Source organism: Aedes albopictus, chromosome 3 (assembly GCF_035046485.1).
Source record: "Aedes albopictus strain Foshan chromosome 3, AalbF5, whole genome shotgun sequence".
Lineage (NCBI taxonomy): Eukaryota > Metazoa > Arthropoda > Insecta > Diptera > Culicidae > Aedes > Aedes albopictus.
The window spans coordinates 46,229,253-46,373,431 of record NC_085138.1 but is presented as its reverse complement, the minus strand read 5'-3'; the positions used below and the strand labels follow the sequence as shown (position 1 = coordinate 46,373,431).

General features: G+C 39.7%; 4 protein-coding genes across 5 annotated transcripts in view; 3 read left to right on the top strand and 1 right to left on the bottom strand.

Moving 5' to 3' along the window:
• Positions 1 to 21,544, top strand: part of LOC109410458 (protein RRP5 homolog) — a 24,681-nt gene extending 3,137 nt beyond the window's left edge. Inside the window, exons 3-5 of the mRNA XM_029870165.2 lie at positions 13,702 to 14,405; positions 19,795 to 21,009; positions 21,080 to 21,544. Coding sequence (XP_029726025.2) covers positions 13,702 to 14,405; positions 19,795 to 21,009; positions 21,080 to 21,429 — 2,269 coding nt within the window. The 3' untranslated portion in view covers positions 21,430 to 21,544. The remainder of the gene's footprint in view (positions 1 to 13,701; positions 14,406 to 19,794; positions 21,010 to 21,079) is intronic.
• A 22,123-nt stretch (positions 21,545 to 43,667) lies between these two features.
• On the top strand, positions 43,668 to 83,590 carry LOC109410453 (uncharacterized). The gene is made up of 5 exons (XM_062842604.1): positions 43,668 to 44,040; positions 65,224 to 65,467; positions 65,557 to 65,710; positions 81,003 to 82,089; positions 82,416 to 83,590. Exons 2-5 carry the CDS (start codon positions 65,346 to 65,348, stop codon positions 82,979 to 82,981), a joined length of 1,929 nt encoding a protein of 642 aa, XP_062698588.1. The 5' UTR covers positions 43,668 to 44,040; positions 65,224 to 65,345; the 3' UTR covers positions 82,982 to 83,590.
• Positions 83,591 to 94,949: 11,359 nt separating this feature from the next.
• LOC109401480 (eukaryotic translation initiation factor 2 subunit 3) lies at positions 94,950 to 136,698 on the bottom strand. Of its 2 annotated transcripts, XM_062857492.1 has the most exons (4): positions 136,439 to 136,676; positions 123,378 to 123,552; positions 95,421 to 96,531; positions 94,950 to 95,286 (listed from the first exon to the last, which is right to left on the bottom strand). In XM_062857492.1, exons 1-4 carry the CDS (start codon positions 136,511 to 136,513, stop codon positions 95,229 to 95,231), a joined length of 1,419 nt encoding a protein of 472 aa, XP_062713476.1. In that variant the 5' UTR covers positions 136,514 to 136,676; the 3' UTR covers positions 94,950 to 95,228. The 2 variants fall into 2 exon arrangements, with proteins under 2 accessions (XP_062713476.1, XP_062713475.1); XM_062857491.1 differs by lacking the exons at positions 94,950 to 95,286; positions 95,421 to 96,531 and adding an exon at positions 120,527 to 122,657 and having other exon boundaries at positions 136,439 to 136,698.
• Positions 136,699 to 142,270: 5,572 nt separating this feature from the next.
• LOC109410451 (protein SET) lies at positions 142,271 to 143,841 on the top strand. Its single transcript, XM_019684007.3, has 2 exons — positions 142,271 to 142,885; positions 143,001 to 143,841. The coding sequence occupies exons 1-2, from the start codon at positions 142,468 to 142,470 to the stop codon at positions 143,333 to 143,335; spliced, it is 753 nt and encodes a 250-aa protein (XP_019539552.3). The 5' UTR covers positions 142,271 to 142,467; the 3' UTR covers positions 143,336 to 143,841.
• The last annotated feature ends 338 nt before the right edge of the window (positions 143,842 to 144,179 follow it).

The following is a 144,179-nucleotide window of genomic DNA, read 5'->3' as shown; positions in this document are numbered from 1 at the left end:
TGGTGCTCTCGGATACGTCGTGGATGGCTGCTTTTACTGTACTCCAGCAGTCCTCTAGAGCGGCCACATCGAGATCGTCCTCGTCTGGCAACGCTGCCTCGAGATGCTGCGCGTATGCAGTAGCGACATCCGGTGAATCAACATAGACATATTTTCAAATGAGCGTAAACACCAAGTGGCCAAAAATGAAAGAGTCTAAATTGCTCAACATCATAAAAAGTTCTACTTCATCTTGTATAAATCTCGTAAGAATAAAGATAAAAAATAATAATATGTAAGAAAAATTCTGCTTCGCAAAATTGTTATTTTTGTGTACTTTCAATTAGAGTTGTGGTATCATATGTTTCAATGTCAATATTTTAACATGATCGTTATACTGGAAATTACATAGCAGCATTTGATTGAATCGATTGTGCTACTTTTCCCCGAATGTCGGTACCCCGAATGCTAGCTCCCCGAATGGCCCGTTTCCCCGAAAGCCAGTTCCCCGAAAAGAATATACATTACATTCTTGTTCGAAATGATCACTTGCCACAAAAGATTGTACGACATTTCCTCGAAAATCAGTTCCCCAAATAAAGTTTTCTCGAAAGTTTTATCCCCGAATTTTCAATTTCCCTGAAAAATATTTCCCCGAACAGAGTATTACATTTGCCACTTAACATACTTCGTGCATCAGCTGACGCTCATCACGCTGACCTCAATGCACAACTAGGGGTTCCGCCCATTAGGCCGAAGTACGCTTAGCTGAAGTACGTCAGACTGAAGTACGTTGAACCGTAGTTCATAAGATCGAACGGGTCAGTAGGCCGTCTTACTAATTTTCTTTACAAACGATGTTCAAATTTGTTTTCAAAGTCCTAGAAGATGCTTTGAGTCCCTTGAGTTTTTTTTTAACATTCCTCGAATCTAGCGCATTCTATGGATACTGAGATATACTTCCATGATTTTATGAAAGTCTCTTATCATTTTTTCTTTTATCACATATGCCAAGAACCATTTTGATTACCAATTAGTCTTGTAGAGTAGGGTGGCCCACACTTATATGAAAAACAACAATTTCGAAAAATGCCAAGTCTTACCTCCTAAATTAGTTGTTTAGGACTCCCAGAAGCTACGTTCAAAATTTAAGCAAAATCGGTTGAGCCTAAGGGGGCGCTCAAAATGCTGGAAGTTTGTATGGGAAAACTTGGCCAAATGTATGCAGAAATTTTAAGTTTTCGAATTTTGCCGCTAGGTGACGCTGTAGGCGTTCAATAATCAAACCCTTTGGTATTATTGTAGGTGACTATATGCCAGAGAACTTTGTCGAAGACCGGGAAGTGATCCGACGACTGTGAAAAAAGTTATACCCTAGGCAAAGTGAGGCAAAGTATTGAGATTTCATTATTGATATTATTCCTTTACATGTATTGGAAAAATAAAAATAAAGTTTATCCTCACTTTTCCTAAGGTATAACTTTTTTGGCAGACGTTGGATCACTTTGCGGTCGTCGACAAAGTTGTTTGGCATATAGTCACCTACAATAATACCAAAGGGTTCGATTATTGAACGCTTACAGCGCCACCTAGCGGCAAAATTTGAAAACTTAAAATTTCTGCATACATTTGGCCAAGTTTTCCCATACAAACTTCAAGCGTTTTTAACGCCCGCTTAGGCTCAACCGATTTTGCTTAAATTTTGAACGTAGCTTCTGGGAGTCCAAAACAACTGATTGAGGAGGTAAGACTTGGCATTTTTCGATTTTTTTGTTTTTCATATAAGTGTGGGCCACCTTATTGTAGAGGTTTTGAAAACCGCCCCAAAACGTGAAAGTTTTTATTTTGGTTTTATGGTGGTTCTCAGTACATATCTCATAAAGTTCATTTGTATAATGATTTCTTGGTGTTGGTGTTATACTGTTACGAAAGTATTGAATTCCATCTGAGATTTTCCCTTCTTTTCATAACAAGCATTTGTTTCGAGTTGTACTCATTTTCATTTTCATTTATTTAGTTCACATCAAATTCATGATAATACTGAATCAACAATTTGCCGCCATAATACTCGATTTGCAGCTGCAGCTCTCCATCCTCGGTCACGCCCAACACTCGCCAGATCACGCTCCACCTGGTCCGCCCATCGTGCTCTCTGCGCTCCACGCCTTCTTGTGCCAAACCGGATCAGTTGCAAACACCAGCTTTGCAGGGTTGTTGTCCGGCATTCTTGCAACATGCCCTGCAAACCGTATCCTTCCGGCTTTGGCCACCTTCTGGATGCTGGGTTCGCCGTAAAGTGCAGCGAGCTCGTGGTTCATTCTTCTCCGCCACACACCGTTCTCCTGCACACCGCCGAAGATCGTCCTTAGCACCCGTCGCTCGAAAACTCCGAGTGCTTGCAGGTCCTCCTCGAGCATCGTCCATGTCTCGTGTCCGTAGAGAACCACCGGTCTTATTAACGTCTTGTACATGGTACATTTGGTGCGGGGGTGAATCTTTTTTGACCGCAGTTTCTTCTGGAGCCCATAGTAGGCACGACTTCCACTGATGATGCGCCTTCGTATTTCACGGCTCACGTTATTGTCAGCCGTTAGCAAGGAACCGAGGTAGACGAATTTTTCTACCACCTCGAAAGTATCCCCGTCTATCGTAACATTGCTGCTTGTCCTGTCTCGCTCAGTCCCACCTACCAGCATGTACTTTGTCTTAGCCGCATTCACCACCAGTTCGACCTTTGCTGCTTCACGTTTCAGGCGGGTGTACTGTTCTGCCACCGTTCCAAATATTCTAGCAATAATATCCATGTCATCCGCAAAACAGACAAATTGGCTGGATTTCGTAAAGATCGTACCCCGGCTGTTGAGTCCGGCTCGTCGCATAACACCTTCCAGGGCGATGTTGAATAGTAGGCAGGAAAGTCCATCACCTTGTCGTAGTCCCCATCGAGATTCAAATGAACTGGATAGTTCACCCGAAATCCTTACGCTGTTCTGCACACCGTCCATCGTTGCTCTTATCAGTCTAGTCAGCTTCCCGGGAAAGCTGTTCTCATCCATAATTTTCCATAGCTCTGTGCGGTCGATACTGTCGTATGCCGCTTTGAAGTCGATGAACAGGTGGTGCGTTGGGACCTGGTATTCACGGCATTTCTGGAGGATTTGCCGTACGGTGAAGATCTGGTCCGTTGTCGACCGGCCGTCGATGAAACCGGCTTGGTAACTTCCCACGAACTCTTTTACTTTAGGTGAAAGACGACGGAAGATGATCTGGGATAGCACTTTGTAGGCGGCATTCAAAACGGTGATCGCTCGAAAGTTCTCACACATTAACTTGTCGCCTTTCTTGTGGATGGGACAGATTATCCCTTCCTTCCACTCCTCCGGTAGCTGTTCGGTTTCCCAGATCTTGACTACTAACTGGTGCAGACAGTTGGCCAACTTTTCCGAGCCCATCTTGATGAGTTCTGCTGCGATACCGTCCTTACCAGCCGCTTTGTTGTTTTTGAGCTGGTGGATGGCATCCTTAACTTCCCTCAGCGTGGGAGTTGGTTCGTTCCCGTCCTCTGCTGCACCAACATAGTCATTTCCTCCGCTGCCTTGGTCCTCCGTGCCTACATTCTCTTCGCCATTCAGGTGCTCGTCGAAGTGCTGCTTCCACCTTTCGATCACCTCACGTTTGTCCGTCAGGAGGCTCCCTTCCTTATCCCTGCATATTTCGGCTTGCGGCACGTAGCCTTTGCGGGATGCGTTGAGCTTCTGGTAGAACTTGCGTGTTTCCTGTGAACGGCACAGCAGTTCCATTTCCTCGCACTCCGCTTCTTCCAGGCGGCGCTTTTTCTCCCGGAAGAGACGGGTCTGCTGCTTCCGCTTCTGTCTGTATCGCTCCACATTCTGTCGGGTTCCATGCTGCAGCATTACCGCCCGCGCTGCATCCTTCCCCTCCAGAACCGCTCTGCACTCCTCGTCGAACCAATCGTTTCGTCGACTCCGTTCTACGTACCCGATTGTGCTCTCGGCTGCGTTGTTGATGGCTGCTTTCACTGTACTCCAGCAGTCCTCTAGAGGGGCCACATTGAGCACACCCTCGTCCGGCAACGCTGCCTCGAGATTCTGCGCGTATGCGGTGGCGACATCCGGTTGCTTCAGTCGCTCTAGATCGTACCGGGTACATTGTTAATAACGGAGAGTTTTGGGCGCAGTTTAACCATCACCAGGTAGTGATCGGAGTCGATATTAGCGCCACGATAGGTCCTGACGTCGATAATGTCAGAGAAGTGCCGTCCATCAATCAGAACGTGGTCGATTTGCGATTCCGTTTGTTGTGGTGATCTCCAGGTGTAACGATACGGGAGGCTGTGCTGGAAGAAGGTGCTACGAATGGCCATGTTCTTGGAGGCGGCGAAATCGATGAGGCGTAGGCCATTTTCGTTCGTCAGCTGGTGGGCGCTGAACTTTCCAATCGTCGGTCTGAATTCCTCCTCCTGGCCTACCTGAGCGTTTAGATCCCCTATGATGATCTTGACGTCGTGGTTTGGGCAGCGGTCGTACTCGCGTTCGAGCTGCGCGTAAAATGCGTCTTTGTCATCATCAGTGCTTCCGGAGTGAGGGCTGTGCACGTTTATTATGCTAATGTTGAAGAATCGGCCCTTGATCCTCAACCTGCACATTCTTTCATCGATCGGCCACCAACCGATCACGCGCCTCTGCATGTCGCCCATCACTATAAAAGCTGTTCCCAGCTCACGTGTGTTGCCGCAACTCTGGTAGATGGTATGATTACCTCTAAACGTTCGCACCATAGATCCTGTCCAACACACCTCCTGCAGCGCTACGATTCCGAACCCGCGGTCCTTCAGTAGATCGGCGAGTATGCGGGTGCTCCCGATGAAGTTGAGAGATCTGCAGTTCCACGTACCGAGCTTCCAATCGCAAGTCCCTTTTCGTCGCTGTGGTCGTCGCTATTGGTATCGGTTCGCATTCTTCTCTTGTTGATTTTCCGGTGCTAGTCTTTTTTACGGCTGGCTCGCAGGGCCTGACACCAACCCACTAACCCAAGGAGCTGGGCTTACCTTCCCGGAAGCTACGGGTTCTGCATTGGCATTTCCTCCAACTACAGTGCTAAATAGCTAGGCTCGAGCGCCAGTCTTCGCCGGGGGTGGTGTTTTTAATGGGCGCCCAGGAGATAATATTTTACCTGAGCTTCCACCCCCAGTTGTACTATTGCATAGTTTATTGACGATAGTAGTTTGTTAAACTACTGACTGTCCCATAACGGAATTACCTTCTTTGAGAAGTCATCTATTCTTTTGATTATTAGGTTTGATTGTCGGTAAACTGGTTTCTTATTTATCTTTTCATAGTAGCTATTCCATCACGGGTATTTCCTTCTTTCACAGTAGGCAGTTCTTATGACGATTATGCATAGAATACATTCAAATCATTCAACTAGATTGCCCGTTGATGGCTTTATATTCAATCGGACTGATGACCCATCTAGCCTAACGACACTTTCAGCCTTATGAACTTCGGCCCAATGTACTTCGGCCTGATATACTTCTGCAAAGACCATCTTTTTGACCTGATTGATAACCTTTCTCGTAATACAATTTCCCTTCTTTTAAATATAGGATGTTCTATCAAGATGAACTGTTCAATCAATCATCAGTGATTGAACCGCTGCTACATTTATCATTGATATTTTGTTTTTGTGTGCAACTGTTCTGGTATCTATAAGCGTAATGTGCAGTAAAAATCTCCATCAGATATTCTCCCTTCTTTCATCATATACTCTCCTTTCAAAATATGTTGTTAAAATACTGTCGGCAGTCTAACTACTAATATTTTCTGCAGAAATTTCAATTCCAAATTTTACTTGTGATTAGCTTGAATGCATTAATTTACACAAATTCTAAAGAGTGCTTATTAGTGTGGGTCATCGGAACCGTTTTCTCAGATCAAAGCTTTTTTGGTTCCGTTTTGAGTCCCGAGTATCTGTGCAAAATTTGAGCACGATCGGTTGCGCCTACACTTTGCGCATTGCAATTGAAATTTGTATGGGATTTTGTATGGGAAAACATACTTTTTTGCATTTTTGCCATAAGTTGAAAAAGTTTGTCTGAAACTTTTCAACCGATACTAAAAAATGATAGCCTAGGATGTTCTGAAAAACTTTGTCGAAGACCGCAAAGCGATCCGATGCTTGTAAAAATAGTTATAAGCAACGCACCGCATGCATGTGTTTATGTTTTAACATGTAAAGGAATAACAATAGCAACAAAATCATGCTGTTTCGCCAAGCAATGTCAACGCTATAACTTTTTTCATAAGCATCAGATCACTTCGCGGTCTTCGACAAAGTTTTTCAGAACACCCTAGGCTATGTTCTCACTTTATCGGTTACATGGTTTTAGAAAAAATTGAGCTTGTTATGAGAGAAAGGCAAAAAGTGTGTTTTCCCATGTAAAACCCCATACAAACTTCAAACGCGATGCGCAAAACGTAGACATAACCGATCGTGCTCAAATTTTGCACACTTATTTGGGTCCTGAAATGGGATCAAAAAAACTTTGATCTGATGGGATACCATTGAATTTTTCATTTTTCTATATAAACGATGACCCACTCTAGTGCTTATCTTAAAATCTATCAAACAAATTTTATTGATTTTTTGTTTCAAAGCTTGTTAATAAACATTAAAATTGAGCTCATAGACTTCCTTTGTAAGCAAGCATATCTTACATTCTCTGGATCGCGTGTGTTACCACAATCACGGTGACTCATTTTAATGGTATTATGCATTTTAAAGGGCTTTTTCATCGATTGAATATTCCAAAATAACACGAAAGAATAGCCTATGAATAAAAGAAGGGGAAATTATGATGAGCGTGTTCTTAGTTGAATGCCATATCATTTTCAATCAGCACAACAGAAAAGAATGACCCCTATTTAAAAGAAGAGCAAACCATTGAAGCATCATGAATCATATTTTATCTCGTAAAATCCTTGACAAGAGGGAATGCACAATATCAATGAGGTGTGAAAGTTTCCATGGTCTTGATGTCATCTTCCATTTGTAGGTTTTCTCAAATCATAGAAATTTAAAAAGAATCGAAAAGTAAACATTATTGAGCAGTCTTCCTATAGCCTGAACATCACTATTTTTTGCACTCAGGCTAAGCTTACTTGCCGCTACTTTGTTCCAGTTCGGACAGTGGAATAAATCAGAAATGGAATGCATCAGAAACCAGTACTAAAATAGTATAAGACACATTCTACCGTGACGTTACAACGTTTTGACGCATTCGTAGTCAGATTTTTCACTATAACTCATGAAAACGATTATAAACCTCAAAATATTTTTTCATATTCGGATTCCTTGTAAAATTTCTGATATATTTGACCTATTGAACATTTAGTTTGCATTAGAAAAACGTGTTTAAAATGCGTATTTGTAGCGTGACGTTACAACGCGCTAGAATCCGACCCTCTCTACCGCGAAACCAACATCTTAAAAAATCTGCTCGGATTTTTATGATATCCTAATTTTTTTTTCTACCATTAAAATTTATTGGTTGGTTCTTCAATTCAATGAAATAAAACATATAAATTTTGGATTTGTTTTTGGATAATCGACTTTTACATTTCGTGACGTTACAACGCCCGTTCAGTTTCAAACAGGGTTCTGCTCGCGTTGTAACGTCACGAATATGCCCATCATGTTAGAACCAGAATAATCAGCCAAATTTGCCCGAATTTGTAATTATATTATTGCATTATCTTCACTGCTTCACGGAGAACTTTATTCTATTGAAAATCCGTTTTGTAATAAATGGCTCGGAGGGCCAAGTTATTGCTATCAGTAGTATGAATATTCCTACATGAAGGTTAATGACACCGGCACCCATCTTCGGTTTAGTACCACCCATATTCTTCTAGTTTTGTCCCAAAGACTAGCGCGCTGAGATCCATTACTGCACACCGACAGATATTTAGATTTTTCAGCATATAACTCATCACTCCGACGAGATAAAGATTTCTTAAATAATCTATTGTCGTTTTCGTTTTTGCGGTGGTGCTACACTGGTGTAGCACTTTTGCACCGAAAACGTTCGTTTTTGATTTTCGTGCTACACCGGTGCAGCAGTTTTTCTGCGCATGATAGTGTAGCACTCAAAAAATCGGGAGTGTAGCTGGTGCACACCGCGTCCACCGATCAGCGTTTGCAAAGTTGTCAATATTTTGATGTTTATACACGCACACCAATGCAACTGCACCGAAAATGTTCGTTTATTCAGCGAAAAGTGTACCACGAAGCGGTGTAGCACCGCCACAAAAACGAAAACGACATATGCAATGTCGTCTATTCAAGTGAAAATGCTATAATTTGTATGAGAGAATTTATTGAATCAAAAGCATACCAGAGGATCTGCATACCACTTAGGACCCTAAGAACAACTTCTGTGATCTCAGAGACAAATAGACCTAACAGTGATAAAAAATCTTATTTACTTACTTACTTAGAGAGTTGATGTCTTCGGAAAAGTTGTTTGATAAATCAAAGACTTACAGCTAATTTACCATTTGACGTGAGATTTCGCCATTGGTTGATGCTAAATAAAAGTTTGTAATAGTTTGCAAATGATTTCTCAAAAAGTTTCCTATAAGTTTTGACTAATTGAGAAACTAGCAGTCAAAATTTGTAAATTTTTGGGCACTTTTTAAAAAGTTTCAACTTTTCTTTTATAAATAAATATAATGTGCATGGTTTTCCAAAATTTCAACTACCACTAGGCAAGTATAACCTTAAACCAAACGACTTTTAAACTAAAGATACTTAAAAATAACTCTCTAAGAGCACCTTTAACGGTGCGCTTCTATACCCCGTTTGGCAGCCCTCCATCATTGCAGCAAACTTTACCGGTCGCTGCTGAATGCGCTCGCAAAATAGTAGCGCTATGGGTGGGTGACCAAATATAGTAGCGGGACAGTTGCGCTGCTAAAAATTCTATGGGAATATGACAGCCCTCCCGATACGAATCAGGGTGACTAATTTGATAGCTACCGGTGTGGAAAAGGGTGGTTAAGTCAAAATGGTAGCGCTGCGCGGGTTGCTCGAATAGTAGCCGCCGTTAATGTTGCTCTAAGTAATCAGGGTCCTGAGATATATGAGTCGGTGATTCTTGTGATATCAAAGACAGACGTAACCTTATTATTTAGACAGTTGGTGTCCTCGACAAAGTTCCCTGGCCAAGATCACAGGGTTCGACGGTATTAAAGTGAAGGATGTTAATTGTAATTCTTGTAATGAAAATATCACCTTTAACACTTTAATGCGCCTCCAACGGTTCATTGCGAACCGGCTGCTACAGATGGAGTATGGCTGATTTATCAGAAATGCTCGATAAACAGGAGGGACCTGCTGGGGCCTAGTAGTTTCTATACCCAGAAAACAGTTCTGGTCTATTGAGTCTGTGAAGGTTTCGAGAGTCGTTGTGAATCATAATGCAATTTTTTGTGTTTTGTGACGAGTCTCGGAATCTTTTTTGAGTCAGCAGACTTTGAACTGTTTCCTGGGCTTCCCACTATTCGGTTAATTTTAACAAATACACTATACAAATTTAATTCAAATATGAAATAATTAGTAGTATCTCGCGTATTCAATTTGCTAATACATAGTTCTCAACATTTGATGTGCTTTCGTGATTCAATTTTCTCTATAATTTTCAATATCAATTTAAAATAACTAAGTAACTAATAGTGGAAAGTGCAGCATTTAACAGTGCTTGCTTATAGATTCGAAGCTAACGTGTGATCAAGACGAAATCGACAAAAACTGACTACTTCGACTTTGACTAACGTAGACTATTTATGACAAATTAGATTTTTCGACTGAGTGTATGAAAGGTTTTCTTTAATATGGACTTATTTGGACCGATGCTGATAGTGCTGATAGGGATGTGGACGAAAGACAACTTTCAAAGATAATAAAAACAATACTAAAATGAGGATCAACGAAAATGGACATAACAAACACATCGACTATCTAACAGATCATAGGCACACCAAAGATTACTGAATTATAGGGCACAGCATAAATATGAACAATAACATTCTTTAAAGCTTGACATGACAAAAAAAAACAAATACAAAATTGACCATATGACAAAACCGAAACTTTCACACCTTCTACCGTAACCTTCTGAGTCAGTACGCAACAGTGTCTTACTGGACGACATGTTCCGTGCACGGCTGGTGAACTGCTTCTGAAGGATTACGTACTCTATCCTATCCAAAGGCCTAGTGAACTGTCGTTGTCCGCGCAAACGCGAGACGCTTGTGCGTACAGTGATGGGAGAGGTTTCTACGTCCGTCGGCGTGCCGCTAGGAACCTTTCAAAAAAAAAAAAAAAAAAAAAAAAAAAAAAAAAAAAAAAAAAAAAAAAAAAAAAAAAAAAATTGGTGTCCTCGACAAAGTTGTTTGGCTGGTCAAGAACTTTAAATTGATGGGCCGTATGATTTCAAATCCTTCCACTAGGAGGCGGTAGAAGGTATACACATTTTTAGTTTCGTTTATCTCAGGATCCTGAATAATTAGAAATATTGTTGCTTCGGTAGAGTTGTTTGGTAGATCAAGAACTTTCAGTTTAATATTACATTTACATTTACAAAAGCATATTAATTTTATTATTTATCTTGAAAACATTCAACTAGCCGTAACTCTTAAAATTTTCAAATTTTGACTGATAGTTCCTCATCTTGTTATCTGTAAATGCTACAAATTTGGACTTGATTGGCTAGCTCTACACGAAGATGCAGTACTTCAAGCAGAATACATCTTTTTGACTGTCGTTTTATAAACTTTTGTATCTTGGAACCAAGTGAAACAAATCAAATCAATTTGTGAACATTTATGAAAAATATGTTGGTCTTTAATTACCATTTGCTTCGAATACAATATGTCCAAAGTGAAACAAAATCCAGCTTGTAAAATACTTTTTGGGAAATTCTAATAGTTTGCCAGCTTTTGCAAAATGGAAACTAGCGTCTTCTAGTGGCGAAATCTCGCATCAAATGGTAAATCCACTGCAAGTCCTTGACTCACCAAATTTTGCTGAAGAAACCATCTTTCCAAGTAATGGGGGCCTGAGATACATGAAATTTGAAATTTGTAAGTTCTCTAGCGCCGCTTTGTTGTAGAAACTTTAAACCATACTATCCATCAACTGTAAGTCTTTGACCAACCTAACAACTTTGCTGAAAACACCAACTCTCGAAGTTATCAATACCCTGAGATATACGAGATGGTAATTTTGTCAGTGTTTCGTCTGTTTGGCTCTGATATCATATAAATGATCGGTTTGAGTGTCATTTTTACAAGATCGCAGTACAATTACAATTTAAACCATTTTTGGAATTTATATAGAGCGTAGATGTTGGCCAAACATCAAATCCCTCGGGTCTCAAGAGTCTTCGTAGTTTATGAAAGGGACTTAGTGGTACGAAATTTATGAATGATACCTTGAAAAAGGGCTCATACACAACGAGAAAGAAATTGGTTTGGAATATAGAACTACCTTTGTCCACTGCAGAAGTCGTCCAAGCCAGAGAAATTTGGTCTTTTCCACAGAACTTTTTTTCGTGACGTTACAACGCAAACTTCATCCAGGTGAAACTAAGGCGTCAGTGAACCGATTTCCTTTATTTTAATCTCATTTGAAAGATATTCTGGAGTACAAAGACCATACAAAATTTCAAATTTAAAACTTGTTCCGAATTTGAATAAATTTCATAAGGTTGATTTTCCGTGAAGTTACAACGCTTTAAAAACCTATACTTTGACCAACCATACCTCATAGTTGTAAAGTATTACAATTAAAATTCTTTGTATGCTGAACAATCTACATACATTTATCTGTTAATCATGGGAGATTTTTGAAAAATCAGTGCGTTGGTGTTTAAAATACGGCAGCTTTGATGAATAGTGTGTCTAAATGCCTTAGAATCACGATTTTATTGTTAATCTTAACCGTCGTTCAATAAATATGTTTTGTCACATTAATATCATGTAGAATACATTCTTGGACGACAAGAGTAGTGTAGAATATTATAAAAATGTGAAATATGCCAAATTTAAACTTTGAAAATTGAGTATTGATGATACGGGGCCCGTAGAATGTGTCATAATAAATATTTCGGGGAACTGGTTTTCGGGAGAATGTCGTACAATCGCCACAAAATGTTCGTGATCCGGCTGACTAGGTTGCTCACCCGGTTGCTCAAAAAGTTAACTGATCACAATTTGACAAGCCGTTAGGGTCAATTTGGTTCTAGAAAGAACAAGCAGCAATGGAAAGAAGGGGGCATACTACCATTATGTCATTCTTCATTCTGAAGTGTTTCAGCAGGTCTGAGGAGCAATAAAACTTGAAGAACCGACTATAAAATAAAGAAGGGTGTGATTCGGAGAAATGGGTAATTCGGGAAAAAGTGCCATTCGGGGAAAAGTAGCACAACCGATTGAATCTTTATTTTATTAGTTTTTAAAAATAAACTAATCGTTAGTATAATCTATCATTGCTAACAAACAATGATGATTGCGGTTCTGTAACACTAGCCCGAATGACAAAAGCCCGAATGCCACTAGCCCGAATGGTAGCATAAGGTATTTTGGGAAAAACTGATTAACAATTTCATCAGAGATTTTTCCTTCTTTAAGCTATCGGCTATTCTTTCATGATTTATTGATGCAAATCGTATTAGCACCACCATCAGCGCCATAATCAATTTACAAATCCGGCAGAGGTTTTTCCTTCTTTGGAATATACGCTGTTCTTCCGTATTCTATTATTACCAAGATACTGATAGATGAATTTCGATTCGGGCTTGTGGTATTCGGGCTTGTGACATTCGGGCTAACGGTGTATTCGGGCTAGTGTCGTTCGGGCTAGTGTTATAGAATCGATGATTGCTGTGCTTATGATAACAGAACCCATCAGCATTTGGCCAGTCTGAACCAGTGCCTAACATCGGTAGCCTGGTAGTGGCCCGCATGTCTCCACAAGTAAACCCGCTTGAATTGCTTCCGTTGCTCGTGCTGTTCATCGTCCACATATAAGAACTCGCCCGTCAAGGCGTTTCTGATGCGGTACACAGCGTTACCCATCTTGGCATCCGGAATGAACTGCCAGTAGCCATCCCTGGGCGCCATATTCGAATTGCCTTTGATCTTGGTCAGGAGATACCGCCGGGAGGCATCCCGTGCCCATTCATCAGATCCCGCATGCAGCCACTCCTTCACGTGATGATTCATTAGAGAGTATGTACTATTGGCGGCATTGTAGGGTGCCACTATCCACTTCCCAGTTATATAAAATTGATTATTGTTGGTAACGAAGGTATATCGCTCAGCGTTCGGTATGTACGCGGATTGTTCGTCTGCTGTCAGGTAACCCCCGGTTTTAAGGCTACTAATGGCCACACAGCTGAACCAGGCCGGATTGATGGCTACGCGGGCTTCACACGGACACTGGCAGAAGGTTGCTGGCCGTTGTAACGGGTAAACTGTGTTGATGAACAAAGCACTTAGAAGGAAAACTAACACCTTGAGAAGTTTCATTTTGATAAATGAACGCCTGTAGCTGTTTAAATCGGACTTATAATAGATTGTAGCTATCGACGACTGCATTCGACGCAGAGCTAATCGATTAACATTGATTTCGTTTCAGATTCAAATCCCGCGATAAGGCCTTTGCTCAGTACACCGTCGGACAGAGCGTAACCTGTGTGGTGGACAGCTTTATTCCGGACAGCGACCAGATGGTGGTTCGTCTGGGGGACGTGGAGGACACTGCTGGAGCCAAGGGAATAGTAACAAAAGATCCAAAACGGGACGGGGGTTACTCACTGCGTGATCTACTGGAAGGTCGAGTTGTGTGGGTCGACGTTGAGAAGCAGTTGGTTCATGTGTGCGTCGTAAAGAAATATCTGAAGCATCTTGCGGACTCGGACGAAGCCAATGTGCCAAAGGAACAACTGGGAACTGAAGATGGACCACGGGAACTGGTGACGCTATTCCAGAACCAACACGTTGCCGTTGGTTGTCTTCCGAAGGTGGACTCACCGCTGGCCGTCGTGCCGGTTCGGTGCCACTACAATGACCTCGGCCCAGTGAAACCGCTAGCGAAGAAAGCACAGGTTTTCCTACTTCGAATTTCCGATGGATTGTTGCTAGGGTTGACCGAGGAACTGCACGAAAAATTCAAAGACTTCATTTGGAAACCCTCCGAGAAGAAGGACAAAAGCGACAAAGCTTGCTGGCTGCCGGATGACTATGAGGAGCCACTTTTGGATGATCCGAAGGAAGTGTCCGACGAGAATGCTGATGAAGAAGAGGATGCCGAAGCGCAGAGTGACTCCGGGATCGATAAAGGTGAGTTGATGGCAGTTTTTTTTTTTATTTGACCAATTAAGCATGTAATTTAAACTTTTCAAGCTTATCAACGGTCATGATACGTACACAGAATCATTTGTTCACATCACATTAATGCATTGTGAATCTTTGACAAGAGGCACTGCAACTGTTCCAAAATGACCACGCCATATTTCCAAAGCAGACAAGTTGACCGGATTTTGTGAAATTCCCGAGTCAGCGCATTACACGTCTTAAGGAAATGTTGAATAGCATTTAGTGAAGAGTTCAACTGAAATATTTACACAATCGCCTATGATTTTCCATAGCTCCGAGCAATCGACTCTTCCTTGAAATCAAAGAACAGATTATGGGACATTGCTGGATGATTGGCAGTATGATAAAGATCTTGTTCGTTGTCGACCGACCATCGACGGAACCAGCTTGTTAGCTTCCCATGTTTACTCATTCGTTTCATGATGGGGCAGATTACTCATTTCTTACACTCCTCCGGTAGATGTTCGGTTGCCCAGATCTCGACTTTGAACCGGTGCAGACAGATGGTCAACTTTTCTGGGCCTATCTTGATGAGTTCAGCTACGATATCATTCTTACCAGCTGCTTTGTTAACACCGCTAGCTATCATGGTTTCCCATAGCGGAAATCATCATAGTTACAGGTCGCAAGCCCTGGTAAAGTGTGGAACGTTTTGATGGCTGTGATCCTTGACCATCATGTAATCAAAATCCCAGGGATACTCAAGTGACCATACTGTTGGGTTGTGGGGGTTGCGTGTGTGGGGTGCATATATTGACAAGCATTGCTATGGATCGTTAGGGCTGAGTAGGAGCGGGGAATGGTTCTACGATTGCTTAATTGCAATTATACCTACTGGTATAGTCGTGGTTCAACAGTGGTGGCGCCGCTTTTCGCTTGTGTTCGGCCTAGGTGGTTTGTTTAGGCGGTGCGGGTAGGTCTGTATGTACTTCGTACGGGCAGTGCGTACGGCTTCAGCATTGTGATTGCTTGGGTAGTGTAGGATAATTGGGTTTGGGACTGAGGGGGTCGTCATTGATTCTGCCGACACCATTGAGTACTCATTGTTGGCGGTTGTGTTGGTGACGATTTCTTCAGCTTTATAATCTCATTTATACCACGCATAAATTTTGGGAAGAGGGACTGCTTTGTAATGCAAGAGAGGGATGTAAACTCTGCGTTATGGGTTGGGTGAGGTCATGCAGATAGAAGCAACCCAGGTGACCGTGCGGCTCGGGTCATGATGGATGCATGAGTGCAATGTGTGTGGGGTGTGCTACCCTGTGGGTGCAGTTGAGTCCGGGTTGGAGTGGAAAGAGACCCTTCTCTACCCTAGATCGGTTTCGGTTGTACGGGCGGGGTAGTGTTTGTTTTATTTGTGACGTGTTGTGCGTGATTTGCGGCCCGAGCTGCGTGGTTACTTGGGAAGTATTGTGCTCTGCAATCTAGATTTTGGTTTTAAGGTGAAGCTATGGCTGGGCTGTGCCTCGAATTTGTTGGGCGCAGGTCGGGAGAGCTGGTGGCGGTTTGTGCTGGAGGGTTTGCTCGATTGGTTATTCACTGGTGGTGGCCAGTCGATCGACTGTTCGCGCAACCTGTTATTTGGTTCTTGGGGTTTGTGCTCTCGAGTTTCGGGGCGTTGCTTCATTGTATCTTCGCTTTAATACTAATATTGCTTGTTTGATTAACTGACTGTTATGTACAGGCGCTTAACTCATTCTATTTCATAGACTGCCAGATTTAAGGGTAATGGTTCAATAGGGTGTTAGCAATCAGAGTGGATTAGAACGAGTTGGCGCCTACAATACACCAACACTAACACACATACACCAATACTTACACGCACGCATGCACCTACAACTAGCTGTAAAAGACCAGTGGGCGGGACAATGGTGCCTACCCAACAGTTGTAGGTGGGGTGTTTGGCTTAGCTACATGACTTGGTCCGGCAAGCCCATAAACATCAATTGGTAGACGTATTGCCTAGTGAAAAGACAACGCAGATGGGCGAAAGCCAGGGGATGCGTTGATAATAGCAGAATAGAATAGCAGATATCATTCTTACCAGCTGCTTTGTTAGTTTTAACCCTTTGATTTTTTTTTCAAGCTTTATTGGTAGTATTTCCTCTATTTATTTCTGTAGTTTTGGTACTCAACAGCATAAAAAGGGTATCATATGATGCAGAATATTTTTTCTGGATATCCTAGGTCATCCAAACTGTTCTTGAGTTTAGATTCTTTAATCTACGGGTGTAACGGTAACTTTTATCATTATACAAAACTACGATATGTAATCTATCATGCCCAGTAAATCTTCTGAATGAACATTTTCAGATCAGCTGGGGTCATCCAAATTATTATGATGTTTGAAATCTTGCATCTACAGCAATTAATGTTTCTCTTTTGGCTATAAAGAATAATGTTGCATAATCTATTATACTTACTAGTGTCGTAATTTTATCTTTTTACTCTGCTGGAGGCTCGACTGTATGGTTTCAACTTTCATTCAAAAACGGCTACGCTGTCTTGAATTTGGGGCTGTTCATAAACCACGTAGACCAAAATCTGGTCATCTAAGACCTCCTCCCTCCCTCCTCGTAGACTTTTGCCCATACAAAAATTTTGAAATTTTTATGGAGAGAATGTCTCAATCGAACATCTCAGTTTCTTATTTTCAAATTTGCTATTCTCCATGTTATACCAAACGACTTTTACATCAGTCAGCTATTATGTCAATCGGCATTATGCCAAATAAGGTACTCACGTAGAGACAAGTTATAGAGTCTTAATTTTAAAGTTGTTTTGGATGAAAAAAATTTTATTTTTTGCTCAAAATTATTAAAATTTTACTGCCATGAATACAGTTATACCGTGTACTGCTGTGCGTTGAGCCGTACTATAGTTTCAACCATTTCCACATCATTTACACTTGGCTAGCTTGAACCAATGTCTGTTATCGGTTGATTGATAATTGCCCGTAAGTCGCCACAGGTACAGCCGGTTGTAGTCGTACCTTTGAATATGTTGCTCGTCATCCACGAAGAGGTACTCGCCAGTGAAAGTGTTCCGAATGCGATACACGTCTTTGCCGATTTTCGGATCCGGAATGAACTGCCAGTAGCCATCTCGCGGAGGAATATTCGGATCGCCCCTTATCTTGGTTAACAGGTATCGACGGAAAGAATCACGTGCCTGGTCGTTTCTTCCCGCGTGCAGCCACTCCTTGACGTACAAATTCTTGAGACCATAGGTCCCATTATTACCCTCCTTGTACTCTACCTTCCACTTTGCTGTTCCCCATAATTTGTTCTGGTTGGTAGCGAACACGTATCGCTCGTAATACTGCAAAAAAGGATAATGCTCGTCCGCTGTTACGTATCCTTTTGTTTTCATACTGTAGATAGTTATGCAGTTGAACCAGTCTTTACTGATGGATATGCGGTTCTCGCACGGACATTGACAAAAGGGCGCCGAGACACTGGAATATCCAGTGTCGATAAGCAAAGCACTTAGCACAAGAAACAACGCGTTGGAAAGTCCCATTTTAACAATGGAATAGTTAAAGCAATTCTGAACGTTTTTTAATCAAGTCTTGAATCCTATAACCAATCATTCGTTCCGTAGTATGTATTGATTCGACGCAAACCTAATCGATCCGATCAAAATCGTTCTCGATTTAGATTGCGCCTGGAAAGTTCCATCCCTATGGCATAAAATCGCCGGAGCACCTTTTAACAAGTTAACATGGGTTTACCCCGTTTGGTCGTTTGGCATAATTCAGAATGAAATGCCAAAAGACCACTATGCCAAAAGGGGAAGTTCAGTTTGCATAATATTACAATAGTTGACTACACACTACAAGCGGAATGTCGGGGTCTCCAGTTAGCCTAGTGGTAAGGGCCAATTCGAAGACGGCGAGTTCGATTCCTGTGCCGGTTGGGATTTTTTTTTCGACTTCCTGGGCATAGTGTATCATTGTGCTTGCCTCACAATATACACATTCATGCAATGGCGGGCAAAGATCAATTAACAACTGTGGAAGTGCTCAAAGATCACTAAGTTGAAGCGAGGCAGGCCAAGTCCCAGTGGAGACGTCGAGCCATAAAGAAGAAGATTATAATCTACCAAGAAGCCCCATGAAAAAAAAAACCTTCAATTGACCAAATCCCAGGACGATCCAATTCAGGAACAATATCGTGAGCTGTTGGGAAAGCCTTATGTACTCCAGGATGTGGACTAGACCAGATATATGTTTCCCGGTAGGGTTTCTCGGTAGATTCGAACAACAACCTTAGACCACGACATTGGATGGCGCTAAAACGAGTTTCGCGATATTTGAAAGGAACTAAACATATGACACTGGAGTTCAAATGGCATAAGTATGCAAAGCTCCTCACTAGATTTGCAGATGCGGATTGGGCTGGCGACCAAGACGACCGGAAGTCAGTCAGCGGATTTGTTTTTCAAGTTTTTGGAAACACAATATCCTGGTCAAGCAAGAAACAATCAACATCAAGTGTTGCGATGTCGTCCAGTGAAGCAGAATATGTTGCGCTGAGCTGTGCTGCTGCTGAAGCTATATGGCTGACAGGACAGGAGTTCTGTATGATTTAGGCGTAAAGCATGTGGTACCAGTGACGATATTCGAAGATAATAAGTTAACCATGGATGCATTGGAATGGCGAAGAATTTGGAATCCAAACGAGCGAAATATATAGATATTCGATATCGTTTTGTCCGTGATCATGTTGCTGAATGAAAGCTAGATGTACAATCAATTACAACAAAATATCAACTAGCTGACATTAGTACGGAGGCGTTGGACGGAGATCTGTTACTGCACTTCGGAGAAACCTAGGGTTACACGATCGGGGTGTAATCGAAGATACCAGTGGATATTCCTAGTTGGCGATCGTTAGTCCTATTCATTGAAGTAGGTTGAATATTGTTGAATTTGCTGCATCCTGCTCTTACTCATTTGTTGACGAATAGGTAAGAGCAAGATGCAGCAACTTCAACAAACTTCAACCTACTTCATTGAAAAGGACTGTTAGCAATTTGTTTATTACTCCCAAACATTCAGCTTCCCATAGTTATAATAAATCATCGTTACTTGTTCGTTTAGTCTCGCGTGTCATGACCCGGATACAAAATCTGCTCATTAACATCTTAAGAGGGTAGAAGAATCTGCGCGTATGCAGATACAGTTGCTTCAATCAAGGTCATGCGGAAGCGCCCGTCGGTACCGTACATTGTTGATGACAAAGAGTTGTGTGCGTTTGGAGTAAATGTTAGCGCCATGATAGTTTCCGATTTCGGTCATGATGTCTACATGAAGTTACATGTATACTTTTTTTTGATTTCTCATTTTCAGATGAAGATGCACCAGAACCGAAGCCGATCCCTCAAGAGCCCAAAAAGAAATCTAAGAAGAAGCAGAAGAAAAAGACGACTGTTACAAAATCAGAACCACTTCTAAAGGTCAAGAAAACCAACGCCGTCGAATCACCTGCCAAGGCGTTGAAAGGCAAAAACGAGAAAAAGAAAGCCACGGGCAAAAAGTTGAAAGCCGGTAAGCAGTTTGTTATAAGCCAGCTGGACGGAGCAGATGACCTGATGGCAAGACAAAAGATGCACGGCAAGAAAAACAAAAACAAGAAGCATTTTTTATCCAAAAGCCCGGCTGCCAACGCTCCTCCTAATTCGAAACAGGACAAACAGTCGGGCTCCTCCCAAAAAGCGAACAAGGTTCAGCTTGAAAAGAAAGATAAACTGCATCAACTAGCTCAGCAGACCAAGTTTAAAAAGAAGAAGAACAAGGCTGGTCACCAGGCTCAGAAACCGACCTTAGAACTGGTTAAGCCTGTAAAGATCGTCAAGACAGGAGTCATGCCGAAACAGCAAACCCTGCCAGGAACTCTGCCAGGAGCGGGCGGTTTCTGGAGCACCAACCCCTCATCCAAGAAGGAAGATTCGGACTCCAGCGATGACGACGAGGAACCGACAGTGCAACCGAAGAAGCGCCTCAATGCGAAGGAGCGTTTCGAAGCGATGAAACAAGAGGAGCAGCGAATTCGTCAGATCGAAGACCAGTTGGCTGACGTTTCGGCGGATCCTCATACGCCGGACCAGTTCGATCGTCAGCTTCTGTCCCAACCGAACAGCAGCCTGCTGTGGATCCGCTACATGGTGTTCCACATGGAATCGGCCGAGGTGGAAAAGGCCAGAGCCGTAGCACGGCGAGCGCTCAAGACCATCAATTTCCGGGAGGAAGGCGAACGCCTCAACGTGTGGATTGCGTTGCTCAATCTGGAACTCCGGTACGAAACGGTCGAAACGTTCAAGGAGGTGCTTCAGGAGGCCATTCAGTATAACGATCCGTTCAAAGTGTACTCGAGGGTGATCGAAATCGTAATCGATTGCGGCAAGACGGCGGAGGCTTTGGACATAATCGACATTCTGCAGAAACGGTTCCGCAAGCAGCCGGAAATGTGGCTCCTGTTGGGCAGTTCTTACTACAAGTTGGGACAGGCCGCCAAGGTGAAACCTCTGCTCAGCAAAGCGCTGAAATCGTTGGAGACAAAAGAGCGTAAGTTGGCGAATGACATTATACCAAATGAATATTAATTCAAAATGCTCTTCCCTTTCAACTCCTACAGACATCCCCCTGATCGTGAAGTTCGCCTTCCTGCACAACCGCAACGGCGAACGGGACGAGGCCCACATTCTGTTCGAACAGATCCTGACGTCGTACCCGAAGCGAACCGACATCTGGTCCCAGTACGTGGACATGTTGGTCAAGGACGAGCTCATCGATGTGGCCCGGCAAACGTTGGACCGTGCCATTGCCCAGCGGTTACCGATGAAGAACATGAAAACGCTCTACACCAAGTACGTGGCGTTCGAGGAGAAACACGGCGATCGGGAGGCCGTGAAACGGATCAAGCAAGCCGCAGCGGACTACGTCGAGAAGCAGCTTAGTTCGAGTGGGGTCACCGCAAGTGGGTAGAGTTTCTGTCGTTTTTTAACTGTTAAGGTAAGATTGTTGTTATGATCCTATTCTTTAGAAGGTTGATTGAAACCTTTCTATTATGATTGAAGTAAATATCGCCTTCATTATGAAACAGAGCTGATTTGAATGATGATGACTGCATTGGAATTGATTTCTTTATATTGAGACATTCTGTACAGATCAGATGGCGCGTGGTTGAGAACAACTTTCATGATTCTTATTATGTATTTTTGTACGCATTTACAACCCTGATTCATCTCCAAAACAATCACATTAGTCTGCGTAGAATGTATTAATTGAACATCTCAGTTTCTTATTTTTTCAAATTTGATATTCTCCATGTTATACCAAACGACTTTTACATCAGTCAGCTATTATGTCAATCGGCATTATGCCAAATAAGGTACTCACGTAGAGACAATAGTTATAGAGTCTTAATTTGAAATTTGTTTTGGATGAACAAATCTTTATTTTATGATCAAAGCTATTAAAAATTCACTGCCATGAATACAGTTATACCGTGTACTTCTGTGCGCTGATCCGTACCGGTTTCAACCATTTCCACATCATTTACACTTGGCTATCTTGAACCAATGTCTATTATCGGTAGATTGATAATTGCCCGTATGTCGCCACAGGTACAGCCGGTTGTAGTCGTACCTTTGAATATGCTGCTCGTCATCCACGAAGAGGTACTCGCCAGTGAAAGTGTTCCGAATGCGATACACGTCTTTGCCGATTTTCGGATCCGGAATGAACTGCCAGTAGCCATCTCGTGGAGGAATATTCGGATCGCCCTTTATCTTGGTTAACAGGTATCGGCGGAAAGAATCACGTGCCTGGTCGTTTCTTCCCACGTGCAGCCATTCCTTGACGTACAAATTCTTGAGACCGTAGGTCCCATTATTACCCTCCCTGTACTCTACCTTCCACTTTGCTGTTCCCCATAATTTGTTCTGGTTGGTAGCGAACACGTATCGATCTTCCTTAAAAAAAGGATAGTGTTCGTCCGCTGTTACGTATCCTTTTGTTTTCATACTGTAGATAGTTATGCAGTTGAACCAGTCTTTACTGATGGATATGCGGTTCTCGCACGGACATTGGCAAAAGGGCGCCGAGACACTGGAATATCCAGTGTCGATAAGCAAAGCACTTAGCACAAAAAACAACGCGTTGAAAAGTCCCATTTTAACTATCGAATAGTTAAAGCAATTCTGAACGTTATTTAATTAAGTCTTGAATCCTATAGCCAACCATTCGTTCCGTAATATTGATTCGACGCAAACCTAATTGATCCGATCGAAATCGTTCTCGATTTAGATCGCGCCTGGAAAGTTCCATCCCTATGGCATAAAGTCACTTGACATAAAATCGCCGGAGCACCTCTTAACAAGTTAACATGGGTTTACCCCGTTTGGTCGTTTGGCATAATGATTATTTGGCATAATTCAGAATGAAATGCCAAACGGGGAAGTCTAGTTTACCGTAAAATGGGGTGTTCAGGGACGGAAATTTTTTTCGACCACATTAAATCATGGGTTCTTCTTCTTAAAACTTTCAGGAAAAGCAGTCTGATCATTAGACTGATGAGATTTCTTGATGCTCTATTACGCCTGTTACGGACGCAACTTCTTGGGGAGAATAAAACCTTTTAACAGCAGCTCACTGTTTCTGCAGCTTCAAAACTGCAAGGAATTCTATATTTATTCACATACACAAACTGTGAAAATTCGTTGAAATATAACTGGGATTTGAGCATTTAGTCTAAGAAATTTAGCCCCAAAGGGAACTCTGGATAGGCGGACAATCCAAAAATCTCCAACAGGATTCCTAAAACTAGACATCAATACGATTGAAATGGTTCTAAGATGAAAGAAATCGGTTGAAAATTGACGAAAAAGCAACTATTTGAATATTTTGTTTTCTGTTGGTCGAATACGGTTGCAAACGTGTAGTAAAAGCACTCTTCTAGAATATTTTTTCACAAAAAGTTGATCAAACATGATTTTTTTTACATTTTTCATGAAGTGGCCCACTGTGCCTTTTGTTTACATTTTACAGTCCAGGTGTCTTCGGAAGAAATGCCAAAAACAGCAGTCTGAACATCTTTGCAGAAGAAAATTTTCTTCTAGGACACTTCTATGAAAAGATAGAACTGATCTAGATCAGTTTCAACTTATCTAGATCAAGTATTAGGTAACCAGATTATAGTAAAAACTGTTACAAGACATTTCTCTGAAGATACGAAACCTCTAGGATGGTTATCCAGAGCACTAGCGTTCTTCCCAGTGTGGGATGCAAACAGTTTTCAAAATGGCCGACATCTTGTTCCGCGTGGGATCACTGGGTCGGTCCTCCCGGTGGCCAATGTGCGCAAAACATCTACTAGTGACCGTTTTCTAACTGGTATTAGAAAATTTTGAAGTTTGATACCCATATTGCTAAACCTGAACGAAAAATAATATTTGACCGCTCTTGGGCCGGTTCCCTGAGGGTCCCTGGAGTAGATTCCAAGCACGGATCCAGCCTAGAACTGGTTACATCGCCTAATTTGCTTCTGAAAATATCACTGTGGTCTAGATTATAAAAATTTGTTATAATGGAACTGGATTTTCAGCAGTTACTCTAAGAAATTGGGTGGCGAAAGGAAATTGGGGTCATTTTTACCGGATGTGACCCAGTGACTCACCGGAATAACTCCGGATAGCCGAATAATTAAAAAATGACCAATAGGTTTCCTAAAACTAGGCATCAAAACAATGCAATGGTCAAAAAATGAAAGAAATCGGTTGAAAATTGACGAAATGGCAGCCATTTGAATTTTTTTCTTTCTGTTGGGCGGATACGGGTTAACACAATCTTACATGTTAGTAACATTGGGAATCTCCCCAGATGCGACTCCCTTAACCTTATGCGTACAACAATCACGAAACGCGACGCGAGATAAGACACGACACTTATGGTTCTTACAATCGACGATTGTAAGAACCATATGTAAGTGTCGTGTCTTATCTCGCGTAGCGTTTCGTGATTGCCGTGTTTGTCCTCACGTTAGCACTAGGTATCAGGTATCAGTAGGTCGGCTCTAGAGGCACGTTCTCCTCCATTCGGGAAATTTGTGCCATCGCCATGAACACGAGCCTATTCATCATTTACCTGACGGAGAAGGGAAGGAAAAAGGATAGGACATGGGAAAGGACAGGTAAGGGAATAGGATCGTCATTCTCGCAAAAGCGTACCACAATGGGTTCACATAGCGTCCTGAAAAGGACACTGTAATAACGCATAAGCGTACCACAATGGGTTCGAACAGCGCCCTGAGAAGGGCACTGTGATAATGCATAGAGCGTAAAGAGAGCCTATAGCTCTTTACCACAGCGGGTCAAGAACAACAGAACGTCCTGAAGATTCAGGTTTCTGAAGTCAGTTTCACTCACTTAATAAGTGTTTCCCGAGTACTCGGAAACGCAATTGCGCAAAAACTGGACAGTTACATATTAAATGATACGAAGTTCCATAATCGGATTCACAGCTATCACATGCAAATGAATCAGCTTGCTGAATATTCGCCATGTGATAGCTGAGTCGGCAGTGGCCAGTCAATGCTTTGACCAGCATGCTGCAATTCTGCTTTGACAGATTTGTTAGATACTTTGCCACCCCTAGAGATGGCTCAGTACAATACAATTTTGTTTGACGACATGACTCCAAACTATTCCAGTATTGTTTGTGCTGAGTGGCTGCCCAGGTGTCAATCTGAAGCTTCACCCAACACTTGGATACCGGAATAGCTGGCTCAGGGCCAATGAAGTCATGTGATGCTCCAGTGCGAGCTAACTCATCAGCCAATTCATTTCCAGCGATGGAAGAATGTCCAGGTACCCATACAAGGCGAACAGCGTTTGCTGAATTCAGCTCTTCAATTTGAGTTCGACAAGCGATAACTATCTTCGACCTGGAGTTGGCCGAAGCAAGTGCTTTAATAGCAGCCTGGCTATCTGAACAGGAGTATATTACTTTGCCCATTACGTGCTGCTGAAGTGCTGATTGCACTCCGCACATAAGAGCAAAGATTTCGGCCTGAAAAACGGTGCAGTGTCTACCAAGTGAGTAAGATTGATACAGCCTTAGCTCACGAGAATAAACACCAGCACCTGCTCGACCTTCGAGAAGGGATCCATCAGTGTAACATACGATGCCGTCTGAAATACTTCTCTCCAGATAACCAGATGTCCACTCTTCCCGGGAAGGGAAATTCGTGGAAAATGTCCTATATGGAAAATTACAAGCAATTGTAAGATCACTTGGAGCAAGGACAACTTTGTCCCAATTCACCAAAAGTGGAAACAACGAGGTGTGTGTTGAACTGCGGTTCACAGGAGTTTCCTCTAGTAAACCGAGTACCCATAGGCGGTAAGTGCAAGAAAGTGCTTCTTGTTTGAGATGAATGTGTAGTGGGGCAACGTCAAAGAGAACTTCGAGCGCTGCCGTGGGAGTTGAAGAGAACGCTCCAGACATCGCCATTAAGCACATCCTTTGGAGATGGCCTAACTTTGATTGGACCGTTCTCACTTCGCCCTTTTGCCACCACACAAGACATCCATAGGCCAATATTGGCCGAACAACAGTTGTGTAGATCCATTTGATATACTTGGGTTTTAGACCCCAAGTTGTACCAAAGGTTCGCCGGCATTGCCCGAAGGCCATACAAGCTTTCTTGATTCTGAACTCAACATGAGGTGTCCAGGAAAGCTTGGAATCAAGAATGACTCCAACGTACTTTACCTGTTCAGTCACATTGATTTCAGAATCAAAGAGACGTAAAGTTCGAACACCATTACGGTTTCGCTTTTCCGTGAAAAGAACAATAGATGTTTTACTCGGATTTACCGAAAGGCCATATTGGCGACACCAACCCTCAACTACCTGAAGAGCGTTTTGCATCAGGTCGAAAAGGGTGCTGATGCACATACCGACTAACAATGTTAGGTAGTCGTCGGCAAAACCATAAGTAGGAAAACCGCTATTATTGAGTTGCCTCAATAGCGTATCTGCTACGAGATTCCATAAAAGCGGTGATAAGACTCCCCCTTGGGGGCATCCACAAACACTCAATTTCCTAATCGCCGCTTGACGCAATGTCGAGAAGAGATGTCGGTTTTTGAGCATTTGGTGAATCCAATTGGAAATCATTGGAGATATACCATGACCCCGTGCGGCTTCCAATATGGCATCGAAAGGCACGTTGTCAAAGGCACCCTCGATATCTAAGAAAACACCCAAGCAGGATTGCTTTTGAGCGAATGCCTTCTCGATATCGTAAACAACTTTGTGTTAAAGGGTCACAGTGGACTTTCCAGATTGGTAAGCATGTTGGTTCACATGAAGAGGCACATTGGCCAGATGAACATCACGAATGTGATGATCGACTATGCGTTCTAAGCATTTCAGAAGAAAAGAGGTCAAACTGATAGGTCTGAAGCTCTTTGCTTCTTCATACGACGCGCGACCCACTTTCGGAATAAACTTCACAGTAATATCCCGCCAGGATTTGGGAATATACCCTGTAGCAAAACTGCAAACAAGTAGTTGTTTCAAAACATGTTTGAAATGATCAAATCCCTTCTGAAGCAAAATGGGATAAATCCCATCTGCCCCAGGAGATTTGAAAGGAGCGAAGCTATTAAGTGCCCATTCAATCGATTCTATAGTTATGATACTCCGAGCCGAAGCTAAAGAATCATAACAACAAGAAAAGACATCAGGTTCATCCGAAGATGTAATATCCACACATCCGGGGAAGTGTGTACTGAATAAACATTCCAAAACTTCCTCATCAGAGGAAGTGAAATCACCATTTGGCAAACGAACTTCGTTCACTTGAAAATCCTTAGATTTTGCAAGGATTTCGTTCAATCGACTGGCTTCACTCAGACTGGAAACATTTGTACAAAGGTTTTTCCAGCCGGATCGTTCAGCAGACCGAAGAGCTTTCTGGTAGGCCTTGCGAGCCGACCTGAAAGCCTCCGATACAGCCGAACGTCGTCTGTTCCAACTCTTTCTACATTGTTTCCTGAGCTTCGCCAGATCGGAGTTCCACCAAGGGGTTCCTCTTGTGGTCTTCACAGACCGCAGAGGACAGGCTTCTTCAAAAGCTTCCATGATGAAGGCCGTTGTAGTATCAACGGCATCATCTAAATCACTTGGAGTGTCAATTGATGGTGAGTATCCATGAAATTTGGCTGCAACCAAATCGGTAAAGAGATCCCAGTTGGTTGACCGGGGATTCCTGAAACGCAAAGTTTGCGAAGTAACATTCACATGTTCAAACAAGATGTAACGATGGTCAGATAAAGATTCTTCATCTGACACATGCCAATTGGTCAGCTCATGACTAATTCTGCTAGAGCAAAGCGTTATGTCTAACACTTCATCTCTACCAGATACCATAAAGGTTGGGCGGTTGCCTATGTTAAGTAATCCAAGATCTGTACTACTTAAGTATTCCATCAAACTGGAGCCTCTCAAATTGATGTCTGAGCTGCCCCAGATTATATGGTGAGCATTAGCATCACTACCAACAATTAGCGGAAGGCCTTTTGAAGTGCAGTATGCAATGACTTGCTTGAAAGCATCCGTAGGGGATGGTTCATCATGCGGTAAATAAACCGAACAATAAACGTATTTCCTGTTGAGGTTTCCAACAGATACATCTATTGTGATAGCACATACATCTCTGGTAGTTAGTTCAGAGATGAGTGTAGCAACGATTGCGTTGTTGACAAGCACACATGCTCGAGGTATGACACGTGAGTTTGCCATTTCATTTTTACTGAAAGTAGCAAACACCGGATTCACAAGGTTTCCTAGATAGAAATTCCCCTTACGAAAGTAAGGTTCTTGGACTAACGCCACTTGGGCTGTACCATTTTGCATAAGTCTACAAAGATTGATCGTTGCTGTTCTTTTGTGCTGAAGATTGATCTGAGCTATCCTAACCGTAGCCACTACCCAAACTAGGCAAGATTAAACTCTTAACAATCACAGCACAAAAAAGAACAGCAACAATAAAGCCAGATCGGTATCGATTTGAGTGCGCCAAAGGCGAGGATGCACAGAATACACTGTGTAAAACGCATAATGCGAAACCATATAGGTGAAAATTTAAACTAATTAATAACATCTTCATAATCCCGCCCTTATTCAGCCTCAAGTATGAGATTGAAGAAGGGCAGCTGATTTTCTCGGAGAAACACAAGGTCCACCGCGCTATTGCTCCGGTTAGCACAGTAAGGGCAAATACTGTGGAGGGTGCCCTGGTACTCCACAGGCTCCGTTTGCGATTAGGTTTTTATAAGACCCCCCTAACCATTCATTCCTAGGCACGGTAAGCGTAAAGCCGCATAACACCATGAATTAGGGGTCACCTGATTAGTGGATTCCTACCACTGGAACAGGCGGTCCGTAGTGCTATTCTTAGCCAGTTGAACTAACCGCTACCGACACTACACAGCTATCTAGGCTGATCGGGAAAAGAAGTTAATATTGGTGATCAACTTCATACGGGCCCGAAAAGCCACGTTAGCACTAAGTACACAAATTAAAAGTGTTATGCGTACAAGTTACTACAGAAATATATCCGATTCACTGTCGTGCACATATCTGGAGACTGACCGTCTAATCTAACAATCTCAACTAATTGCCAATGATTTCTTTAACATTCACTATCAAACCAGTTGCTATGAAAGTGAGAGAATGCAACACATGTTATTCGGTACACAATGCGGAACTCGGGACTCACTAACCACTGGAGGAAATCGCAACACTATTTCCAACAACGCCAGAGAACTTTTAATGTCAATTTAAATTATACAAGTTACTCTTTATCACAACTGGTAACAGATAATGACATGATCTCGAAATTTTTTTGTTGCAGACAAAACGGAAGCTGAATTTGTTGCGTACTTTTCAACTCGTGAATAATCAACTATTACTAACCCAAAATCGAAACTTACCGTTCGAAAATCACGATGCAAGGCTTAAAAATCTCTAAACTCGTGGTGCACGATCTTTGTTCTATTCTGTTCAAGTTGGGACAAACATATGTCGCATTGGGTAGAATGCAGGCCTGGTAGCGAGTCACTTTTTAGTGATTTGGTCACTATTTTTGAGTCGGTCACTAAAAAGTCACTATTTGCATGAAAAAGTCACTAAAGTCACTTTTTTCAGTAAATTGGTCACTAAAGTCACTATTTTCGTTAATCTGACTACATTGAAAAACATTTATTGTCAAAATAATGGACAAAATTTCCTCAGAAACCCTATCCTTAAAAAAAATCGGCTGCACCGCTTATTACTCTATTATTGTTCTTGTCTTTATCAACCTTCATCACGTTGGAAGCAGCTCGCTGACGTAGTATACGGTTTGGATCGAAAATTACCTAAAGGAGGGTTAATGCGAACTATAGCTACAGTTTTCTCGTATTCCGAAGAAGTAAAAATGAATGTGTGGCTATGATCATAGATAAATTGCCGAAATATTATACTTTTTCAATAATAACATTGCAATGTTCCTTAAGTATTTTCATTTAAAATTTCAGTTTAATTATATCACCCTATATATTCAAACTGTTAAGAATTAGATGTTTGGATGGAGTTCAGCGGATCGGAATACGATAACACATACCCAGCTTTAGCATCCTTTTCAACATCATATGCGATCGTGTGTTGATTGGGCAGTGCATTGTATTCCCCTGTATCAGTTAATCTTGGATAAATCGGAAGTTTACAACTCAAGAACTTTTATAGTAGGTAAAGAAAAGATTATTTTTTTTAGTTTTTTTTAGTAGATTGTAGAACTATTTATGTTACAAATGCGAGATGAATTTCTGATGAAACTATTGGAGGTAGTAGTGACATCATTTGATCATCATTTTTTTTTACTGAAATCCGGAAAAGTTTATAATGAAGTTTATTTACTTCTGATGAAAATATTCATAATTCTTTAAATATTTTTTTCATGAATCTTTCATTCATCTCTGGAGCTTTTCTTGGAATCTAATTTTATCAAAATGTCATCCAATAATATGCGATGATGAGATTCAACAAGAAATCTGCCAAAGTTTCTTTCTCAAAATTTGCTCAACTTTTGTAAATATTTTAATAAAATATTGATCAGTTTTTCAACTGCGTCTTCGAGAAATCGATTAAACAGTGTTTTTACCCTTCTTACACCCATAAGAAGGGTATAAATACCGCTTGGAAAACCGACTTTCGATCCGAGGCCCGCAGGGCCGAGTCACATATACCAATCAACTCAGCTCGACGAATTGAGCAAATGTCTGTATGTGCGTGTGTGTGTATGTGTGTGTGTGTGTATGTGTGTGTGTGTATGTATGTTACAAAAAAATGTCACTCACGGTTCTCAGCCATCTGTTGACCGATTTGAGTTCTCTTGGAAGCAAATGAAAGCTACTACATCCTAGTAGAACGCTATTGAATTTTATTTTGATTGGACGTTCGGTTACCGAGATATCTTTCAAAGAGTGCTAGGGAGTAGTACAACTTAATTATTTTAGATATTTTTGACAAAGTGTATCACCATAAATTTCTCAGCCGTCTATCAACCGATTTGGGTTCTTAAGGCCCCAAACGAAAGCTACTACATCCTAGTAGAACGCTATTGATTTTTTTTTTTTGATTGGACGTTCGGTTACCGAGATATCTTTCAAAGAGTGCTAGGGAGTAGTACAACTTAATTATTTTAGATATTTTTGACTTAATTATTTTAGATATTTTTGACAAAATTTCTCAGCCGTCTATCAACCGATTCGGGTTCTTAAGGCCCGAAACGAAAGCTACTGCACCCTAGAAGAACGCTTTTGAATTTCATTCCGATTGGACATTTTGTAACCGAGATATCTTTCGGGGAGTACTTTGGAGTAATACAACTTAACTTTTTAAGAGGTCTTTGACAAAATGCTTCATAATAAATGAATCAGCCGTGTGCAATCGATTTGAGTTCTCTCAGCATCAAATGAAAGCTACAGCATCCAAGTAGTATGCTATTAAATTTCATGCCGTTTGGATATTTTGTTTCCGAGATATCTTTCCACGAGTACTAAGGAGTAATGAAATTTACGCTTTTGAGAGATTTTTGATAAAATGTATCATAATACATTTCTCAGACGTTTGTCAACAGATTTTTTATGATCATATTTGGTTTCTCAAGGAGCTCTGCATGAAAATGCAATTGCAACAAATACATAAAAGCTACTATCTCTTTGTAATATTTGAGCTTAATAAACAGTAGCAAAAATATCACGGAATGTATGTAGGAAAAGCCTTTTTTTATTTTATGATCAAATTTGGTTTCTCAAGGAGCTCTGCATGAAAATGCAATTGCATCAAATTTATAAAAGCTACTATCTCTTTGTAATATTTGAGCTTAATAAACAGTAGCAAAAATATCACGGAATGTATGTAGGAAAAGCCTTTTTTATGATCAAATTTGGTTTCTCAAGGAGCTCTGCATGAAAATGCAATTGCATCAAATGTATAAATGTTACTATCTCTTTGTAATATTTGAGCTTAATAAACAGTAGCAAAAATATCACGGAATGTATGTAGGAAAAGCCTTTTTACCCTTCTTACACCCATAAGAAGGGTATAAATACCGCTTGGAAAACCGACTTTCGATCCGAGGCCCGCAGGGCCGAGTCACATATACCAATCAACTCAGCTCGACGAATTGAGCAAATGTCTGTATGTGCGTGTGTGTGTGTGTGTGTGTGTGTGTATGTGTGTGTGTGTGTATGTATGTTACAAAAAAATGTCACTCACGGTTCTCAGCCATCTGTTGACCGATTTGAGTTCTCTTGGAAGCAAATGAAAGCTACTACATCCTAGTAGAACGCTATTGAATTTTATTTTGATTGGACGTTCGGTTACCGAGATATCTTTCAAAGAGTGCTAGGGAGTAGTACAACTTAATTATTTTAGATATTTTTGACAAAGTGTATCACCATAAATTTCTCAGCCGTCTATCAACCGATTTGGGTTCTTAAGGCCCCAAACGAAAGCTACTACATCCTAGTAGAACGCTATTGATTTTTTTTTTTTGATTGGACGTTCGGTTACCGAGATATCTTTCAAAGAGTGCTAGGGAGTAGTACAACTTAATTATTTTAGATATTTTTGACTTAATTATTTTAGATATTTTTGACAAAATTTCTCAGCCGTCTATCAACCGATTCGGGTTCTTAAGGCCCGAAACGAAAGCTACTGCACCCTAGAAGAACGCTTTTGAATTTCATTCCGATTGGACATTTTGTAACCGAGATATCTTTCGGGGAGTACTTTGGAGTAATACAACTTAACTTTTTAAGAGGTCTTTGACAAAATGCTTCATAATAAATGAATCAGCCGTGTGCAATCGATTTGAGTTCTCTCAGCATCAAATGAAAGCTACAGCATCCAAGTAGTATGCTATTAAATTTCATGCCGTTTGGATATTTTGTTTCCGAGATATCTTTCCACGAGTACTAAGGAGTAATGAAATTTACGCTTTTGAGAGATTTTTGATAAAATGTATCATAATACATTTCTCAGACGTTTGTCAACAGATTTTTTATGATCATATTTGGTTTCTCAAGGAGCTCTGCATGAAAATGCAATTGCAACAAATACATAAAAGCTACTATCTCTTTGTAATATTTGAGCTTAATAAACAGTAGCAAAAATATCACGGAATGTATGTAGGAAAAGCCTTTTTTTATTTTATGATCAAATTTGGTTTCTCAAGGAGCTCTGCATGAAAATGCAATTGCATCAAATTTATAAAAGCTACTATCTCTTTGTAATATTTGAGCTTAATAAACAGTAGCAAAAATATCACGGAATGTATGTAGGAAAAGCCTTTTTTATGATCAAATTTGGTTTCTCAAGGAGCTCTGCATGAAAATGCAATTGCATCAAATGTATAAAAGTTACTATCTCTTTGTAATATTTGAGCTTAATAAACAGTAGCAAAAATATCACGGAATGTATGTAGGAAAAGCCTTTTTTATGACCAAATCTGGTTTCCCAAGTTAGCTCTACATGAAAATGCAATTGCATCAAATACATAAAAGCTACTATCTCTTTGTAATATTTGAGCTTAATAAACAGTAGCAAAAATATCACGGAATGTATGTAGGAAAAGCCTTTTTTTATTTTATGATCAAATTTGGTTTCTCAAGGAGCTCTGCATGAAAATGCAATTGCATCAAATGTATAAAAGCTACTATCTCTTTGTAATATTTGAGCTTAATAAACAGTAGCAAAAATATCACGGAATGTATGTAGGAAAAGCCTTTTTTTATGATCAAATTTGGTTTCTCAAGGAGCTCTGCATGAAAATGCAATTGCATCAAATACATAAAAGCTACTATCTCTTTGTAATATTTGAGCTTAATAAACAGTAGCAAAAATATCACGGAATGTATGTAGGAAAAGCCTTTTTTTTTATGATCAAATTTGGTTTCTCAAGGAGCTCTGCATGAAAATGCAATTGCATCAAATGTATAAAAGTTACTATCTCTTTGTAATATTTGAGCTTAATAAACAGTAGCAAAAATATCACGGAATGTATGTAGGAAAAGCCTTTTTTATGATCAAATTTGGTTTCTCAAGCTAGCTCTACATGAAAATGCAACTGCATCAAACACATAAAAGCTATTATCTCTTTGTAATATTTGAGCTTAATAAACAGTAGCAAAAATATCACGGAATGTATGTAGGAAAAGCCTTTTTACCCTTCTTACACCCATAAGAAGGGTATAAATATCGCTCGAAAAACCGACTTTCGATCCGAGGCTCGGAGGGCCGAGTCTCATATACCAATGAACTCAGCTCGACGAACTGAGCAAATGTCTGTATGTGTGTGTGTGTGTGTATGTGTGTATGTGTGTATGTGTGTGTGTGTGTATGTGCGTTACAAAAAAAGTCACGCACGTTTCTCAGCCGTCTGTCAACCGATTTGAGTTCTCTTGGAAGCAAATGAAAGCTACTTCATCCTAGTAGAACGCTATTGATTTTTATTTCGATTTGACGTTTGGTTACCGAGATATCTCTCGAAGAGTACTTATGAGTCATGCATCTAAACTTTTTAAGATTTTTGACAAAGTGTATCATAATAAATATTTCGGCCGTTTATCAATCGATTTGAGTTCTCTTGGCACCAAATGAAAGTTACAGCATCCTCGTAGATCGCCCAGAAATTTTATTTCGATTGGACATTTGGTTACAGAGATATCTTTCGAAGAGTACTTAGGATTTATGCAACTTAACCTTTTCGAGATTTTTGACCAAGTGTATCATAATAAATATCTTAGCCGTCTGTCAACCGATTTCGGTTATCCTGGCACCCAATGAAAGCTACAACATTCTAGTAGAACCCTATACAATTTCATTAGGATTGGACATTTGGTTATCGAGATATCTTTCAAAGAGTACATGGGAGTAATACAGGTTCACTTTTTGAGAGATTTTTGACCAAGGGTACCATAATAAATATCTCAGCCGTCTGTCAACCGATTTGGGTTCTCTAAGCACCAAATGAAAGCTACAACATTCTAGTAGAACCCTATACAATTTCATTAGGATTGGACATTTGGTTATCGAGATATCTTTCAAAGAGTACATGGGAGTAATACAGGTTCACTTTTTGAGAGATTTTTGACCAAGGGTACCATAATAAATATCTCAGCCGTCTGTCAACCGATTTGGGTTCTCTAAGCACCAAATGAAAGCTACAGTATCCTTGTATAAGGCCCTGAAATTTTATTCCGATTCGACATTTGATCACTGAGATATCTTACGAAGAAAATTTCAATAAATTCTTTTTTTATTATTATAATCACTTGTTATCTTGCATTAGTTTTTGACCAGTCTATGGGAAATTATTTTTCAATAAATAATGATGACCTCATACAAAGTGTATACTAGCAGGTTATTGTTTACAACACAATTATAAATAACAAATTACAAATACACAGGATTTTTATGAAAACTAACATTATGTTAAAGGAAAGCTTGGAATTTATATATTATGGGAAAAATGCAAGAACCGGACAGCCAAAATAACTAGCTAATGCCAAAACTGATTAACTTAGTAGATATATCATTTTTGTCCTTTTTTCACCATGACCATGAATACCAAGTACTTCGGAGTTAATTTAATCGACTGATTAAGAGATATTAGACAAAGTGTATCTCGCTGATTTTCTTACCCATTTGTTAATCGATTCAAGATCTTTTGGCAGTTAACAAAAGATACAATATTCCAAAATGTGTAATCTATTTTTTAAACATTCCATACAAGATTCTAGGAGGTGTCTGGCATTTCTGGTAGTTTAGTCCATGGTCCATGATGCTATTTTGGAAACCAATCCACTAGATGCCAAATCCATAATATTTTCTAGAACTTTTGGTCAATTACACAAAATAAATACAAATAATACAACAATAATTTTAATAAGTGTAAGAAGGGTTCTGTTCACCATAGGTGGATTAAATCGGGTTTTTTTTTAGAAATCCAGTTTCTGGTAAAATTTTCCAAAAGTGGAAAGAATTAGATTTTGGGAATCTTGTACAAACAAAGAATTATGAAAACATCTTAGAAACTGAAATACTAAACATTTTTGTAATATTATCTATGTATGTAGGAATATTGTATGAAAGTTTCATTTGATTTAGTCAAACCTTCAGAAAGTTGTGGTCGTATATTTGTCTCGGGAATCTATATTTTTTGTATTTGTTCTTCGAAGAAAATGAAATTTTCGTACTGGTAGGCAATGGCACAATATTTATTTAAAAAACGTATGCGTTAGAATTCGTCCACAGTAAAATAAAATTAACAACATATTCACCCAGGTGTGCGCTTTAAATTGTGCCAATTACATGATATTTCGGTGTAAAATAAAATTCCTTGAAAATAACAGGGGTTTCGAAGTTTCGGTCGCTCGGCTAGTATTCATCCAAGGATGTTTTCAATCACCTGGCAATCATTTGACTCATTTATCTATAGCTCAGTTCAGAAGCCTAATATTGGAATGAGGTGTTCGGCAAACTTGTAGATAAGTGTTTTTCCTACAATTATCACCAAGGACTAACTCTCATAGACACGGCGTGAGAGCGCTAGTACAACCTACTCATACTGACACTTTTACGCCGTAAATATAAGAGTAAGGATATGGCGTCCTTGGTAACAATTGAAAGAAAAACACTTATCTACAAGTTTGCCGAACACCTCATTTCAATATTAGGCTTCTGAACTGAGATAAAGACAAATGAGTCAAATAGGGGTAGGCGGGGCAATATGGACACCCTAAGGTTTTTGCCAACTTTACCTGGCAAGATGTCAAAAAAGTTTAGTTTTTTGATACATGTATCCTTTTAAAGTCTATTTAGCATCTATTGCATAAGAATGCTCACGAAGAAAAATGATTTATCCACTTCAAAAAATGTTATGAAAAATGTTAGTTTTTCATGACCGTCTTCAAGCATACGGGGCAGAATGGACACCCCCATGGGGCAATATGGACACCATGAGACTTTTACGAATTTCGTACATTATTTACACCTATAAAGTCATTTCATTACAAAACAACTATTATGGATGAATAATACGCCGAAGTAGTTCATTTTTGTTCAGTTAATTTAAATTCAGACTGTTTTGGATAAAGCTTCGCTTCTGTCGGCATGTACAGCTGTGCCTAGAACAACTATTTTCCACTGCTGTCGTTTTTTTGACCAATTTGTTTCACCCTATGTCTACTATAGTGAACATTTAACCGAAAATATACTGAAGTCGAAGAATTTGGTTGGTTTGTGATTTAGGTTATATTTTTCCCTTGCCGCTTCTTTCAAAAAGCTGAGTGTCCATTTTGCCCCGGCAGCAGAAGATATTTCCAAACTTGATTTTTGATATAATAAAGAAGAAAATATAAACATGTTAAGCATGTAGATACAGCAAAACTACTTGCATGTGTTCTAGAAATATCAGGTTTTAATCGACCTGCAATAAATTAATCACTGAATCTTATTTTAGATGCTGTGAAAATTATAATTTCCATGCACAAAAAACGGAGGACGCAACTTTTTCATGTAAAATCAAGTATAATTTTAATTTCGAATGTTTCTTTCCTGAAACTACGTTTTAGACAAATGGACTATATTCTTCATTCATTAAAAGTTCAAAAAAGTTCGCATATTTCAAAATATTGAGGGTGTCCATTCTGCCCCGGGGTGTCCATATTGCCCCGCCTACCCCTAATTGCCAAATGATCGAAAACATCCTTGCATATTATATTAATCAGTAGTATACATCATCAAAGCAAGAAACAGTATTGAACTTAAAAAGTTCCCAATGTCTGCAAACGTGCGAACATGAGCACAAACTCTGGAAGTTTAAAATTAGGCATTGATTTTCTTGGGAATTCGTTAATTGATCGAAAGTTCAACATTAAAACTCAGTTTTCTATTAATTTTGAGGTCACTATTCAGTCACTATTTGGTCACTTTTTGGCTAATTTTGGTCACTAAAGTCACTATTATTTTGCCACCTGATAGCTACCAGCCCTGAAAATGTCGCAACAAATTCAGGTTGCGACATTGTCATTATTGTTGCGCGATGGTTGAATTTTGATTCACTGGTCTAGTATATAACAATTTTCGAATCCAGGATGACGAGGTTTCATAATTGTTATTGGTCCAGGTCCATCTGTCAATCCTGTAATCGTACTCTCTCTGGTAGATTGCCTTTTTTCTCGCAGCTTAAGTTTCTTTCACTACTTGAGTTTGTTCTAAGAATATCTATTCCTAATAGCAGGAGATCACACTGATTCGGATTTTAATATGAGACGTCTTCAGTTTGTCGAATCTGTTAGGGAAGGGTTTACACATGTCTTCTAGTTTATCGTTGCCCGAAATGACATGAAAACAGGGCAACAAAATGAAACTGATGAGATTTCTTGATGCTCTATCTATTACGCCAGAGAACTATCAATGATTGATAGATAGTATGATTGATTCATTAAAAATGCAAGAAAACACGTTTACTAACATATTTTTGTCTTCTCTTTTCATTTGACGCATAGAAAATATTCCAAGTGTGACGATCACCAGTTCAAGCATAGCATATCATGCACCTGATATTGGGTAACATCAACATATTTGAAGGTAGTATAAATATTGAATTCCAAGGTAAGTTATCGTATTTCTTTTTTTCTTTGTACATAACATTTTCACAGGGATATCAAAGATCTATTAAAGGAATTACCTTGTTTAAAATATATAAAATATTTGCATTTTCAAATTACGGATGCAGTAAAATCTCCTTATGGCGTAACGTGTGGCATCTATGACAAAGCCTACTCTGTTATATCTGTTCTATGAACAGAGGCTGACCACGGTTACAACGCCCTGCATCTGGCGCAGGAGGATTATCAGCTGAACTGCGACATCAAGACCATTGACGAGATGAGCGTGGAAGCAGAAGGAGTGGCATGAGCGCACCCGCCCCATCAACTGGAGCTCAAGCACATCGATAAGGCGGCGTTGAACGCGTGGCTGGTACGGGGTGACCATTTCTCGAAAACAGAAGGTTTCATGGTAGCCATCCAGGACCGGGTAATTGCCATGAAGAACTATCGGCGGTACATATTGCACGAAGACGTGGATGACCGCCTGTAGGAAATGCAAATCAGTAGGTGAAACGAACGAGCATGTCGTTGCAGGCTGTTCAGTGTTAGCTGGATCAGCCTACCTTGATCGTCACAACGATGTTGCCAAGAATGTGCACCAACAGCTTGCTTTAAACCACAACTTAATCGACAGATTGTACCCTACTAGAAGTACCAGCCGGACCCGGTTTTGGAAAATAGTTGCATAAAGCTGTACTGGGATCGCCAGTAATAATGTCCATAATGTCCAATCAACGTTCTCCGGCAAGATAATCAAGTACTACGACCTAGAGGAGGAATTGAAGCAGATGTGGCACTTGTAGGACGTCCGTATAGTTCCGGATGTCATCTCGGCAACTGGAGTTGTCCCTAAATCTCTCCTAAGATCCCTAGACGAGCTGGAACTGAAGAAACCTGAACAGCATCTTGAAAGCGGTGATTCTTGGCACCTGTAGTATAGTTATGCGGTTCCTGGATCGTCACAACTGACATTCGAAGCAGATTCATTAGGATAAGCATAACAGACCGGCTAATAAGACCCACAGAGCCTAATCCCCTTTGGCATTCCGATTGCCCGGGGTAGGTGAAAGTTTCCAGCAATTTTTGCTGAGAAGTACCAAAACTCTATAATAATTATAACAGTAACTTCCACGAGTGAACCTGAAATCACGTTCTCAAAAAATATTTCTCACACTGCGCTGCAGGACAACATGGGAACTGTTCAAGGCAAACAGCGGAAAAAATATCCAACATGTAAAACCCGTTAAAGATTCTATTTTGACAAAACAGGATGAACTGAACGTCATGAATCATCAATACATTGGTAAATAAACGTCATTTTGTTTTTATAAATGAATAATTTCTGTGATTCCATGAAAAAAAATCAGTGAGCGGTGAATGGATGCATGAGCGGTAATAGAAGCCAAGAGATTACACATTTGAATTTTTATTTTTTCGGCTGTAAACATACTTTACAATCGTTTTATATTTTTTCTATAATAACAACATAATTGTTGAGTTGTTAACGTAAATTAAAGTGCAAACGTTGATTTTTAATGTCATATACTTTACGAAAATGTCGTTAAATAAGCGGTGAATGGCGACCTCACGGTAGCAACAATCAATCGATAACGCTTGTAGGTCTTAAGGCCTTTACTCGTGGAAGTTCTTATTGGACTATATCTTTGGAAAGTAATTTCTTATAGAGCAATGATCCATGGACCTGTAGGATGTTACACCGCGTCACTAACGTTACAACAATCTATTGATTACGCTTTTAGATCTTAACGCCTTTACTCGCGAAAATTATTGGATAACCAAGGACTTAATTGGAAATTCCCAAGTAACACAGAAAACACCTTTGTAAGTTAAATTTGAAAAAGATGTTGTAGTATAGTACTATAATCGAATCTGAACACATCCTATGATTAAATCATGTTTTAACTATGTTTGGCAATAACAAGTCACTGAAATATATTATCAACCCAACCACAAGTTAGAGTAACGTAAGTTGAACGTTAATTGCACTAGGGTTTTGTATCATTGTCTTCCTTCAGTTCAAGATGATATGAAAAACATCAACAGTACATAGTTATAACCTTTGGGCTGAAGTCTGTTACGAATACGTTAAGTTTACGTATCAAATACGTTGGTGTATAAGTGCATCAATTCGCTATACCTCTTCACTCATTTGAACATTTTTTTAAATGAAAAATCATTTGCACTTGAAGCTTTCCATTTAATCCAACACGAATATTTAATGCTTTGCGATTGTTGATTGCCTGGAGTTAATATTTCGTTGTCATCCAGGCACCAAATTTGCTTAATGGGTATAAGAATATTCTCTAAAATTCTTGGCGATTGCGGAAGTCGCTTTAGTCCCAAGGGGTCAGCAGAGGAAAGTCACCATTGAACTTCACCTCAGCGTCAAGCCTTATATGTTATCTAAAAATCACTTCGGGTACTTACATGACAGCTAAATCTCACTTAAAAACACTAATTTTGACTCCGCGATACATAAAAATCAAAATATTTGGATTGAAGTAAGAAATTGCACTAAAACTTTGTTATTGTTATACCTATGTTCAAAACAGGTATTCAAAAACAAGAATCACATCGTTGTATGCTATTTGGGAAAAGATGTTGCGAAAACGTTATTATGATGTTATCTCAATGTATTTCATTCGATTCAAGTAGTATTCGACAAACATGTTGTTGTGATGTACACCCGATGTTATTAAAACGTAATTCTAATATTCTGGATTCTTTCCTATCAGGACTGATTTATTACAGTGCCTGCTAAAATGTTTCACACTAATATTTGTGTATATAGCCGTTTGATCATGAACAGATTTCTATCCAAAAAATATTTATATAAGGCAGTTCAAACTTTCAATGAAGTGATTTAATTTCCTTATTTATATATAACGAATACAAGCACATCTTTAGTATAATGATTAAAAGTAGCATTTCAAAACTTCCAGACGGTGCTGTGTCAAGTAGCCACCATGTTGCATGTCTGAAAATTTGTTGAAAAATCTCACAAAAACCAGAGAGATGACCAAAACCTCCCTTCTTGTAATCTATCTGATGGAAAGCGAATGAATGCATGAAAGGTGAATGTGCTTATTTCACCATAAATTTTGAATGGCACATGAAATTAAGTCATAGTGACCGAACATCGAGATGGTAAATTTCAAATGAAATATAAGGTTTGAACATTATTTTCAGCCATTACTAAATATCATATAATAGGTGTCACAATTATTTGCAGTGTTCATTTGATAAATCGTGATGTTTCTGCTACCAGCAACTAAGTTCTTACGATGTTGCTGAGAACATATTCGATACTTAATGTTATGTTATGTTATAAGAATGTATTGAAAAACATCTTTTGTAACATCATGAAGATGTTTTATAAGCCGCCATTTTTTGCGCTTTTTCGGTGATATAAGTGTACGAAAATAAGTTTTCCATAGTGAGAACAAAACATAGTCGTTTGTATGAAGCATGTATTATATACATTATTATAACAAGTTGTGTTACTTGGGTTAGTTCTTTTCAGAAGCATGATCCATAGACCTGTAGAATGATAAACCGTATCAGTAATCAGTAACAACAATCCATTAATTACGCTTGTAGATCTTGCTAGCGGAAGTTCTTGGATGACCTAGAACATCTCCAGTGCCATGTGACACTTAACAGCACTTGCACCTAACAATGTATTACTGAAGGAAAATGGCAACAGGCAATTTTCTCTGTTCAATTTTTATCGAGTAGGGATAGGCGGGGCAATATGGACACCCTAAGGTTTTTGCCAACTTTACCTGGCAAGATGTCAAAAAAGTTTAGTTTTTTGATACATGTATCCTTTTAAAGTCTATTTAGCATCTATTGCATAAGAATGCTCACGAAGAAAAATGATTTATCCACTTCAAAAAATGTTATGAAAAATGTTAGTTTTTCATGACCGTCTTCAAGCATACGGGGCAGAATGGACACCCCCATGGGGCAGAATGGACACCATGAGACTTACGAATTTCATACATTATTTACACCTATAAAGCCATTTCATTACAAAACAACTATTATGGATGAATAATACGCCGAAGTAGTTCATTTTTGTTCAGTTAATTTAAATTCAGGCTGTTTTGGATAAAGCTTCGTTTTTGTCGGCATGTACAGCTGTGCCTAGAACAACTATTTTCCACTGCTGTCGTTTTTTGACCAATTTGTTTCACCCTATGTCTACTATAGTGAACATTTAACCGAAAATAAACTGAAATCGAAGAATTTGGTTGGTTTGTGATTTAGGTTATATTTTTCCCTTGCCGCTTCTTTCAAAAAAGTGAGTGTCCATTTTGCCCCGGCAGCAGAAGATATTTCCAAACATGATTTTTGATATAATAAAGAAGAAAATATAAACATGTTAAACATGTAGATACAGCAAAATTACTTGCATGTGTTCTAGAAGTATCAGGTTTTAATCGACCTGCAATAAATTAATCACTAAATCTTATTTTAGAAGGTGTGAAAATTATAATTTCCATGCACAAAAAACGGAGGACGCAACTTTTTCGTGTAAAATCAAGTATAATTTTAATTTCGAATGTTTCTTTCCTGAAACTACGTTTTAGACAAATGGACTATATTCTCCATTCATTTAAAGTTCAAAAAAGTTCGCATATTTCAAAATATTGAGGGTGTCCATTCTGCCCCGGGTGTCCATAATGCCCCGCCTACCCCTACACATTGAATCCATTGGAAAATGTTCGAACACCAGTAACATGTGTGAACGTTTGTTAGCATGGGCGAAGAGCGAACGTAAGCGAAGAGAGCGCGTAAAAGCATGTGATAGCGGGTTTATGCTGACTGTGCTAAACCGCACGATATGCATTATGTGTAGGTATATATCGTACAGAGAGCGAGATACATCCATGCAACGTGCCCCTCTTTATGATAATCATCCCCCTGACCTCAACGATCAAAACGCTACACAACAACCGCCCCTCATCAGGTGCGGAGCCAGAAAAACAGCGCGAGAGCCCCGAGAACGAGAACGAAACTAACTGCGCGGTTTAGTTGGTGAGTACGTTCGGTCCGGTTAGGATGTATCCGATTCGCGAATCTCGCTCCCGTGTTCCTCCATTGATGGTGTTGTATTTATAAGCAATTTGTATCCCCAAAAAAATAACCCGAAAAAAGAGTGTTCGGTTCGATTGGTGAAATAGGACAAGTGCAGACGGGAAAGTGCTTCAGGTTGATTCTTCCGTTTAGTGAGTGCATCGAAGTTACGATCAAACGGCGAGGTTCATGATTGAAAACGGTATCAGTGAGGTCAACAACCATCACGATAGCCGAAATCTGATTTTGCGAACGAAAGAAGGTGTGTTTGACAATGAGCAAAAAACTTGTCATCGATTTTTTTTCTCATACCAGATGTGCGTCTCTTGAGTATCTATCGTGGTTGTTGGGTTTGGTTTCTACAGCTATCCAAATGTCGTGCATGATTGACATTGAAGATGACGCGAGAATGAAGATTTAGATAATATCATAGTGTCACAACTCATTGAAAGAAAAACGTTTTGATTTTGAAATCGCGATTTTTTATCACTGATTCAATGTTTATTAAATTGTTTAGCTGGCTATGATATCCACTAAATCTACTCCATTCGTAAAATAATGTTGGACCGAGGAATAATAATCCACCAGTAAGCAGTGTATGAAAAGAATCAGTTTATTGATGACCATCACACTTGCCATGATATTGATTATCTTGAATATCCTAGCAACAAACATACACACACACGTACTTGCTTTGCTCCTATGTAATAACAACGTGTAACAACTCTTCAGTCCCAGTATGTCATTACGGGTCGTATCGTACGACCTAATCAGAAGCGCCGGTTCGACGTAAAAAAAGGTCAATTTAAAAGGCATGGATGACACATGATAGCAATCAGGGCACACGCAAAGGCTTCATCGAATTAGCCGACGGCTGTATGACCGATGCACATAGCTATTATTACGATAAATGAATAATTGGTGTCCAACCATGGTAATTTATTGTCTACCAGATTTGTTGATAGTTCTTTCGTTTTTTTTATTTACTGATGTGTGTTGCAGGCTGTATGCTACAGACAGTGTTTTTAAAATAAAGGATATATTGCGAAAGTCTCATAAGCTTGATTATGATCTTGCATGTATGTACTGTATAATGTAACGATTCGGAGTCATAAATAAGCATGTATGTTGAATTATTGCTTGTTTATGACAATCTTAGCTGAACAAAAATGTATGTGGAATAACATGCTGAAACAATGCTATTTACATCGTAAATAAGCCATATTGCAATATTTGACACTTATGTGAACAGCAGGCCTGGTAGCGAGTCACTATTTAGTGACTTGGTCACTATTTTCGGATCAGTCACTAAAAAGTCACTATTTTCAAGATGTTTCAACTAAAGTCACTTTTTCTGTTAAAAAGTCACTATTTTTAACTATTTTTAATGTTTTGTGGCAAATGATAATCTATTCAGCGAGAAAAATAAGATTTGGAGTGATAAAAGTGCAAATGAAGCATTGTGTGACTGGAGACAATAACATGTTTAGTAGCTGTGTTAGCAAATGTATCAATTGTCCAAATAGACTGACTGATTTTGAGTATTGTAGTATTGTTAAGTCAAGTTAGGTGTCTTTAACAGAAAAATCTCCAGTCCGAAACTGATTCATCTATTCAGTGAAAGGGTTGTCTTTTTGCACAAGATTCATACGACAAACTAAAAAGCATTCTTTCCCATTGAAGTTTCTGGTCATTCTACAGTAATGTGATGAATGTTTTTGAACTATTACCGGAACAAATATTGGTGAAAAATCTGAATAATTCTCGGAAATAAAAAGCAGAAAATATTTGCCAGAACTCTTGAAGAAGTTCTCGACGGAATTAACGTTACAATAATTGTCGATGCGGACTTCGAAATATGCTCCTGTATGACCTCCATGACAATTTCTGCATAAATTCATGCAGAATTTTGGCGAAAATCACTGAATATTACTTATGAAATTTTATCTCTAGCTAAGCTTTTGTCTAAATTTCTGTAGGTGATATTCTAGTTCCACGCCTAGAAAAATTTCCTGATAAAATTCTTTGGCGAATGTTTGGAAGAGAAATCTTCGAAATGATATTTTCCATTCGATTTTAAAAAATTGTCCACTACTTTTGACAACAGTTTTTTTCGGGAACACCGTCAAATACTGTTTTGACTATTTTGTTTTTAACTTTTTGCTGATATTTTTGAAGCTTATTGGAAACGATAGCTATCAACACTTATTATTCCCCAGCTTCCCAGATTTCCAGATACTCCAGTCACTAGCTACTCTGTAAATGCAATAACTTCCACGGAGAATCCGCTCAAAAATAAATGAGAAATTGCACCTCGAACTATTTTTTCAAAAACTTTAAATGTGAGAGAAATTTAAAATTAAAATGTAATTTTCGTCAATGATCGTTTTTTGTAATTCCTCGGAAATGTTTAAATGTATACGTTAACAAATAAAGCCTGCGCACTTTAGAATCGGTACGCTTTCTACCGGCTGCAGATCAAAAACGGTTTAACCTAGAAAAAAATGTAAGAAGCAAATGAAGCTTATTTATTGTTTTTTGTAGGAAAAATATGAAAAAATCAGTTTTTATTTCTTCAAGATAAAATTTTGACCTGATTGTGAAATAAATGCCATTTTATTCTGCACAAACCAATGATCGTCAATATTTTCAAATTTCACAGCTTACGGGCTGATATTTCCACAAGAAACGAAATTATACTCATCAAAGATATGCTCAAAACAAGTTACGACATTAAACTCTTGACAAATCTGGTTCACAAGATCATAACAAACTTATAGCCTTATTGTCCATTCACGCTATATCCAAAACATAATTTTACTCAAACTAATTTTTTATGAAAAAATAGTTCCTGCGATCGTTTTTTGGATCTACAATTCCCCAATGCAAGTGGCCCAACTCAATTCAAATCGAAGCCAGGATTATTTTTGGAATTATTAGCAGTTTTCCCTCACAGTAGTCGGAAATTAACAATCATAAGGCTAACTCCTCATAATAAGCTTAAAATAAGATAGTTTTCATGGAAAAAACACTGAAAACCATATAGATTGTGGAACTATAGATGTGATTCTATGATCACAAATAAAAAACTTCTGAGTAGATTCAGTTTTATTAAAAAAAATCGTTAGATATTTCACGCCATCAAAACGCATCCAATGAATTTCGTCAGAAATAGTCCATACAGCTTTCGAGCCACGATTATTTATATTGTTCTGCATCAAATCATTGGTTTCTTGTATACCAATAGTATCCTTCCCGTATGCGTATTTGCCGAACTAAAGTTTATGCGAAAACAACTTTTTTGACCTTAAATATCTATGCAAGCCTTTGATTTTCCATAAAACCCTTCAAATGCTTACCATAGCTATATTGGAAATTTTAAAACACTCATGGAATATTTTACCTCCCTTAATCAACAATCATAATACCAACAACAATTCTATACTGCGTAATTGGTGGGTTTGGTAATTATATATTCCTACACAAATCTTGAATCTGACAATGATTGGTTTTTGCTCAATGTGTGCAGAAAAAACTGGCACTATTTACGAATTCAGATCAATAGTTCATCTAAAAATATAAAAACAGCAAATTTTATATTTTCCCTACAAACTACAATAGATAAGCTTCAATTGCTTCTAACAACACTTTTTTCCAAGTGACACCGTTTTTGAGCGGTAGCCGGTTGAAAGTGTACCGATTCTAAAGTGCGCAGGCTTTACTACAGGAATTCTATAACAAATTCTGCCTAAATTTTCCCTTCTTATAGTTTATATAGCAAATATTTTCAAAGAAATGTGAGAGATTCTTACATAAATTTGCCCACATATTGTCTTTTTGTCTATCTATGCTCTCTTGATTTTCTTAAAAAAACATCATCAAATAAATTCTCCCGGAATTTTTAAAAGCAATTTCGTATCTGAAACATCGTTATTCCCTACCAGGAAAATATATATATTTCTTCTAATTTCGCTTTTTTGTAATTTTGTACAATTTTCTCTAGAAATTTTAGCAAACACCATTCCATGATTTTTGCCAGCAGTAAATCCCGCAGCTCTTTTAAATAAGGCTCAAGGGCCTAATTTGACCTGAATTTCTCTATAAGATCCAAAGAAATATCTGCAATAATTTTCATATAAATCTATTTAGAAATTTGTACAGTTAGCCTCATCTCAAATTCTTGAAGATAATATCAGCTTTCACTAAAAAAAATACCTATGCACCTATGTTTCCGCATTGAATTTCTCCGTCCGACTAAAGAGAAGCTGTAGGTGTCAACAACCCTTGTCGTTCATTGACTTACTATTTATCTAGTTCTGCACAATATCTGCTTGTTAACCATTGTATACACATGCATTTTTTATAATTTTTGATAGAGAAGCTTTTCCTAAAAATGTTTATTATGCGGTAGCCCAAGATTTTCTGAATCAAGTTCGGCTCACAATTTTAGGCTGCTAATTATATTTTTGTTTCCCAAAAGTCACTATTTAGTCACTTTTTTGCCATGTGTAAGTCACTATTTGTTCACTATTTTCGTGAATTTGGTCACTAAAATAACTATTTCAACCATCAGTCTTTGCTACCAGCCCTGGAACAGCGATTTAATTATAAACTTAACAAACGTCAAAAATTTTTGTTTGTTCGATTTGTCCATTCCATATTAGCTTTGGTGTAAGCTGAATAAGAACTTTTTTTTCTACACCTTAAAAATTTATATTCCACACTTTTCGTTAGCTGATTATTGTGGTTTGTATAAGTCGAACAAATGCTTCTGATTTGTATTACATCAGCAATAGTGAATACGTTCAATAATGGTTGAATAGTAAGCTACAAAAACGAATGTATGATTTATTTGTTAGATTATCAATCTTTGATTGAACAACAGGCTAAAGTGTTGATAATAAAGCATATACCTCAATTTAGTGGACCCTCGATTTTATGTACATTTTTAATGGTAAAATTTTCAATATCCTATCAGTTTAAAACTTGCAGTTTGTATTATGATGACTTACAATGCAGGGGTTTTCATCTTTTTGACACGCGGAGCACTCCATATCAATAAATTGTTTTGCGGAGCACTCATAATAGCGTCAAAGCATACCTCATCAAATATATAGTTTTATATATTTACTTTAATCTCATACTTCCCTTTCTGACTTCATTTTTTTTATAAATATCACTCGCTTTGTCGATTACCACGATGAGCGGAGTATGGTTCACTGCACGAATTTATGGTACATTCCCATGGATGAATTCTTGGAGGAATCTCTGAAGGAATCGCTTGAGCAATTCCTGAATAAACTGCTGGAAAAACTTCTGAAAGATTCCATGGAACAACTTTTTAGGAAATTCCTTCTGAAATTTCTAGAGTGATTCTAGGAATATTGAAGAAGTCTCTTAACCCTTTGGAGCCGGAGGGGTCATATATGATCCCGGCGATGAAACCGAGCATAACAAACGTGTTAGACACCAGCGAGGTTGCGTCGACAGCGGCGAAAAAAATCGGCTTCAAAAGGTTAAAATATTTCCAAAAGTATCGCTGAAGAAGATTTTTTTAAATATCTGAAGAAAATGATAGCCAATTTGTGAAAGAATTACTGAAGAAACAGAAATATTTTAAGAATCCAGAGCTGGATTTTTTGAAGAAATTCCAGAGTGAAAACCTGAAGAAACACATGGTGGAATACCTAACAAAACTTCTAGGATTTTTTTTGAAAAAAAACCTGGGTAAATCTCTTAATAAAAATCCTAAACATTTTTTTAATGAATTGCTGAGGAGCGCTTTCAGGAAATCCAGGAGGAATTCCTGAGAAAATACATAGAGGAATGCCCGACGCAATTTCTGATGAAATCTCTGTGCAAATTTCTGCAGGAATCTCTGCAAGAATGTCTTTCAGCCTTTCCATCCATAAGAATCCTTATAAGAATCTCAGAAAAAAAAATCTGTATTAAAAATTGTGAAGGAATCATTGGAGGATTTTCTTGAGGGAGAAATGTCTTGAGGGAATATCTCAAGAAATGTGAAGAAATCTTGGGAATTTCCTTAATAATCTCTTGTAGAATTTCTAAAGCATTATTTGGAGTTTTTTTTAGAAATCTTCTGAAAAAAATTTGAAAGAGTTCTGCGTTTCTGATTCTCAATGTATTCGTGAATCATTGTCTAATAAAAAAATCCATGGAGTATTTTTGAAAAAGTTCATGGAAGGTTTTCTAGATGGATGCTTTGAAAAATTTCTGGAGGAATATTCATGGAAAAAAATTGAAGAAATTCGTAAATGATTTTCTGAAACAATATATGCAAGATTTTTGGGAAAGAATTTTTGAAGTATTGACTAAAAGAATCCACACGCAAAAAACTCAGTTCCGATATACGTGCACTTCCAGTCACGGCAACGGGAACTATGCATAGCAACGATAACAGCAATAAGAAATGTACACCGTGAACTAGATTTCACGTTCTTTAGAACGCCCATATTGACAGCTGGAACTAGTTCCAGTTCACGGTGTATATTTGCTTGTTCTCATGTTCTCATATTTACGTTTGTTTGTTCACATTTATCAAAACGGTTTTTCTTCGCGTGTATATTTTTTTTGGAAAATATCCTTGCAAGACTATTCAAGGAGTTCTTGAATCAATTTCTGGAGGACTTTCTAAAGTTTAAAGTAATAGGGTACACGTATCAAACCTTGGCCTAATATGCGCTTTGACAATTTTGACCATAACTCTTGAATTAATACACACTTAAATTAAATTGCCGACCTCAGCAAACGGATTGCCGAGAATCTGGTAAATATTTTCACTGAATCTCGGTAAAAGTTTTACCGAGATGTCGTTAAGACTTTGCCGATATCTCGGTAATCCAACTTTTTACCGAGATTTCGGCAAAGTATACCGATACTCGGTAATGGTTTACCGAAATCTCGGTAAAAAAAATACCGAGAATCAGTAAATATTTTACCGAGATATCAGCTGTTGGATTCTCGGCAAACCATTTACCGAGATCAATTTCTGAATTTAAGTGTGTAGCACTAGAATTGATATGTTTACCCTAATACGCATTCTAGACAATGTATGTTTTACCACCCACGTGGAAGTATTGTCTATCCGGTTGGAATCAAGACCGACATTCTAACAAAAATTGCAATTTTCTTGGTCCACAAGTGTCGCAACTGTTCCGCATCTAGTGCGCTGTGTTGCTGACAACAACGGGAAGGATGCGCACTACTTTTCACGTGATTAAAAAACGTCGCGAGTTGGGTCGCGTCGCAACTTGATTGTGCGAAGTCCGGTTTGGTGGCGGCCCGACAATAAACTAACGTAACTATTCAAGAACTTGCTTAATAACGTTAACAATATTCGATGCGATGATATGTAATGTAGGTGGTACAAAAATTCACCTATTAGTGGATACAACTACGCATACAGTGACCCCACAATTTATGAATCAGCACAAATGACCACAGTTTATGGATCACTCATTTGATCAGCATGGTGATTCATAAATAGTGTACGAAATTAAGGTGATTCATCGGTGTGGGTCACTGTACAAAATCTTTCTTCCTGTTCGTTCATTCTGGTTCATACGCAAGCAATGCTGTTGACGTCACTTTATCGATGTTTTTGACGTCACTTTACTAATGAGCCAAGATTTGGGTATATAGTGAAAAAAATTATTAGTTGAAAACAAATATACAAGTTCAAAATAGCGACTTTGACCGTTGCATCAAATGTTCAGTTATCGAAAAGTCAATTCGAAATGCCCTAGTGCCATGATTGATGCCATAATTGATCATGTGTATAGACTATGCAGCACTAAGCCGAAGAATCATGGCGTCTACAAAAGCTAAACAAAGTGATATTTTCATTTCTTTTTTATGCTCTAAAGTGCTAAAAATGAAATGAAATGTTACAGTTGTTTGTCGCAAAGCTTTTCCTATCTCCAGTTATGCGTGTTTGTTTGATTTTTTGGTTTACTGTACGGTTGATCGCACCTAATGGAGAACGCGATTGATTAGCTGCGATTTTCACCCATACAGAAACGACACAATACTCGTAATGTCTGGATGAACAAGGTGAACCAGAAAACGAATTCTGCTAGTATGGACAGGTGATCTACACTAACACTTGTGAAATCTCAGAGCAGGGCCGGATTTACAAATGTGGGGGCCCGGGGCCACAGTGTTATGGGGGCCCCTCTATATAGAGGATATGTTTTTGCCTATATAACATGGGAAAAAATCTAAGAAAAACATCAACAATTCTGATAAAAATGTATCAATGAATGTATTACTGTAGTTGTGAAACAATTTGAATAAAAAGCAAAAGACGTTGATATTCACTAAATTTATTCATAACAGATTTCATTTCTTTTGTTTTACGATTGATGAAAAAAATTTATATAAATTAAAACATACTTTTTGCCAGTGTGCTCACAGCATTAGATCCCAGATTAAGTAAAAAATCATGGTAGAGTTCACATAGAAACTGCAAGATGAATTTATAGCTGAAATTTTTGAGAAATCTAGTATAATTTGTAGCGCATTCGGTAGTGTCGCTTTTGTGAAATTCAAAGAGAATTATTCGGGAATTCCTGCTGCAATCTCTGATCAAGTTGCTGATCGATAACAATAAAGTATGAAAACTTAACTAAAATTTGTTCTAATGTTACTGCTGGAGTCCTGACGATCTCCCAAAAGAATTTTCAACCTAACTTTGAAATCAGAAGGATCATTAAAAAATTTGAAGAAATTTGACCGGGAATCAATGATAAATTCATGATGTAGTTACGGATATAAAATACTATTGAACTTGAAAATCTTTTGCCGAAAACCTGGACAAATGATTAGTCAATTTCTCCACAAATTTCTTCTATAATTTTCTCAAGGAATCTATTGATGTTATCAGAAGTTCGCCAACGATCCATCCTAATTTCAGTAAGCAAATCTCTCAACTCATGAAATTTGGACTAAAATTATTCAAAACAATCTGCCTTATAACCTCCAGAAAATGTTGCAACAGTTTTGGTGTTCTCCGATTTGAGTAAAATCAAATTCTAGTATTCCAAAAATACTTCTAAATTTCGAAAAAAAATCTTTCAAACCCTCTAAAAACTCTGTGGTGAATTCATAAAAATGTTTTCGAAAACCAAGAAAAAACAAACTTATCCAACAGGAACTTTTTTACAGAGTTTTGCATAAGCGTATCTTGGTCATAAGTCTGGGGAGGGCCATGGCCATGTCGGTATAGATTGTTATACTCCAGAACTGCTCCAAATATTCTTATTGCCTGAATCTCGTGATTCTGGAGGGGGGCAGGCCCCCTGGCCACCCCTTATTTACGATGGAGATTATGTGTTTATCTAGAATTCAGTCGAAGATTTTCTACATGATTTCTGGTAATTTATCTTGAGCAATTGCACAAATAAAAATAAATGTAAAATTTTTTAAGGAAACAATTTATAATTTCACAAATAGCTGGACAATTAATTGCAGTCTTGCTGAAACGAATCACAACATATCACAGTTGCTTGAAGTTCTAATGACAAAAATCTAACCAAAAGAGAAGTGTCTTACACTAGTGTTTTTTTTTTTCTTGCATCTCATTTTTTATGTGAAGTGAAATTTTGTGGCGGCCCCTGAAATGTGGGGGCCCGGGGCCCTGGCCCCCCTGCCCCTCCCCCCCTTAAATCCGGCTCTGTCTCAGAGAATGATAAAATTGGGTCAATTTCTGATGGAACTACAGCATTAACCTTTGCAGGAATCCTGAAAAGAATTTCCAGCAGAATGTTTGGGAATAATCTTTGAAGAAATTCCGGAAATAACCCATGCAGCAATCCCTGAAGGATTTAGGAGAGATCACTGGATCTGTATGAATCACATGAAACACCTGGAGGAAACGAATCAGTGATCTTTTGGAAGAATCCTAAAAACCAGTCCTGGTAGATCTATTAAAAACTCTCAGGACGTATACATGAAGGAATCCTTGGAGGAATCTCAAAAGAAATCTTGGAGGAATTCTGAAAAAAAGAACTACATGCAAACCTTGATTCCCTACTCATCGCATTGACCAATCTTGTATGAGCAAAAAATCTCTAAAAAAAAGCATTTAAAAAATAATTCATGGCGAATAGCATCTAAGTCGAATTTCTCAAAGTGAAACGCTTTTTTCCGCAAAAAAAATTTTGGGAGTATATGCACAATAGTTATCAATATAACGCCTACTGAATATTTTCTCGAAAAAAAAACTCGATAAATTCGAGCTTAGATGTATTTCGCCATACAAAATGCCATCAGATTTCTAGTAAAATAGAATCTTTGAGATTTTGCTGGAAAGTGGATTATCTCTACATAATCAGATTGCTGTAATATGTGATTCTTGTCGGACTGTTTGATCGATCACTCAATTATCGGGATTTTTCTCGGAGTGAATTAAGGACAGACTTGTTAGAATCCCAAAATGGCCGCCACAATGGCCAACTTTGGGACCTACTCACGATTTCGAGCGCACAAATACCTTCGTGAACAAAATCAGCGCACCAGCTAATTACAAGTGAGCAAGAACATAATAATAAAATGCACTGTTGTTTGAAGCTTGCTTCTTGCGATTTGTGCGTCTGAAGTTCTGATGCACTGTTAAAGCGGGATTTCAAGACGTTTGTCCTTAACGAAATGTCATGTTTCATCTGATTATTCGGTGCAGCTTCAATCAACAGCCAGTTGAATGTGAAAAGTTTCCTATGAATTTTCATCGATTGCATTGATCTGTTTGAAATCGTTGCCTAAAACGTCTTTCTCAGCTTGTTGCTAGTCACAAATTCGTTGATCCATCCATGTTTACCTAATTCGAACAATGAATATAAATATTTGAGCCTACTGGATGCCTGTTTACAGTCTGTTTTAGCTTACGCAAAACGCCAAGTAGATTGTTTATACACAACACTTGAAGCGAAGTCGAAATCCCAAACGATGCACGTAGTATAGCAGATGAGGAAAATCTCACATCTTCTGTGAGATTACAGTACATCGTTTGTTTGAGCAGCATTACGTGCACATTGTTCTCTTCTTTTACGTCCATCACTGGATAGATCGAACGGAAAAATCACCGGACAGAAAATGAGAAAACCATTCATTTTTATTGAGGAGAACTGTTGAGTCTCTTGGCTAGTGAAAACTGTACATATAAAAACGCTTAGCTGTTCTCTCAGGCCAGAACAAATTTTTCTTTCTTCTTTTGTCACAGTGCTCGTTAACTCGACAATATATCCAAACACTTATCCAACAATGAGCATGTTCAGCTATTTGAGTTTTGAAAATTTACTGCTTTCTAGAAAGACGTACCTGAGAGTCATAGCAATGGAAAGCAATGACCTTTTCTCAAAGCCTAAGCATATTGACATATCGAAAGTGAATTTCGACCAGAACAGAACAGAAAAGCATTGATAGGAGGGAGATGTTGATATCGGCAAATAAATAAAATATAGATATACAAACAGAAGAAACCTAGTAGATTAAACATTGGAAGACATATCGAAATAAGGAATATATTGAGTTGTGAAGATCAGCTTTAACGCCTCTTTACTTCAACTGATTCTGTTCCGACTACCGTCGAAAGTTGAAACACTACCACCAATACATTTTGCTAAAGTAAAACCCAAACTCGAGCCAGCGCACTAACGACGGCGGAGTACCGTTTTATCACCACTACACCTCAAGCCACCGCATCAGCGGCGGCGACAATCAGTCTCTACCGAAGCGTCGAACCGATCACGCGCGCATCCGATCGCAGTAGCAGCAGCAAAAGTGCAAAGGAAGAATTCAAATAGAGAGAAAAGAAGAGAAATAAATGTAGTGCTAAGATTTGTAAAAAAAAAAAAAAAAAAAAAAAAAAAAAGAAAAAAAAAAAAAAAAAAAAAACCCCTGTTGGCCCTTGCCAAATCAGGTTGTGTCCGCCATTTTTCGACCTCCGATTCCCAGAGGATTGGCCCTTGCCAGTCCTTGCTCCGCTCGCGAGTGTTTCCCCCAAAACTAAAGTGATACAGTCCGCTGCAGTTCGACCCACCCTGCTGGGCTGGAACATATGGTCCATCCCGAACCGGATTGGAAGTGCATTTCCCGTGTCTGGATTTTGCCGTCGACCGCGCGGCGAAACCAGAAAAGTGTTTAACCACCGCCCGAGTGGTGTAGAAGGAAGGAAATTCCTCCAGTTGCCGACCGCCAACCGTTGGCGTGGCAATAGCTTGTGTGTGTGACTATCCGAAAGCCGACCGCCAGTCGTCGGACGAATGTGAGTGGAAGAAATAGGTGTGTGTGAAGATCGAACCACCGACTACCAACCGTCGGCGTGGTGAAAAGTGAAGAAGAGCACACCACTGTGCCCGCTTGAAACGTGTAGGTGTACGAAGAAAAAGTAGGACCGAAAGTGAAACTGAACCAAACCAAAACAAACTACTACTGCTGTTGCGAGTGCCCGAGCAAAACGTCTGTCGCGGTTCGACCGGGAAACGAAAAATTAGTTTAGATACGTGAAGTTTTCGAATCGCGAAAGACAAGTGTTCGCGCGCGATATTCGTAAAAGTACAAAAAGTGCAAATAAATGCCACCTGTGACACGGTCGCAACAAAAGACAACCAGTGACAGTGAAGAACAACAAGAAAACCAGTCCTCAACTACGACGTCCGTCTCGAGTTCCGGATCGTTTCACGGTTTCGCCGAGTGGGAGGCAATAATGGATGAAGCCACACGGAAGGAGTATGACAGGGCCGTCCGGCAGCGCTCCCAAGTGAAAAGCAAGCTGCTACGGATCAAAAGGACGTTGATTCAAACCAACGCGATTGGATTGCCGCAGCTGAATGTGCTTTCCAAGAGCATTTCTGCGATCTACTCGGAGTACAGCCAACTCCACACCAAGATCGTAGGGCTCGTACCGGACGAAGCAATGGAGGACCAGGAGAACGAATACGCGGATTTTGAGGATCTGCATTACGATATTTCCAATATCGTCGAAGCACTAATTTTGGATGCAGAACCGGTGAGTAAAGCCCCGAATCCTCCACACGGTGCAGCTGCACCTCAAGTCGTCATTCAGCAGCAGCCGCTAAAAGCGCCAATCCCGACATTCGACGGCACCTATGCCGCTTGGCCCAAATTCAAGGCCATTTTCCAAGATTTGATGGCCAACTCGGGGGATAGTGACGCGATCAAGCTCTATCACCTCGACAAGGCGCTGATCGGCGAGGCGGCTGGTGTGCTGGACACCAAGGTCCTAAGTGAGGGCGACTACGACCACGCTTGGGACATTCTGACGGACCGCTACGAAAATCGACGCGTGATTGTGGAAACTCACATCCGTGGGTTACTCTATCTGAGAAAGATGGCATCGGAGTCTCATAAGGAGCTACGGGAGCTTCTCAATGAAGCGACTCGGCACGTCGAAAGCCTCCGCTATCTTAAACAAGACATGACAGGAATTTCGGAGCACATGGTCGTCTACCTGATCGTCTCGGCGCTTGACAAGTCCACCCGAAAGGCCTGGGAAGGAACCCAGAAGAAAGGAGATCTTCCCAAATACAAGCAGACTATCGATTTCCTTAAGTCGAGGAGCCAGATCCTGGAGAACTGCGAGGAAGCCTTCCCCCCAGCGAACCCTGCAGCGAAGCCGAAGCAACCCCAGTTGCTTTTGAAGAATCCACCACAGAAGAGCCATGCGGTTTCCACAACTGTCTCGCAGGAGTGTGAGATTTGCGGTGGCGCTCACCGAAACATACAGTGCACGGCGTTGAGCAACTTAACGCCTCCCCAGAGAAACGAGAAGATCCGAGCTGCAGGACTCTGCTTCAACTGCCTGCGTAAGGGGCACCGCTCTCGAGAGTGTCCATCCGACAAGACATGCCACAAATGCCAACGCCGGCACCATACGCTGCTCCACGATGATGGGGCAATCACCCAGGATACGCGGTCCAACATTTCCCTCCCCGCGGAAACCGCGGTATTGAGACCACCACCGGTTCCAGCTGTTCCGTCTCTACCTACGGCGGTGCATGAGAATCCTACCGCCATTGATCAACCAGTATCCACCATCTGTTCGTCGAACTTCGCCCAGTCACCGAAAACAGTACTGCTGCTCACCGCAGTCGTACAGGTGCTTGATAAGAAAAACCAGCCGCATCCATGCCGTGTCTTGTTGGACAGCGGCTCCCAGGTGAATTTCGTGACTGAAGAGTTGACCAACCGCCTGGGTCTGCCGAAGAGACAAGCAAACGTTCCGATCACCGGGATCAATGCTTTGCGCACTCTCGCCCGCGATAAGGTAAGCCTAAAGATTAAGTCCCGAGTATCCAGCTTCCGAGCAGACCTCGAGTGCCTAGTAACCCCGAAGGTGACCGGCACAATTCCTTCGTCGAAGATAAACATCGACCACTGGGACATACCCGACGGTGTCGTCTTGGCCGACCCCACATTCCACATGCCCGACAATGTGGACTTGCTGATCGGCGCTGAGCTATTTTTCGACATCATCAAGCCGAGTAAGCTGTATCTAGCAGACAACCTTCCGCTCTTGCGAGAAACCCACTTTGGGTGGATCGTGTCCGGAGTCATCGTCGAGCCACAAGTAGCCAACGTTTCCGTGCAACAAGCCAACCACGCATCCGTCGGCGAGTTCGAGTGGATGATGCACCAGTTATGGCAAATCGAGGAAGTGCCAGACGTCCCGAAGCTTTCCACCGAAAAAGTGACAACCGTTGCTCCAGAAGAATCAACGTGCAAGAGGGACTATCTTTCGACGAGCCAGAAGAATTTCCTTGTCAGCAACGAACCAACCATGTTTATCGACAGTGAAGCCGAATACTACAAGTTACCGTCGTCAAGCAAAGCGCCTATCGGAACCAAGGGGAATGACATATCCTTTTCTAACCGGAATATCCGCATTTATCCGTTTCTAACCGTCGCTAACCGCGTCTAACCGTTGCTCACTTAGCAGCTCGCTTAGCAACGGTTAGCGACGGTTAGAAACGGATAAATGCGGATATTCCGGTTAGAAAAGGATATGTCATTCCCCTTGATCGGAACCGACCCGGTGACGAACCCGTTCCGAATTCCATTCGACCCGATTGGAGTTGATCCGAAGCTGACGGTTCTGATGCCTACCGGATTAGATCCGGCGCTGAAGCCCGTTCCACCGCCACCAGGATTCCATCCCACGCAGAGGTGGATTCCGAAATCAACCGGAATGCCTCCGGCGCCTCAGAATTCGACCGGATCCTTTCCGGTATCACAGCCGTTCCAGTGCAAGACCGGTTCCCATCTGGCATTCCAACAGCAACTAAATCCGACCGGTCTCTTTCCGGTATTGCAGCCGTACCAATCTGCGACCGGCTCCTGTCCAGTAACCCAGACGCTGCAATTCGTGACCGAATCCCGTTCGGTAACCCTACAGTACCAGTGTTCGACCGGTTCTTTCCCCGTAACCCAGCAGTTCCAGCGTGCAACCGGATCACATTCAGCCAGTCCGGTATTCGATTCCGCCTTGATGCCCGTCGATACCAACTCAGCGGCCAAGACGTGGTTCACCGATCCTCCTCCGATAGCCAAGCCGTTTCCGAAGTCCACTGGGATCAGTCGAGTGGTGAAGCCGATCGTGATGCTTGTCGGTACCTGTCCAGCAGCTACGCCTTCGATCGTATCAGCCGGTCTCAGTCCGGTAACAAAGCTATCTCCGACGTTCGCTAGAAGCCGTCCAGTGATCAAGTCAAACCCTATGTCAACTACCACTGCTTCAGTATCCCCGCTGGTACTTCTACGTGTGCCAGCATCATCAGGCATGCTTCGAATTGTGAAGCCTATTCCGAAGAATACTGAATCTAAGAAGCGAACCTCTGTGACAAACGGAACTCGTCCGGCACTCAAGCCAAACCGGAAGACAGCCGGAACCCGTCTAGTCTTGAGAGAACCTCCCGAGAATAAGTGGATCGTGGTGTTATCAATGTTGAAACAACCATCATTGGATCCGCCACCACTCAAGCTGACTGGTGCCTATGAACATCCCCATTTCTACCCGTGGCCGTGGAAGCCACCCGAAACCATTCAAGCCATGTCGACCCAGCGAGGCATCCCGAGGCCCGTGTCCCGAACACTCACACCCAACGACCCGACAGTAGATGAGCAAGACCACAAAACCCATCGAGGACTATGCAACTTGCCCAGCCCCATCGAACCTTAATTAGTCTTGAGTAACCTCAACGGGGGGGAGTATGTTCCGACTACCGTCGAAAGTTGAAACACTACCACCAATACATTTTGCTAAAGTAAAACCCAAACTCGAGCCAGCGCACTAACGACGGCGGAGTACCGTTTTATCACCACTACACCTCAAGCCACCGCATCAGCGGCGGCGACAATCAGTCTCTACCGAAGCGTCGAACCGATCACGCGCGCATCCGATCGCAGTAGCAGTAGCAAAAGTGCAAAGGAAGAATTCAAATAGAGAGAAAAGAAGAGAAATAAATGTAGTGCTAAGATTTGTAAAAAAAAAAAAAAAAAAAAAAAAAAAAAAAAAAAAAAAAAAAAAAAAAAAAAAAAAAACCCCTGTTGGCCCTTGCCAAATCAGGTTGTGTCCGCCATTTTTCGACCTCCGATTCCCAGAGGATTGGCCCTTGCCAGTCCTTGCTCCGCTCGCGAGTGTTTCCCCCAAAACTAAAGTGATACAGTCCGCTGCAGTTCGACCCACCCTGCTGGGCTGGAACAGATTCTAAATTTCGAAAATTATTCAAGGATTTGCATACATTGAGGGTGATGAAAGATTTTTTTTATTGTACGATCTGAAAGTACATCATCTTGAAACTCGTTTTCGTCCATGTTTTTCCATGGCTCTGTGCGGTCGATACTGTCGTATGCTGCTTTGAATTCGATGAACAGGTGATGCGTTGGGACCAGGTTTTCACGGCATTTCTGGAGGAGATGCCGTACGGTGAAGATCTGGTCCGTTGTCAACCGGCCGTCGATGAAGCCGGCTTGATAACTTCCCACGAACTCATTCGTTTTAGGTGACAGACGACGAAGATTATCTGGGATAGCACATTGTAGGCAGCATTCAAAATAGTGATCGCTCTGAAATTCTCATATTCCATATGCTCGTCTTTCTTGTGAGTTGTGAATGAAGCAGATTACCCCTTCCTTCCACTCCTCCAATAGCTGTTCGGTTTCCCAGATCCTGACTATCAACCGGTACAGACAGCTGGCCAACTTTTTTGGGCCCATCTTGATGAGTTCATCTACGATACCATCTTTTCCAACTGCTTCGTTGATTTTCAGCTGATGAATGGCATCCTTAACTTTCTTCAACGTGGGAGTCTAGTTGGCTCATTTCCGTTCTCTGCTGCATTGGCGTAGTCGTGGTCTCCCGTGACTACGTTCTCCACGCCATTCAGGTGCTCGTCGAAGTGCTGCTTCCACCTTTCGATCACCTCACGTCAATTTTCCAAGTATTTGGCCTGAAAACTCCATACTAATTTTGACTCATTTGTAACACCTCAGTTTTCACCCGATAGAGCTGAATCTTTAACAGATTGTTCAACTCATTCAAAGGCACAATCCTAAGGAGTGCTCCGTAGAATTTTCCGATACTTTTTAATTTGGGTAAGTTCAATGTCGGATTCTAAACTAAAGTTGCTTGTTCTACTTGATTTTTTTTTGGTTTCCGAGTTCGAATCGTTGATAGAAGTTTACAATTCGAATTGACGCAAATGCATACGGCCAGCCACCATATCTTTTTTTTTTTCTGATTATCCACCGTCTTTCATTCATAACTGTGAGTAGCAGTTTGTTCATGCTTGCGATTATTTCTCCAGAGACGACAGAGTAAAAAAGTGATCCCCCACTATCGTGTTTTGCAATAGTGTTTCCCGAAATCTCATTAGTGCACTTGCTTGGAGAGAACCACACAAACAATTGTTCACGTTATCATCTGCTTAACTCACATGCAGTGATGCAGTACCGTAATACGAGGTAACATTGTTTTTTTTTTTTCTTTATTTGTATTTCTTATTCTTCTTGGCGTGGCGTCCTCACTGTGACGAAGCCTGTTTCTCAGGTTAGTTTTCTATTAGCACAACCACAGTTATTAACCCGCATAAACGATAACCATAAGATGTGCTTAACCGCCCATTCGGGATATAATTCGAACAGTGTGCGGTATTGTTTAACCGTCTACATTACGGTCCGTTACATGGTATTGGCATTGGTTTATTAGGGAACTGAGAGCTTTTTCTGCCATAGTGACTATTTTACATGTGTATGTCACACGGCAGACACGAAGATACTCTGTGGCTCTATGGCAGGGAAGGAGGAAGTTAACGAAAATTCCTTTACGAGAAGTTCCTGGACTGGCTGGGAATCGAACCCTCCACCACCTTGATCATGGTAATGCTGAATACCAACGCCTTTACAACTGTGGCTATATAGATTAAAGTTTATTATATACAGTCATGACTCGCTGGTTGGGGGCTTAATAGTTGGGTGACTTTTTAGTTGGGACCCCGTTAGTTGAGCTGTCAGCCAACTAAAAAGTACCTGGATGTCATAATTCAATGTCAAACTGAAAATGACAACCAATCTGTAATTCCGAGGGGCGAGCTAATGAGTTTTTGGTTTCTTAAACTTTACTGATAATCGAAAAGAATTTATATTTAATATTTCTTTAAAAAAAAAGAATATGTACAATTACTTCGAAACAAATGCAAAACATCGGTAATCTTTATTTTGTCGATCATTGAAAGCGTTTTGTGCTTGCTTTTGGTCCGGGTGGTTTCATAAACATCTATATTTTCACTTCACCGACTAAAAATGGGTGAAAATAATTATTTCTCGCATTGGCCATATATGTATCTTGCAAAACGTATCAGTTTTGCTCTAAATGTGAAACAAATTGAAAATTTTTCCTTTTTGCTTCCAACTTAAAAATGATTAAAAAAAAACAATGCGCACGCCCCTTGTGCTGCTGTCACTTCACCCAACTAGCGAATCGAATTCGTTGGTTGGGTGGAGGTTGTGGCTCAACGAGCGGGTTCCGACTGTATCTCTTTATTCTTGATATTATCAATATTATCAAATATAAAAAATATCAACATTCAACAATAAAGAGATATACTAGTTAACGGTGATTAAATCCTCCAAGCAAAGTTTATTGTATTTTATATTGAAAAAAAAAGTTTATTGTATTGTATATTGATAGAGATATAACAGCTTAGAAGTGGCTGCCAGATGCCCGGGTAAGGCTGAAAAAACGTTCGTACAGCACAATAAATAAAACTTGTAACACAACCACACCCAACGGAAAAGAAATTTTTGTGGATGAAACCATCCACAAGAATTTCGTACGTACTTAAATTATATAAAAACTTATTATTATTATTATTATTATTATCTTTATTATCGAGACTTTCAGCCGATGGCTGGTTCATCTCCGAGATATAAAAACTTATATAAAAGTACCTTTAACATATAACTTACATCCAACTTCAACAGAGACTCTTCTGTCCTGGTAGAAGACCTTGAAGTTGGTTCGGCTAGACCTACTGCAATACACCAGGAACACAACAAAACGTACGTAGGCTTCAATTCCAAATCGAACAGAACATTCCATCATTGGATTTTCGATCTTGGCGACACTAGTACAAACTCAAACAAAAAACTCCAAATCGATCAGAAAAATTCCATCATTGGATTATCGATCTTGGATTAACTAAATAAACTCAACACAAAAGAAATGGAAACTTGCTTCACAACGTATGTAGTTGTGCAGAACAGGCAAAGCTTTCCATTTCCATACTCCGTCACGATCGTGACGAAAAATCTCCATCATCTAAACACAAGCCTAACCTAATACTATTGCTATATGTACACTATTTACAATGCCCGCGTGGGTTTTGCGGTTGGGCGCCATAACATGGACACCTACAAAACCCGTGCCGACGTTGGGCGCCATTATTACGAAAAAATGATGGAGCACTACAAATGCATATTAACATATAACATCTTGTAGTGGAACCTTATAAATGCGTAATAAATTAGGACATTACATTTGGACAAACACAACACAGAACATGAATTTTGCCCTGTTATCCTATTGTATAACAATTACCAATCGCAGGATGACGAGGTTTCATTAATGTTGTTGGCCCATCAGTCAATCCTGTAATCGTATTTTCTCTGGCAGGTTGCCTTTTGTTCGCAGCATTAGTTGCTTTCATAGCTTGAGTTTTGTCTAGGAATTTCGAATCCTAAGGGGGGCATCCTGAATCAAATTTTAATGTTAGACGTCTACACTTTGATGTCCCTGCTAGGGAAGGACCTACACATGTCTTCCAGTTATTAATTGCCCGAAATTACCTAAATGTAGGCCATCAAAATGATATCACTGGTTTCTCATAGGGCCCTATCATTTCATAGCACTATAAATGTGCATTAAACTTGCTTAAAAGTCTACAAGTTAAAAACGTTCGTACAGCACAATAAATAAAACTTGTAACAACTATCAAAACGTGATATTGGTTTGATTGATATAAGAGATAAAAGATCTATACAATATCAAAATTTGATATTTTAAGATCAAACGAATAGCTCGTTGCTATTGGTTAGATTTTATAAGATCTGAATGTGATTCGATAATGATGTTCCAGGAGTAAATTTTCGATATTATTTTTAGATCTTTTATCTCCTATATCAATCAAACCAATATCACTTTTTGATCTCCATATCAACATACGATGTTATCGAGCTCTTTTCCTCTACCCGAGTAATAATGCAATTTACTAGAATCATTATAACTTTATGAAGAATAGTCCAATCTTGCTTGTTTGGAAAGATTCTGTAACCGCGCTTCCGATAATCAAGTCCGACCTGTATTATCTTTTGCTGGGTGGTTAACTCGCTCATATGTTTTATCAAGACGAACAAAAATTTCAAATTTGCGACCCTTCACAGTTCCAGCATGTCTACAGTCCACAGACTTCGTCTAGTCTACAGTCGTTCCAAACTATATAGTTAGAACATATGCTGGACAGTAGCTCGGCACCGCAAATGCTTGAACGCTACCCTACCCACATGTATTGCGTCGGTCGCATATAGATGTGGTTGAACAAGAAAGTATATAAAATTAGATAGGGCGCCATATAGCCACAGCGTGTGTATGGAGGGAGGCAAAACAAACCGCGAAATGCTTATAAAATGCAAATTAGCATGACGCGAAACCGGTAAATTTAGCATACGCACCGCACCGCACGTTCGTCGGAAGAGAGAATTCTTAACCGGGTGCGAAAGTGGGGTGGAATGAACATAGCTCCCATATGGTGTGGTGCTTTGCGTGTCGTGCGTTTACTTGGGAGTTCGATATCATAAGACTCATCCATTCAGTGGAGAGGTGCTAATTTATTGAAAATTTGTGTCTTTCTAGTGCTACCATGCGGCAGTGACTGTTTCTACGAATCGATCATCTCCACCTGATATTAACGTCATCACACCCGTACTATAGTTTCACTTCCATCCTAATTTCCGCGCAAATGTTATTCAAGTAAAATGCATCAGCTCAGAAAATGCTCCCGAAGGAATCTCGTACTGCTGGTGTCGTTGGTGATCGGTTACCTGCTGGTGGACTACGCCTTGAACAGCCGAGACTACGTAGACAACCGCGAGAAGATGTAAGAGCGCTCGAGAATCGAGTTGTTTGCTTATCTTTTTAGAATCGAATTGCGAAATTTTCTTATCCGTTTTTCCCCTTCAATTGTAGAAGCTTGATCGAGGAATCGATTCGATCGCTAGCCAATCAGGGAGCATGTAAGTTACCCAACCTTCCGGTGGATTCGCCGGAGATGCTCAGCTTTCTCAAGGACGAGCAACCGGTCGAGTGCGGCGACGAGAACGAAGACTGGATGTCATGTCACGTGAGTATGCTGTAGAATTTAGTTTGAGTTAACTACCTGAGATGTTCGATATCTTTGAAATGTTGTTGCTTTCCACGTGAAGCGAACAATAGCGCGGAGCTCTGTTAGGCATTATATAGATCAAAAGTCATAACTTATCAAAGTGAATCCTGACCCAACGATACCTTCCCTACTAACAAGCACTCCTTCCTGTAGCCTTAGATTGAGTCGCAGCGGTAAACGCCCTTCACATAACAAACGTTGGTACTATAATATTCCTTCCTAACCTGACAGCAAGGACGTGGCCAGCGCCGGGATTCTTGAAGGTTGCACAGTACACACTCAAAACAGATTCGCGTGCTCGGCAAAAGCGCGCACAGCCGTCTGCTCAGCAAAATCTTTAACTGGTATCTCAGCAAAAAGTGACGTTTGTTAGCTGATTCTCAGCAAAACGATTGCCGACTATCAGCAATGCACTGTCAAAATTGCTGAGATCCCGGCAAAATGATTGTTTGCTGATTGCTCGGCTGTGCGAATCTCGGCAAAAGTTTGAAAAAATGCTGATATCCCGGCAATCTGAATTAAGTGTGTAAGAATGGTTGACCATGACCACTCTCAGTCAATTGTTCAGCTGATTCATTATGCAACTGTCATTGGCTCGGGTCAATCACGGAATAGCAACCATAGATATGTACACAGTCAGTCTAAGCTCAAGCTTAGCTGAGCTGCAGGATAGTACCTATCCTTAACTTCCCTCAACGTGGGAGTTAGATCGTTGGTGCACTCTGCTGTACCAACGTAGTCATTTCTTCCGCTGCCTAGGTCAATATCTGCGCTCTTCACACCGTTCAGGTGTTCGTCGTAGTGCTGCTTCCATCTTTCGACCACGTCCGTCCGTCAAGATGCACCCGTCCTACCCTGCACAATTCGGCTCGAGGCTCGAAGCCTTAGCGGGATGCGTTCAGCTTCTGGTAGATTTTACGTGTTTCTTGTGAACGGCATAGCAGTTCGATATGTTCGCACTCCGCTTCTTCCAGGAGGCGTTTTCTCTAACAAGAGGCGAGTCTGCTGTTTGCGCGTTCTTTGTCAAAATCTCAATAAACTCATCGTCGAACCAATCGTTCTTTTGGCTTCGTTCCACATACCCAACGTTGATCTCAGTTGCGTTGTTGATGACTGCTTTTTTCGTATTTCAGCAGTCATCGAGAAGGGCTTCATTGAGCTCGCTCTCGTCCGACAACGCCGTCTCGGGATTCTACGCGTATGCGGTGGCGACATTCGGTTGCTTCAGTCGTTTACTCGAGGCTACTGCCAAGCTATTTGACATTATCTTTGACAATGCCATTATCGCCATGCTTACCTCATCCAGTTCTGCACTATGCCAATTGCGTACGTTGCTGTCAGTTCCACTTCCTCTATTGACTCGCCGTATACCAGTATCCGGCTTAGGCTAACCGGGACTTTTAGGTGGTATATGGCGCACTCGATGGTGGCCCAGCTGACGCTTTTGAATGCATTCTTTACGTCCAGCGTGACGACCGCACAATAGCGGATTCCTGTTCGCTTCTTTTGGAGCGCTAGCTGGGCCGTTTTGATTACAGCCCTAATAGCGTCCATCATCGATCGACCCTTCCGGAAACCGAACTGGTTATCCGTGAGGCTCGAGTCATCGGGTTCCTCGGTATAGACCATTAGCCTTGTTAGAATGATCCGTTCCAACAGTTTTCCGGCGGTGTCCAGAAGGCAGCTAGGTCTGTATGCCGACGGGTCGCCATAGTTGGCTTCCCGGGTTTGCGTTGTAGAACCATTGTTTGCCTTTCCCACCTCTCCGGAAATTTGCCTTTGTCTAGGCACATCTGCATAGCCATTCTGAACTGACATTAGTTAGCCTCGATGGTCGTCTCGATGGCAACTGTCAGGATACCGTACGGAACTGGAGCCTTGTTCAACTTAAACGACTTCGCTATTGCAATGAGTTCGTTGTTCGTCACCAGGGCGACCTCGCTATTTCCGGTTTGGGCGTTTCTACGATCTTCTTCAGCATTTCAGAGGAGCGTTCTGTAGGTGCTGATGCGTCCTTCGTTTTGGCCACGACTACTCTGTAAGCATCACCTCAAGGGGTCGTATTGACTTCTTGGCAGATTTTGAAAGCACGCCCGCTTAGGTACCTTAATCTTTTCGTTGAGTGCCAGTTTCACCACCCTGTAGGCCTCACTTCGTTCCATTCTACCCTCATCGGTGCGAGCTCTTTGCATCCTTCTTCTAGCTCTGTCAGTACCAGTACTGAGTACGGCGCAGTATCATAACGTCCGAGGCCATAAAGTCCCAGGACTTTATGGCGCATTTTTCCGGGGCATAACGTCCGAACTTGCAGATACGCCACGAAGTCCAAGGAAAGAAGGCACATAGGATATTATGACGCATCCAAACTTTTGGACGCTATTTCGCAAAAAAAACGCGACTTAATGTCCGGGACTGTATGGCCTCGGACGTTGTGACCCGGCCCCCTGAGTACGGATCGCCTTGTAATTGCGGCGTCTCATTCACGGCTTAGGGTTCCGACTAGATTATCGCTGAATAAATCGTCAGTGTTACCCTCCGGAGCGGCTTATCGACGCGCGAGGTCAGCCATCCCCGATGACAGTCGATGACCTTCGGATGTGGTCGTCTTCCTCCATGTTCCACCCTGTATCGAATCGCCAGATGGTTACTGTGCGTTTATTCATCGTCGACCCTCCAGTCCAAGCTAGGGTTTAAACCCGGACTCCAGAAGGTCACATCAACGATGGACTCTGCACCGTTCCTACTACAGGTTTTTGTCGCCTACGCTCGCGACATCTACGTTTAATCTAGCCATAGCCCAGTAGAGCCCAGCCTCTGACGTTAGTCAAGCGGCTACCCCACTCAATAGCCCAGGCGTCGAAGTCTCCACCGATGACCACGATCTGCGTGCCTGCCGGACTCTTTCGCAGGCGGATCGATGCACTTGGTGCATCTACCTCGCACTGCTGTTTAAGTGCGGCTGCGAGCTTCTCTGTGTCGGTAATCTCGCCTGGGTTTTTACACTGGAGAGTCACCTCCGCAGTTAGGGCTATTCCCTGCACTTTTTCGCCAAATACCTTGTAGGAGGTGTCTCTTTGGCCCATCCTTATTCATCACTAGCATCATCTCTCCAGTCCTGGTGCGCCGAATGCTTTTTACGTCCAGCGGTGAGAGATGATTTTCGCTTCGCATGGCCCTCAGCACCTCGGCGTATGTATCCGCCAGAGTTTTGAAGACCAGCGTGCCGCTCTGTTTGCGCTTGCGGTCTGCTTTCACTTTTCTCAACTTCTTCTTTCCAACCGAAGTCCAAGAGTTCTCTTCTCCTTTCTGTTATGTTCGACCTAGCGTCGGAACCCTTTGCATTATACTGAATGAACCTTATTATGGAATGAACACTGTAGTGAATTCGGATTTATAGCACAGAAGTACGAAGCATGAATAAAGCTAATGTATCGATCTCTTGGATCGTGACTTTCAACCGAGTTAGACGTTTTTATAAGAGTACCTCCGAAAATCAAATAATTAACTTTACAAGTATATCTCTTTATTGTTGATATTTCTCGGTGAACGAATAAAACAAACTTGTTTTTTGCGTGACGTTTCGGCCTAATCACATTTCGGCCATCTTCAGACGCCTAAAATTTTATTACAAAAAACACGAAATTAAAACATTAACATAACACAATTTTTCATTTAACATTTTTTCACCCCACAACTCACAATTTGATCGCCGCAGCTGATGCTACCTCCTATCCAGCTGGGAGATCACGTACCACTGTCTAGTAGGGTACTTTGCGGTTGTGGTGCGCGTCCTCTCTCGTTTCCTCTTCGTCGTCTATCGTTGTTCGTCACTTGTCGCAGCTTAAACACTAACGCATTGTAGTTCGTGTTGAACAATCCACACTCACGCTGGAGGTTCACTGTATTGGCTTCCCCTGCCAGCTTGATGTGGAATGTCTCCGCGACTACTCTGCTCTCCTGGTCGGCGATTCGTTCAATTATTTTCGTCTCGTCAAAATTAAACACATGGCCGTCACATAGCGTGTGGTGCGTTAGTCCAGTCCTGTTGTCTTTCCGTTTTACGTCATTTTTGTGCTCGTTGATCCGCGTGTCCAGTTTTCTCCCCGTCTGTCCGATGTACACCTTTCCATCCCCTGTTCCACAAGGTACCGAATACACCACATTTTTATGTTGTCCTGGTGGGATCGGGTCCTTGAGTTTAGCGAAAATCTCATTTTTCAGACGGGGAGAAAACTGGACACGCGGATCAACGAGCACAAAAATGACGTAAAACGGAAAGACAACAGGACTGGACTAACGCACCACACGCTATGTGACGGCCATGTGTTTAATTTTGACGAGACGAAAATAATTGAACGAATCGCCGACCAGGAGAGCAGAGTAGTCGCGGAGACATTCCACATCAAGCTGGCAGGGGAAGCCAATACAGTGAACCTCCAGCGTGAGTGTGGATTGTTCAACACGAACTACAATGCGTTAGTGTTTAAGCTGCGACAAGTGACGAACAACGATAGACGACGAAGAGGAAACGAGAGAGGACGCGCACCACAACCGCAAAGTACCCTACTAGACAGTGGTACGTGATCTCCCAGCTGGATAGGAGGTAGCATCAGCTGCGGCGATCAAATTGTGAGTTGTGGGGTGAAAAAATGTTAAATGAAAAATTGTGTTATGTTAATGTTTTAATTTCGTGTTTTTTGTAATAAAATTTTAGGCGTCTGAAGATGGCCGAAATGTGATTAGGCCGAAACGTCACGCAAAAAACAAGTTTGTTTTATTCGTTCACCGAGAAATATCAACAATAAAGAGATATACTCGTTAACGGTGATTAAACCCATCAAGTAAAATAACTTTACAAGTGTCGACGAGTTGGAAAAAGTGTTTAGAAAAGAAGAACGTGTTTAAGCTGTTTTTTGTTCTCTATCTAAGCAACGGTAGCGTGCATTAAGATTAGGCCGGTTTATTAGTGATTTCTATCAGTTGTGGGCGGTTAACCAGTGCGTAGAGGCCTGTATATCGAAAAAAAAACGTGGTGTGCCTGAATACGGGGTGGCGTGCTTCGCCATTGGTGTCAGTTAATAGCCATTTTCAAGTTTCCCGTGGAACGAGTTTTCTATCCCAAGCTGCAAAATTAAAGGATTTCGTTAGCCAAATTAAGTGTAGCAGGATTAGTCCTTGTGTGCATGAAAAACTTTTTAAGGCCATTGGGTGAAGCTACGCAGAGAGCGTGGAAAACCAATTTTTAAGGGCATTGTTCGTGGTCGATTGTAATACACAAAAGCGCTGAGAGACAATAGGTGAAAAGTAAGAAGCAGTAATTCTAAAGCCAGTAAAAGTGGAAAGTGAGTCAGCCGGTGAATCACCGGTGAGTAATTGGCATCGATTCAGCCGGTGAGTGGACTGTGAGCAGATTAAGAGAAGAGAAGGAGTGATCGATTGGAACCAGCCAGTGAATCTGCCGATGAGTAATTTTTATCGGTTCAGCCGGTGAGCCTAACGGTGAGTGATTATAGTGGACTGTGAGCAGGTTAAGAGAAGAGCGTGAGTGATCGAGATATTGGGACTTTTGGTAGCTGTTAACCGACGGTGTTCGTCTACATTGGTAGTAACGCAGCGAAGTATTTGTGAGCGAAGAAGTGGAGCGCAGCGCAGCGAGTTATTTGTGAGTGAAGAGCTGGAGCAAATCGAAGGCAGCATCTTGTAGCTGGAAAGCCGACACCCCTTCGGAGAGTAAGAGATTGCAAGGTCACGTGAGTCATTTTAGTTTTTTTTTAATTTGCATTTTTCTTAGGTATCCAATTGAATTTTTGTTGCGGTAAGCATGACAACTCTTATCGGTACGGTTGACCATTATGTGCGAGGGTCGAGTTTTAGCAAATACATGGATAGGATGAAAATTTTGTATCAATTAAACAATATTCCGGAAGCTATGAAAAAGAACCTTTTTATTACCCTTTGTGGACCGGCGATTTTTGCTGAAATTTGCTTGATTTATCCAGGAGTTGATATTATGACGATTGATTACAATGAAATGATAAATAAATTAAAAGAAAGATTGGATAAATCCACCCCAAATATGATGAATAGGCATAAGTTTCATTCTCGGGTTCAGGGCGTTGATGAGCCAGCCGAAAATTATGTTCTAGCATTGAAATTATTAGCAAGTGAGTGCGGTTTTGGTGCTCACAAAGATGAGGCTATAAAAGATAAAATCATATTCGGATTGCGCGATCAGGAGCTAAAGCAAAAGCTTCTTATGAAAGATGGTATGTCGTTAAATGAGGTGGAAGAGTTAGTGATTCGTAGTGAGCTAGCCAAGCTTAGGGCCAAAGAATTAAGTTGTGCAGATGATGATCCTAGAAGTGTTAATTCAGTTAAATACAGATTAGGAGACAAAGGGCAGCGTGACGATGTAGGGCATTCAACGAGACAGTTTACGAGAGATTATGGACGCAGACAGCGTAGTCGTAGTAGAAGTATGGAGAGAGGACGGAGTGCTTTACAGTTCGGTGCTAATCGCTATAATGGAAACAGATATGGAAATGAACAGAGAGACAGCTATAGGGAGAATCGTGATCGCCGGGAAGACAATCCACATCATGGTGTTATTTGTAATTTTTGTAAAAAGCGTGGCCATATTAAGCGCAATTGCTTTAAATTGTTGAACAGGCGAACGGTGAACTTTGTAGAAAAGGAAAGCGAGGAATCAAAACATTACGACTTTAAGCGGTTGAAGATCCAAGATTCAGAAGATGAGGAGTCAGATTATCCATGCATGATGATATCGGTAAAGGAGCGTTTTAGTGAGCCGTGTGTGGTGAATGTGTTGGTTAACAATGTGCAACTAAGAATGGAGATAGACTGTGGTGCAGCCGTATCAGTTATAAGCAAGGGGAATGACATATCCTTTTCTAACCGGAATATCCGCATTTATCCGTTTCTAAGCGTCGCTAACCGAGTCTAACCGCTGCTCACTTAGCAGCTCGCTTAGCAACGGTTAGCGACGGTTAGAAACGGATAAATGTGGATATTCCGGTTAGAAAAGGATATGTCATTCCCCTTGGTTATAAGTCTCGAGCAGTATAGGAAACATTTCAATCATTTGCCGGTGATGAAATGCAATAGCAGTCTAGTAGTTGTCAATGGTGAGCGTTTAGGAATATTTGGTAAAGTAGAGGCCAATGTTGTAGTGGATGGTAACAAAAGGCAGGCCAGTTTGGTCATACTTGATGGACCAGGAAAGTTCATTCCGCTTTTCGGACGTGACTGGATGGACTTATTTTACCCTCAATGGAGGAAAACCTTTAAAAACACAATGGGTATAAACTCGTTGGAACCAAGCCAACAGCAGATTAAGGGTTATGAAGCAGACCTGGTTTTAAAGGAGGACAGACCCATTTTTCGGAGAGCATACGATGTACCTTTCAAGCTGCGAGAAAAAGTAGTGGATCATTTGGATTCCTTGGAGAAACAAAATGTTATATCACCTATCCAGGTCAGTGAATGGGCTTCTCCGGTGGTTATAGTTTTAAAAAACCGATTTAATCCACCTATGGTGAACAGAACCCTTCTTACACTTATTAAAATTATTGTTGTATTATTTGTATTTAACATATTTGTTTTGTGGAATTGACCAAAAGTTCTAGAAAATATTGTGGATTTGGCATCTAGTGGATTGGTTTCCAAAATAGCATCATGGACCATGGACTAAACTACCAGAAATGCCAGACACTTCCTAGAGTCTTGTATGGAATGTTTAAAAAATAGCTTACATATTCTGGAATTTTGTATCTTTTATTAACTGCTAAAAGATCTTGAATCGATTAACAAATGGGTAAGAAAATCAGCGAGATACACTTTGTCTAAATCAGTCAATTAAATTAGCTCCGAAGTACTTGGTATTCATGGTTATGGTGTAAAAACGACAAAAATGATATATCTACTAAGTTAATCAGTTTTGGCATTAGCTAGTTATTTTGGCTGTCTGGTTCTTCAAAGCTTTCATTTAACATATTGTTAGTTTCCATAAAATTCCTGTGTATTTGTAATTTGTTATTTATAATTTTGTTTAAAACAATAACCTGCTAGTATACACTTTGTATGAGGTCAGCATCATTTATTGAAAAATAATTTCCCATAGACTGGTCAAAAACAAATGCAAGATAACAAGTGAATATAATAAAAAAAAGAATTTATTGAAATACTCTTCGTAAGATATCTCAGTAATCAAATGTCGAATCGAAATAAAATTTCAGGGCCTTATACAAGCATATTGTAGCTTTCATTTGGTGCTTAGAGAACCCAAATCGGTTGACAGACGGCTGAGATATTTATTATGGTACCCTTTGTCAAAAATCTCTCAAAAAGTTAACCTGTATTACTCCCAAGTACTCTTTGAAAGATATCTCGGTAACCAAATGTCCAATCCTAATGAAATTGTATAGGGTTCTACTAGAATGTTGTAGCTTTTATTTGGTGCCAGGATAACCGAAATCGGTTGACAGACGGCTAAGATATTTATTATGATACTTTTGGTCAAAAATCTCAAAAGGTTTAGTTGTATAAATCCGAAATACTCTTCGAAAGATATCTCTGTAACCAAATGTCCAATCGAAATAAAATTTCTGGGCGATCTACTAGGATGCTGTAGCTTTCATTTGGTGCCAAGAGAACCCAAATCGATTGACAAACGGTCGAAATATTTATTATGATACACTTGGTCAAAAATCTTAAAAAGTTTAGAAGTATGACTCATAAGTACTCTTCGAGAGATATCTCGGTAACCAAACGTCCGTTCGAAAAAAAATTCAATAGCGTTCTACTAGGATGTAGTAGCTTTCATTTGCTTCCAAGAGAACTCAAATCGGTTGACAGACGGCTGAGAAACGTGCGTGACTTTTTTTTGTAACGCACATACACACACACACATACACACACACACACACACACACACACATACAGACATTTGCTCAGTTCGTCGAGCTGAGTTCATTGGTATATGAGACTCGGCCCTCCGGGCCTCGGATCGAAAGTCGGTTTTTCGAGCGATATTTATACCCTTCTTATGGGTGTAAGAAGGGTAAAAAGGATTTATTTTAAAAATAATTTGTTTTAATACTCTTTGTTTAATATCTCGGTAACGGAATGTCCAATCAATATAAAATTCAGTAGCATTCTATTAGGATGTGGTAGCTCTGATTTGGTGCTAAGGGAATCAAAACCGACGGACAGACAGCTGAGAAATTGATTGTGATACATTGAGTTGAATGTCTCTGAAATTGTCATTTGAAATTGCTCTTGAATACTATCTGAACTTTTATTTGAACAATATCTCGATAACGAGAGGTGCAATCAAAATTACTTTCAAAAGACTTTCAAACGATGCTGTAGTTTTGATTTGACATTCTAATAGGTGCTAAGAGAATCAAATCGGTTGACACTGGGCTGATGAATTTATTATGAAACACTTTGTCAAAAATTTCTCAGAAAGTTAATTTGTATACTCTTCAAAAGATATCTCGGTAATCAAATGTCCAATCGAAATGAAATTCAATAGTGTTCTACTCGAATGTTGTAGCTCTCATTTGGTATCAAGAAAACCCGAATCGGTTGACACACGGCAGATAAGTGTATTATGTATAATACATTTTGTCAAAAATCTCTCATAATGTTAGGTTGTATTACTCCCGAGTACTCTTCGAAAAATATCTCGATAACCAAATGTCCAATCGAAATGAAATTCAAGAGCGTTCTACTAGGATGTAGTAGCTATCATTTGAGGCTTAGAGACCCCGAATCGGTTGATAAACGGTTGGGAAATCTATTATGATACACTTTGTCAAAAATCTCTAAAATTGGTAAGTTGTGCTACTCCCAAGTACTCTTCGAAAGATATCTCTGTAACCAAATGTCCAATCGAAATAAAATTTCTGGGCGATCTACTAGGATGCTGTAGCTTTCATTTGGTGTCAAGAGAACCCAAATCGATTGACAAACGGTCGAAATATTTATTATGATACACTTGGTCAAAAATCTTAAAAAGTTTAGAAGTATGACTCATAAGTACTCTTCGAGAGATATCTCGGTAACCAAACGTCCAATCGAAAAAAAATTCAATAGCGTTCTACTAGGATGTAGTAGCTTTCATTTGCTTCCAAGAGAACTCAAATCGGTTGACAGACGGCTGAGAAACGTGCGTGACTTTTTTTTGTAACGCACATACACACACACACACATACACACATACACACACACACACATACAGACATTTGCTCAGTTCGTCGAGCTGAGTTCATTGGTATATGAGACTCGGCCCTCCGGGCCTCGGATCGAAAGTCGGTTTTTCGAGCGATATTTATACCCTTCTTATGGGTGTAAGAAGGGTAAAAAGATAATGATATTCGCATGGTGTTAGATTGTAAAGTATCTATAAATAAATGTATCATCCCAACAACGTATCCTTTGCCATTGGCACAGGACATTTTTGCCTCATTGTCAGGCTGTAAATGGTTTTGTTGTCTCGACCTGGCTGGGGCGTACACACAATTGCAGTTATCGGAGCGGGCAAGGAAATTCGTTGTCATAAATACCATTAAAGGTTTATATGTATACAACCGTTTACCGCAGGGAGCTTCCTCAAGTGCGGCAATTTTTCAGAGAGTCATGGACAGTATTTTGATTGGTCTTGAATACGTTTGCTGTTATCTTGATGATGTACTCATAGCTGGTAGAACTTTGAAGGAATGCCAACAAAATTTGTTTTTGGTATTACAAAGACTTCAAGATGCAAATGTTAAAGTTAATTTAAAAAAATGTCTATTGTTTGTACAATCGCTTCCATATTTGGGGCACTTGTTAACTGATAAAGGGATTTTGCCATCTCCCGAAAAACTATTGACGATACAAGAAGCGAAAACTCCTAAGGATGTTTCGTCGTTGAAAGCATTTCTGGGACTAATAAATTATTACGGTAGATTTGTACCGCATTTATCGATAAAACTGAACTGCTTGTATGCATTATTAAAGAAAGGCGCTAGGTATACTTGGGATGAAAATTGTCAAAGAGCCTTTCAGGATAGTAAGGCTGCATTGATAAATGCTAACATGCTAGAGTTTTATGACCCCAACAAACCTATTATTATTATCACGGATGCTTGTAATTATGGATTGGGCGGGGTTCTTGCCCATTTGGTAGATGGCAAAGAAAAACCAGTAAGTTTTGTCTCCTTTTCATTGAATGCGGCACAAAAATCATACCCGATTCTTCACTTAGAAGCTTTGGCGTTGATCAGCACAGTAAAAAAATTCCATAAGTTTCTATTTGGTCAGAAGTTTACGATTTACACTGACCATAAGCCGCTTTTAGGAATCTTTGGTAAGGAAGGAAAACATCAATTATGTGTTACAAGGCTACAACGTTATGTCATGGAAATGTCGATTTACAGCTTTGACATTCACTACCGACCTTCATCCGAGATGGGCAACGCTGATTTTTGTTCTCGCTTCCCGTTAGAACAATTGGTTCCTAAGAACATTGATAGCGGGCCCATCAATAACATCAATTTATTCAGTGATTTTCCTTTGGATTTCTCTCAAATAGCTAAGGAAACGGTTCGAGATCAATTTTTTTCCAGAGTAGCAGAATTTATTTCAAATGGCTGGCCACAAAAAGTAGATAAAGATTGGCTACCTGTTTTTTCATTGAGAGATCAGTTGGAAATAGTTGACGGTTGCATTTTGTATCAAGATCGAGTCCTATTACCATTGACATTAAGAAATCCTATGCTGAAACTACTACATGCGAATCACTGTGGGATAGTTAAGATGAAGCAATTAGCTCGTCGCAGTTTGTTTTGGTTTGGGCTAAACGCGGACATTGAAAACTACGTAAAATGTTGTCAAACTTGTTTAAGAACGTCAGTGGTTCCCAAACCGGTATGTAATACTTCTTGGATACCAACTACGCGTCCATTTAGTCGCATTCATGCGGATTTTTTTTACTTTGAATCCAAAACGTATTTGCTAGTAATAGACAGTCATACCAAATGGTTAGAAATTGAACTGATGAATAATGGAACAGATGCTAGTAAAGTTATAAAAAAATTTATAATTATTTTTGCTAGATTTGGATTGCTCGACGTGTTGGTCACCGATGGTGGGCCTCCATTTAATTCTAGTAGTTTTACAATGTTCATGCAAAAACAAGGAATAAGAGTGATGAAAAGCCCTCCGTATCATCCTAGCAGTAATGGTCAGGCAGAACGGATGGTTAGAGTTGCCAAAGATGTTTTTAAAAAATTTCTTTTAGACCAGGAGACAAGATCTTTAGATGCAGAAGATCGCATAACATATTTTCTTATGAACTACAGAAATACTTGTAATTCAGATGACAAATTTCCATCAGAAAAGATGCAAAGTTTTAAACCGAAAACATTGATTGACCTCACTAATCCGAAAAGACAGTATAAAAATTATCTGGAACCTTTTCCTGAAAGGGAAAAGGTTTCCGTAGATACAGGGGATAGACAAAATGATCGGGACAGGCAAAATTTTCACTTTTCAAAAAATATCCAATTAGCTGTAACTTTTCTAAAAGTGCATCAAATATTCTCAAATTTTCACTGTAAGTTGATCAACTAGTTGTGTATCAGTGGACAAAATTTGAAAAAGATCGGGCTATTCTGCACGAAGTTATAAATATTTTAGAAAAAGGTAGAATTATCCGATAGCCAACTTCGAGCTGTTATATCTCCGGATTCAATGGACCAAATGCAATGAAATTTTGTCCATTTATGACTTACATTATGAGCTTTGAAAAACGTTTGACTCAACTTGAAATTATTAACAAGTGAAAAAGTTATAGCGGTTTCATTAATTTTATGATGTTTTAGTAAATAAGTCTATTTTTAATATGCATCTCATTATTTTTTCAATGAATTGTCGGCTATGTTGTTACTTTCTTTCAAAACGTATTTGTATTCAAGACAATTAGAGGGAATTTAAATGAACTATGAATAGCATCTTGAATTTTGAAACGATGTTGAAATTCAAGAAAATTTGGTGTTTTATCAGAAAAATAATCAAACCGTTATAATTTTCTTACGTGTTAAGAATTTTAAGTCGAGTCAAAAGTTTTTCAAAGCTCATTATATAAGTCATAAATGGTCAGAATTTCATTGCATTCGGTTCATTGAATCCGAAGATATAACAGCTCAAAGTTGGCTATCGGATAATTTTACCTTTTTCAAGAATCTTTATAACTTCGTGCAGAATAGTCCAATCTTTTCCAAATTTTGTCCACTGATACACAACTAGTTGATCAACTCACAGTAAAAATTTGAGAATATTTGATGCACTTTTCGAAAAATTACAGCTATTTGAAATTTTTTTGAGAAAGTAAAATTTTGCCTGTCCCGATCATTTTGTCTATCCCCTGTACGTATAGTACGCCCTCCCAGGATCCTTTCCATAATTTAGCTTTGGGGGACAGCATCCTATATAAGAACAATGATAAACGCTCAATAGAAAAATGGATTGTCGCCCAGTATGTCAAGAGAGTCTCACCGAACATATTTCGTATCTCTTTTGACAGGCATGTAATCAATGCGCATCGACATCAGCTCAAACTCGTGAAGCAGCCCGGAACTTATTCGAGGGTGCAAATACCAATGGAACGGTCAAAAAGGCGGAGATCGAATAGCATTTCTGATGAGGAGGAATTCTTCGGCTTTCCCGATGTTCCCATGGTCCCCGAAAACACAGGAAGTGATGGTAGGCGTTTCAAAGTTGCGAGGCGCAGTCCCATACGTACACGCAGCTATACGAGGACGAAGGAGACGAAGTAGAAGATATGGCTCTACGGCGATACTCGAGGCAGTGGTGGATCGATCTGATTCAAGCTGTCATTTCGAATGATTTGCAGAAAGGAAGAAAAGAGAAAATGTGTTCGATTATAAATTATGTTACATTAGAATTTAGAAACCCAAGTTTAAAGTACTTTATAGTGCATTCGAAATAGTAATAAGCTCAAAACATTGGAATACGATTACATAATTCAGAGTTGAACGTGTGATATAAACAGTTTGTCGAAATAATTTAATTGAGGATTTCAAAGTTGTAAAATCGTTGAATAGATATTCGTTTTACTAAAGGGGAAAGAACTGTTATGTTCGACCTAGCGTCGGAACCCTTTGCATTATACTGAATGAACCTTATTATGGAATGAACACTGTAGTGAATTCGGATTTATAGCACAGAAGTACGAAGCATGAATAAAGCTAATGTATCGATCTCTTGGATCGTGACTTTCAACCGAGTTAGACGTTTTTATAAGAGTACCTCCGAAAATCAAATAATTAACTTTACACTTTCATTGGTCGGGATGGCCACCGTTCCTCTTTAGGGTTAGCCTCTTGGGACTTGGTTTCCCTGCCCCTTGCGTGTTTCGCAACCGACTTGGCAGCATGGTTACTCACGCTGACAGTCCCTTTCTTCCTGCTTGGTTTTTCGGACGCTTCTTGGGCCGCGTCTCCTCCGTCCAGGAGATCATGCTCCTTCTTGGGCAGAGCCAGCGATTTGCCGAGCTTCAGCAGGCCCCTCTTTCAGGTCCCTGCTGATGGTAGCCTGCCCACTCGTGTGACTGATCAGGTCGTCCAGCTGTTCGGCAACTATCAACATCTTTGGTCTTTGGTAGACCGTTCCTGTTGCGTTCCACCGCCCGCGTGTGCTCCGCGCCAGTCATCTGCGCTTCTTCCGACCAGTTCTGCGCCGCCTCGTGCTCTTTATGTTGAACCTCCTGCCGCCTGCTCGCTGGTAGTGGCGATCTCTCGCCACTCGCTGGTAGTGACCGTTCCCTCGCCTCTCTACTCTCAAACACATTGTTCTTGTTCATAGATTTAGTAGTCGTCATTTCTATTGGGCCCCACCTTAGAGCCGTTATCCCTCACTGCAAATGAAGTAGTTGCCAATGATCCTGGTGGTTATCTATGCAAGCAGTGAGGCCACCCGAGGGTTGGCTAAGGCCCTTATGGGGACTGAGCTATGAGCCGGATCAGCGTTAATCAGGACTCACGAGTGTTCATCTTAACCTACTTCCACCCAGTTAGTTGCCTAAGCTGGGCCTGGGCACTAGATATGATCAACTTATGGGAAATGAATCAATTATTGTAGACACATTGACATGTACTTCGTTTTTTTAACTAGAAACTAAGGGCCGTGTCCCACTAATCAGTTTCACAATTCCTTTTTTCAGAAATCCCTATGCATCATAAAACCGGACGTGGTGAAAGCCCGGGGGAAGATCACCTGCGACATAGCGGACATTATCCGGTCCGACGATTACAAAATTCAGTACAGTACACCGGTGAGAACGACTCACAGCTACACGCTGAAGCGAAGTGACTTTGCCCGGGCTAAGTGTTGGACCGAGTCGCGCTACCGATGGACTGGGATCATCTACGGCATTCGAGAGGACCCGGAGCTGTCCGGACGTCGCAGTTGGAACAAAGAAAACTCCCTGAACGTACTGATCATGGGGTTTGATTCGCTCAGCCGGAATGCGTTTATTCGTAAGCTACCCAAAGCGTACAAGTACCTCACCAAATACCTGAAGGCGGATGTTCTACAGGGGTACAACATAGTGGGCGATGGAACACCCCAAGCGTTGATACCGCTGCTGACGGGTTTCACCGAGCTGGAGTTACCGGAAACACGTAAGCGAATGAAGAACTCCGAGTTCGTTAACGTCTACCCGATGGTCTGGGATGAATACGAGCGGTACGGCTACATTACCGCGTTTAACGAGGACGTACCACAGATCGGAACCTTCTCGTATCGCTTGAACGGCTTCGATGCCCAACCGACTGATCATTACATGCGCACGTACTACCTGGCGATCGAGAGCCAACTGAGCTACTACAAAAGACTGTGCGCCGGGGCGCAACCTCGTCACAAGGTGATGCTGGACTACACCAAAGAGTTTATGATAAGCTACCCCTCGAATCCGCGATTCGTGTTCAGCTTCCACGGGGAACTGTCGCACGATTCGATCAATCTGGTCGGCGTGGCCGATACCGATCTCACCAACTGGTTGGTGGAACTGAAACAGCTCGGAGTGCTAAACAACACGATACTGGTCATGATGTCCGACCACGGCAATCGGTTCGCCGAGGTGCGGAATACCCTGCAGGGCAAACAGGAAGAGCGGTTGCCATTTTTCAGCTTTACCTTTCCCGAATGGTTCAAGCGGCAGTACACCGAACAGTATCGGAACTTTAGGAGTAACCTGCGCAAGCTGACGACGCCCTTCGATGTGCACGAAACGCTTCAGGACATTTTGAGTGAGTATTACACAACATTACCGAATTAATTTATCCAGCAATGATGGTGTTTTCTCGTGCGTTTAAAAACGTTTCACCAAAATGCAAGCCGCATATCAATGACGAATCAACATCCCAACTGGGAAAAAGCCTGCGCTTCACACCTTAGAGTTCTATCAGCACTTTCGCAGTTATTAACTGAGAGCTTTGTTATGACCATTTTGCATTGGTATATTTTGAACCATTTCACATTTGAACAAGAAAGTTGTTCAAGAATTCCTATAGAACTTGATCCGGAATTCGGCTAATGAACTCCGAATAACATACCTTGCTTATTTCCCTTTCAGACCTTCAGACGTTGCGATCGAAACAACGTCCAGCGCACAGCCGTGCGCTGTCCCTGTTCGACGACATCCCCCAGAACCGGTCCTGTGCCGAAGCGTACATCGAACCGCACTGGTGTGCCTGCCTGAATTGGGAAACCATCGAGGATACCGCCTCGGAGGAGGTATTCCGAGCGGCAATGGCCACCGTAGATTTCATCAACCGCTACACCGAACGGCACCGAAGGCTGTGCGCGACGCTCAGCCTGGACGAGATCAAGTGGGCCGCCAAACTCTCACCCCACGACGATCTGGTCCGGTTCCGGAAGAACAAGGACACCGACGGGTTTCTGGGCGATTTCAGCTCCGGCGGAGGAGGGACGAAGATCGCCCACGACATGTACCAGGTCAAGCTGGTAACCAACCCGGGGAAGGCGATCTACGAGGCCAGCGTACTGCACGACACCACCAGCAATCAGTATCGAGTCAAGCTGAGCGATATCTCTCGAATCAACAAGTACGGCACCCAAGCCAACTGTATATACGACAAGGATCCGGAAGTGCGGAAGTATTGTTACTGTAAGGATTAGATATATAAGGATTTACTCTATATACTTGGCCAGATGGTAACGTACCATCAGGCTGTTTTTTCTCAAGTCAATGTTAATGATAAGGAAAAAGGAGGTTTAACTTCGTTCGAATTATTTGAATCTCAAAGAGACTTATTTGCAACAAAAGCGATATGTTTTTATTTTGGTTCTGTTTGGCACTAAGTGACACGAACTGAAAGTAACGTAAAATATTCAGGGTTTTAATAGAAACGTCTGTTATAGGTTATATTTCAAAGTTGTACCACAAATGCACTGCTTCGAGAAGATCTGATATTGAGATACAATTATTTCTCAAAAAACAACAACAAAACGGTAATGGTATCGTTTCGGAACACTAAAGTTAACCAAAAGATGGCATAGACTCGATTGTCTGATATTATCTTTAGCTTGTTTTTTTTTCACATTTATTTTTCAATATGAGTAGTGTACAGAATTTTCTATGTTTTAGATAATATCGCAATGCGATTATGTACGTATAGGTTAGGTATGCAGGAGCAAAGATCAAAGAACTTTCTGATACTCTAACACGATTCGAATCCCTGTGAAACCCCATGAATGTTGAATAATAAAGAAATGTTTTCAGAAATACTGCGATTTACCTATTCCTTCACGCCGAAATGGATCAATTTATCAATTATCTATTGTTAAATTAAAATCAAATGAAATAAAGTTCTTTCATTTGTTATGCACCGTACTCTGCGAAGGAATGCATGCCAAGGCTGCGATAGAGTGAGTGAAAACACGAGGAGCCAAAGCCGTAGCCCGTCAGCGCTAAACGGCTCTGAAGAAGGAAGTAAAAGGTTAGCCCACGAAGGTGAGAAAGTCGCCAATACCGACGGCAATCGCCTCCTCTAACATGTCTCACATCACCTTAGTGGGATTAAGATGAATGCGACGATGCCCGAGAAAAAAAAATGTCAATGACACTGTCATGCCTACGATGAAGCGGGTCTGGTACGTTTGGCATAAGGCCGTTTGGCATAAGGACATTTGGCATAAGGACGTTTGGCATAAAGGACATTTGGCATAAAGGACGTTTGGCATAAAGGACATTTGGCATAAGGGACGTTTGGCATAAAGGACGTTTGGCATAAAGAATATGTGAAATATATTTTCCCTCTGGAGAAAAATTAAAGAACAGCCTTCAAAGGAAAGAAGGCAAACTTGTTGTTGGTGCATTATATTGGATCTCTTATTTTGGAAATAACATTTTGCTTCCATGAATTTGATTTTTTTTCGGAAGGGGAATGTTCTTTCTTCTGTATATAGGCTGTTCTTCATCGATACAAGCAAGTTAGATTCCGGTAATGGTTCTTTCCAGCAAATCATCCTTGTCTGCATATTATAGGGTGGGGCGGGGCAAGATGGGTCGCATAAGGATGGATCACCATAACTTCGTAAATACAAATCGGATTGGTTTGCATTCGTCCGCTACTCTTTAATACACTAGTTAGCTATGCTAAAAGTCGATAAAAAGTTCATTAAATACAAAATATGATGTTAAACAAGCAGTTTTAAAAAGTGATCGATTTTGTGCCGTGAAAAAAGTGCGGGGCAAGATGGGTCACCTTTTAAGTAATTAACATTTTCTCAACGAAAAACGTCAAAATATAAGATTTGTTCCGCATTCAAATATGCTCCATATCCATACTGAGTAAACAAGAGCTACTGGTAAACATTTTATAAATTTATTTGGAATATAAAAAACTTTACGATTTGAGTGGTCCTGAGGCGACTTGAAAATCGATGTTTTTACTAAAAAATTATCATAATTTTATGTTATAATTTTGAGCGTTCATTCCACTTGATTGAAGTCATTTATGAGATAGTCTTGTAATAAAAAATAAATAACTTTTGAATGCTCCAAAAATACGTTCAAAATTGAAGGTGACCCATCTTGCCCCGCGGCCGTTTATATGGAGAATATATGGAATGTATCGCATAAGAAAAATGGCAAAAAACCATTTTATTTTTTATTTCCAATGAGAGTGAATAATTTTTCAATCAATGCCCCAAACTTTTGTATATTCATGCTGGTCATCTAACAAAATTATTAACATAATCAAAACATGAGTAATGCGCCCGAAAATGGCACTGACCCATCTTGCCCCGCGACCCATCTTGCCCCGCCCCACCCTATCCATAAAAACTAATGCATTATAATGTATTATCCTTCTTTTGTATACTTATCCTTCTTTTACGTTAACCCTTTCCTTCCCACGACTTTGAACGACTATATCTATGCCAAAAAAGCGTTTCCGAAAAAAGTGGTAGAACAAAAATTATTGCAAATTGGCTAAATTTTTCGAAATTAATTAAAAAAAATTTGGTTGTAAATCAATAGGTTTTTGATTGTTTATAAATAGTTCAACTATTGAAACAAGTAGTTAGTAGTTGGATTAACCTTATGAGGTTATAACCATATTCTAAAAATTATTGCATCATATTCATCTAATTCCGTTTGTCCGGAGTTCGTCGATAATCGATGGTGCTCTAGAGCAACCATGGGAAGTAGAGGGTTAAGTATGTAGTTCATTTTTTACTGAAATCATTTTATGCCAAACGTACTTTATGCCAAATGTCCATTATGCCAAACGTCCTTTATGCCAAATGTCCTTTATGCCAAGTGTCCGATATGCCAAACGTCCTTATGCCAAACGTACCAGACCCGATGAAGCTACATCATTGCTAGGGATAGAAACAGCCATCCGTAGTATCAAATGAGTCATGGAGGTCGATCGCATGTAGCCGAGGTGCTCAAAACTGATCCCATAGTATCTGCACAACTGCATCAAATCTGCAACGTATTTGGTATGGAAAATTGTTACAATGAATCTTAGTAGAACTATCCAAAAAGGGACACGAAAATAGTGTCTGCATCTTTAGCTGGTGTTCATTGATTACGGAAAAGTTTTCGATCATATCTCAATCACGCAAATACGTGTGAGGTCCTCAGACTCAGGGGTGTCCCTGAGAAAATCTTCGGCCTCATTAAAGCACAGTACGAGGCATTTTTTAGACAGGGAGGAAATGTACAGCCCGGTAATCGGGCGAAATAGCCTGCACGCCGTATCGAATGATAACGGCCAGCGATGCGTAAACTTTGCAGTATGTGTTTGCATGCTCCCGTGGTATGGTAGTCCGAAGCACTTTCTTCCCCCGCAAAGATATCCACAAAGCCACCTGGAGATCACCCGAGCATCAAACAGAAAACCAAATCGACCACGTTCTAATCGACAGTAAATTCTTCTCGGATATAACCAATGTCCGCACATACCGCAGTGCGAATATAAATTCGGATCGCTACCTAGTCGCTGTATGCATGCGCTCAATACTTTCGACGATTATTACCACGTGTCGAAGTCGAATGCCACGGCTCAACATCGAGAAGCTGTGTAACATAGAAGTGGCTCAAGACTACTCGCAGCAGTTAGCAGTGGCCCTATCAACGGAAGAGCAGCTACACTTGAAGATCCGATCCGCCATTGGTAGTACCTCGACTGCAGCACTAGGCTTTGCGACTTCGAATCACAGAAACGACTGCACGGTGGGACGAATGGCCAAAAACGTGAACTTTTTTCAGCAGCGTCTTTAAACGTGATTTTATCGGCATGGTGTCTTCGGATGAAAATTTTATAAACATAGGGCGCGTCCAATCGCGTTTAGCTTTAGTTCGCAACTTTGCCACAGGCGGCGTTGTAAAACCAGGTAAAACCCAACTTTTTTGTTTGACGTTTTTTCAATATGGTGTCTTCGACAAAGTTGTAGATATGCTCAATACCACGGGTTCCCAACTGGTGGTCCGCGGCCCCCTGGGGGGCCGTTAAGCCAGTCCAGGGGGGGCCGCGATGTTACCAAAACAATTGTGAAATTGTTGTTATTCTATTTTGTGCAAATTATATCAATTTTTAATTTTGTATACCGCCACCCCCAAAGGCCAAAATCAGTGATGGAATTACTCTCATCATGAAGCAATTCGCGAGTGTAAAGCCAACACAAGGCTTACTCACGATTCCGAGAGTAAACAGTGTGCGAGTTTATTCGCACCCGCTTGCTTCGTGAGTAAGAAGCAAAACTAAAACAGAAACACTCGTGAATTTTTATTCGTGAAGAACTAGTGGAGGTGTGTGAAGTGCATTTTATTGTGCTTATAATAGCAAATCCAGTGATAATCCAACATAAGCTAATGCTTTATGCTTCATTGTTCCTGAAAAGCAGCACTGCCAGTCGTTAAAATGCGTTTTTCGTTAAAATGCAAAATACTCACGAAGCTTCGCGAATCAAATGCGAGTGCTTGCAAGCTTCGTTTACTCACGAATAAAGAAGTGCGAGTATTCTCGGGCCCCTGTTGTTCAAGAGTATGTTTGTTTTGGTTTGTGTCTGCTCAGCTGCAATCTTCATCATTTTCCATCTCTGGCCACAATTTGAGGAACAAATTTTCAGTATAAAACGCCTTCACAAGATAAAAAAAATTTCAGCTACGACTCAAACTGAATGTACACATTATTATTGTTTACAAAATGTGAGTGTCGAATAAAAAAAACGTATTATTGATAATCGAAAATCCATCTCACAGTAAATTTCTGGCTACGTCACTGTATCCAAAAAACTCGGTTTTGTTCATTTAATTTATATTTTTTTTCTAAAACTTTTCAATGGGCCTCAGATGTATTGACAATTCTCAAAGGGGGCCGCCACCTCAAAAAGGTTGGGAACTCCTGCTCAATACAAATATCTTTCCCGAAGACACCAACTCTCTATCTCTTCATTGTTTCAAGATACAGACGTATTTTATGAATGACCCCTCAAAAATCGTTTTATTCATATACACTGAAGTTTTTTTTAACGCGGTTTTTTTTACGCGGTTTTTTTTACGCGGTCCGTCCTAAAAAAAAACCGCGTTATTTCAAGACCCGTCGTAAAAAAAAACCGCGTTATTTCAAAAACCGTCGTAAAAAAAATTCGCGTTTTTTCAAAAACACGCGTAAAATAGTCAGCACCACATCTAACGTGACTTGACTTTTTTTACGACGTTTTTTGAAATAACGCGGTTTTTTTTACGACGGGTCTTGAAATAACGCGGTTTTTTTTTACGACGGGTCTTGAAATAACGCGGTTTTTTTTACGCGGTTTTTTTTTACGCGGGACCATTACCGTCGTAAAAAAAACTTCAGTGTATTTCGAAAACGCGCAGTTTTAGAAAGTTCCAATATTCTACAAAGTTATGTAAAATGTCAAAATAAACAACTTTGTAGAAGTGAATAGGGTTCTAAAATGTCAATAGGGTTAGTTATGGCTATTTTTGAGTAAAAAATAGCCGTTTTTCAAGTCTCAATAACTATCTGGGATGCAAATGGATGCAAATCAAACCCCACTAGGTTCAATATGTATTATTATTAGTTGAATATTCTGATGTTTTCGGCTGTATCCTCGAGTGTCCTTAGCAGGGGTTCTTAATCTTCTAGAGCCTATTTTTGACGCTAAAACAATAATATAAGTTTTTGTATGCCATTTAGAACCCTACTATCTTCTGCGAAGTGATAAATATTAACTATTCGCATAACTGTATGCATTATTGCGCCTACAAAAATCAATAATTATCGAGTTACTATCATATTATTTTAAAAACACTGCATAGAAGTAGCTAAACCAGTCGGTCATATGTATCCAAGTGATCTCACCAGCAAGCAAATTTTATTCGTGTGTTCAAAACATGAATGTAAATCTGGCATTGGATTTGAATACGTCGAATCTGCATAGGAATCACAGTCAACAATAACATACGACCTATTCAAATCGAACGCCAGAAATATACATATTCTTTTTAGCACGTATAGTAACCGAACAAACAGCAAGTCTAGAAAACCTGAAATTATCTGCTTTAGCATTGGTATTCATTTTCCTAACTTTCAAACATAACTACAAATTGATTTGAGGAAATGAAAAGGAGCACTTTCAGCTATCGAAAACAATAATTATTTGACAGGTGCCGAACAAGTGGGAGAGTGTGTGTATTTATACGGGAAGCTCAATAAGCACATGGCACGAGTAACTTTTGATTGAGCCTGTAATAGGGTGAAACAGCTTCACTAAATTAGTTCTAATATTTCAACACAAACCCAAAACAACTTTTATGATTTTTGACTCTTCATCAAAGATGTTGTGCATATCCACAACTTTTTTGATAACTAGAAATCGTAATTGTAATTGTAATTGCTCAGTCCACACCCAGGCCGACAACTGTCAGCCCATCTGCTTGTAGGCAGATGTGGACCTACTAAGCCTCCCCCGTTAACATGTCCTACACCGAATTAGCACACCGGGATCTTCCACAGGCAGGCGCTGGCGTTACCAGTCCCAACAAGTGTCAGATACATTAAATAGATGGGGTAGAGGATATAAGAAGATGTGGGAATTGGATGGGAAGAGGCAGAAAATGAAGAGATAGTAGAGAAGTTTCGATTTTGTTGCTGAAACGAGAAAAAGAAAGAATGATAAAGAACATTAGCGATATGTTCATAGATTTTGATTTGGTCGATAATTTCTCATCTATTTTGTTTCCATATCGTTGCATCGGTGACCATTTTCATCGCCTTTCTAGTTTTTGTTAGGGCCATCTCGCGTTTTTTCATCATGTCCTCTTTGCCGGTTGGCGACGTTCGCGATGTAAGTAGAAAAGCATGCATTTAATATGATTAGTACGACAGTAATTGTGATTGCTCAGTGCTTCCAGCCCATTTGTCCGCAGTACATATCAGGCATCCCGTTTTAACAAGTCCTACACAGAATTAGAAACCCAGATCTTCCACAGACAGTCCTAACTAGTGTCAGATAAGTTCAATTGAGGATAGGAAGCGGCAAAATGAGAAGACAGTAGAGCAGGTTTGGTTCATTGGTCTCTCCACCCCAAATTTAATACCGGAAAAATATCTGATCAGATGTATAGTTTGGCTATTCTATGTCCACATTGAAATGCTTTTGGTCATACATCTTTTATCAAGAAGGAATAATGTTGTTTACTGTTATAAAATAATTCAGCTAATGTATTGTAATCCAGAATAAACCTACAGAAAATGTCTCAATAAAAAGTAACTCTAGTTCAACTAACTACACAAACTAAAAAGTGTTATTATACAGTGTATCAAACAATTGTCCGTACAGCAATTTTTTGGTCTAAATAATTTTTCATTTAATTGATTATAACTTTTTTATACGTCAATCAAAGACGCTGAAATTTTAACCAATTATAACCCATATATTAAAGCTCCATTGATAAAATTTTGAGCGAGATCGAATAAGTTTTCTGACAGTTATAGAACTTTCAGTAAAACTTATAAAATTTTTGAATACATTTTTAAAACATCATATCTCAATATGTACTCGATGAAACTTTTTCAATATTTTTCGTGTTACAGCTTATACCTAAGGCTTTCATATGCTGCTTCGTTTAAGGTTTTATATTCACTACAAAACATATGAAAAATCTGTATATGTTCAGAGTGTCATTTGGAAATTTGTCATATTTTGATCAATAAAAGTGCCAAGTGTTTTCAACTTTTTTAAACTCTCTTAATGATATATTTTTATACAGGACCTACTAAACTACATATGAAGAGTAGGTCCTATGGATTTTTCGTTCAGTTAATGCACTTTTATTGGTGGAAAACGTTTGGCAGATTATATGTGCAAAATATGGTAAATTTTAAAACATCGTCAACTACAAACGCACATTTTTCATATTTTTTGTAGTGAATATAAAACCCCAAACATGGCTGCCTATGAAAGCCTAAGGTTCGAGATGTAACACAAAAAAAATTGAAAAAATTCCATTGAGTACATATTGAGATATGATGTTTTAAAAATGTGTTCAAAAATCTTATAAGTTTTACTAAAAGTTCTATAACTTTCAGAAAACTTATTCGATCTTGCTCAAAATTTTACTAATGGAGCTTTAATATATGATTGGTTAAAATTTCAGCGTTTCTGATTGATGCATAAAAAAGTTATTAACATTTGAATGAAAAAGTATTTTGACAAAGAATTGGCTGTACGGACAATTGTTTGATACACTGTATTTTAACAAAGGTTTCATCCTAATCTTGACCCTAACATAGTTATGCGCTTAGTGTAAGTGGACGCCGCTTATGATTTTGGTTGGACAATGACCAAAAATAGTGTTGTTTCGACAATAGTCACATACTATGCCCTACGACATTGACGATTCTATTGTCTATGGCTCACCTATTTCGTGCCACCCAGCAGGGACTTGGTCTGGTACCCAATTCAGTATATCCGCTCCACGTAATGTACCGCACCTCTTTTGATTTGTGATATATTACGCGGAACATTACTCTCTGCATTCTGATAGCGACTATGTAACCCATTGGATTAAAAGCCTCCATCAAACATGAAGCGATTAATCGGAGACTGAAGACTCTATACCAAATTTGGCTCAGAGACAGGTAATCAGTGAGGTCAGTTTTTCTCGTTTGTCAGAGACGATTGATACGTATTAAGACAAACTTTCCACTGCATCTGCCAGCAATAATCGGTGATCGATCAACATTCCGAGTACCCCAATTTACACAAGAATGCCAAGGATCACCGCTCATGCTTTACAATACAGTTGGAAAAACTAGAACAACACCTGGCCACAATGATGCATAAAGCACTAAAGCGGACCGGAAGTGTTGGTGAGCCAGCCCCCACCAACTTTTTTGATAACTAGAAATCGTCAATAAAACATTTTGTTTACAAAAGCTTATTTGCATTCATGCAGGAATTATATAGAGCATTCACACAGCGATCGAAAAATCCCATGCATGTTGACACCTTTAAGTGAATTAGAAAATTAGTAATTGGTTAATCGACATTAGAAATGTAGTGATCTAATATGAGTTAACTTTCTTCGATTACTATAAGTGCTAAAAAATAATATGTGCATTTGCTTGCTGGTGAGATCCCTTGAATACATGGTCGGCGTTAAGTCAGACCGGACCATCTGTTTTTTTTTAATGATTTTGAGCAAATCAGGCCAAACATGTCTAAAGGTCCTATCTGCAGAAGAGAGGCTCTCTTTGGTTTCCCTCTCTTTCGTTAATATCTCAGCAGTTCATTTGTATGATTGTCTCCTTGCATTGAACGATGGTTAAAACAAGCGTCTTTTGATTTGTACTGCAAAAATAGTTGAAAAGTGTACCATTACAATGCAATAATTGAAAGAGAAAGTAAACAAAGAGAGCCTCTCAAATGCAGATAGGACCTATTGAAATGTTTGGCCTGAAATGTCCTGCAAGCACTTGAAATTTCAAACCTCTGGTATTATTTTCAGAAATACTATTACTCTTTTATGTAATGACACATCTGCATCAAAATAACGTCGATAAGTTCAGGTTTAACGAATTCCTCAGCTTATCTTTACCTGCCCGAAAAATCGCGCGGTCCACTCTGACTGAACGCCGACCACATATGACCGACTGGTTTAGCTACTTCTATGCAGTGTTTTTAAATAATATGATAATAATTCGATCATTATTGATTTTTGTAGGCGAAATAATGCATACAATTATGCGAATAGTTAATATTTATCACTTCACAGAAGATGATGGGGTTCTAAATGACATACAAAAACTTATATTATTGTTTTAGCGTCAAAAATAGGCTCTAGTAAGTTTAAGAACCCCTGCTAAGGATACTCGAGGATACAGCCGAAAATATCAGGATATTCTACTAATAGTAATACATATTGAACCTAGTGGGGTTTACTTTGCATCCATTTGCATCCAAGATAGTTATTGAGCCTTGAAAAACGGCTATTTTTTACTCAAAAATTGCCATAACCTACCCCCATTGACATTTTAGAACCCTATTCACTTCTACAAAGTTGTTTATTTTGACATCTTACATAACTTTGTAGAACATTGTATCTTTCTAAAACTGCGCGTTTTCGAAATATATGAAAGATACGACTTTTGGGGGGTCATTCAAAAAATACGTCTGTATCTTGAAATAACGAAGAGATAGAGAATTGGTGTCTTCGGCAAAGATATTTGCATTGAGCATATCTACAACTTTGCCGAAGACACCATATTGAAAAAACGTCAAACAAAAAAGTTGGGTTTTTACAGCGTCGCCTGTGGCAAAGTTGCCATTGGACGCGCCTTATTTTTATAAAATTTTCATCCGGAGACACCATGCCGATAAAATCACGTTTAAAGACGCTGCTGAAAAAAGTTCACGTTTTTGGCCATTCGTCCCACCGTGGACTGGTACGACGGCGAATGTGAAAAACGAAAAGAATGCAGCACGGACAGGAATGTTGCAACACCGTACGAGGGCAAATGAGAAACGTTATAGACAGGCGCGGAACACGGAAGTTCTACGAGAGGCTGAACCGCTCGCGCGGACGCTTGGTGTCACAAGCCGACATAATCATGGGAATCTTCTCACGAGCGAGCGTGAGGTGGTCGAGATGTGGCGGCAACATGACGATGAGCACCTCAATGGCGACGTTGCAAGTACCAAAGTTGGCGTGGTAACAGATCTAGGAGTATGTGCACAAGACGAAAGACTTCCGGCCCCTGACCTCCAAGAGATTGAGGAGGAGGTTGGCCGGTTGAAAAACAACAAAGCCGCTGGAGCAGATCAACTACCAAGCGAGCTTCCAAAACACGGTGGAGAAGCACTGGTGAGAGCACTACACTGGGTCATTACCAAGATTAGGGAAGAGGAAGTATTACCGGAGGAATGGATGGAAGGTATCGTACGTGTGTCCCATCTACAAAAAGGGCGACAAGTTGGATTGCGGGAACTATCGCGCGATCACACTACTGAGTGCTGCCTACAAGATACTCTCTCAAATCCTATGTCGTCATCTTCACCGATTACAAGAAAATTCGTGGAGCAATATCAGGCTGGATTCATGGGTGAACGCGTTACAACGCAACGGACCAGATGTTCGCCATCCGCCAGGTGTTACAGAAATGACGCGAATACAACGTGCCCACACATCACTTGTTCATCCATTTTAATGTGGTCATTAATGTGGCAAAGGGCAAAGGGCTCCAGGGAGGAATCACCGAGCCCGCCACCCCGAATTTCTAGCGACGGTGATGAAATCGACGCGGTTGAAGAATTCGTGTACTTGGGCTGGTGACCGCCGACAACGACACCTCCAGAGAAATTCAGAGACGCATTGTGGCAGGAAATCGAGCTTACTTTGGACTCCGCAAAACTCTACGATCGAATAAACTTCGCCGTCACACGAAGTTAACTATCTAAAAAACGCTGATTAGACCGGTAGTCCTCTATGGGCATGGACCCGACGTGCAGAGGACCAACGCGCCCTTGGAGTTTTCGAACGGAAGGTGCTGCGTACCATCTACGGCGGAGTGCAGATGGAAGACGGCACTTGAAAAAGGCGAATGAACCACGAGCTGCATCACCTACTGAGAGCACCAACCATCGTCCACATCGCGAAAATCGGGAGGCTACGGTGGATGGGTGACGTCATCAGGATGTCGGATAGCAACCCGACTAAAATGGTTCTCGAGAGTCATCCGACCGGTACCGGTACAAGAAGACGTGGTGCACAGCGAGCTAGGTGGGTCGATCAAGTAGAGAACCATCTGCGGACCCTTCGCAGAGTGTGGAACTGGAGACACACAGCTATGGACCAAGTAGAATGGAGACGACTCCTATGTACAGCAGAGGGCACTCAGGCCTTAGTCTGACCGGTAAGGTAAGTTATGACATGAGACAATGGCGTTCCACGTGAAGTGGAAAGACGGATTGCATAAACTAACCTAGGTTCAGCAGCTTGCAAACGCAAACTTATATGCTTTCTATGGATAATCCGTTAAATTCTTTAGATCAGCATTTTCCCCTTTCATAAATATACTAGCAATGATGTTCTTTTTTGTTCCACCGAATGTACAAACACGATCGCTTCTAAATTGGTTGTATATATCAATTAGAAGATTATACAGAACGCGCATACTTAAAGAACTTATCCTCCGCCTCCGCCTCTTGTGTAACGCTTTCAACTCTTTAGTTACCTAGGTTCTAGTTTTCTCCCCAACACGTTCCTTCGTTTGATTAAATAACGGTCTGCTTGCGTGTGTGTGTCTGTGTTTTCTGTAGGTATATTTATCGGCTTCCCTTGCTTTCGCTCGCTTGTCCTTCTTGTGTCACTTGATTCTAGATTGGTTAACTAATGTGTTTGTTTTTACTTCTTGATCGGATCGATAGTAGTGCCTCCACGAATTTGTCCCCATCCAATCAAACTGAAAAATAAATTTAAAAAAATATCTTATTAGTGTTGTTTGACAGAAATCTAAGCATAACAAACCTAGGATCATAACAAATTGAGACAAGTAGCCACTTTGCGAATATAATAATGATGTTAAATTCAACTTACCGCCAATGCTTCTCGACACGTCTGCTCAGTGCAATCTTTTCGTCCTTCTCCGTACACACGGGATTCGTCAGGGCAATCTTGGCCAAATCGGCCTTGGAAGCGACCACCCGCCCGCCGGTGCTGAGCGATCCGATGTTGACCAGCAGCATCTCATTTCTCGTCAGTTTCTGCACCTTGGCGCCCTTCTTGTCGCCCTCGGTACGGACGCCGAGCAATCGCTTCAGCAGGTAATACGAAACTTCCAGCTCAACGAAGATCTTCGGTAGAGCTCCGACGGCACCCAGCACCTGTCCGACCAGACGATCAGCACGGCACAGGGTCGGTTCAATCTTGGTTCCCACACCGATCAAACCTCCGGGCACGGCGAACTGCAGATCGTTCTGTTCGGCATACAGTGAAACGATCTTGGAGAAGATCGGCTGGCATGTTAGCTTGCCATCGGCATCCTTGCTGACCAAACCAGGCCGGACTTCAATTTCCTGGCCAACGGTCAGCACACCACGCAGGATAGATCCACCGGCGACGCCGCCCTTCAAATCCTTCACCTCACATCCTGGTTTGTTAACGTCGAACGATCGAATGACGATCAAGCGAGGAGCACCCGTGAAGTTCCTCGGCGGAATCGGGATCTTCTTGGTAATGTACTCGCACAACACCTCGATGTTGTACTTCAGCTGCGCGGAAATGGGAATGATCGGAGCACCCTCTGCAACGGTACCCTGCACGAACTTGACGATCTGTTCGTGCTGTTCCTTGGCCTGGGTATCCTTGACCAGATCGATCTTGTTCTGCAGGATGATAATGTGCTTCAGTTTCATGATCTCGATGGCCGCCAAGTGCTCGGAGGTCTGTGGTTGCGGACAGGATTCGTTACCGGCGATCAACAGCAGGGCGGCGTCCATGACGGCGGCACCGTTCAACATCGTGGCCATAAGAATGTCGTGACCGGGACAATCGACAAAACTCACGTGACGGACCAGCTGGAAGCGACCGCTACAGGCCGGCCGGTAGCACGGGAAGCTGTCATCCTTGCTGGAGCCGCCCGATGTGTAGCAGGTTGGACGTAAACATTTGGGATTATCGCATCTGTAGATCTTGGCGTTGGCGTAACCTGGCGGGGGAGGAAATACAAAGTCGTAGAGTTATACATTTGATGCAACTTCAAAAAATGTGTACATATTGTACCTGGTTTGAGTTGAGATATGAGCATGCTAATCGTACAGTTTGTAGTTTATTTCGAATTTAATAAGAACTATTATTGTTCAAATTGGCTGATAACTGTGCTGACCCCACTCGCATAAAAGTTCTACGTCAATATTAACTTCCTTTCTCTATCAGCCTACATAGCTGTGTCTCCAGTTAGCCCAGTGGTTAAGGCTATGGATCGCCAATCCGGAGACGGCGGGTTCAATTCCCGTTCCGGTCGGGAAAATTTTCACGACTCCCTGTGCATAGTTCATCATTGTACTTGCCACACAATGTACAAATTCATGCGAAGGGAGGCAAAGAAAGCCCTTTAATTAATAACTGTGGAAGTGCTCGAGAACACTAAGTTGAAGTGAGGCAGGCCAAGTTCCAGTCGGGACGTATAGCCATAAAGAAGAAGAAGAAGAAGATGTGTAGTGTCGATAGAGATTGTCTCAATTGGGTAACAATAACAATACGGACCGCCTGTTCCGGTGGAAAGAGTCCACTATCAGGTGACCCGTAATTCATGGTGTGATGCGGATATATGCTTACTGTTGGCGATAGTCCCCACCTTATATAAGACACCGTGCGCTGTTACTCTGACGGCAAGCAGTAGAATGGTGATAGATGTGTCAATAGACAATGACAAACAGAAATAGATAGTGTAGATGAGAGCTAAAATTGAATTCGCAAAGCATTATTAAAACTTATTTCTAGAAACAAATATTATTTCCTTAATTATCTTTCGTCTTAAAATATGTAAGTAGTTTAATTATATACAAAGAAATACGTGTCTATAATGAATTATTTATATCTAGAGCATCTGTAACGAAATCTACAAAAATTGATAAAAAGGCTACACGGTGAATTTGTAAACAAAAGTGGAGTGAAATCTGTAAGCTAAAACCAATCTTAAAACTAAAAACCTTTCTAATTATAAATATATTTACAGCTTAAAGCTAATCCAACAGCACATCTGGAGTTGCTAAATAGAGTTCCGAAAACTTCTACTGTCCAAATTCACCCGCCAGCTAACACTTACCGTGCCTAGGAATGAATGGCTAGGTTGGTTTAATAAAAACCTAATAGCTCACGGAGCCTGTGGGGACAGGGCGCCCTCTACAATATTTTATCCTTATTGCGCAAACCGGAGCAATGGTGGAGTAGACATTGTGTTTCTCCGAGACAATCAATAAGCTACCCTTCTTTAGTCTCAAATTTTCACCTATATGGTTCCGGGTTATGCGATTTACTCAGTGTATTCTGTGTATCTTCGTCTTCTGCGTTTTCCAAACGATACCGTTTTAGTTTTATTGCTGCTGTTCTTTGCTGTGCTGTGATTGCAAAGAGTATAATTTTGCCTAGTTTGGGTAGTGGCTCCGGTTAGGATAGCTCAGATCAATCTTCAGCATAAAAAAACAGCAACGATCAATCTTTGCAGACTTATCCAAAATGGTACAGCCCAAGTGGCGTTAGTTCAAGAACCATACTTTCGTAAGGGGAATTTCTATCAGGAAACCTTGTGGATCGGGTGTTTGCTAATTTCAGTAAAAATAAAATGGGAAACTCGCGTGTCATGCCTCGAGCATGTGTGCTTGTCAACAACGCAATCATTGCTACACTCATCTCTGAACTAACCACCAGAGATGTAATCAGGTATCAGAAGGCCGGCTCCAGAGGCACGTTATCCTCCATTTGGGACATTTGTGCCATTGCCATACATATCAGCCTATTTCATCATTTCATCATGTCCCGTATTTTCAGTTCAAAAGTCCCGTTTTTATCTTGTTGCTATCTGGTCAGCCTAGAGATGTATATGCTATCACAATTGATGTTTCTGTTGGAAATCTGAATAGGAAATACGTCTATTATTCGGTGTATTTACCGCATGATGAACCGTCCCCTACGGATGCTTTCATACAAGTCATCGCATACTGCACTTCAAAAACCTAAATTTCAGTCCAATGCTCACCACATCTTCTGGTTCAACTCAGACATTAACTTAGGAGGCTCCAGTTTGATGGAATACTCAAGTAGTACAGATCTTGAATTTATTAACATAGGCAACCGCACAACCTTCATGGTATCTGCTAGAGATGAAGTGTTAGACATTACGCTTTGCTTTGACAAAATTAATCACGAATTGATCAATTCTGGCATGTGTCAGATAAAGAATCTTCATCCCCGGTCAACCAACTGGGATCTCTTCACTGATTTGATTGCGGCCAAATTTCATGGATACTCCCCATCCATTGACACTCCAAGTGATTTAGATGATGCCGTTGATACTCTAACGGCCTTCATCATGGAAGCTTTTGAAGAAGCATGCCCTTGGTAGAACTCTGATCTGGCGAAACTCAGGAAGCAATAATGTAGAAAGAGTTGGAACAGAAGACGGTCGGCTGATTCGGAGACTACTGGAAAGCTCTACGGTCTACTAAACGATCCGGCTGGAAAAGCCTTTGTATCTACCAATGTTTCTAGTTTGAGTGTAGTCAATCGGTTAAACAAAATCCATGCAAAATCTAAGGATTTTCCAGTGAACGAATTTCGTTTGCCTAATGGCGATCTCACTTCCTCTAATGAGGAAGTTTTGGAATGTTTATCCAGTACACACTTCCCCGGATGTGTGGATATTAAATCTTCGGGTAAATCTAATGTCTTTTCTTGCAGTTATGACTCTTTGGCTTTGGTTTGGAGTATCATAACTTTAGAATCGATTGAGTGCGCACTAAATAGCTTTACTCCTTTCAAATCTCCTGGGGCAGATGGGATTCATCCTATTTATATTTTGCTTCAGGAGGGATTTGATTCTTCTAACCGTTATGTGTCCGACAAACTTTTTGCTTTTTTCTACACCGTGCTTTTTAAACGGGTACCCTGTCGGCCACATAAGGGTTAAACATGTTTTGAAAAAAACTACTTGTTTGCAGTTTGGCTACAGGGTATATTGCAAAATCTCGGCGGGATATTACCATCGGCGTCATAGTCGCATTTTTTTCCGCAGTCAAGTTCGCAGATTGTGAACAATCCTCGGTACCCACTTTACGTAATTCATGTTTAGCCCTTTACTGTCAGAGCTGTCAGATCAGTGTAACACGCTAAATGTAATTTACACGAAAGGCAATTTCACGGAAAAAATACACGGCTATGAATATTATTGGGTACCGGACTTGACACACAAAATTTGATCGTTTTCTTTGATACATCGAGGTCTTGAAATTAGTCTATGATATTACTGTAATATTCCGAAAGTGAGTCGTGCGTCATATGAAGAAGCAAAGAGTTTCAGATCTGTCAGTTTGACCTCTTTTCTTCTGAAATGCTTAGAACGCATTGACGATCATCACATCCGTGATGTTCATCTGGCCGATGTGCCTCTTTATGTGAACCAACATGCTTACGAATCCGAAAAGTCTACTGTGACTCTTTTACACAAGGTTGTTCACGATATTAAGAAGGCACTCGTTCAGGGATTGCTTGGACGTTTTCTTAGATATCGAAGGTTCTTTTGACAACGTTCCTTTCAATGCCACATTGGAAACCGCCCGAAGTCATGGTATAGGGTAATTCATGTATTTTGGACAGGCTGAGGACAACTTTAGAAAAATCATCCCCTAGCTTCCTTAGAAAGGAATTGATTATTTTACAAAGTTACTATTACGCTGATAATATGATTGTACTTTGCGTTCCTACTGATGAAAAGCTTAACGAACGCATTTAAGGTGAATATATAACGAAGCCACACTTCGAATTTTTCTAAAGCACAAATCTGTAGAACCGAGGGCTGGTTTGCGCTGAAAAGTTGATCGATTGGTCACCACCAGCGGGTCACCAATCGATCAACTTTTCAGCGCAATCCGTCTTTTGGTTTTTCAGATTTGTGCAGGTGTGGCTTCGTTATATATTCACCTTAAGGCTGAGAAAATCACAATTTACAATCGCCTGTTAGAATTGCATTTTGGACTCCGAATATATGTTTCGGACACCCACAGGTACAGTAAGGACCCGATTTTGTCAGCCCCATTCTGCGATAAACTTTTTGCTCTCGTTGTCTTACGATCAAACTTTAACCAATTTTTCCATGTTTATCATCAAACTACAGCTAAAGGGCAGACCATAGAGGGATTAAAAGTTTGAAAATTGTTTAGGTTTTCGAAGAGAGCAAAAAATGTGTTCCAAAAAGGGGCTGACAAAATCGGGTCGCTTATGTATATATAATTTGGACAGGGCAATTAACTCCATGTTTAGCCATGAATACTGCTTTATCATGAAAGTAGCATAAATTAACAAATATTTTCTTGTAAATAATCAAATTTCTCCGCTTAACAGGCATCTATTTTCATAACTATTACAGTTTTTGTTAACATCGAGGAAATATCGCCAGAACCACATAATACGCCTCCAAGTATGCAATCGCACAGCATCCCCATGTAGTTCTTTAGATGACCAAAATATGTTTACAGTAGAAAACTTGTAATGCATTTTGGACACCACCTATTTTAGGCGTTCTAGATGAATGTTAAGAGATTGGCTGCCCAATTCTTCTTTATTGACCAGTTTTCATTGCAATAATGCTTTCAAATTTCTTACAATTATTAATACAACGATTTTGAGGTGAATATTGTACGTGACTGTGATGTGTATGTCGTCTTGCATACCTGTGCATTTGAGGGGTTTTAGTGAAACATTTTACATTTTCGATAATGTTGAGGTAAATTCTTAATTGTTAAGCGTATTTTCAACGTAAGTCATCAGAATAGGGTCTGTTTAAGAAGTATCTACTTTTATTAGCTCTCCGGAACAAGACACACATCGCAGTGCATGTCCAAATTATATTTTTTACCCTATCTCTAATAATTTCCAATTGGATTTACCAAATGCTCAAAAACCGACATCTCTTCTCGACATAGCTTCAAGCAGCGATTAGAAAATTGAGTGTTTGTGGATGCCCCCCAAGGGGAGTCTTGCCAGGAATCTTGTAGCAGATACGCTATTGAGCCAACTCAATAATCGCGGCTTTTCTACTTATGGTTTTTGTGAATGCCGGGCAACTCACTGGACCAATCCGTTCCCAGCCATCTTAGCAAACTGCAGTAGAATCACTTGGCATAATACGGAACCTCACGGTGATGGCGACTTGCTCCGCCAACAGTCCACTCGTCAATGAGGCAGCATCACACTGACGACGTCCCCGTCATGGTGCTGGCTGTCACTGATGCTTGCTAGGCGAAATACACGCGTGGGGAATGCTACTCAGCTTTGTTCATACCCCACATTCTCCCTCTTCTCCGAAAAAAAAAAGTTTTCTTACTAGCAGGCTTGTTATTTTTACGCTCAAACCCTCGATTTCGTTCTCTTCATCCTTATGGCACCAATGCAACAAGATACACTTGAAGATACAAGAATTAAGACGAATGGCCACATTTACTTTTTTGTTTAGTAAACGCACTTTTATTAATATCGAACCTATATCATTTGATTGATAACAATGCTAACCGATCAGATATGGGGTTTTGCCGAGCTCCAATAAAAATAACTACAACACACGCAGTTGGGTGATGCGTCTTCTCTCCTTCAAGGTTATGTAGCCGGCCCTGTTTTTCTCTCACTCAAATCAATCGTTATTCACGATTCCGAAAATTCGACGCATTCAACGAAAACGAACATATTTTGTAAGAATTATTTGTCAAAAAAGAAAAAACAAGAGATTAACGAATTTGAGATTTATCAGACTAAAGATACCGTATATCATACAACTCCATTTTCAATGTTTCAATGTGATGGTACAGATGGACCATATATAACACACAAATGTCCTTCATTATACGAGAATAGATTCTACAAAACGAGCTCGAAAGAGGTTCTACAACATATTTTCAGTAGATATGTTTTCATTGCGTACTTCGAATTTTAAACTGTTTTACGATATGCAATTTTTATGGGCGGTTTTCATTACACGTCCCTGCATTTTCCTTACGCACAGCTTTCGGCAGTTATCATGCAACGCCATTTCCTTAGACGGGTTTCTTTACACATCGCTGCATTTTCCTGGTGCAAACAATTTTCGGCAGTTTTTCAATAACGCCATTTCCTTGGACGGATTTCATTTCACGTCCCTGTATTTTCCTTATGCAGAAAAATTTTCGGCGGTTATTCAACAACGCCTTTATCTTGGACGGTTTTCACTACACGTCCCTGCATTTTCTTTATGCAGAATAATTTTCGGCGGTTATCCAAAAATGCCGTTTTTTTGGACGGTTTTCATTACACGTCCCTGCATTTTCCTTACGCAGAAAAATTTTCGGCGGTTATCCAACAACGCCTTTACCTTGGACGGTTTTCACTACATGTCCCTGCATTTTCTTTATGTAGAATAATTTTCGACGGTTATCCAAAAATGCCGTTTCCTTGGACGGTTTTTATTACACGTCCCTGCATTTTCATTATGCAGAAAAATTTTCGGCGGTTATCCAAAAATGCCGTTTTCTTTGGACGGTTTTCATTACACGTCCCTGCATTTTCCTTATGCAGAAAAATTTTCGGCGGTTCGACACGCCATTAATATGCCCAACCAAAAACCCGAGCAAAAACCAACCCAACCAACCAACGCCGCGAGTATTTTACGGCAACATTCACAATAGCCAAACACCTCTACCATCATGCACATCAACCTGTTTGCATTTACCGTTCAACCGAGCGACAACACGAGCATGTACGATCCGAGGAATCAACAAAAGCGCGACCATCCATGCCGAGCAAGAACATGAAGAAACATGCATGCAATCATCGACCGACCAACCACCTATAAACAGCGTGCTACCAGTCGACAACAAAAATCAACCACGTCACCGCGCCTTTGTTCATGTGTTTGTGCTAGAACCAAGGCTAAAACAGAACGCGGTTGGAAAAACAAAAACTTTCCGCGCTCTAGCTTTCGTCAGGAACCGCAGAATTGCAACACCCACTTCACTGTGTTTGCAGCACCACCACACACTTCACACACCAAAACGATTTGTTTTCTCTCACTGTTTTTATGCCAAGTGATTCTACCTATTTTATGATTAACTTGTTATTGATTATGATGCACTCCTGGCAGGATCGCCAATGTGAATGCCGGGCAACTCACTGGACCCTGAGACGAGACTCGCGAAGACGGTCTTCTTTTTCTCCACTTTGTTATTTTTTTCTTCTTCCTATCTGTGTTGACATTATGTTTTGGGCTGTTGGTTCAAACACGTACGTGACCGCATCACCTCACATGCAGTGTGACTGAATCCCATTCACGCACAAAATCATGTTGAAGTGAAATTTTGCATCACCAACAATCGCCAAGCAAAGTAATCATTGGAATATTTTGTTTTCAATTTATTTTCGACAGTACAGGAGAAGAAAATGCTGCTCGGAGTGAATTTTGGCTTCAGAATTTATCTCGGATAGCAATACTTTCCTCGTTTTAGGTAACGTAATTAAACGGGCTACAACTGACAGCTCAGTTGGGCTGCACTTGACGTTGCTTTTTTTCCTCTTCGCGAGTCTCGTCTCAGACTGGACCAATCCGTTCCCAGCCATCTTAGCAAACTGCAGTAGAATCACTTGGCATAATACGGAACCTCACGGTGATGGCGACTTGCTCCGCCAACAGTCCACTCGTCAATGAGGCAGCATCACACTGACGACGTCCCCGTCATGGTGCTGGCTGTCTGTCACTGATGCTTGCTAGGCGAAATACACGCGTGGGGAATGCTACTCAGCTTTGTTCATACCCCACAGTTTTGCCGACGACTACCTAACATTGTTAGTTGGTATGTGCATCAGCAAACTGATGCATAGCGCCCTACAGGTAGTTGACGTCTGGTATCGCCAATATGGCCTTTCGGTAAATCCGAGTAAAACATCAATTGTTCTATTGAAGAAAAGGCGAAACCGCAATGGCGTTCGAGCTTTCCGGCTCTTTGATTTTGAAATCAATTTGACTGAACAGATCAAGTACGTTGGAGTCATTCTTGATTCCAAGCTTTCCTGGACACCCCATATTGAGTTCCAGAATCAAAAAATCTTGAACGGCCTTCGGGCAACGCCGGAAAACCGGTGGTAAAACTTAGGGTCTATAACCCACATAGGGTCTATAAATCACATGAATTTACACATCTTTTGTTCGCCCAATATTGGCCTATGGATGTATTGTATGGTTGCAAAAGGGGGAAGTGAAAACAATCCAATCAAAATCAACCAAAGGATGTACTTTATTGGCGGTGTCTTCAACTATACCACAGTTACGCTCGAAGTTTTCTTTGACGTTGTCCCACTACATTCATCTCAAATAAGGAGCACTTTCTTTCTTGCACTTACCGCCCATGGGTACTCGGTTTACAAGAAGACACCCCTGTGAACCGCAGATGAACACACACATGGTGGTTTCCATTTTTAATGAATTGGGACAAAGCTGCCCTTGCTCGAAGAGATCTTATAAATTGCTTGTAATTTTCCATTTAGGACATTTTTCACGGAATTCTCTTCCTAGGAAGAGTGGACATCTGGATATCTGTAGAGATGTATTTCATATGGCGTCTTACGTAACACTGATGTCTCCCTTGTCGAAAATCGAGTAGGTGCTGCTGTCTATTCTCATGAGCTAACGATACATGAGTCTTATGTCGAATTCGTTTATTTGCACCGCATGCACCGCTTTGCCACCGGGTGTAGCAAACTTGCACCGAAACCGTTCGTTTATTCGCAGGTACTGTTCCGTTTTGACACTCGATTGGCACCGGTGCAAGAAAATGCTACACCCAGATTGAGCTCGGTGTAGCAGGTACAAAGCTAGTTTTACCAATACATGCATATCGCTGAACTTGTATTGTGGTTTTGTTTTGGTAGGAACGATGTTTTTTTTTGGCGTTAGGTAAATAATTTTCTTGGATTATTAAATATTTTGTTTATATTGAGATGTTTTGTTTCCAAACAGCAAATCTGTGCATTTAAAATTTTTTAGACTTGATCGGCTTTCAACTTCTGAGGAATCTTCAAAATTTATTGGTGAAAGAGTCAAAGAGTTGCTACAACGTACATTTTTCCCATCACTTTTTTTTGGTTATCGCAAATATAAGGATGTATTTTAATCAGGGGAAATGACACTTCCTTTGCTAATCGAAAAATATGCGTATTTATCCGTTGCTAACCGTCGTTAACCGCGTCTAACTGCTGCTCAGTTAGCAGCGGCTAGCAACGGTTATGAATGTATAAACCTGGATTTTCCAGTTAGAAAAAGATATGTCATTCCCCTTGATTTTAATGAGAAATATGAAATATGTATTTTTAACATTGGAATTTTCTATCCCAGGGTGATCTGTTATTAATGAAAACTTTTGACGTAATACAGTTTTGATAAGCCGAGAAAAGAATAAAAATCTTTTAATTCAAATTCGACTAAAATATTACTGAAGTAACATTTCGTAGCTACAGAAAATTTCGAAAACCGTAAATTCTAATTGTTTTTTTCAATTACAGCAAATATTAAATTTTTCAAATACATTGAAAGTCAAACAAATGCCACAAAAGGATGGTTAAAGTGTTTTTATAATGACTTGCGTTTCAATAACGTTGTGTTTTAAAAAGCATTAACTTTTTTTTCTTTTTATGTTGTACCTAACAGTTTTCTATTGGACTGCCTTTAACACTTTAAGTGTTAAATTTGGGCACGTAGATCGTTTAAAATTGTATGTAAGCATTTTTTTCACTGGCCAACGAAAATGTTTTAACTCTGTAAAGTTACTTTTAATTGCAAAAGAGTATTAAAACATTGGATAATAATTTTCAAGTATAATTGATCCACATACAATTGATCATTACAAGTTTATCATGTACAAGTGGATTACTGAAAACTTTCAGAATTGTTTAATTGGATATCGAAAGTAAAAATATAAATAAATTGAGATAATATTGTTCCTCACTGAATCATGCAAACATTGATTGTGTTTATTTTCGATATTTTTCATTATTTTCATTAACGCTCTTACGCGCTCTTACTAATACCATCATAAGCTGTTAACAAATTGCACCGAAACCGTTCGTTTTTCCGGTGTCAATTGCTACACCGGTGCAGTGCACCGTCGGGAATAAACGAATTCGACATTACTCACTTGGTAGACACTGCACCATTTTCTGGCCGAAATCTTTGCTCTTATGTGCATTTCCCCGTCTTCACACTCACCGCAGCAACTGAGCATGAACGGTCACCAGTCAGTTTGCTTCACAAGCCAACAGCAGTCGCAGTAGGTTCGTTTTTTTCCCTCCCTTTGCTTATTCGTTCGTAGTGGTTGCTGTCGCTGATTATTCATGTTCACTCAGATTCAAGCACTGGAATCCTCAGATGTCACTGTATATTATTGTATGACCTTGGATAGTTGAGAATAATAATAATGTTTTGCCAAGTGTTTTGCTTGATCGAATCTGAAGGGAAATAATTCAGTGGTTTTATTTGTTGCTCAAAACTTCTACAAACAATCATTCTGTTGGTATGGGAATGTTGTACATGACTATTGTAATCGATTTAGATATATTCATTGCCGCCCTAATAGAAAAATATGATACAACATGCTTAACAACCCTTTCGGGCTATCATCTTGATCATACACGGAATGATACAATTATTCACCCAATCGCCAGTGTATGATACATTTTTATTAGGGCGTATACGCCGGCGAAGAGAATGATTCAGAGAGCCACCACGCATATGAACCACCGTTTCTCACTCTCAGTTGGGTAACTCTCGCTGAGACCGTCCCACTATTCACACCATGTCTTTAAAAATGTTTAAGGTGGTGATTTTCTGAAAGTCCTCCTAAAAAAAAGTAGGAAAAAATGCATTTTGTTAATCAATTTGAAGGACCCCCCGTTAGTTAGAGCCACAACCATTTTTGTGGACCCCTCGATTTTGATCAATAGTTGGCTCATTTAAACCTTTATAACTCAAAAGTTTTTCCAAAAACCACCTCTTAACAAAATGTTGTTGAAAAGAGGAAAGATAGGGCTACTATTTACAGTTATAAAAACATAGGTCGGCCATATTGATTTTGGCCGCCATCTTGGATTTTAATACTAAAACTTTTTTTTCACCATGTTGGCAACCACCGATTTTCAAAATTTTTGCGTCAATCGAAAGCGGGGACATTTTTACACAACATATCAAAAATTTAGAGATGTATCTTTTTCATATCAAAAGTTATCTGCACTTTTGTAAATCATGACACATTTTCTCCATACATTTCCATGCGCACCGGCAATGACACGCAACAGCATCAAAGTTAGCGCCTGCATGTATACACAACGGCACCTGCAGCCAAATTAGGAAAAATTGGATGTTCGTTCCCGTTTTTCACTGTTTCTCAATGATGCGGACATTGCTTTTTAAAGTTTTTTTGGTGTTTTGAAAAGCTGAAACTTTCAACTTTCCATTAGTGGATTCAGATTACAAATAAATTTTCGTAAACACTGTGAAATAAAGCTGCATTTATGTAAACAACCGGCACCTGGCCCAGTGCGCTTAAGTGTCATGATTTACAAAAGTGCAGATAACTTTTGACATGAAAAAGATACATCTCTAAATTTTTGATATGTTGTGTAAAAATGTCCCCGCTTTCGATTGACGCAAAAATTTTGAATATCGGCGGTTGCGAACATGGTGAAAAAACAGTTTTGGTATAAAAATCCAAGATGGCGGCCAAAATCAATATGGCCGACCCAACTTTTTATAACTGTAAATAGTAGCTCTATCGTTCCTCTTTTCAACAACATTTTGTTATGAGGTGGTTTTTGAAGAAACTTTTGAGTTATATCGGTTTAAATGAGCCAACAATTGATCAAAATCGAGGGGTCCGCAAAAATGGTTGTGGCTCTAAATAACGGGGGGTCCATCAAATTGATAAACCAAATGCATTTTTCTTACTTTTTTGGGGGGGGACTTTCAGAAAATCGGCACCTTAAACAGTTTTGAAGACATGGTGTAAATAGTGGGACGGTCTCAGCGAGAGTTACCCAGTTATAAATTTGATTGCTCATGCCCCCACTTGCTTCTGATACATGTCGGCCAATGAAGTTATGGGTAGGGCGGGGCAAGATGAGCACCCTAAGGATCACGTTGAGTTTATTGAAAGTTAACACAATTTTTCAAAGTACCCCTCAGTAGTTCTTTTCTATATCATGTTTTCTATCACCCATAAACATGGGAGGGTTCAAAATTCACAATAAGGATGATTTATTTGACTAATCAAAAAAGATGTTTTAATTGGCCATACAGTGATTGATTTAGTGAACCTTGTTTATAACTATGGTATCTCGTTCTAAAATTATCTTTTTTTTTTCGATTATTGAAAAAAAAAATGCGGTTTTATAATACTTTATACAAAATGACCCGAAAAACAATAAACGATTATTAAGTTGCTTATTTTTAGAAATTTACGCTACCAAATAGTTTCAGAGGTTACGGAAACTTATGTTCTGCACTATTGAGTGGATTACAATAATATCAACATATTTTCTATATTCCCATCAGGTGTGCTCATCTTGCCCCACTATAGATAAATAACTAAAATTGAATAAATTTGAATGTTTGTTTTTAGAAAATATTTTCTGATGTAAATTAAAATGCTTTGCAGTAAGCTAGTAATGTTGGCTGATAACCAGAATTATGGTAAAAATTTGATTCTGATATGCTAAATATGAAAATGCTAAAAAGCCATACTATTGACTAATTTGACGATATTTGTGAATGTGAACTAAATCCACACTTTTGGCTCAGAACTAAACGATTAAACTAGCCGAGCTCCGGCCTTTTTCAACCGCGTCTTGAGTCAACCGCGTCGGCAGTTTCCACACGAATGAATGAATACCACGTTTCAAGAGCGATAGTAGACTGTACAGTGCTTGGACGAAAAAGTGATCAGTGAACCACTCGGCAGTTTTTCTTCCCTTCTGTTGGTTCTGTTTCAATTACCAAGCGGTGTATGTTCTCTCGTCGAGTCGCATGGTTCACGAAGGAACACAAAGAGGATACTCCGATATAAACAAGCTGCGGCGATGAGCGGGCATCGCTAAGTGTAACACTTACCGATGATCGCTCATCGTTGGCTTGGGGCAACTGTGAATAATCGTTATTTTCATCAGTATTTAATGCGTTTTCGCTTTAAAAACGTGAAATACTATTTAATTTAACTGTATTCATGACGTTGCAGGTTGTGTAGTCACAATAAAAAAAGAATTATGGCAATAAAATATTCTTACCGAATGCATCGCTTTCATTAGTGCCATTTACACCTATCAATAAGTTGATTCAACCAAGAGGTTCAATCTTTCCTTCAACTTCATCAAGAAACACAATTTGATGGAAATATTGCTAAATGTATTGCTTGCATTTTTATTGCGGAGAAGATGGATGATAATGTTGAATCTTGATATAAATACTGATCAACCTGCAAAAGCGAGGATTGAGGTTGATGTTCATATCCTCAATATTTCCCCTCCGAAAGATTGATCCAACCACCACTATCATCCAGTCCATCAAGATCATCCAAGTCCGTCAAACTTTCCCCTCATGTTGTTTCATTCGATCAATCCAGCAGGGTAAAAGAGTCAGCAGATTGAACGAAGACCATTCCATCAGTGAGGAAGAGATAGCAATTCACCAACGTTCAGCGCGTGGTTCACGGCGTTCATGGTGGCCAGTTCAATTGGGTTCTTTAGGGGTATCCAGATTATTGCATAATCGGAATTTCCGCCTAAAAATTAGTCGAAATCCAAAATTTCATCATTTTAGCTGCCCGGGAACTATTTTTAAAATGCATTTAAAGTTTGTATGGGGACATTTTTTTGTTCGGGGCGAACTGTCACTTTATCGATTGAAGTGTCATTCTATCCACGGAAATTAAAACTGTTTTGTTTATTTAACCATCAAAACAAAGGAATCGGAACGCAATAAAATCTCGTTATATTCAGAAAAATGAGCTCTTTCGATTAGGCTGAAGAAAAAGGCAATATTTAATTCACTAAACAACCCAATTGAATTTTATGGAATGCTTTGAAAACAAATTTCTAGAAATAAATTGTCACGTTTTTGCATTGTAAATATTATAAAGACTTGATCATTGAGAAAGTGCCAATTTCGATGCTTATTGAGTTCCATTAATGATTATGAAAAAATAATATTTTGATAATTTTGGTCATTTACCAAGCCATATTCGATTGTTTTTGTAAGCATTCATAAACTCTTATTTATTGAACCCAATATTTCGGATAAATATGATGAATTGGTAAATAGTGGATCTATTTACTAATTCATCATGCTATTTTTCCTAATGTCTTGAGAAGGTTTATGTGTCTTAATTTCTAACACAAGTTATGAACTTCTACCGTTGAACCAAAATATTTCATACAAAATGTAGCTTAAACAATAAGTAACAGTTACGTTCGAACAAGATTTAATTTTTGCTAATGTCATAGTGAATATGTAAAGGAGTATAGGTTTGGAAAACAAAGACTGATAAGAGGTTATCCATATTGATTTGTTTGTTTCGCTCATTATTGAAAATGTTTGCTTTATCCGTTATTATTAAAACAGGTTTCTCTATAGCTAGATTGATTACTGAACGATAATTAAATCATATGATTTGAGAGTGACTGAGGGTATTTTTGCCATAAGTGTTTTTTGTCTTCCAAATTCCTTGAAACCTATTTGTGTACAGTTTGATTGGCAAAGATGTGACACCAACTTTAAGTTTATCAGGCTTTAGATAACACCCCATGACGAAGAGAAAAAGCTGTCGAAAATATACAGAGTTTCCCTATATCGTTCTAGCATTTTATGCTGAAGGCACTAGAAAATCGCATATGCGCATAAATTAAAGATGTGATATAAAACATCATAAACCAATGTTAAATATTAAACATCATTTCTAAATAATCTAATGAAAATTTACGATACGCAACTTACTTGTACTTGAAAATGTTTATTTGGCAACGCTTTCTTGTTTCCTTTATTCCACCATTCCATCAATTATTTCTTTCTCAAGGATTATTGATGGAATCACGAGGATCAAACCAAGTATCAATCCAATATCTTCGACATTACCCCTTTGCAGAGAGATGGATCTAGCCGAGGTTCGAGCAGAGAGAAAATCTCCCGGCAGTATGAGAGAAGTTAATGCATAAAGAGAGAAGAAAACAAGTGTCCGTGCATGCTTAGCATTCGTACACAGCTCGCAAAGCAAAGCCTTTTATTGAATCAATGCGTCGTCATCGGTGGGTGCGGGGTTGGTTTTCAGTCCTACCGATCCCAATGCCAATAATGCGGAAGATAATGTATACACCGCATTTCTGTCAAAATTGTATTTTTTTTAATAAATTTTCTATTCACATTAATTCTTCTTCTAAGCTTGAACATTATTACATATTCAAACACTCCCGATCAAAAGTTTAGGGTCACTCTCTCAAATACATGTCATTTTTTTTGATCATATCTCCGCCTATTTGCGTCCGATTTCAAAATACTAGATCTCATTCAAAAGATAATATGTCAAAGAAACTTTGGATTTAAATGGAAAAAATACAAAAATGTTTGTATGTAAACTTAAGTTTTCTAAAAAAAATGAATAAAAACTTATGGCAGCGTCGCTGGAAATTGGGTCGACATAATTTTATGATGAGAGCGGTAATATAACCTATTTTCTATCAGCTTTCAATCGCTTTTTACCGAACTTAACTAAAAAATCTTGAAAAAAAGTTTTAAGTAAATTAAATCTTGATGTCATTGACCAAAAGTTTGTGGTCACCCCTCAAAATGATGTATCGGCCAAAAGTTTGCGATCACTTTCGTAAAACATAAAAAAGTGATTTGTTGATATCTTTGCCATCTTTCGTTCATTTTTAATTCTGCTTGGCTTATTTGAAACATAACAAATGGTACTTACTACATAGACATTGAACCACACATATTTTTTTAAATTTAGATTCTAAAACATATTGTAAAATTGCCTTATTTTTTGCAATGTGGTGAAATGTGTTAACTTCACATAACATTGTTATATATAAAAATCGTTGAATACGTTAATTTAGTTATTTTCTTTGAAATGATCCAAAACAAATTGAAATTGAACTAAAGATAACGAAGATATCACCAAATCACTTGTTTTACGACTCCAAACTTTTGGCTGATACATCATCTTGAGGAGTGGTGACCCCAAACTTTTGGTCAAATCAAGAAGTAATTTATTTAAAAACTTTTTTTTCTGGATTTTTAGCCAAGTTTGGCAAAAATCAGTTGAAAGCTAATAGAAAATAGGTTATATTATGTACCGCTCTCATCATAAAATTTGTGGACCCATTTTCCAGCGACACTGCCGTAAGTTCATGTGTATTTATTAGAACATTTGGCAACTTTGGGTTAAGTTTACATACAAACATTTTTGTTTCACCTGAATCATGTTCAAAGTTACTTTGACTTATTATCTTTTGAATGAGACCTATGGTTTTGAAATCGGGCGCAAATTGGCGGAGATATGGGCCTAAAAATGACATGTTTTTAAGGGGGTGACCCTAAACTTTTGATCAGGAGTGTATTGTACATATGTTTTTTTTGACGAAAAGTTTTTGGACAGCCCATGGGAAAATTACAAAATTACTACTGAAAGGTGTTTTTATTCGGTGAATTCAATGCAGCTTATATTTACATCTGAAAAACTTCGGTGAAGTCACCAGACAGACAAACAGGCTATCTGTGTTATTTCCAGCAACTGCTGCATTCGGTTGTCCTAGAGGGACACATTTTTTTTCTACATTCTAAAAAATCAAAATTTTCAACGTCTGTTGTCTGTGATTTTTTTCATAAAATGCTGTGTCTGGTTGTTTAAGGTTGTCACTGGTTTTTATTTCCAGTAACTGCTGCATTCGGTTAATTGCCTAAGGGCCGATTTCTTCACCTACCCGGCTTAACGACGTAAGCCTGGTTTATCTTAAACCACACTTAAAGTTAAGCCAAATTCTTAAGCCAGGTTTAAATATTTGCATTTCTTCACACCGGTTTAGCAAATAAAGGCGACGGCTTACGCTAAGCCAAGCTTAACGAAATTTCCCATATCATTCCAGTGACTTTCCAATGGAAACGTCATTTTAAGCCGCCGATATTTAGAAATGCCCGTTATTTGCAGTATGGAGTAACAACAACAAAACATCCGCTGAAATTTTAGCAGGAAAAGCGGAATCGCTCGGTAATTTTTTTTCGGATACAGAAGGAGATTAGCAATACCTAATGATCTACCTAGACTAAACTGTTGATGTTTTACCCAACGCTAGTATCGAAGATCTTCTAGTACCTACTACATATGATCGTTCCACAAAATTTGGTGTTCGATTTTGCCTCTCATTCATGTACAAATTTAGAGTGCCACAGTGCAGAAAAGGCGTTGCAATATTGATTTGATGTTTTGATATTCATAATCGCCTTCGAATAATGTTGCATTTCGATAGTGAGTTTTTGAAAATGTGTTTGTCGTGAGATGCTCCAGAGTTCAGACCATTTTTCGAATATGTTTAAAATTTTGAACTTTGTACATTCAATGAAAGCCACAGCAAAGTTCAAGTTCAAATAGAAACTGAAATCCCTTAATAGAAACAGTTTATTCTACTTTTATTCCATTCGTTGGAGTTTTTAAACAAAAGGACGTGCGCGGACATAAAATTTAAAGATTTCCGGCATATAAACTTTGTTAACTATGAGAAATTAACCCAAACTAGGAGCAAATTGTCCAATCAAACAACAGTGCCGAAAAGTAGTACTTATCGGCACACTCGTTAAAGTTTGGAAAAGTAGGCAAACTCGCTACCTTTTCACCAATTGAAAAGTAAGCACTTTCGAAACGTAATTACAAGAATGTAATTACGGCCTATCTAGATTCAATATCATCGAATGTCTTCAAAAAAAAGGTATTAATATTCTTCATGAAAAAAATAGATTAAATGTGCGCTTTAAAAATCGAGTTTTGCCACGAGTTGCAAAACATTTTTGCAATGAAAAACAAATCACTAGAATATGATTATTTCTATCAATACCATCGTGCTTCGCGGTGGTTTGATGGGAACAGTCATGTGTGCTATCATGCTAGACACTAAATTTTCGACAGTTTTGTTCTCTTCGTCACGGGAGGTTTTTAGAAACCTATTGAACTCAAAGTTAGCCTCAAATCCTTCCAAAGTATGCTGAATGATGTGGCAATGTTTTAGGCATGTTGGCCGACAAAAACCCCCCACGACAAAGAGAACAAACCTGCCAATAATATCCAACGTCACCCTATTAGGTATTCAAAATAAGTCATGTTTAGAAGTACACCACAAATAATACTTTTTATATTTAGAATTATGAGTCAAAATGTTGAATATTCGATGGGCTAAACATGCTTTGAACTAAGTTTTTATAAGAAATCAGTGTATAAAATGGTATTAGCAGTTTTTGTGGATGTCATCCTAAGTTTGTAAAAAAAACTCTTGAAACAAAAATATGTTTATTGTGACCTGAAATTATGGAAGGAAATGTACTTTCGACTTCCAAATCAGTATGACAAATTTCCAAAACTATCAACACGGTGCCTTTTTGAAGGCTTTCAATCTAATGTAAAAACTTGATTGTCCCAAAAACCGATGTGAATATTTTATATTGACGACCCGCCGGCTATAGGTTATCATTTTCTTTATCATCGTCTCCATCCGTAACCAAACGTTTTACAATTTTATCGTTCCTAAGTGTACATGTTTCATTAAAAATATTTTCTGCTGTTTCAAAAATTTATTTATGAAGCAGGTGAAGAAACCCAAACTCTGCAATTTGCGGCTTAAGCCTGGCTTAGCGCTGCTAAGCCACCTCAGAGCACCGCTTAAAATAAGCCACACTTAACGTAAACCGTAGCTTTATTAAACCGGGTTTAGTGGTTAAGTCGAGGTGAAGAAATTGAAAAAAAGTTAAGCCCGGCTTAAAATGTTACTAAACCTGGTTTAAAATTTAAGCCCGGGTGAAGAAATCGGCCCTAAGAGTAAGAGTGACAGATTTTTTTCTGCGATAAAAGAATCAATTTTTTCAACGTCTATGATTTTTTTCATCAAATGCTGTGTCTGGTTATCTAAGGTTATCACTGGTTTTGTTTTCTGCATCTGATAGTAAAAGAGAATTGAGGTGTCAAATATTTAAAAAGATCAAAATTTTCAACGTCTGTTGTCTGTGATTCTTTTTCATGAAATGCTGCGTCTGGTTGTCTAATGTTGTCATTGGTTTTGTTATCTGCATCTGATAGTAAAAAAGAATTGAAGTGTCAGATATCTAAAAAAAAACAAAATTTTCAACGTCTGTTGTCTGTGATTTTTTTCATGAAATGCTGTGTCTGGTTGTCTAAGGTTGTCACTGGTTTTATTTTCTGCATCTGATATAAAAAAAGAATTGAAGTGTCAAATATTAAAAATAAATCAAAATTTTCAACGTCTGTTGTCTGTGATTTTTTGCATAAAATGCTGTGTCTAGTTGTCTAAGGTTGTCACTGATTTTGTTTTCTGCATCTGCAAAAAAAAATCAACTGTTGTCTGTGATTTTTTTTTTCATCAAATGCTGTGTCTGGTTATCTAAGAATGTCACTGATTTTATTTTCTGCATCTGACGAATTGAAGCGTCATATGTAAAAAAAATATAAATTTTCAACGTCTGTTGCCTGTGATTTTTTTCATCAAATACTGTGTCTGGTTGTCTAAGGTTGTCGCTGATTTTGTTCTGTGAATCTGATAGTGAAAAGGAATGTAAATGTCAATTTTTTTTGTGAGAATTTCCCCGCGTGCTGCGTCTGGTTGATAGTCTGGTGATTTAAAAAAAAATGGCAACACGGCAGAATGTTCTGCAATAATGATGCTCTCGTTCACGCGCTGCTGCATTGAAAGGTTGATCTGGAGGGGAAATATTGAACCAATCATTTGATCCATGGAATAATTTGACCCATGGTTTGAGCAATCTTCGAGAGGATTGATGTAACAATTTTGAAGGTGGGGAAATATTGTAGAGAAAATTGAAGTAAAATGCGCTATGGAGGGGAAATATTGCTGCGTGGTTGATCAAACGGAAGATAGGGGAAAAGTTGAATGATTGATATCAATCTATTTTCGAACAATAATATACATTCAATGTTTCCATAAAACGGTCAACTATTGATCAATATATGCATCGTGTGACTGGCGCTATTAGCGTCATCGAGCATCTTCTCTCTTGATTGCGCTCTCGTATCGAACCGGGCAAGAGAATGAACAGCATTTCGGGGAGCGTTCCCGAGCATGTTGGTTCATGAAATGTTACAATCGCGAATGTATCACTTGCTGAGCATGGACCATTCAGTGGTTCGCGATAAAAATCCACACACTGATGTCGAATTCGTTTATTTGCACCGCCTGCACCGCTTTGCCACCGGGTGTAACAAACTTGCACCGAAACCGTTCGTTTATTCGCAGGTACTGTTCTGTTTTGACACCCGATTGGCACCGGTGCAAGAAAAAGCTACACCCAGTTTGAGCGCGGTGTAGCAGGTACAAAGCTAGTTTTACCAATACATGCATATCGCTGAACTTGTATCGTGGTTTTGTTTTGGTAGGAATGATGATTTTCTCTTCGGCATTAGGTAAACAGTTTTCTTGGATATCCATTTAACAGCAAATCTGTGCGTTTAAAAATTATTTATATGGTATGTGGGGGCAAGATGGGTCAGTACCGTTTTCAACCGTACTATTTATTTTTTTTAATCTTTCTATAATTTTCCCAGATGAACGACGTGGATACACAAAAAAGTGATATATTGTTTTTAAAATTCTTTACGTTCCTTACGCAGAAAAAAAATAAAATATTTTTTCGTTATACTCCTTATGCTATACATTCCATATAACTACGTGTAATGTGTAGACGGGGCAAGATGGGTCACCCTAATTTTTCGGTATGTTTGCATAGTTTTTAAAAATGTTTTATTTTTCATAGAAAGGCTATTATGTGACCTACATTATCGAAGCGACTAGAGCGCTGAAAATTTGTGAACATATTTTTAATATTTTTCTTCAAAAAATATAAGTTTTCAAAGTTTTTTACGGTTACCTGAATAAAAATATTCTATTTCTGAGAATAATCTACCGATATGTTTCAACACTTCTTTCATGTAATATGTACGTATGTGAAGCTTAGATGTATAGAGAAAAAATAGAAGATCTAGTATTTTTTGTTGGAGAAAAATCGAATTTCTGATAGCTGACCCATCTTGCCCCCGTAGAAATGAGGTGGGGCAAGATGGGTCATGTTTTGACAATTGTTTGTCAAGAAGCAGGTTTCAAACTGTATGACCTTTCTATACCCTTATATCATAGCTGACTAGTGTATCTGGAAGTCGTGATAGAAAACAGAGAAATGCTATTTATATTCAGAACTAGCTGTCCCGGCAAACTTTGTCTTGCCAGGTTGTGGTGGTTTGACAATTGTTAAGGTCTTGCAACATGGCACTCTAGATTGGTTTCATTTCGATCGTGTTGATTTTCTTCCCAGCTCATGGAAAATCAGTTCTTTATCAATTTTGTTACTTTTCTAGTTGATTTTCGTAACTTTTTATACATATAAACACAGTCACCACAAATACGAATCGAACCGTGCCAAAGTCATGCTGATCGGTTCAGCCGTTCTTGAGTTTTGTTGCCTCAAAGGAAATTCAAACTCATTTTTATATATATAGATGTTATAGGGATCCATTTCTTAGGTGACCCATCCTGCCCCCACTTACCATACTCGATCGATGATTATCACGTCCTTCAATCAACTTCTGAGGAATCTTCAAAATTTATCGATAACATGAAATTTCGAAGAGTTGACTCTACGTATATTTTTTCCTATTACAATTTTTTTTTGATTATCGCAATTATGTGGATTACTTCTAATGGTTTTAATCATTAGAATTTTCTGTCGCATGGTGATCTATTAATTATGAAAAAAAAATGACGTAATAAAGTTTTGATAAGCCCAGAATAGGATAAAAATCTATTCATTCAAATTGAACTGAAATATTACTGAAGTAACATTTTGTAAGTATACAATCAGTTTCAAAAACCGTAAATTCTATTTTTTTTTCTTTCAACAAAAATTGAATTTTTGAATTACATTGAAAGTCAAACAAATGTCACTAAAGGATGGTTTTTAATATGAGTTGCGTGCCAATAACGTTATGTCCTAAAAAGCATTTATTTTTTTATGTTGTAGCTAAACGTTTTCTATTGAACTGCCTTTAACATTTTTTGTGTTAAATTTGTGCATGTAGATCGTTTACAATTGTATTTTAGTATCCTTTTTCATTGGGCAACGGAAAAGGTTAAATTCTAAAAAGTTGCTTTTAATTGAAAAATTATGATATTACGAGAATTTGAAGAAGATAAATTGTAGGAGTGTTAAAACATTGGATAACAATTTTCAAGTAACCTTTATTATTACAAGTTTATAATGTACAAGTGGATTAATGACAACTTTTAAAATTGTTAAATTGGATATAGAAAATAAAAAATAAAAAAAAAATAATTTGGTTCATGACGGAAATCATGAAAACATTGATTATGTTTATTTTTGATAGCCTTTATTGTTTTCATTGACGCTCTCACGCGCTCTTACTAATACCATCATAAGCTGTCAACAAATTGCACCGAAACCGTTCGTTTTTCCGGTGTCAATTGCTACACCGGTGCAGTGCACCGTCGGGAATAAACGAATTCGACATGAGACTGTACGATGATTTGCCACACAGACTACAAAGCCCGACTAGCCAATCTAGGGATGCTCAGAATTCCCGTCTCTTCAGGCCTTATAGAGACTTACACTGGTTTACAATTCGTTCATTATGAAGTACCTTTTATCAGGTTTACAAACAGGATGAACATTATTCTAACGGATTATGAAGTTGTTTGGGCAAAATTCATCAAAAAAGTAGTAAAACGAAGGGGTGCTCATCTTGGCCCGGGTGGCCATCTTGCCCCGTCCTACCCTACAGCTACCGCTCTGGGTTGAAAAACGTCGGTAAAAGAGGAGCAAATTTTGCTTCGTTCGGGGGAAAACGCTTCATTTTCCAAGCACTGGAGGATGCCCCAAGAAAGATATCTAAAGATAATACTCACTAAAGAACAAGTGTGATACACGCATACGATGAGTGTTTGCAATTAGGGAGGAGAGCAGTGTTGGTAAAAACTCAAATTCTCAAATCTCATGCTTGAGTTGTTTCACGCGCGATTCTTGACTCGCCAAACTCACCGCTGAAAAAATCATGCATGAGTTGACTCACGATTTCACTCATTGCTTTATTTCTTGGTATTCTTATTACTTACATCGATGTTTTTAGGATTATATGATAGAACAAAAGCAAATCTATCGTACAACAACATTGGATGTCGTTCAAATTGATTTGGATTCGTTTTACAAGCGAACGAGATTTCGGCGCTTGACTCGTGAGAGCGAGATTTTGCTTGAAAATCTCACGCGTGAGAAAATGATTCAGAATCGCGCGCGAGTTTGCTCACGCAGGAGCGTTTCATGAATGTGCTTTGAGTGTGATTTTACCAACACTGGAGGAGAGCATCTGATGTTCAGGAATACTGGAAGCTATTGGCTTAGGATTGATTCCAGCAGAACACGATTCTTAATTTGAAGTTGAACGAAGTGTTATAGCCCATCAAGTAAGAAGCAGAGCAGTTGTATCAGTTTGCCGGTGACGAGGCAGGGAATTAAACACAAGATTTAAAAAGCGAACGTGTTCTTCTCGAGCAAGCGAGCTTCTACCGAAAATTCATTTCGAATCAGGATTTCACAACCGATGAACAAAGCGTACACCTCGCCGTTGTAGGCTACAATGAACAGTTTTATTCAGGCACAATTCACTATCCTTAATTAGGTAGGGTATTTCTAACAGTAGAGTCGAATTGTAAAAATACAATATTAATCTTCTTTCTCCTCGAGGCCGGTCTGCTTTGTTGGATATTAAGGCAGCGCAACGCAGAGTTTTAAAACGATTGAGTCTGTAAACATGAATCCAGCACCTTAAAACACATACTTCATACAGTTGGCCGCCCCGCATCGGCACTCGGTCAAATTCTCCGGATCCGGTTTGCCCCTGCCGGGTCCACCATCGCCACTTTCGTTTTCCTCACCGCCGGGGGGTTTCTCCCCGTTCTCCTGACTCACGTCCAGCGCGCGACTTTCGTTGACCTGCGTTTGGTAGTTGATGGTCAGCTCCTCGCCGGCTTCGATCTTCCGTTTGGCGAAGAACGCTAGTCGGGGCAGGTTCGGATCGAGACAGTTCACCCAAACCGACCAGATGCCACAGTTGGGATCGCACGAGTGGTTGATGAACCGGGCAATGTTCCCGTAGTGGGCCGCGTCGATCGTGTACGGATTGTCACTTCCGTTGAAGTCCAGATCGAATAGATAGGTTCGACCAACTGCGTCGTATTCGCGACCGCGTTTCTCAGCTTCCTCGTATGTGATGACCTCCCCGATGTATTCCGTGATATACCAGCCCTCGTAGATGGTTTGATTGGTCTTTACGCCCCATCCGCGGCCATTGGATGTTTTGAAGAGCGTTACGTTGAACTTGCGACCGTTTTGGAGGACGCGGTTGCAACAGTCGGAACTGCACTTGCATCGTTTGTTGCACTCGTAGATAGGCGTTCCGGGGGCAACGTTGATCCGTTTCTTTGCATTGTACGCGATTCGTGCTCCGGCCATCTTGCCGCAGCAATCGCTTCTGAAGCCGCACTGCTCACATTCGCAGCCGTATGGAGGATCGTCCGGAATGTCTACCCCCTCACCAGCGAGGTTCTCTTTTATGTATTTAAATTGTTGCTGTTGGGGAACGTCAAAGTCCTGTAGGTTCTCTACCACGATCTTACTACTGGGTTCGAACTCGTTGATCATGTCCTCGAACTCCTTCATTTTGAGCAACTGCTCGTGCCGTTTTCGGTAGGACATCTCCAGCCCGATGTTGGCCGTGAGACGATCATAAACGCGTTTGTTTTTACATCCGTTCATGCGAATTTTGGAATACAGGATGAGATCGCTGTCGAATGCCATCGAGTCAAACTTCTCGTACTCTTCCAGCATCTCCTGGAACGTCTTGGTTTCATGCGCCTGAAGCTTTTCCTGGTATTCCTCGGTTTTGCTGATTTCCTCGCGGATCGCGTCGATCTCATCCTTGTGTGCTCCGACTTCGTACGCAAGAAACTCTAGAATTGAGTTGCACGTTCTGATGTTGTTCAGTGGCTCCCAGGTGTTGCTCTTCGAACTGTATCCACGCCACTTGATGTGGAAATAGGGCGCATTTGAGATTTCTTGAATGTCTAGGATTTCCTCCACCGAATATTCACCATCTTTGTTCGCCTTTGGATTTGAGTAGGATTTGCGTTTTTTGCTACTGGCAGACTGCGGCGTAGAAGTACCTGTTTCTCCGGATTGACCACGAGTCGACGGCGAACCCGTGCTAGTTTCACTCATAACCGAAGTGACTGATTTGCGTCGAGTGGACAGTCGGGACGAACACGGTGTCGTGCTGCGCATGGAACGCCTCGATGAGCCTACGCTGACCACGGAATCTGCATCATCGTCGTTGTCCTCGTTCTTTACTGGCTCATGCATTCCATTTCCGTTCTCCTTACTGGCTCCGCTGTGGCCATTAGCTGCGCCAGTGCCGAACGTCCGATTGAAGTAAAAGTCTATGTTCCTCTGCTTCAGCTTTCCGTCGGACGTCGGAGTGCCGCCCCCGTTGAAGTAGCTACTAATCTTAGCTTGTTTTAGGCGACTTCCACCGTCCGATGGAGATGTACTCGAATTGGAGGAGGAATCACGTGGGCGTTTAGATCCGGACGCTGCCGGAGGCGTCTGGATTTTATACCTTTCATGAGTCATTTTTATATACTGCGCCAACTCGGCCGGACTCGACGTAAGCCGGTCGATAAGCTCGTCGGACAACGGCTCTGGAAGATTGAGAAAGCAGAAAAGGATGAGAAATTTGTATCTGGATCAGTTTTTTGTTCTTTTTTAACTACACAGAAGTTGAAGTCAAGTCACTAACACTACCAATTGTTTCTTTGTTCTACATAATGCAAATACTTCCGAGTGTTAGTAAACTTACTGCAGCGATAGAACTACAGTCTCGAGAAGAAGAACAAATTCCACAAGAAAGGTAAATATTTGGTTTTCTGCTAGCCCTTCTAGAGACATGGCCACATATAGGCTATGTAATACGACTCTATTTTTCAAACTCTGATGCCAGAAACAAACTTCTCTGCTGAAACTACTTTTCAATCTTCCAGGCTCGATTCCCAACTGTTCTTTTCAGCCATTAGTCGGCGTCTGAGTGTTTAGTTAACACCACATCACTTAACAAACAATGTGTTATTTTCACTGAGATGAAAAGTAATTTACTTAACAACTTCACTGTTATCATAAGAGAGTCAATAAACGTCAAGTGAAAGGTTACCGAGACCGTTGGGACCGATGGTAAACGAAATGTTATTGCATAACACCTAGGAAATCGTCTAACGCATAAAAGAACAGTGCAATAATTGGGACTTAACAGAAAAACAAACATTTTTTTCCAAATTTAAAACAAAAAATGCGAAGGAATCGATAGAATGCAAAACAAATTTATAAAAGAGGAATGTGCACAGGAAACAGAGCTTTTCAGTACTTACCCAACTTGATCGTAATGTTGCGCTCCAGTTCGTTCTTGAAGCGAACGGTCTGGACACCGGAGATGGCCTTCACGACGGTGGACTTTCCGTGAGCCACATGACCAATCGTGCCAATGTTGATGGTGGCTTGACGCGAAATCACCTCCGGTGACAGTGGCGTCAGCTTGGCAATATCCTGCGAGAGAGAAGGTGAAAGAAAATGTAGATGTTAGCTTGCAAAGACATGTGTACGATTGACTCATTTTAAATAGAAAAAAAAATAAATTAATTCGTCTACGAGTCGAACAGCATAAATCTTAGGAGATATTCCAGGGTGAATTCAGGAAAAAAAAACTCTGAGAGACATGCCAGGACCAACAGCGGAAGGAATCTTTTGAGAGAAGCTTCAGAAGAAACTCCAAGGTAAAAGTTCAAAATGAACCCTGCGAGAACCTTTAAGATATATGCCAGCTGAAACTCCAGTAAAAAAAACAAGAAGGAACTCTATAAGAAAGCTCACGGAAAATTCTTGAAGAAATTAAAGGAAAAACTTTGGAAGAAATCTCGAGAGGAACTCTGTAGAAAATTCGTGAAAACTCCTTAAGAAATCCTTGAAGGAACTCTAGTAGAAATCCCAGTAGCAGATTGAACGCTCACAGATTTTTGATTAAAAATTGTGATTAATCGAAGCACTGTAAGTAGATAAAAGGGAGACTAGTCAATCATACAAGTAACAACATCAAGTGCGTTGATGACTAGTTAGGTACAAAATCCCAGTAAATGTGTGAGAATTTATAATAAGAGAAAAACAGATCCGAGTTGAACCGAAGCCGATAAAAATTGCTGCCAGGTCAGGGATAAATCACTAAAGAATTATACTGCCGTGAATCGCATATCAGTCCCATCTTTGCTGGATTTCCTATGCAAATGGGACAGATATGCGATTCACGGCAGTATATGTATTGTACAATTGTACTATTTTAGTTTTCGCTGATACAAGCAACCACCAGTGTGCTCCATCTGCTCAAAGAACTCCAGTACAAATCTTCCTCTGCAACAAGTATTTTAAAATTTATACATTATAATGTTGTTTAAAGTGTGAAAAGTTTCCATTGTTACATTGTTTATAATTAATAATTATCTTAACCTTTCAGTACTCGCGCCAATTTTTGTAACGCGAGCAGTCGCGCGTTGTACTTTGTACAACACCCATACATTCTGAAATATCTAAGGATCCTGATTGTTTAGAGGAGGACTGTCTTTGGCAAAGTTTGGTAAATTTCATGGGTTACTTTATGCTGACAAAGTTGATTCGTAATACGTCCACTAGGCGGCGCTAGTGAGCAATATCATGTTATATCTTATATCTCAGGATCCTATAGTCTTAGAAAGATGGTGTCTTCGGCAAAGTTGTTTGGTAGGTAAACGGCTTACAGATTATTGGCCGTTTAATTGGAAATTCCACCACTAGGCGGCGCTAGTGATCAAATAAACTTTATATCCTATGTATCTCGGGAACCTGATAACTTGAAAGATTGTGTCTTCGACAAAGTTGTTTGGTAGGTCAAGAACTTACGGATGATTCGCAATTTAATTTGAAATTTCATCACTTGGCGGCGCTAGTGAGCACGTAAATATTATATATTATGTATCTCTGGACCCTTCTTACTTAGAAAGATAGTGTCTTCGGCAAAGATGTTTGGTATATGAAGGGCTTATAGATGAGTGACAGTTTGATTTCAAATGCCACCACTAGGAGGCGCTAGTGAGCACGTAAATTTTTAATCTCATGTAGCTCAGGATCCCGATTAAAAAGGCACGGAACACCGTCTTCAGCCAGAGGCTGTACAGACTGAACAGAACTTAACACTAGACCATGGACACGACACACATTACATGCACCAGTGGATAACATGGTGCGGTTACACGCTTGGTAACGCTAACCGAACGGCCACGGAGCTCCACTTTAAGTACTTAGAAAGATGGTGTCTTCGGTAAAGTTGTTTGGTAGATCAAAGACCAAATGGAGGAAAAGTTACCTCTCGTGCCGACCTTCCAAAGATCGAAAACTTACAGATAGTTGTCCGTTTTAATCGTAATTTCACCACTAGATGATGCTAGTGAACATAAAAAATGTATATGCAATAGTTCTCAGGATCCTGGTTACTAGAAAAGAGATGGTGGTTTCGGCAAAGTTGTCAAATAGGTTAAGTGCATTTGGTTGATGGGTCGTTGAAATCAATATTTCGCCAGTAAGTGGTGCTAATGAGTATGCAAGTTTTATATCTTATATATCTCCGAGTCTGATTACCTGGGAAGTTGATATCTTTGGCAAGGTTGGTTGGTAGATCAAGGGCTTTCAGCTGATTGACCATTTGATTCATGCTTCTGCCACCAGAAGACGCTAGTTGTAAATTTGCAAAAGCATGAACGTGTTATTATTCATCTAGAAAAATATCAACGAGTTATAAATTTTTATACTTCCGAAAGTTTTCAAAATTTGAAAATTACACAACTAGTTTATTACATATAATTTGTTTAAATTTGCACTTGATTGATTAATTTTACATGAAGTTAAAGCGCTTAGTATAATATTCAATATCTGACCGTCGTACTTCAATATACTCTATCTTAGGGTTGTCAATGTCACGGGATAAGTGCATGCATCCTTTATCCATCAAACAACAATGTCGAAGACATAATCTTTCTAAGTAATCAGGATCTTGAGATATATGAGGTATAAAATGGGAATGCTCACTAGTGTCACCTGGATGTGAAATTGCACGTCATATTTGTCTTCATCAGTTAGTGTTTGATCTACTAAACAACTTTTCAGAAGACACCATCTTTCTAAGTAATCAGGGTCCTGAGACATATGAGTTATAAAATTTGAATACCGTAATCCGGGGTAACATTGATCAGAATTTTCGATCTTTCTTGAATAATTCTCTTGTTAAAGCAAATGTTACATGTTTTATATTTTTAAAAGAAGTACTGGCCCTCTGAGTTTGTGTTAAGCTGCTCGAAAAAGTATTGTAAAACTTTAAAGCATGTTTAATTAGGTTTTTATATCTAATTTTTGATTGTGTTGATTTGGGGTAACATTGATCATGTCAGTGATCAATGTTCATTTGTGTTGAAAATACTCTTACTTACTAAATTTGGGGTCGCTGATTTCGAATATGTTGTCCAAATTCTTACAAATAATGTACTTTTTAAGTTATTTTAGGAATAAAATCCTCTAAACCACGAATAACGCCTAAAGGTAGGCAATGGCTTAAGAAATTGATAGCCGACTTTTAATAAATCATATATTTTACTGAAAAATAGCATTTTCATAAAAGTTTCGTTTATTAAATCCAACTCTAGGATATCATATTGAAGTAAAACAGTGATTTCGAACCTCATATTACATCTAGTATTCACGCCAAGCATGAATGTTTGACAGTGCATCTCATTGCGTTACGAAACACACTTATGGAAAAATCGATTTAATTCAATGTTTATGAATTTCAATTTTCATAAATTGCATGTCATTTAATAGCTAAATGATAGCAGATTACGATATACCATTCCATAGTAGAAACTGATTCAATATAAAATGCTTGTTTGAACATTTCATGAGGTGGGTCAAGCCGATCAATGTTACCCCGCTGATCAATGATACCTCGGATTACGGTACCCACTAGCGCCACCTAGATGTGTTTCAAATCATACGGCACTCCATCAGTTAGTGTTCGATCTACTAAACAACTTTGCTGAAGACATCATCTTTCTAAGTAATCAGGATCTCGAGATATATGAGTTATAATATTTGAGTACTCACTTGCGCCACCTGGATGTGGAATTCCACATCATACTTGTCTTCATCAGTTAGTGTTTGATCTACTTAACAACTTTGCCGAAGACACCATCTTTCTAAGTACTCAGGATCCTGAGTTATATGGGATACAAAAATGACATGCTCACTAGCGCCGCCTATCGGTTGAAATCTGAATTTCTCAGATCACCTCGCGAAGGCCCTTGATATCCCAAGTAACTTTGCCGAAGACACCATATTTCTAGATCATTTAGATTTTGCAATACACTAATTCACATTCAACTGTCTATCTTATCTTAAATATAGTACGTTCTTCATTTTGCGATTTTCAATTTTCCGCATTATAAGGAGTTATACTGTTTTCAAAAAAGGTCTTATAATATTCCAAATAAGATTCCTGTAGAATACATTTGGGGTTGACATCGATAGAAAAGATGGTTTCAAAGTAGTAGTCGATAATTCTCATGTGTTGTACAAAGTACAACAGCGCGATTAACGGAAGGTTAAACATGGGATACTCAAAATAACTGGGACAAGTAAAATTTTCACTTTTCATAAGATGTTCAGTTAGCTGTAACTTTTCGAAAAGGGCATCAAATATTTCCAAATTTTCACCGTAAGTTTATCAACTAGTTGTGTATCAGTGGTCCAATTTTGGGAAAGTTCGGGCTTTTCCACATGTAGTTAGAAAGGTTCTAGAAAAAGGTATGATTATCCGATAGCCAACTTTGAGCTGTTACATCTTCGGAATCAATGAACCGAATGCAAAGAAATTTTGATCACTTATGACTAATATAATGAACTTTGAAAACCATTTGACTTAATTTAAAATTATATATAAGAAAAAAGTTATAGCGATTTCATATATTCTATGTTTTTTTCAGTAAATTTATCTATTTTTCATATGCAACCCATTACTTTTTCAATTTAATGCTGGCAATTAGAGGGAATTTCAATGAAGTATAATTACTATCCATAATTTTGAAACAATGATGAAATTTCGGATAAATTGGTGTTATATTAGAAAAATAATCTAATCGTTTTATTTTTCTTTCATGTAAAGATGTTTAAGTTTAGTCAAAAGTTTTTAATAGTTCATTATATTAGTAATAAATGATCAAAATTTCATTGCATTCGGTTGGTTGAATCCGGAGATTAAACAGCTCAAAGTTGGCTATCGGATAATTATACTTTTTTCTAGAATCTTCCTAACTTCATATAATAGAAAAGCCCGATCTTTTCCAAAATTGGACACAATAAAAATTTGAGAATATTCGATGCCTTTTTCGAAAAGTTACAGCTAGTTGAACATTTTTTGAAAAGCAAAAATTTTACCTGTTCCAATTATTTTGAGTATCCCCTGTATATCGTCTGGCTCAAACCTTGGTAGGGGTATGTGGCGGGACTATCATCATCATCATATAATTCGTGCAAGGTGGCCTCGTTATTGGATGTCCAACGTGGAGCTCCATTGTTAACGATGTCATCAGAAGCCAATAGCAACAGAAATTCGAGAGCGAAAGTGGAGGTAGGTCGGCAACACTCTACGCACGGACGGAAACGAAATCTGCAAACAAGCGTTAGATTGAAACCCAGCAGCACATCGCAGCAGAGGCAGGCCCAGAAGCTCATGGCGTCGCTGTCTGCATAAGGTAATGAAGGAAGTCGACAGAAATTTGCCCTGGGCACAGATCAAGGCGATGGAGGGCAATCGCCCAGGATGGAAATCTTTCAATTCGACCTTCTGAACCACAATGGGTGCTAAGTACTGAAGGTAAGAAGTATTGATTTGAATCATTTTACCCAATACTATTACTCCCATTTGAACAGCAGTAGGGATCTAACAGGAGCAAGCTACAGTAGCAACATACGGTTGCTAATGAATTTCATCAAACTAGGCTACCGTAGCGGATTGTTTTGCAGTTGCAAGCATGTGGTAGCTGTGATTTGCGTAGTTTGGACCAGGGGCCTACATCGTCGAAACCAAAACATGACGCTGAAAGCGAGCGCCCATCAGCATCGGACGGACGCCGACGACGGGAACATTCGAAACAACATGCATGCGCTTCGCTTCATCCGCCCTTCTTGTCACTTTCTTCGACGCAACAACGAGTGGCGGCTCATTTTCACACCGACTGGGATTCAATTGAAATTTTCAAATTGTCTAAAATGTATGTTTGCTTAATATTTTTATGGGTAATAAACTATTTCAGTAAAATATGCATAGCATACATTAACATTACCCAAATTTGACGGTTGTTACACTCATTAATTGAGTTATAACAGAGAAATTCATTCGATGTCGAACGAGCGTGCATGAGCTTGTGAGTGCGAAACAAAGTGGCATCTGCGACGACGCAGCAGCGTCGGTTCATCGGTGACGATGACAGTCGGGCTGAGCGACGACGACGGCGCCTTGTTTCCATTGACGATTGAAAACATTGTTTACAAACTTCGCCTGAAAATTTCAATTGAAATTGAAAATGTAGGGCCCTGGTTTGGACTCCGCAGAATGATCTTTGCGAATTTTCCCATACAAAGGGGCGGCCAAAACTCCCAAAAAACGAAATTGATATTTTTAAACTTTATTTCACCTTATAACAAAGATAATGTATTGTAGTTTTATGATTCTTAATTAAAAGCATACCAGCTTTTGTATTTCAATGACATTTTCACTGCCAAAGTGGCCTAAGTCATAAAATTGAAAAATGAATTATTCGAAAAAAAAGTAAAATAATAATATTTTGAGAATGGAATATATGTTTTATGTTATCCAGCATATAGAAGCTTGTTATTGGACTGTTTGAATGCACGAATGGTGTAAAATTAATGTGTCACAAAACTTTTCAAATTTTCATATAATATTGTACCTTAGGAATTTTGGTAATTTTTAAGTTAAAAAACGGTTCGTGTCGTCACGTGTCGCCGCAATTTCGAATAGTACATCTTAAACAGTATGCTTAGGGTTGCATAAAAACGTTTAAATATTTTGCAGAAATTTGCAGTTTTTCAAATTAGAGCTATTTAAAAAAGTAACGTTTTTTTTTCATATATTTTACGTTATTTTTCCATTTTTGACTGAAATAAAACTTATCTTCCCACATTTTTACACGTTTTGAACAAACTTGATTGGATTTGATTGAAAGATGATCATTTAATTATATTAAAATTGATTTTCTAACACAAAACGCAAAAATGTGGGGTTTACTGATTTTTACAGTTTTTGAAATTATTGAAGTTACGTTATTTTTGAATACCCCTTTTAACACTAAAAATACTATATAACATATGTAGACAACCTATAACTTCGATTAAACACATAAAAAGAGTTTTGGCCGAAATTTATCTTTTCCGACCATTGTGCATTGCTTGGGTATTACGTTTGATTATTCTAAAGCAAACAGTTTTGCAAACATAACTATTATTGACACATTCGACCGTGACGTTACTACGTTTTGACGCACTTTCTGTCAAATTTTCCACACGGAGAGACGAAACTACCCAAAAGTGGGTTCTTTCCACCCAACTTCGGGGTTGCGTGCGTCAAGCCAATTTTGAGTTGATGGAATCGATGTTTTTGTTGGGTTGTTCCCGCTTGCTTCCATGTGAAAAAATTACCTAATTTTAAGTTTTTTCAACTCAACCGAAATTTTGACTAGGTTGTATTCACTCAAATTTGAGTACTGTGCTAGAAACTCAGTTTTGGCTTGACGCACGGAACTGCAAAAGTTGGGGTGTTTCTCTCTTCACTCTCTGACAACAATAGAAAGAGCGCATGAAAAGGGAGATGAAAAAGAACTCAAAATTGAGTTTAAAAGTACCTAATTTTGAGTTTTTCAGTTTCTCCGTGCACTATAACACGTAAATTTGACCGTAAGACCTCAAATATTTTTGCATTTTCGGATTCCTTGTAAAATTATTAATAAGTATGATTTGTTGGACAGTTAGTTTTCATTGGGAAAGCATGTTAAAAATGGGAATGAGTAGCGTGACGTTACAACGTTATTCGACAACAGTCGGTGTCGTATTAGCGGGGTAATACATGGTAATACGGTACCGAAAATTTGAATCAATCGTTAAAAAGGTGATCGACTGAAAACAGCCGGAGTGTGACGTCTGTTTCTCTCTGCTAAGGGTACCCTCTTCCATTTGCGGCTAAGAGCGTGATTTCTAGAACAAATTTCTGGAAAACATTCAATTTTTGGGTAGGTACTTTTCACCAAAAAATGGTATGGGAAAATGACCCCCTCAGTGAAGAGAAATGTCAGACAAAAGTAGCACAAAACAAGCAACAAAGAAGGCGCGACTCTTTATCTCTACTGGCAACAGATAATGACATGAACTCGAAAATCAGGGTGTCCATTCAAATTCAGTTTTCCGATTCCCGGATTTTTCCCGGGTATGGACTAACTTCCCGAGTATGTACGAACGCAAATTATTGTTGTAGTAGGACGCTCCTCAGTGTATTTTTATATACAGTTTTAATTTGGTCTATAACTTGATACGAATCTTATAGATTTCCTGATTTCATAAATTATGATTTAAAAAAAAACTTACTAGCTCTACAATCACTGTTGTAATTTCCCCTTCTTACACGAAATTTAGGATTAGAGTTAGTTGAAAAGGTCCTTTCTATAACAAGGAAATGGAATCTATATGAAAATATTATTGAAACTGATGTCACTGTGTCTGATTTTTTCACGAAATTTTTGTTGAATATCATAGAAAATTCGGTACCGTCAAACGGGGTGACTTGCAACGGCGGGGTGACTTGCAACACTTCATGTCTTCTGTCTTTGTTTATCAATAAAACATAAAAATCGGAAGTTTACATACCAAAACTCAGTTGAACTATAAAGTTTACATACTATTTGAGTAGAAGCCACGGTTTTTACTTTTATTAAAATAGTTCCAACGAAATATTCATAAATTTAACATAAGTGTGCAAAAGTAACAAAAACTGTGAGCCCTGAATCGTTGCCTGCAAAAGAATGAAAACAAAATTTCCCAAAAAGAATATTCTATATGCGGATTCTATACATAATGAGCTATATGAATTTCCATTTTACTCTATAAAAATATTACAATATCCTTGTTATAATCATTTGCTTTGAAATATTGTACCTAGACGGGGTGACTTGCAACACTCATTTTCTTAATAATTTTAAGTCCAGGAAAACGAAATATTGTTGTTTAACTAATAATTCACCAGCAGCAGTCTAGAGGATCATCATATGAACTGAAAAATACATAAAAACTTATGTTAAATTAACAATTAGTAATTTGGTGTTTTTGAGCCCAATATTTTCATATGAAAATTCACAATTCTGTTTCCTATGTAAAAACAAATGCAAAAATATGAATGTCAACCCAAAAGATATCACAATATTAGCAAGAATACTCATCAACTATGCTTGAAACTAAAAATTAATATCTGCGTGTTTGAAAATGGATTTACGTTGGGTGTTGCAAGTCACCCCGCACGACGTCTTGTATCAAAAACGACCTTATTTGGCTTTTTCGACATGAAAAAATAAATCAATCTGTAACTTGTTCAACCTATTTTATAGAGGGGCGGACTATTAAAACTATTACAAAGAGTTTAAATTTTAAAATTGAGTATAATCAACATTTTTTGTTAGTTGAAGTTGAAAAGTGTTGCAAGTCACCCCGTTTGACGGTAGATAAATATCGAAACATTTTTGGTAAACCTGGTCTTTAGAAACTAATGTATCAATTATTTGCTACATTTTGTGAAAATTTCCATCTAACTTTTTGTTCTGCTTCCATCGTCATTTTAAACAATTTACTTGCTGAATCCAAAATTTTTTGACGCCGATTTTCTCTGAATTTTGATGTAAAACGTTTGAGTTCTTCTCCAATATTAAATAATATCTTGAGGACATTCAACATTTCTTCCTTTAGGAAGTACTCCATGTGTTCTGCCAAAAAAAATCATGAAAGTTGTACTTACAACATCTTTGAAAATGCTTCGTTTGGCTAATATTGCTGTAAACATATCAGGGATTCTATTGTATACTCTTCCGGGGATCCGAGTGATGCTTCCAGGAAGTAACATTTTGAAACATTTCTTCACAGATTCCATAGTAGATTCTTCTGTGGATTCTACTACTATACTAAGGAAATCTGTAGGAAATTTCTTATGGGATCCCATCAGAGAGTCTTTCATGAGCAGTTTTTTTTTTGAAAATTCGCTGTAGTGTACAGTGTTGTACTTACTGTTCAGAATTTTATTAGGATAGGCACAATATCACTGTTTTTCAATAATTTTCTCCTTGACTTCTGCCCAGGCTTGACAGAAACTCCCTCGCGAGAAAATGAGGAAGCGATTTTGGCGATTTTCTGAGAAGTGAAAATAAAACTCAGAAATCACAACGCAAATCCTCAACAGCACGGAGCGCGAGCTTGCCGCGCAGCGAGGAGTTCGTCCAACACTCATAATTTCTTGTTGTGTATCTCGTCCACTCACACTCAAAAAGCTCTCGCGAGTTCCACTCTCATACAAAGAAAGACTCTCGAGGAGAAAATCGCACTCAAAAACCCGAAATAATCATTGATTCTTTTTTCGTTCCCCTCTTCCTCGCTCAGTTTTTAATGCCTCTCTGTTTGGGGTTCGTTCGCTCCCTCGCGACGAGGCAAAATCAAAACACCGCTCTAGAGCATGTGGCAAAACTCTTTTGATTTCGAGGAGGATTATCAAGCCTGCTTCTGCCAAAGGGATCAAATTTAAGGGATCTGGCAGAAATATATGAAGAGGTTCACTAAGAATGTCACCAGAATCCCTCCAGAAACTGACACTTTTTTTCAAACGTGAAAATCTCTTCACCGTAAGTAACTTCTGCAGGTTTACTGAGTTTGCCAGGAATTCCGATTTTCTTTAAAAGACTCAAAAGGTCCATCGTGAAATCTTGCAGAAATCTGAAAATTTCGCCTAAGAAGTATATTCTTATTTTTTTTACATGAATTTATCGAGATCCAACAGAAACTACTAAAATTCCTGAGAGGCTGCCTTTCTAAAAAACATATTCAACCGGCAACTCTGTTAATGTTGCTATCATTACTTGCTTGACACTTAGGAAGTACAGATAGACACCATAAAGATTTTTACCGGTGCCTTCAACAATTTTCCGTGTTTTTCCCGGTGGTTTCGAATTCCCGGGTTTTTCCCGGTTTTCCCGTATTTCCCGGATGGATGGACACCCTGGAAAATTTTTGTTGCAGACAAAACGGAAGCAGAATTTGTTGCGTACTATTCAACTCGTGAATAATCAATTATTACAAACCCAAAGTCGAATCTGTTCGATGATAGATCTACAGCAGAGTTGCAGTGTTTACCTACTCTAAATTACCGTTCAAAAATCGCAATGCAAGGCTGAAAAATCTCTAAACTCGTGGTGTACGATGTTTATCCTATTATTTTCAAGTTGGGACAATCTTATGTCGCATTGGGTGGATTGTCGCAACAAATACAGGTTGCAACATTGTCATTATTGTTGCGCGATGGTTGAATTTTGATTCACTGCCCCCAATAGAACATTTCACTCTTAGCACCAAATGAAAGCATAGAAGATCCTTAGCTTTCATTTAGTGGATGACTTAGGGATGATTTTTTTATTAATAATTTTATTAATAATATTCTTCTACCATAGACACCGTGACATCTGTCGTCGTCTGGCCTGGCGTGTCTACCGTGCGGTACCCATGAACGGTTAAGAGAACATCACAATAATAGTTGAAAAAAATGGAAGTTATTGTTTTTAGAAATACTGCTCCACAACACCATCATGCTGTTTTCTTGTCTAGCTAAATGTATAAAACAAATTAAATTTCATAATAACTACAGTCCACGATTTAGACTTATTTTTGTTGGTGGACGACGTGTTCCTAATTATGGATACCATAAGAAGCCGTGGTCCTAATTCTGAACACAAAGTGTTACTTACTATTTACAAACACATTTTCTACGTTCGCAATTGAGTCAAAAACGATATGTTTTGCAACGATTGGATCTTAGAGGGGCTCAATAAAATTAACGTCTCATTTCTCGATTTAATATATTGCTTCACAAGAGAAAAATCTATTTTGGATTTGCCGACTGTTCAGAATATGGAGCTGTCTATAATATGGTGCTCGCACGGTAGTTGAAATCAAATGGAGTTGGCCGCAGGTCAATCTTCTGGGTTTTTAAAATGCTAATTGCTAATCAACAGGGTCGAAAACAAACCAATGCTCAAACATCTGGCTTGGCTCGATCAAATTTTCATTAGTGTCAGATATTTTCCTTTAATTCTTGCTTATTTTGTCTCTTGTCAAATATTTGACCCTGTGTAATCGATACCTTAGTTCCGATCTTGTTCCAAACAAAATTCCTATGGTGCGATCTCCTTCAGAACCCCGTGGCATTCCACATGAAATCAGGCAAGGTTATTCATAGACTTGAGGAAGGCTAAAAACTTAATATTTGATAGCTATTCATGTTAGCATTACCTTAGTTTTAGGTAATCTTATAGAATTATCAGACCTCACCAAATTTTGCAAAAACAGATTACGACTACAACGTAAAATAGAGTAACGAACCACTTGGACAGCGGCCGGTATTTTGGACTTCGCTATAACTCAGTCAATTCCAAACCAATTGACTTGAATTTTTGTACACGGCTAGATACTATACGTATCTCATCGCATTCCAAAAAATGTGTCAATTGGTTCAGTATTACCTGAGTTATAGCAGAAAAGTGCCCAAAATAGGACCCCTGCCGAGATAGTTCCACTTCCCTAGATAAAAATTTTGCAGGCAGTTAATGTCCAGTAAAACTAAAAATAAACAGCATTGGTGAATACGACCCTTATTCCTTAATCATCATCGACAAGGGCGCCCAACCATCATAATCATCAGCACCAAATCCATGGAGGGAGAGGGGAGGTAAGGCAAATTCTAACCTAGAAACAAGAAGCAGCCTGCCATCGTTGCATCAGCTTTCGACCACCCAAAAGTGTAAGCAATCCCGTGATTACTCATCCCATTCGCCAGTTTGCCTACTTTTTAGACCCCAAAACGATACCCACAGGCTTCATTCGGTGATTTTCCACCGAAATTTTGCTTCCGAAAACCGGAATTTTGTGGCATGTTGGCAGTTTTCTCATTGGGTAGAAAATCGCTCGCACTGGAGCTTTCACTACGCCCCGGACCCGTAAGCAGCAGAGCAAGCGGAGGCGGCGGCAGCGACTGCGAGAAACTTACCAGCTGGGAAAGGTCCTGTTTCTGCAGATGCGGTTGGCCGGTGGTGGCCTGCGTTTGCTGTTCTCCTGTGGACATTTTTACACTCCCGTTTGCGCTCGCTGGCGATGAGTTTCGACCGATAATTCACTCGATTTCACTGAAAAAGCACGACACGCACTCGACGCGATGTGTGTATTGCCAATTTGACTGACTTTGAAAGGAACAGCTCGGTCTTCTTTGCGCCCGTTCTTCGCGTTTTTCTACCCGTCAGTTTCGGCTTCACCGCGCTCGGCTCGGATCGAGATGAGTGACAGTTGTTTACGGTTGAACCGGTTGGAGCTGTGAACGTGTACCTGGCTTGAAAAGACTATGTGGTTCGCGTAACTTTTCAAAAGGACCTATTTATTTCAATCTACACTCAGAAATAAAAGTATATATCTAGATTGAGTTTAAATAAGGGCGAAAGTAACATGAGAGAGTTATCTTCATCGACTCTTTCTGCAAATTAAACTGAAGATGCAAATTCAATCGAAATTTTGTACACTTAGACGCTAGATGGCATCGCAACCTATAGCGATTTATGACCAAAAAGTGCAACCATACTTGCATCACAGACAAACAGACGTCTCACTCTACTCACTTTCCATCGTTTCCCTTTTTAACGGTTTATTCAAATATTCCGTAGTTCGCAAATCGTTCGCTCATGACGTTCGCATCGTTTTTGCTCCTGTTTGACGTTTGCTGACTACCGCCATCTACTCAGTGTGTTTGCGTAGCACAGCGTAATTAGCATTGGGCGATTATTTTTGCGTGGCGATGTTTTTTATCGCATTTTGTTCCAAGTGATACGTCTGTTTGTCTGTGCTTGCATCTTGTCACTTTAATTTGAAGAAGAGAAAGTCGATGAAGAGAACTCTCTCATGTTATATTTTTATATTTTATATTTTTGGATGATATTTAGGACTGTTTTGTATATCTCAAAATGGTTTTTGGTGTATTTTAAAGCGTATTTACATTTTTCAAAAATCATTGAAAAATTGATGTTTTGGTCACCTTTTAGAAGTCATTGTTTATTTTGTATTGAATCGCTACGATTAACACATTTAAAATTTTTCCCAAACCATTCTATCCTTGTTTAATAGTTTAAGGGGATCGAATACACTCGAAAATTATTTTCCTTAAAATAACACGGAAAATAAAATTTTATATGAAAAAAACTTAAAATAAAAATATTTCAACAATAATCATAAAATCTCAAAATGTTTTCATCCCAAAAAATCCGTACTCCAAATAGGCTTATAACGATACGACTTAGATACGGATAATTAATGAACACGTAGCGACTGATTTTTATTGATACTCTTTATTCTGGAGCTTGTTCTGGAGTGTACAACAGAAAGGCGACCGATCGATACACGGCTCATACCAACACTGATTATATTCCCGATAATGATCGTTCGGCAGCACACTATCGTTAAGTATACTACATCTCTTTATAGACCGTTACAGCTCCCCCTCCCTAGAACGATCATTCGTCGTAAACGTCGTTGAGGTATTTTGAAACTGTGCCTTTGATGGTTTATCCTTGGGTTTATCCGTAGTCACTTTTACTCTCAAGTTGTTAGCAAAATCCTCTTCGACTAGGAAATTGTAGAAAGGTTCAATCTTGTCGAGATGGCGAAGCGTGTCTCTTATTGAAGCAGGAAAGTGTTGAACAAGGGGAATGACATATCCTTTTCTAACCGGAATATTCGCATTTATCCGTTTCTAACCGTCGCTAACCGTTGCTAAGCGAGCTGCTAAGTGAGCAGCGGTTAGACGCGGTTAGCGACGGTTAGAAACGGATAAATGCGGATGTTCCGGTTAGAAAAGGATATGTCATTCCCCTTGGTGTTGAATTAGAAGAGACAGTATTTCACGTTCCGTTGGTGGCATCGACATGTATCTGCCTTTGTTTAGCATTCTCGCGAAATACGCACTCATTCTTGATTTATTCCCTTTCTGCTGATACGTTCCTTCCTGAAGCCGCACCTTGAATTCACGTTGTTGCCGGCAGCCCCAAAACTGTAGAAAAAGCGTTTTGAAGCGGTCCCAACAGTCGAATTTGTACGAGTACATGCGGTACCAAAGTTTCGGTGCTCCAGACAGGCAATCGTAGATCGTGGTGATCATCCAATCATCAAGCTCACGTGCGTTCAGAATAAGAGCATATCTTTCGAACCGGTCTAAGAACTCTGGAGCTGTAAAAAACTCACAGTTTGCAGAGTACCACGGCTTTCGAATAGCGTTGTTGTTGATGACAATGTGCTGTGTATCATCCTTTGCAGTTGGTGCACTAGTATTGATCTTCTTCACAACGTTCGAATGTATCAGAAGGTCGCCCGAATGTGGTCCCTCGATTGCTATAGGCAGTTGCGTTGTTTGCATACCCGGTTGCGAGTGCTCATCACCATTGTTTTCACCGCAATCGACGTGCCCTGCGTCTACTGGTTGTTTGATGAGCTCGGAATTGAACACATTTGTTAGAATGCGCTCCAACTTGAAAACAATTTGCTCTAGTCGATCTAAACGTTGTCCGAACTGAATTAACGTTTGGTCCATTTTCACAGCTATGGGATGTCAATCCCGGTTGAGCCCCCAGACGAGGGGCGATTCACTCATGTATTTTCGATGCAACCCTGTGTATTGGAAATCGAATTGGTGTATTTTTTGTGAATTAAAATGTATTTTTTTGCATTAGTGTAATGATTTGAACTTTTGTGGATAAAATCGAATTGATATGTATTGATGCAATCGTTGAGTATTTATCGAATAAATGTGTATTTTTAATCGATTTTCACATTATGCATTAATTGCAATTTTGGAACTTTTCTTTGTAAACAAACTGAATTTATTTGTAGTTTCCGCAGCATTCAATCAAAACTGAAATCAAACTAAATTTTGCAAAACTAACTTCAGCTCTCATTACTTGTGTCAGATATTTACCAGGAGAACTACTCTACGGACAACTTGAACAGAAGCATACACTACCTGCAGATTTCGGAAGAGTAACTGCCGGAACTAATGTTTCCGTCAACATTCTGAGCAAGTTAAATCTCTACGAAAAACTTGTCAATTTCTGAGTTATTAATAGACATGTAGCGCTCCGTGATCAAGGGGACAATTTGTGCATTACTCTAGCAGATTATATGGAGGCACCTCCACGAATTTTTTCAAGAGTCTCCTTGGAATCTCTACTTCGGGAATGAAGTTCTCTCTCGAACTCATTCAAGAATTCCATTTGAGTTGATTTTGTGATTTCCCAGGACTTCGTTGTGATATTTGAGGGGGTTCCTTCTGGAGTTCCTTCGATATTGTACTCTGGAACTGCTCGTGGATTTTTTTAATTCCTCAAGGAATGCTATCCGGAATCTCTCCATGAGTTCCATGTCGAATACCTTTTGGAAACTTTTCCGGGATTACTCCACAATGTTCTTCTGGAATATTGCAATGGTTGCCTACGTGGATGCCTAAGCAGTTTTTTTTTGTTACACACTCCTAAATAAACATGAGAAAGAGAAGGATGGAAGCTCAGATCGAAAACGGGGCACTTTAAATTTCCTGTCGGGAAACACCACAAGAAATCCATTTCCTAGAAATACACCTTTTAGGAATCTCCAAGGGATGGAATGATCAATTTCTCTTGGAAGAAAATTCAATTCCACAATTTTATTTACTCTTGAAGGAATTTCTCAGAAAACACAGAAAACATAATCCGACAGTGTTTCACAGTGAATAATCTCTGTTGGAATTGCTAATATTCTAAGGATTTTTTTATGTTAAATCTTTGCAAACATTCCACTCGGCGGCATCTCCAAATGATTGCTCTCTTTTGTATTCCGGAAAACTGATTGACTCTTCCACCAGTACGTGCTCCAATACCATAATCTGCAACCTTTGCTGGGTTCCCCAAAATTATTTGTTTGCAGGGAAGTATCCTCTTCCGGAAGTTGGGACACGATCCAGCTTGAGATAGGTTGTTAATTCCGGTGTCTGTAAACATCTACTTTACGATTTTTTTACGCCATCTCACAAGATTATCGCATTATTCCTGAATGTGTGTATTACACGCCTTATTTCATCATATTTGTGCATTTTTATCGAATTCGAACTATTAATGTATTTTTCATGACCTGGTGAATTTTTGCATTTTTATTTCGAATAGGTGCATTTTTTCGAATAAGGTGTATTTTTAATTCAATTTTGAATTTATCATGTATTGATGTATTTTTGTGAATTTTTTCCAGTCGTGTATTTTCGATTCAGTGACGCAGTACAGTGAATCGCCCCTCGCCCCCAGATATAACGATACGACTTAGATACGGATAATTAATGAACACGTAGCGACTGATTTTTATTGATATTCTTTATTCTGGAGTGTACAACAGAAAGGCGACCGATCGATACACGGCTCATACCAACACTGATTATATTCCCTATAATGATCGTTCGGCAGCACACTATCGTTAAGTATACTACATCTCTTTATAGACCGTTACAGGCTTCAAGACAGGCTTCCAGGAAAAATATAAAAGTGTGGGGATGTTCAAAAATAAAAATTAGAAAAATCAAAAACTGAAATTCACGAAATCGAGAATTAAAAAGAACCATCTTCCAAAACATGTTTAAATCGATTTTAGATGACGAAAAATGATATTTAGATCAAAATCAAAAATTTGGGTATTAGAGGGTTAAACTCAATCTAGATATGCTTTTGTATACACGGAAATACTATTATTCATGTATTTTGTATCCGCATCTCTCTTACTCTCTTTCTGTTTTCATGCTATCCGCTGCTTCGTCTGGGTTGACAAACCACTTCGTTTCAACCCAGGCTAAACGAGGTCTAAACATTGACGAGAAACCCAATATCATTGTTATCATTGAAATTTCGAAAGCAGTTTTCTCATTCAGGGAATAAATATGTACAATGATAAAGTATTCACTGTATTGCAATCTCCATCTGGAATACAGTGAATACATTTTCAAATGAACGAGAAAACTGCTTTCGAAATTTCAATGATGACGGTGATATCAATGACGAATCCTTCAACCTTAAAGGCCGTTTCATAAGTTGAGTCTTATGGAAATCTTAAGGTTATTTGGCTGGGTGTTGGATTCATTCAGTTCTCACAACGTGGAACTGAACTGTTTATCTGTGTTTCCCATTTCATCTATAAAAACAAAATCGCATCCATAAAAAATGGAAACGGTTTATGCCGTTTTGGACAAGGGGAATGACATATCCTTTTCTAACCGAAATATCCGCATTTATCCGTTTCTAACCGTCACTAACCGTGTCTAACCGCTGCTCACTTAGCAGCTCGCTTAGCAACGGTTAGCGACGGTTAGAAACGGATAAATGCGGATATTCCGGTTTAGAAAAGGATATGTCATTCCCCTTGGTTTTGGACAAGACCTACACGCTAAGGTCAGTTTACCTTTTTTCCAAAAAGTGCACAATCGCAAATATGCGTAAATGATACTCAAATATAGGTAAATAAGACTCAAATATGGGTAATGTGTATCTAATTGTAACCCAAATATGGGTAAATATTACCCATAAATGCGAATGTGCACTTTTGCAAAATATGAGTTTTATTCACCCATATTTGCGTAAAGTTTACGCAAATTTAAGTAAAATTTACCCATATTTTAGAAAAATAGGTAAACTGACCTTAGCGTGTAGAGCCATTGCACCATTTTCACATGTTTCAACTAGGAAGGATCGCGTTCACAAGTGTTCCGACATTTCGATTTCTTCATTCCTACCCCTTTCTTAGACCTCCTTTCGACACACCCCTGCTGAACCGGTTCAAGCTACCTGGATGGCTGTCAAAAATTTTAGCGAACCCCAAAGTTCGCGTTTTCTGCTTTCCTACCCAGCATAACAAAAACGAGCCGGCATTTTCGAAAAAGTGGCATTTTTATCTCTAGTATCCTCGAATATTGGTCAGTAACCTCTCGGCCGGCTACAATTTGTTGCAGCAAATATCCCTCCCGAGCGTGAAATGGCTTCAATCGCGAAAAAAGTGAAAAAATCCGACGACGCGTTGGAGGACGAATCGGAAGCGTTGGAGGCGATCGACAGCTGCCAAAACGAAATCGATGCCCTGAACGAAAAGGCCAGCGAGGAAATCCTGAAGGTGGAACAAAAGTACAACGGCCTGCGGAAGCCGTACTTCCAGAAGCGGAACGAAATCATCAAGCGCATTCCGAGCTTCTGGGTGACGGCCATCGTCAACCACCCGCAGATCTCCGGCATCCTCGAGGAAGAGGAAGAAGAATGCCTGCAGTTTATGGAGAAACTGGAGGTGGAGGAGTTTGAGGACATCAAGAGCGGCTATCGCATTCATTTCTACTTCGACGAGAACCCGTACTTCGAGAACAAAGTGCTGACGAAGGAATTCAACCTCGGATCGAGTGGCGGTAAGCATTTGGGATGATGATTGTGTTTTATTTAGATAAACACAGGGCTGGTAGCGATTTGCTTTTATTGTGACGGGATGAAGTTTAGTTAAATTTTTGTTTTCTCCTATTTCAGAAACACCGGTCTCGACCAGTACGGCCATCAAGTGGAAGCCGGACCGCGATCTGACCAAGATGCTGCCAAAGAAGGCCATGGCCAATCGGCGGAAGCGCGGCCTCGAGTACCGGACGTTCTTTGACTGGTTCACGGACAATAACGATCCGATCAACGACGACATCGCCGAACTGATCAAGGACGATCTGTGGCCAAATCCGCTCCAGTACTACCTGGTGCCGGACATCGAGGTGGAACCGGAAGCGGAGGAAGACGGTGGCGAGGAGGACTTTGGCGACGATGGCGAAGGCGAAGAGGAAGAGGACGAACTCGAAGAGGAGGAAGAGGAAGCTTAGGTGCGCGCCAACGGTCCATGTTTTGTGTGCGGAGATTGGGATTAAGGATCAACAGTTTATACATTTCCTTCGCAGAGGCCGTGGGTAAGCATAACATGGGGTTTATTTATTACTAAATTTGACGAGACACACGTTGTAGTCCACACAGTTTTTCTTCTTCGTTTTATAAAAACCAAGCTAGTTGTAACATTTTTCACCAACAGGACCAATAAGGGCTTTGGTTCCAATATCTGCAACGTTGATCTGAAACTCATAGAACTCCAGTGTTTTCTTAGTAGTAGACTATTGTGTTATACCAGTTCTAACTTTTACTCCCCATCAAAGGAAATGACTCAAAATCAAACATTTACCCATCATTATAGCCACCTAGAGGTACGATAGCGGAGAAATTACTATTAGTTTCTCCAATACAGAAATGATAAAGTATTATTGGCGGTACCACAATTGAATTATTAATGGCTAATAAAACAAACACTAACTTGATATAGAGGTATGTCAAATGGAAACGATACCTGTAGCAAGAAAACAAAGTTTTACAATTAGCGAAGCTTCGAAATCCTTGTTTGCAATTTCACATCCTTGAACATTTACGTGCACGTCCGGTTTACCTGAAATCTTAGGTAATTTTCGTCTATCACACAATTTGAAGTGGGAGCAATTTGTTGTTCTGGGCGGAGCTCTTAAAAACTAATTTTAGGTATCAATGTAAAGTTGTCAAACTTTCATCACTAAATGCCATGTCTGGTTTTCCTTTTAAGATTTGAGTTCGCCTTCGATTGCTGTTACCCACTTCTCGCTATCAGAATCAGTTTCCTTCTCATCTTCATACGATTAAAATGCTTTG

Bases quoted from the DNA above. Each gene is read 5' to 3' on its own strand.
- LOC109410453 (XM_062842604.1), top strand. From the start codon at position 65,346: ATGCATCAGCTCAGAAAATGCTCCCGAAGGAATCTCGTACTGCTGGTG. The intron at 65,711-81,002 runs GTGAGTATGCTG...TCCTTTTTTCAG, and splicing joins AAGACTGGATGTCATGTCAC to AAATCCCTATGCATCATAAA. The intron at 82,090-82,415 runs GTGAGTATTACA...TTTCCCTTTCAG, and splicing joins AACGCTTCAGGACATTTTGA to ACCTTCAGACGTTGCGATCG.
- LOC109401480 (XM_062857491.1), bottom strand. From the start codon at position 136,513: ATGTCCACAGGAGAACAGCAAACGCAGGCCACCACCGGCCAACCGCAT. The intron at 123,553-136,438 runs GTAAGTTTCTCG...TCTCTCTCGCAG, and splicing joins AACAGGACCTTTCCCAGCTG to GATATTGCCAAGCTGACGCC. The intron at 122,658-123,377 runs GTAAGTACTGAA...TCAATCTTCCAG, and splicing joins CAACATTACGATCAAGTTGG to AGCCGTTGTCCGACGAGCTT.
- LOC109410451 (XM_019684007.3), top strand. From the start codon at position 142,468: ATGGCTTCAATCGCGAAAAAAGTGAAAAAATCCGACGACGCGTTGGAG. The intron at 142,886-143,000 runs GTAAGCATTTGG...CTCCTATTTCAG, and splicing joins CAACCTCGGATCGAGTGGCG to AAACACCGGTCTCGACCAGT.